We start from the raw sequence: 113,598 nt of genomic DNA, 5'->3' as shown, positions 1-113,598 counted from the left end.
CGATGACTTCGAGTCGGTCTTTTGAGATATAAAATTCAAAAATCAAAATCATTTGTTAGGAAATTAAATTTTCGATCGATGAAAATATTGTTCGATGAAGTGACAGAAGTGACCGACTTGCCGAAAGAGTCAATCATTGAGAGTCCTGTGAAATTGTGCTCAAATCCACAATCTATTTTTATTGCTAAGCCGTCTGTAACAGGCTTGATTCGTTTTCAGTCAATCGACTATTATCGAAATTACATTTTTACGTGAACTTTCACGACTTTTATTATGTCGTTAAGTAGAGATGATCTCAGTTTTAATCTAATTTTTTCATATATTAGGCAATCGGTCAGTCTCATTTGATCGACCGATTAAAACAATCATTTGCCATTAAGTTGCTGTTACCAGTGGCCTAAATTTTTAAATCCACACGAATGATATTGATGTTGTTCCCTATTATGAGAATAAGCTACCTCGTAAGCTACAATCGAATCGATATATTGGAACATTACAAATTCTTTGAAAAAACTGTGCGCCACGGTTGCTCCAAACTCTCTAGAACCACAAATCTAAAAAAAATTCTTCGAAAACCAACTCTAAACTGCCTCACTACCTAAAGTTGAAACTGTGAAATACTGTCATTTTTACGTTTTTGGTACATTTCATTTCATTTCATTTATTTTTCAAAAAAATAAAACTCTTTAAAATCTACTTTTAGAACGGAACACGCGCTCATAATGGTACGTTTTGAAACCATTATCCAGTCCGGGACTAGTTTACTGTTTTTGAGCGCCAAGAGAACCCAATCGCATGAGCGCCTAGTGTATATCTCAGCCAGTTTACATAGCAGAAAAAATGACTGTTGTATTGGTGCATCTAACGAGGCAAATGTTGGTATTCGACCTGGCCAGCAAAAAAATTTTCTTTTCATTTCTCATGTGACACCAATACGACAATTTTTACACTTATCTTACAATGTAAGCAGACTGAGATATAGACTAGCCCTCGTCCAAACCGAACTCACCCACTCAAAATCGTACCAGAACAAAGACTTTCCGTGTTGTAACAACATACAGTTGGAATCGTGGCCTTATAACCGAAGAATCATAAACAAGAACCTAGACTCCTTTACTACTTTTCAGGGTGTCTAAAGTTCCAGCGTGCGCATTATTCTGCAATATGTTATCTAAATGTGTATAAAGGATTTTGTCGATAATTGTGTATCAATAATCAACCTGTTGGAAAATTAGGTCAAACGAATGAACGGGAGTGGCTGCCATTTTCTATTCACTATCGACTATACCAATATTGAAGCAAAAATCTTCAAACTTGCGTTACAATAGTTATTTATGTATCTGTCTTGTACGGCATCTTAAAGCAATATATAGAATCCAAGAATTTAATGGGCACCCAGACATGTTTTAAATTGACAGCTCCGTCATGCCATCTGATGAGTGTAACTCTATGTTTTTATCGCCCAGCGACTCCCCAATTTAAAGAAAAACGCAGAAATGTGATAACTTAGTCATCACAAAGGGATGAAGAGAAAAGAGAATAGAAAAGTTTACCGTAATTCTTTGCGACGTATTTTCTTGTGAAATAACTTCACTCTGCTAAAAAATCATTGAAATGTCGGTTCACACAGAAATAGAGCGCTGATATCAGTAATTCTATGAGGAAATGTCCGGATATGTAAAAGAATCATACGAAAATCTATGACAGTTTCCAAACAGCATTTCCCTATAACAATAAGAACATTGCACGATTTTTTTGTTATTTTTAATTGTTTTATTCATTTATTTATGCCTCCAAGAAACAAGAATCGAAGTGATTTTGATCGTATCCTATTCCTGGCCTGACTCTTACTGTTTTCTGTGATTTCTGAAACTATGTAGCAGCTACACTGTAGCTTAATGGCAAATTGAATTTAAAGTAGCGTAAAATCGACGTAATTCATTTAGAGAAATTTTAGTGGCCGGATAATCAGTCAGTAGAAGTAGTAGATTTATAAAAGGAAAAATTTAATAAAAACAAAATACATTTTAGATTAAAACTAAATAAAAAAAATAATAAAAATAATAATTGAATGATACACACTGTGTTATTGCAACTTTTTAGATTTAAAATCATTGAAAATTATATATTATACACACACATCTAACAGTGAAGAGTTTTTAATAAAAGTATGAATATTTTAACGCTTTTTAATACAATGAATATATTTGACCACATCAAATTAAATTAATGCAATCAAACTTCGATTTAAAATAGAAATTAGAACAAAAATAAATAAAATTTTACGAATTATAAATTATATATATCAGTGAACGAGTGGAATATTGTACATAAATTTCGTTTTATATTTTCAATCTTTTTTCTGTTCATTTGATTTTTCAAAAACATTTTTTTAAACTCTTGAAAATTCTCTATTTTTAAACGAATAACTAGAAAAACTTTAATTGGATACAATCAATGAAACAGATGATTATATAAAAGTATATAAACGAGAAAAAGAAACACCCTTAAACCTTTTTAATCTATACAAAACACCACATTTTGTTTACCCTTGAATGTGGTAGATTAATTTTATAAACTAAAAAGCAATAACAATCTAAGTATTTTTTAGATAATAAATAAGAAACTGCTTGCCTTTAAAAGACTACAAATTAAAACTTCTTGAAAATGAATAGATTTTCATCTGATATACGTTGCTAAGTTATAATACATTATGACCGTAGATAAATTAAAAATTGAAAACAAAAAATAAAATTAAATTAAAAACTAATAAAACGATATAAAATATCTTATCTAAACAATAAAACATAAAGGGTAGAGTGTGTACAAGTAACATTTTGTCAATATATCTAACAAAGAAATATATTTAAAAACAAAAATGCAAAATAACTTATTTACCTTAATAAAAAATAAAATAAAAAAAAGAGTAAAAAAACAACCACAAATCAATCTAATACATTACCTAATACTGTGATCACGAAAACTAATTTTTATCTATAAAAAATATTAGAATTAAATAATTTAAAACTTGAATTGAATCACAAATTAAGGAATTTTAGATTTTAGCTTTTTAAATCTGTAAAACTATCAAAATGATATTAGAGCCTATTTTTAACAAAATGAAACATTTTTTTTAGTTTACTATTTAAGACAATTGAATCATTAATGTAAGGACCAAACTCTAATGGCATGAAAAATAAAACTAAACACGAAACGTTTTAACAAAAATGAAAAACAACAACAAAAGTATTGTAATGATTTCAGTGGTTTTTTTGTTCAATTCGATATCTTTCAAGTGAAATTTTGCTCACCCTTACAGTTATCGACATTAGAAGAGTGTGATTTTCACTTATAGGCTACCGTACACTCGTAAAATGTCGACACATTTTCTGATTTAAAAATTGTTGTGGTTTGAAATTGTCTCCACATAAATTTCGTCTAACAAATGAAAACCTAGCGCCTAACCTAACCAAAAAATACGGAAATTAAGATCTAGATTTACGTTTGTTAAACGAAATTTTTGTGTAAACCATTTCAAACCACAGCATTTCCTACAGCAGTTGTTGACTTGCATTGTTCTAGCCCCGTACGAGCCTTTCTTCTTCTTCTTCTTTCTTTTTCAGCCTGTTTCTATCCACTGCTGGTTGTATGCCATTCTCTTCCATTCCAAACGAACCGTTGCCACTTGTTGCCAATTTGCACCTGCAGATCACTTTATAATATTATTCCATCTCTCTGGTGGTCTACCTCTACGTCTTGTTTTAGGTGGTCTACAGTTCATTATCTTTTTGGTTCAATGTTCGTCCATCCTTCTTGCAATATGTCTCGCCCAGCTCCACTTTAAAGATGCTATTCTTTCCATGACATCAACGACTTTTGTTTGTTGTCAACCGAAGCTGACTTTGACATCACTCAATTGGAAGGCAAAACACTCACCTGTTGACTACTTTTAAATTTTTTTTGATAACCTGAGTCAGCTACAGTGCGTTGTTTGTTATCGAATCCATTGAATTGTCATTCTATCTTTGAGCGTAATTCCGTTCCATGGCTCTTTGTGCTTGGTTTATTTTCGGAAGCTTTTGTTAACGTTTCCGCTCCATATGGGAGCACAGGAAGGACACACGTATCGAACACTTTACGTTTCAGACTATTGTTCATTTTTCTTTTTGCTTTTGAAAATTAGCCTGAGTTTTCCGAACGCTGCCCATGCAAGACCAATTCTATGTTTTATTTCTGCAGTTTGGTTGACCAGACCCAACTTCAATTTGTGACCTAGATACACGTAGATGTCGTTTCGTTCAATGACAGTATCACCATTTTTAATGTCTCTGTTATCGTCAGTGTTTGTCATGATTCTCGTTTTCGACAAATTCATCTTGGGACCGACTTTGTTTGACTCCTCATTCAACTGTTGTAACATAATTTGCGCCTGATCTAGATCAGCTGCCATCAGGTAGATGTCATCTGAGAAACGGAGATTACTCAGGTATTCTCCATTTATGTTGATACCCATACAAAAATACTCTCCAGAATCGATGTAAATGACTTAGGTGATATGGTTTGACGTCACCCTGTCGTATAAACCTCTGCCAATTCTGATTTTTCCGTTCTTTTATGGAGTTTTATACACGACGTAGCATTTTTATAGACGTATCGAATTGTGTTGGAGTTCTACTCTGCACTCAACTAATGAGTCCAATATCGACCATATTTGCAATGAATCAAAAGCTTTTTCAAATTCTATGAATATCAAGACCACGGCAATCTTGTACAGAAAAAAAATCTCAATTGAAGTGTGGCGGTTTTCAACTTTATTTTTGTTGAAGTCTGAAACCCAACCAGAATTTGTCCGAAAACTCGGTAACATCCCTTTGGATAAACTTTGACCTTATTCCTCGATCGGAACTCTACGTATTTCAAACGACACTTCAAAGCTAGGAAGTCTAGGAAAAGTTTTAATTATTTTCGCGTTGTAGATGTAGAATATAGATTAAGTATAGTAATAAATTGTGACAATGTTTTCAAGCTCAAAAACTGATTTTTTGAAAGAAACAAAACCAATAAATCATTTAGATCAGAAATAAACAATTCAATCATATTTTGATCAGTATCATGTGAATGTTCTCGCTAGTATGATTTGGTTCCATCGATAGCTGAAAACCTTTCAAATGTACGGCCACCATGTACGGCCACCATGTACGGCTCGTGTAACTGGAGAAATATTGGTAAGAAAAGTGCAAGTTTTCGGTTGAAAACTTCAACTGCACATATTTCAGTGTGGATTAATTTTAAAACCAATGAGTCTCTCGGCTCAATAGTACATGTGATTACCTTTCTAATGACACCCCACACGACCCTGTACGGCGTTTCGACGCCTTGGACCAACAAAATTCAGACTAGCATGTCTGGAAAGAGACCTGTCGTTTCGCTTTTCTCAAAAATGATGTTTGTGCCAAGAAATTCTCTAGAAAAAATATTTCAACTACTGATTTCACAAATATTAATGATTCCCAGATTTTTAAGAGTTTCATGTTCAATCCTACTTTTACCGATGTTGAATGAGCTTGTCGCACCTGCATTATCTCTTCCATTCTTTCCAGTCCCTACTGACGCTTCTCATTGTGCTTAGTTAAGACGTTGATCGTGTGTTCGTAACAAAAGTGTTTCGGTTGAAGGGTTCAGAAAGTCTTTCGTATTGAAATTGTGGCATTGAAGACAAAACAAGTGTAGCGACGTGTAAGTTCGTGCATAATATTTTTCACATTTTCCTTGCTCCTTGTTTTTCACCCAAAGAATGTTATCCTCCGAACAGAAAGAAGAAAATAAAATGGCCTCCTCTTTGGCTTACCATAAGCAACAAACGGACACAAAGAAGACCGACCTCATTTTGATTGTGAATAAAATTGGTCTGTTGTACAAGACGACTGGAGAATATCCTGAATTTGAGACCAGACGACCATTAACAGGATTCGTGTCTGTCAACGACTCTAACAAACTCGACTTTCTAAAATCAATTGCATCCAATGTCATCCACATTGCCATTGATCCGTTGCTGTACGACGGACAATTCTTGAAGCGTGTGAAGGATATGTGCGTGAACGTAAAACAACTGACGATTGACGGTAATTTGTTGGAGCTTGAGAAACGCGCGTATCATACAAAAGCAGATAAGCCGAGAGGTGAAGTGATGTGCCGAAATTTGGTCACATTTATCGGTGGTTTCGATAAAATCGAGGAACTTTTCTTCGGACCGAGGCTGAATTTGGCCGAAAAAATTTACTCAAAAAACAAATGGGGATGGGGAAACCGGTTTGGTGCAAAGTCCGGATTCTATAAGGCCGTGCTGTCCACCGACTTCATAAACCACTTGAACAGCAATTTGAAAGCCATTTTTTTCAATTGTTGTGACATTGATTCGTTTGATTTACGAGATGCTGGTCACCGATGTCCAGTTGCGATTAAACCAATGGAAATGAGCCTGATCAACCAAATGTATAAGCTGGAAGGTGGCCCTGCACACACGTGCTTAAACAAACTGGTCAATTTGAAGAGTTTGTCCATCCCATACTTTGAAAATTGCTTCCATTCGGACACAGTGGGGGAACTAATACTGGAAACGTTGTCAGGAGACAATAGAGTTCACCAAATGTTTCCGAATCTGAAGAAAATTCGAGTGCAATATTTTTGTCCATTTGTGATGGATATGTCAGGCACAGCAAATGAGGGCCTCTATGATGGTGTGATCTTGGACGAATTGGAAGTGGAAGTACAAATACCGTGTTTCGGCCGTGGGGGGCGTAAAATGCACGCACATCAAGGAATTCTTCAAGCAATGCTGTACTTGAGCTTCACTAAAGATACCGGCAGATTCAATGGAGATGCTGTTCACAGTTGCCACTGCTTCGACACAATCACCCGCATCAAGCCGCTAAAGTATTTGAAAGTAATCAAATTGCGATGCTTCGATGAGCATGTTGGCCGTTTCATTTACGAGCTACAAAAGAGTGGATGCAAGCCCGACATAATTGTGTATGAGAAAAGTCGCTTCGAGCGAAATCCTGACCATCAGTCGCTGTGGAATAATTTGATCAGCTTGGAGAGTACACTGAAATTCGTTCCGCATGACAAAATTGAATTGGTCATGAAGAAATTGGACGAATCCAAGACCGTCGTTGTCGAAAACAAATTGCGTAAGTTCGTTCCTGCCGATGTTAAAATTTCATTTACCGAATAATCAACTCTCGGTACATTATTGCGTTTCATACGATCATATTTTCACCTTTATTTTTTCTGTTTAAAATATCATTGAAGACTGAAGGTTAATTTGTAATTATTATTGTTGAAGTAAAACAATTCGTTTCGAAATTTAAGTTTCTTTTAACATAACTACCTTAGACCTGATTCACCTAAATCGTCAGAGACTTTGCTCAATTCACATTGAAATCGGAAAATCTGCTAAATTCTTGAAGATGGTCCAAGGTACAAAGAAAATTTGTGTTTAATGAGGTTGTGACTACGACTGTAAGATGGTATCAGAAGTCCTTGAAGAGGTACATGTTAGTGTAGACGGCAAAAAATAGTTTATATGTTCTTAGAATTCTGATGTTTGCACCCAGGGACTATTTTGAGAAATCGATTTCTCAAAGATTTCTTTAAATTTCTCAAAATTGGATTTCACAAATTTCTCAAAAATTTATTGAATTTATCAAATTCCTCAAAAATATCTTAAAAATCTCAAAAGAAAAAATCATAAAACTTAGTGACATATTTCTGACCAAGACATTCTTCAAAACGATATATTACCATGAAGATGGCAACCAGATCTACATTTTTCTACATTTGGCCAAAAATGAACCATCATGGCTTCATGCGAGGGGTGGATACACATAAAAAACAAGGTTCGAAGGGATAGAAAACAAAAATGAAACGGTTGCAAAACAAACAAAAAACAGAAAAAATAGAAAAACAAGAAAAAACAGACAAAAAACAAGAAAAAATCGCAAAAAATAAGAAAAAACAAGAAAAAAACGAAAAAACAACTGTAAAGAACTGAAAAACTGAATTAAAAACAGGAAGACCTTAAAAGAAAACAGAAAAACAAAATTGAAAATGCAAAACCCGAAAGAAGTACCGTGTTTTTTTGTTTTTTTCTTTGTTTATAAACAAGAAAAAACAGAAAAAAACAAGAAAACATTTGTTTAAAAAAAACAAGGTTCGAACGGAATTTACGTTTATCCACCCCTCGGCTTCATGGTAAAAAATCGATTTGAAGAATGTCTTGGCCAGAAATATGTCACTAAGTTTTATGATTTTTTCTCAATATTTCTTAAATTTCTCAAAGAATTTCTCAAAAATAGTCCATGTTTGCACCAGTGAATAGTGTTGATAGTCTGATTCGAAACCGATTAACCGAGCTTTGTAAACCCTCACCCATTAACCCCCAGTTCATTTTGAAGTTGTCTATGCAAAGGTACACTTATGAATTATTATTGTTAGGCTTCCATTGTCGCTATGATGCTGATATTGAGCTCATCTAAAAGAGGAAGGTTCAATTTTTTTTTTTTTACAAAATCGAAATTTTTCAGAATTTTCTATTTTTCCATCAAGCGTTGTTGGAGTGCGTTGGACACTCATAAAATCGTCTGGCAGCAACGTTTGAACAGTTTAGTGGATGTTTAAATAAAACATCTTTTCTCTTTAGTTGACAAAGAGTCTTCTTCTAATTGCCATTACCTTCGCAATCAACTCAGAGGTGTTATAGCCCATTTTTTTTAGAACCTAGCAGAATCCATCATAGAATTTAACTTTCACCTTTCAACAAAATATTTTCCATTTCTCGCATATACCAGTTCACCCCAATTCACGCTAACTTTCTTATATTTTCTGCTATTTCGATAAGAAAAGACAGATTATAGAGACTGGGTGAATATGTGCGCTGACGATATGACCAATATCACGGCACAAGTTGTTCAAGCGATCGAATACACATTCGCTTAACTGACACAGACAGAACATTGATGAGCGCAACACTGATGTTAGCCTGCTTATGCTTATTCAAACCGACTCCTGACCAAACCACGGGAATTCGATTATAAGTTCGGTGGTAATGCATGCGTAAGACTATAATACAATTACCTCAAAGAGTCTTCTATTGTTCAACAAATTTACGATCACGAATTTAAGCTTTGGTGCGAAGAGTGGATGCAATGTCACTACCGTCAATCATGTGTTCAATCTATTTGATACGCTTAACATTGAAAATAGCCTCAACACAACGTAAGTATCGGAAGGGATATATGGACGATTCAGACAGAATAGATCCAGGAGATGAAAAATTTGATTTTTATTAAAGTTTGGAGAGTTGGGCACATTAAGCGATTCAGTTGAATGGGCCGATGCGACATATTGTAGAAGTTGCAATCCAAGCGTACACTGGCACTAAAGAAATAGCAAAATTACAAACTGGATTTTTGATCAAAGATTTTATCCAACATTTCGATCACAAAATTTATGGGAAATCCAGTATGGATCGGTCAGTTTTGTTTCACTCAGCTCATGACTTCACCATTGCAAATGTGCTAAATAGCATTTTGGAATGCTTGTGGTAATGAATTAACTTTTTGTCTCGATTTGAGTGGTAGAAAGGAAAGTCAAGAGAAAATATGCGATAAAAGCGATGTGAACTGCCGCACGTCATTCACAAATTACACACTCTTTAAAGGGAGTAGCGGATCGAAATGTTGTCTATACATTTTTGCGCACGAAGGGGAGGGTTCTGAAATTCTGGTCAGGATTACTGGACTTGAAAATGCATCTATATGAACCAGAGCTTGACTAATTTAATTTGACCTGACTCAATCCTCATTATTACAACGCATGTTTGTATTTAACTGGTTTTTTAATAGTTGTATTGTCATCTCAGGAAAGTAGTCCACCGTATGCATCGAATCTCCTCGCGCTCATCAAACTCAATGGGCAACATTATATCCAAATATTTTACAGAAAATTTGAGTAGGAGTACCCAGAAGCATTGAATATTCTAGATTGTGGGCAGCTGGTCCACTCATACAAACAAAACTGGTCAAACGTCTATATACAATAATGTCGCGACTGCCTGCAAGTATGTCTATTTACAGTTAGAGGCGGTGAAATTTCAGCATGAATTTGCTTCAACTGTTTTTCAGCTGGTCCACACAAACGATCAAACATGATAGTAGCAGCTTTAACCGTATAAACAAGCATTAACAGTTTTGATTGAATGTGTGGATCAGTTGAAAAACAGCTGAAGCAAATTAATGCTGAAATTTCGCTGCCTCTGACTGTACCAGACTTGTAAGATTACTTTCGAAACGATTGGCCAGGTCGGTAATTAATTATTTGAACAGAGAATTACATTTTACTGAACCAATATGTTAGAAACTGCACGAAACCTCACATGAGAAACTCAGGGTTGATCTTCAATTGAACGTTTATTGAGTAAAAAAAGATAAATAATGTCTACGAACGAGCGACGTTTTGGCCTAACTACTAACCCCATAAAAGTCCGAAAATCCTTGCTGATACTCCAAGGACAGCACAAACAATTAGACCGTATGGAACGTATACAAAATGCCATCCAACGTAAATGCACATTCCGTAGAATCCGGTCACCGCGATATTTTTGATATCTGCCCAACCTTCTTGATGGGTTGCATCCAATATGTATTGTCGCAGTTCCTCAGATTTACGTTGCTCTTCCTCGATACGAAGTCGATCAGCTTTCTGGAATGGAGGTGAACAAATTTTTTGCTATCTCTCTGTTTATCGACAAATGTAATTATTGAACTCACCCGATTGGCATTCAGTTCCAGGAAAAATTTGTACTTCATGGCGATGTGCATCTCAAGTTGATTTTTATAAGAAGATACCAAGTCAGGGAAGTGTAGCTTCGGTTTTTTCTGGAACTAAGTTTCATAGGAAATTAAGCAAAGAGGAGAGGGAGAGTTAATACAAAAAAAGTAAGTCTGGAAGAAAATCAATACTGGCTGTGAGGTTCTTCGGCCACTGTGTACAAGAAAAAGTAATCTTTACAACGGATGAATGGACAGTCTTTTTTTACAACTTTGTGCCCTTACTCCGGGTAAAAAAGGAATATTCAAGAACTATGCCACTGCTCGCTAAGACGTTCCAAATAGAAGTCTAATAATAACCTATATACTAACCTGTGACAACGATTCCTTTCGAGCAGCTTCATGTTCCTCCTCCAAAGCTGCAATTTCGTAGTCGAAGTGACGACTTGCCATTACCTCTTGCATCATATCCATATAAATGTTGAGACAGTCCCTATGCAATATTAAGAGGGTAGTCTCAGCCGTAGCCTTTGTAATGAACAGAAAAAAAAATAGTTTTGAATGTCTTCCACGAGTTTTATAGAATAAACTCCTGCAAGCATACCCATAGAGCAGTCCTAGGTTCTGGTAATGTGTTTCCATTGAATATTTTCGTGTACTCTTCTAAATATGCGATGAGATCGGAGGCACGTATTTTCTGTCCGTTAATCCGCTTCACTACAAGATTTTCGGGCGCAAAGATCGACGGAACTATTTCTTTCACAGACTGAATGAACTTGGAGTCAATTTGCCGCAAATCACCGTTAGTGTTCCTCCCTTCGGCGACAGCAGTGCCTGGATATGGCATTAAGAAGGCCTCAACTTTTTCGAAGCTTATCTTAATACGATCTCTGAGTTCATGCATTGCCGGCGATTGCTTATCGTTGCTTGTGAGTATTCTTTGAACATATTTTGGTGCGTATCCATAGTCCATTTCGTCGGAATACGGCCAGTCTCGTACGAGGAATAGTAGTTTCTGGAATGGCCTCTCATTTGTCTGCTCGTTTGCCAGTCGTCCATATGCAGTAAAGTAGTCCAAATCTTGAAGATTATTTTCCTGAATATTTTGCATGACATTGTAGCATTGAACGGACGACAGCAATGTGCTAATGGCAAATGTTTTTGTACAATCCATCGTACTGCTATCATGATCGAATATTCCTTGTGTGTCCAATAATATAATTGCCACACGATCCCCACCGTCAAAGTCATGAGTGAAGATTTCGGACCACATCCAAATTCCCGTAGTTTGTGGCGTTTGACCACCACGCCATTTGAATCCATGCAGTTCGTTACCATCAACAGCATCCTCGCCAATCCAATCCGAAATGTCATGCTTTACATACTGTGAGTGGAAATGGATTTTGTTTGAATGTCAAAAATCAACAGGCGAACCAAGTTTCCGAAAAAAAAAACAGTTTACCTTAGCGTACAAATATTTCAGTGGAAAATTCAAGAAGAAACTTTTGCCCTTTCGGTACGGTCCAGCAATGGAAAAAATCATCACATTCCGGTCTTTTATGTGCTCATTGCCGAGTATTTGATTGAGTATTTTCGAGTCGACGCTAATTGAATGATTTTCTAGACGTACGATTTGTACGGGAGTGGCTTGTTCCGAATAGCCAACGTGATGGCCAATTAAAGCTCCACAAATCAGTAGAAAAAATATAATTTGCATTTTAGCTTCACCGCGAATGTATAATTGGGAACGAAAGGTTTCTGGAAATTAATTCAGGAGCACAGATACAAACTTTACGCTTCGTTCGGATCGTCTTTATTACGTATCAATTATAGACAAATTCACACACTGACTGTGGTGCAGTATTCCATCTGAACACTAACCCAACAGTTTTTCTGTCTTCCAGTCCTTCCAGTGTTAATAAAAGCCCTATCGACAATGGTCTTATCGACTATTTCCATGGGGATGCGACAAAAGTATCACAGATGCAGTTGACTATTCAGGCGCCAATTTCAAATATCAAAAGAAACTAAATTCGATAAGCATATTAGCGACGGAGTTCAAATATCTAGCATGTACAACTAGGCCCACCTTTCGGGCGGGTAAGGTCCCTTGACTGACAATTTTTTCGATATATTTTTAATTAATTTCATTTTATTTTCCGTTGTTAAACTTCCGAAACATCACAAATAACTGATATAAAAACCTTCGCTTGAGGACAGATTCTTTGGAAAACCACTTTTTCTGTTCTATATTTTCTTGTAAATTTGCGGCCAGATTATTAATCAACAATAAATCACTAGGTCCCACCTTTTGGCTGGGTCAGGTCACTTGACTGACAATTTTTGCAATGTAATTTTGATCAGCTTATTTTTCATTCTTAAACTTCCTAAGCATAAATCACTACCACCGATACAATAATTTAGTTTTTGATATGCTATAAACTAAATTCAATCTGTGATGAGCTGTCAAAGAGAAAACATCTCTGCGAAATCAAGGACATTCATTCGATGATTGGCTGTCAAAGAGTAAACATCTCAGCCTACACAATGGTACACTTCAGTCGATGATTGGCTGTCAAAGAGTAAACATCTCAGCCTAAACAATGGTACACTTCAGTCGATGATTGGCTGTCAAAAAGTAAACATTTTTACCAAAACAAGGACATACTGTAGTCGGTGATTGGCTGTCAAAGAGTAAACATCTCAGCCTAAACAATGGTACACTTCAGTCGATGATTGGCTGTCAAAGAGTAAACATCTCTGAAAAACAATGACATACTTTAGTCGGTGATTGGCTGTCAAAGAGTAACCATCTCTGAAAAACAATGGTATACTTCAGTCGATGATTGGCTGTCAAAGAGTAAACATCTCTGCCAAAACAATGGTATACTTCAGTCGATGATTGGCTGTCAAAGAGTAAACATCTCTGAAAAACAATGGTGCACTTCAGTCGATGATTGGCTGTCAAAGAGTAAACATCTCTGAAAAACAATGGTGCACTTCAGTCGATGATTGGCTGTCAAAGAGTAAACATCTCAGCCTAAACAATGGTACACTTCAGTCGATGATTGGCTGTCAAAGAGTAAACATCTCTGAAAAACAATGACATACTTTAGTCGATGATTGGCTGTCAAATAGCAAACATCTCTGCTAAAACAAGGACATACTGTAGTCGGTGATTGGCTATCAAAGAGTAACCATCTCTGAAAAACAATGGTATACTTCAGTCGATGATTGGCTGTCAAAGAGTAAACATCTATGCCAAAACAATGGTATACTTCAGTCGATGATTGGCTGTCAAAGAGTAAACATCTCAGCCTACACAATGGTACACTTCAGTCGATGATTGGCTGTCAAAGAGTGAACATCTCTGCCAAAACAATGGTGTACTTCAGTCGATGATTGGCTGTCAAAGAGTAAACATCTCTGCCAAAACAATGGTGTACTTCAGTCGATGATTGGCTGTCAAAGAGTAAACATCTCAGCCTAAACAATGATGTACTTCAGTCGATGATTGGCTGTCAAAGAGTAAACATATCTGAAAAACAAGGACATACTTTAGTCGATGATTGGCTGTCAAAGAGCAAACATCTCTGCCAAAACAAGGACATACTGTAGTCGGTGATTGGCTGTCAAAGAGTAAACATCTATGAAAAACAATAGTATACTGTAGTCGATGATTGGCTGTCAAAGAGTAAACATATCTGCCAAAACAATAGTATCCATCAGTCGATGATTGGCTGTCAAATAGTAAACATCTCTGCCAAAACAAGGACATACTGTAGTTGGTGATTGGCTGTCAAAGAGTAAACATCTCTGCCAAAACAATGGTATACTTCAGTCGATGATTGGCTGTCAAAGAGTAAGCATCTCTGCCAAAACAAGGAAATACTTTAGTCGGTGATTGGCTGTCAAAGAGTAAACAACTCTGTCAAAACAACGGTATACTTCAGTCGATGATTGGCTGTCAAAGAGTAAACATCTCTGCCAAAACAATGGTGTACTTCAGTCGATGATTGGCTGTCAAAGAGTAAACATCTCCAAGGTTCTGAAAGAACAGGTTAAGACACATCTGAGTTGATCACGAAGGCGATGACACACAAATTTTGACAAATAGATACTATTTATTGAACATACTCATAACAGATTGTTTGAAGTGTCAATTTGAAGAAAAAAAAGGTTTTTATCAAGTTGACATTTCAAACAATCTGTAATGAGTATGTTCAATAAATAGCATCTATTTGTCAAAATTTGTGTGTCAGCCGCCCTCGTAGGTGTCTTAACCTGTTCTTTCAGAACCTTGAACATCTCTGCCAAAACAATGGTGTACTTCAGTCGATGATTGCGGCTGTCAAAGAGTAAACATCTCTGCCAAAACAAGAACATACTTTAGTCGGTGATTGGCTGTCAAAGAGAAAACATCTCTGCCAAAACGATGTGAGTGAATGAGTTTTTATTCGAAGAAAACAATTGAGTTGACGACATGAAAGTAGGTTCTAAAAAATAATTACAAAATATAAAAAATTTCTTTCATTGACTCTGAGGCATTGAAGATTCCCATCACCCTAGTTGCGTTAGATCTTTGAATTGGCAAACTTATTCTCTGTTTTAAATATTTCTTTGCATTTTTTTTCGCCGGTTGCATTGTAAATCATCTTCCCGAGTTTATTGATGAAATTGATAGCTTCTGTGGCCCAAGGCCCAATAGTTTCGACTGCGAAAACAAGAATAATATAATTCTGCTCGAGTAGTTTCTTGTATTTCTCGTGTTTGTTTTTTGTAGCCTTTTCGGCATCTGATCCGCTCTTTGATAAAGAATAACGACACGAAATAAGCCTTCTGGCTCTCTTTTAGATGGAATTGTTGCAGTTTGTAAAGCATTTTGTAGAATGTTGTTTAGTTCTGTGTGGCAAGGAAGACGTCCAAGACTCTTTAAACAGCTCAAGCCATGCGTTCCATCCGGAGATACAATGTCAAAACAATGGTATACTTCAGTCGATGATTGGCTGTCAAACAATATACTAATCAAAGCAAAGTACTGCTATTTTTGTTATTTGGAGAGGCACTCATGTATAATAAGGATACAGAAGAGAATTGTTGAACCGTGTGGTATGTTTAGTTTTGCTGATATCGTTTGCAATATATGTGTTGTGTACATACTTATATTGCTCTCTAGGCTTAACTGTCGGTCGCTTGAATGACAGCAATATCTACTAATGCGGCTAAATAGCACGCTTCACATGCTATTCATCCCAAGCCCGTGAAAACGCAGAGGGGTAGAATAGGGTATTAGTAGGGTTTAGTTCGTTATGAATAAATTAGCGAAGGATAGGACATCACGTTAGGCAAATTGTCAACCTTCGATGTGTAACAGCAAAGAAATTCGATTCTAATGTGAACTTTCCACTGGTAAGATAGGTGTCCTTACTTGATCCATTTGCATACCACAAAAATGTATTTCGGACCTAACTCCTCGCCGATTCCTACGGGAAGAAAAGAGGGCACAGGGCCTTGGGGGCAGTTCCCAAGTGCGCTCAACTGTGGACAATCTTTTTCAGCATCAGTACATGAAATATTTATCTCATAAAAAAATCGTCATAATTGTCAATAGTAAATAAAATTAGGGTAAAGGTGACGCACCTCTTTGTGGAACTTACAAAGTAACTGATATCTCTTGTGGTGACGCATTCTGCGTGTGAAATAAATAATTTGAGAAAAAAGTACTTAGTCGAATGTACTTAGAAAGGACAAATTTTTGATTAAATTAAAAGTCCATTAGACAACGAAACAGCGATGTAAATCATTAAACTTAGCCGTATCTTTTGTTCTAAAATAACATTTTTAACTAACAATACGTGAAGTAAGAGTAGATCCGGAAGGAAAGGACAATTGAGGACATATTTTATGTATAATTGAAAACGATTTATTCTTTTTTTTTGAAATTTTATTTTACCAAAAATTAGTTTACAAATAACTTTGAATCATTTAAATGATATGGTCGGATGACTTGACTTAACGCTCAAAAAAGGGAAGAAATAAAAGCGATAAATCTAAAATAAGAATTGATCACTTGAAAATAAAAATGATTGCAGGAAAATAAGAATGTGATCACAACCAGTTTTTCAAATATAACACTACGAAATAAGATTCTATCAACCTAAAATAAGAAGTGATCACAAGTAGTACCTACCACCCGCTAAATCAAATGTGATCACTAAAAATAAAGAATTTGATCACTAAAAATAAAGAATTTGATCACTAAAAGTAAAGAATTTGATCACTAAAAGTCCGAACGAATACACATAAAAAGCGTTTTAACACGCCGAGCGATCCGGCCCATTGCCCCGGAGCGAAGCGGAGGGCCGCAATGCGAGCCGGGCGCCGGAACGGTGTTGGTAACTTAGGAGTTAATTTTTTTTCTCTCGCATCGTCTAATAATTAGTCTGTGTAATTCATTGCACATAAAAAGCGTTTTAACACGCCGAGCGATCCGGCCCATTGCCCCGTAGCGAAGCGGAGGGCCGCAATGCGAGCCGGGCGCCGGAACGGTGTTGGTAACTTAGGTGTTAATTTTTTTTTCTCTTGCATCGTCTAATAATCAAACAGAATAATAGATAGCATATCCTTATTTCTTGCAATCAAATTTTTTATTTTGCACGATCATTTCTTTATTTTTTGTAATCAAATTCGTATAATTGTAGATCATTTCTTATTTCGAGACGATCATATGTTAGTGGTAAAATTGCATATATTTAGTGATCAAATTCTTATTTTTTGGTGATCAAATTCTATTTTTATTGCTATCATAAAAAAATTGTGATCATTTCTCTTTTTCTAGTGATCATTTCCTATTTTCTTGTGATCATTTCTTATTAAATAGCTATCACTTTAATTACATGCCCTCAAAAAATACAAATTTCGAATATAATATTTCACTTGCAGAAAGTGTTTAGCCTAAGGACGGCTTTCCAACTTAATTTAGCGTTAGTGTTTTAGTTATTTATTTACATGACGACTGACGAGCGAGAAGGCGAAAGGAATTATGGACGGATGATTACTAATTAAGGATCACTAATTATGGACAAACTGAAGACAATTGATTGAAAGAAAAGAACTAAGCGAATTAGCACCAAGGAAAATTATTTGATGTGTGGACACAAATTTTCAGATGTTTAACTATTTTTTTGTCAAATGCACCTTTTGGGTGACTGATATTTTCTCAATAGATTTTTGTAATTGTAACAAAAACGTAAGCAAATAAGTTAAAACTTTGTAGGATCGTTGGCCTATCCACGGCCGACAAATTGAGCTTACTCTGAAGTCCGCACTCACCACCCATGGCCAGCCATTAGTCAAAGTATGGTCAACTTGGTCAACTCTCAAACGCTGTACGTCAGGGCCGCTACTATTTGGTCGTCATGCATAAAGTACCTCTTGGTCATAAAACATTGTTTAGCCACATCCCTGCTTGCAGTTGTTTAGACGAAATGATGCTTCCGTTGTAGTTTTGAATGTGTGGCATGAATCAATCGCAACATAAATCAAAAAAGGACCTAGCTGTATTTACAGCATTCTAGGGGCTTACCCTGTATATGAATTTTAGGTATCTGCTGCTTGTTAATTACACTGTCTCACAAGGGTTCTGATATGGTAAAAAGAATGGAGTAATTTTATAGAATTAGTTGCGAGGATTCAAAATATGCCATTCATTTTTTTGGAGCACCCTTTATTTCGTCGGTATTTGTCCTAAAACTTACCATACATTTCCATCCATCATGAGCATCTACTTCACCACAAGAATAAGCACAAACCTTATACTTATGAAGAATGAGCATGAGCAGGAGCTTTTGCTCTAAGGCCTTTTGCTTATACGTGAGCATTTGCTCTGGAGCATCGTATACTTATGCAAGTGTTCGAGATGTTGATTTTGTAACAATTTCGTAAAAGATAAACTTCGTGTGTTGCAATACTATGAACAAATACCTTCGCGCATAGACTTTTTATAAATAAAATCGAAAATTGATTTACAGTCCTTGGTTATTGTTTTATTCAAAGCAATGAAATGTATGCTACAAAATTCAAAAAATGAGACAACCAAGTTTGCATAAAAATAGTTTTTACATCATGTTTTGCCCTTCCCAACCAACGAAATCGATCACTACGTCCTTGTCTACAACAACTTGGCCAGACAATCGTTCTAAACGCTGTTCCTGAAGCGAAAGTACTTTGACTTGCTTCAAAAGCACTAAACGTTGCAACTGTTCATTTGTTAAAAGTTTCGTTTCGTCTGTTTCATATTTTTCGAGTATTTGTTCGGCATCCGACATCGGAGGTAAACATGCTTTCTCGCCGTCATGCGTGGTGAAACTATTTGGTGTCGTGTCAAGCATTTCTTTGTTTATGTCAGGTTCGAGCTCAGCTCCCTGAAAGCAATCAGACGTTTCATTTTGGTTCGGTTCGAAAAGACTAGGTGATGATAACATACACAAATTTCCAAAATTTTTGTTTGCCAGTCACCTAATGGTTTTCCGCTACTCAGCGCTGTTTTCGCTCTCGACTTCAAATTGTTAATTTTTTTCAACAAACTGCCATAATTCAATGTTGTGGCTGTTTGCTTTTTCCATTTCTCCATTATTTTGTCGGCGGCTTCGCTTTTTTTCTGTTTTTGTTCTTTAGTTTGCGATTTTAATAGCACATCTAGATGTTCCTCGATCAAAAGAACAAATTTAGTGGCTTCAATACTTTCACTAGCCATTTTATCAACAACAAAAATTAGCAAATCGTCGAAAAAGTATTTTCCGGTAATGTTCTGTGTGTTGAAATGTCACGATGATGATTATTTCATGAGGTATAAGTTCAACGAACCGCTTAGAAGTTCAACGAACCGCTTAGCCAGTGACTTACTAATATATAGATAGGAAACAAAACAATGCCAGAAAAATTAGTCAATGTTTAGTTACATTTAAAAGAAATGTACCAGGTAATCGCATCTCATATAATTTTATCTTGTATTCAACTGAGATTTGCAGCTCAACAGTTAGGCATTAAAATTCTGTAAATAAAATTTGTAGCCGATATCGCCTTTGTGGCATATTATGCCACGTAGTGCTGCCTAGATTTTTAAGTCTATGGTTTCGGTTTTCTTTACGTTTTTACATCTGGCAAGTCGAAACAGTCTAGCTTTGATAGAAAACTCGGAAAGCACTCGAATATTCCAAAATCTAGCATAAGAACTCCAGTATTGTGCTGTACAAAAAATTCTGACCAGTTTTTCATCATGAATTCAACTAAATCTAAATGTAAAAACTCAGCAAATATATTTTGCTACATCTGCGGAAAATTTTGCATCGCAACGCAAAGAAAGTCCATCACCGAAAACACGAAAACACTCTACGAAACGTATTTTGATCGCGTAATGCAAAATCGAGAAGATTATTGGGTACCAGATAATGTTTGTACATCGTGTGACTCAAATTTAAGTTTGTGGTGGAATGGAAAACGTATTCAAATGCCATTTGCTATTCCAATGATTTGGAACAAACCTCGGAACCACAGAAATGATTGCTACTTTTGCATGACCGATGTCGTTGGATTTTCGGCCAAGAACAAACACAAAATCAATTATGCGAATTGTACTTCGGTTGTGAAGCCAGTGCTTCATGGAGAAAATTTCCCCGTGCCATCTACCACAAAACAATTCGCCATCGAAACTGTTACACACCAATCAACATCGGATAAAAAATCTACATCGGACGAATCAGCATACGAGGAACCATCATCGGTGGATCCAGACTACATTCCCGAGGACGAACCAAACCTTCTCTGCCAAGCAGAATTAAATGATCTCGTTCGAGACCTTGGGTTAACTAAGGATAAGTCTGAATTATTGGCTTCCCGAATGAAACAATGGAATTTATTGGAAAGTGAAACCAAAGTTACGTTCTACAGAGACAGAAACAAAGATTTGTCAAAATATTTCTTGAAGGAAAAGTGTCTTTGTTACTGTGTGGACATCGATGGCCTAATGGGAGCTCTTGAATTGAAGCACGAACCGAGCGAGTGGCGACTATTTATCGACGGCTCAACCGATAGCCTAAAAGCATGCCTTCTTCATAATGGAAATGAGAAGCCTTCGATTCCGCTCGCTCACAGCGTCGATTGGAAAGAGAGTCGAGAATCCATGCAAGGCATTCTAAAGGCCATCAAATATGAAAAATACGAATGGTACATTTGCTGCGATCTGAAAGTGGTGGCGATTCTAATGGGTCTACAAGCCGGGTACACAAAGTTTATGTGCTTTCTCTGTTTGTGGGACAGTCGGGCCGATTGTGAGCATTATATCAAAAAAGTATGGCCAGCTCGAACAAATTTCATTCCGGGTGAATCGAACGTGGAATACGCACCGCTGGTTAACCCGAACAAGATCATTTTGCCACCTCTCCACATTAAATTGGGACTCATAAAAAACTTTGTCAAGAAGTTACAACCGGACGGAAAAGGATTTTCATATTTGGCAGAGAAATTTCCACGACTTTCTGCTGCGAAAGTAAAAGAAGGCGTTTTTGTTGGGCCACAAATCAAAAAACTCATCAACGACCCTGGTTTCGACAAAGTACTGCAGCCTAAAGAAAGAGCTGCATGGAAATCTTTCAAGAATGTCGTCAGTGGGTTTCTTGGAAATAGCAAAGAAGAGAACTATGAGCAACTGGTTGCAAAAATGTTAGAAAATTATCAAAAGATGGGCGCTCGGATGTCATTAAAAATACATTTGCTAGACTCCCACCTCGACTTCTTTCCTGAGAACCTTGGAGATGTAAGCGATGAACAGGGTGAAAGATTCCATCAAGACATGGCGACGATGGAATACCGATATCAAGGACGATGGAACGAGGGCATGATGAGTGATTATTGCTGGTTCTTGACGAGAGAAATGAAGAACTATGATTATAACCGTAAGTCTTCCTTTGCTAAAAACAAGAGTACCAAAAAATTGGCCTAACTTTTTCGCTACTTTAAAACTTAAATTTCTAAACTTTAACTTAAATCGATTAAATTTAATGTGATGGAACGAAGTGTTTACGATAAAAAAAAATTCATTTAAAAAAAGCTACATTTTATGTAAAAGACGACTAAATTGTACGATGTAATTTACTCACAAAATTCATTCCAAATAAAATTTTGAAAAATAATCTCCAATATTCTTTTAACAAATGAATAGAAACGTTGGCAGAGTGCACAAAAATCAGTCACAAAAGATCGTTCTTTACAAAAAAAAAAATGAAACCACAAAAAGCAAACAGTAAAACTGATAGAACCAAAAAGTATTCTGAATTCGTAGAACAAAATCGAAAACATCACACCATACGAAACAATAAAGCACAGAACAGTGAACCAACGATTTCATTTCAGGTTTTTTATAGTTACATTCGGCTACCTATTCAATAATCCGTATTCGAACACTTGCATAAACGATATTCCAGAGCAAATGCTCACGTATAAGCAAAAGGCCTTAGAGCAAAAGCTCATGCTCATGCTCATTCTTCATAAGTATAAGGTTCGTGCTTATTCTTGTGGTGAAGTAGATGCTCATGATGGATGGAAATGTATGGTAAGTTTTAGGACAAATACCGACGAAATAAAGGGTGCTCCAAAAAAATGAATGGCATATTCTGAATCCTCGCAACTAATTCTATAAAATTACTCCATTCTTTTTACCATATCAGAACCCTTGTGAGTCAGTGTTATCAATGAGAGAAGAATAATTTATTTTCACAATAAATTTGCTGCCCAATTAAATTAGGTTGCTTTACTACACACCATATCGATCGATCAAAAGATATTATAATTACTAATAACAATATGTTGTGTTGAATTTAGAATTTTAGTTTTAAATTAATTATAAATGTCATTATGTATGATGTGGATTGTTGCACTAAAAATTTCTTCTGTCATTGACTTTAATTTAGATTTGTTTAGCCTAAAATGTTCGAAAAATTTTAAAACGCTCTCGCCAAATGTTCCTCTACTTCCGAACCATAACCCTTTTACTGTCCAGTCACTGTAGTTGTATGCGTTTTTGTACTTTTCTTTGTAAAATGGAATGCATCCTTCATATATCGAACGTTTTTCGTTGACAATTTTCATATCTTGTTCATGATCGTTGACTTCATAACGGATCGTCGGGTCGATAATATACGCTTTTTTCAACTTTGTATCAAAGGCCACAATGTCGCTGAATCTCGACCGTCCTTCGGAATCGATTGCATATACCTCTTCGAAACATTTTAATTCTTTTTCTTCTAAAAGACCCTTAAGCTGATGTTTCATCTTGTGATGTAGGGCGGTGATTAACTGGGTATTTGACTGGCAACTTCCGGTTACATGAGCAATAGTTTCAATCTCTCTACCACATTTGCGACAGAGGGCGGAAGAACAGACATAACCAGGCACACCATTCAAATTGGCATAGTTTGAATTCAGTTTGATGGCTGCAACCCATTCTGATGATGATAATGAGTTTTTTTTATAGCTAAAGTCGTTGCTAGGAGTGTATGTTTGAAAATGGATAACTCCTGATCCTTGGTATTTTAAATTATATCAATTATCAAATCAATTATTTTGCTGCATTTATATTTTCTGACAAACCTTTTGAAGAATTGTTCACATATAGTTCATCGTCGAACTTGACCTTCCAAATGTCAAATCGATAATTTTGGGAACATATATTTTTACGGTATTTTTTTTGGCATATCTTTTAGCATATCTTTTCAAAAAAAATTTTTGTTTCCAAAAAATATTTTTGTTTTCAAAAAAAGTTTTGTAAGTATATAAAGAATTTTGGTTTTCAAAAAAAAAGTTTTGTTTTAGTATATAAGGAGTTTGGTTGAAGAAAAAGTAACAAAACTAAAGTTTTGCTTTTTCTACATATGAGAAAATATGGTAATAATTGATTGCAAAGAGAAATAATTTAGAAAGGCATCGAATTAAAGTGATACACTGAAAAATGATTTTGATATCCTAAAAAAAGGTTTTCGATGTTTTGAAAAAAGATTTTTGATATCCTGTCAGCATGATACACTAAAAAATAATAAATTTTGATATCTTAAATAAAAGATGTCAAATCTTTAAAAATTTGATCTCTCGAAATTGATATCCCCAAAAATGATTATGATTCACCGAAATTTGAAATTGATACCCAAAAAAGGAATTCTGATATCCAAAAAAAAGGAATTGATGACCCGAAAAAATAATTCTGATATCACCAAAAGCAAATTTTGATATACCAAAAAAAGAAAGTTATTTCATAGAAAAGGAAATTTTATTTCCAATAAATAGAAATTGATAACTCAGAAAAATGAATTCTCTCGAGATTTCTTATAAACGGAGATAAATAATTAACAAAGCGAGATAATTTTATTGAAAACGGAGTCATAGTATACCGTCATTCAAAAAGGAAGTCACGCTCATAGGGACGGACCCACTTTTCGAAAAACGTGACGTGTTCTGACATATGCGACGGACCCACATTCTCTGAAATCGGACGTCCTCTCTTTGTTAAAACACTTAAAAGAAGTTAGCATCTCTGATATTTCTTTATGTTCTGATTGAGGGACTCGAGTACTACACGAAACTGTATTTATTTTCCGGATCCGCTCGGCATACATGACCGCCCAGAACACGAGTCAATTTGAATACAGATTGTTATCGCAACGGATAGAGGGACTAACTCTAAGCTAATTCGTGTTAAAATGGCTTCCCTCTACAACCTGGCCACGTAGCTAATCCAGCTAAAGTCGAAAATTCGCCATTGTTCAATGGTGATATACGTCCAAGACGAAGACAGTTTGATACTCTTTGAATATTGGTAGAGGATTGCATGCTCTATTAAAAGCTGTGAATTGATTTTACAAAAGTCATCTGAATTGTGCACCATTAGAAAAGTTTATTTTCACCATTAGTGAACTAAAAATGTATTGAGTGGAAAGACATAAAATTGAAATCGAAATTTTTCTCAACGTTGACAAAGCATGCAAAGTCATCTAAGTCCTCAAAAATCGATTCTTCTGCGGCAGTTATCGAACCATGACTTTTGTGTGATTTTTTTGGTTTTAGAATATACTTATGATGTTTAACTTGAATTTACTTTTCCCTTATACGGACGTCCGCTTCTTTGGGGGATGGACCCCAAAATCAGAAAGCGGACATGGTGTGATTTAGGATGGACCCACCTCAAAAAAAATCGAAAAAAACGTGACGTCTTTTTTGGACAACGCCTATCTACTTTTCTAAAGGATAGTAATAAACGGGAGATATAAAAATCAAAAAAGGAAATATAAAAATCAAAAAAGGAGATATAAAAAACAGAAATGGAGGTATAAAATTAAAAGTCGAAGATAAAATATTTGAAATTGCAGATAAATAATTTAAAACAGGAGATAATAAAATTAAATTTGGAGTCATACCGTCTCCTTTTTTGAATTTAATATCTTCATTTTAATTATTTTTTATCTCCATTTTTGTAATATCGTTATCTCCAATTTTTAATTTAAAATTTTCATTTTAATATATATTTATCTTCAAAATTAAATTTTTTATCTGTAAAATATATTCATTTATCTCCAAAACTAAATTTTTCATTTTCAGAATTTAGTTTTTATCATCTTTTTTATTTTATTTATTTCCAAAATTAATTTTCTTAATTCCAAAATTTAGTGAAAATTATATCAATTTTTGAATTTTATTACGTCATGTAATGTGCATACAAATTTTTGAAACTTGAGTCAGTTTTCATAGCAAGCGCTCTAATGGGGGACTGAAGTTTCAATAATTTCGATAGACAACATTATTCTAAGCAAAAAATTATTCTACACTATCGTAAAATTATAAACATTTATATTTTTGATTAATTGTTTTCTGATTTTCAAAGATCAGTCAAACATAAAAAAGACTATACGTCTCTATATGCCTCTCTTTTCTTCTCATGTCATTTTTTCTTAATTCTCTCACGAAAAAGGTATGCTTTTGGGTTGAATTTGGGTCGTAGTCGTAATTGAAATATAAATTAAAAGTAAAAAACTTGAAATTTCGGCAATAGTGTAGAACAATTTTTTGTTTACAATAACATACTTAATCTAAATACAAAAAATGTCAAAAGTTCAATGTCCCATTGTGCAAAATTGTAGTGGCAGGCACAGTGCCGCATCCAGCATATTCAGCGCCCTGGACCATTTTGGTTTCTAGGGCCTCTTTTTATGAAACACCTTTTTAGTTTTCATGATGTAAAATAGATTGAGGAAATTGCTCTCGTCACTCCTTCGAGTCAGTCTTTCCAATGTCCATACAATCCGGAGGAAATAGCGATTTTATCTAAAAAAATCACCTCTCAATTAAAATCATTGAAAGGTGAGTTTGTTTATATGAAATTGCTATTTCCTACACTCCATAGAAATTTTGACATTAGACCATACCTGGGAAATTCCAGCGTAAGTCATGTTACCAAAACAGAATTTTGTCTCTTTTCAATGTACGAATATGCACCAAAGAAGATGCGAAAAAACACACCGTAAGTCATGTTACCAAATGTGAAAATGGATATTGTAGAGCGCTATCGCTACAATACAGTGGTGATGTTGTGAGAGTGAAAGAGAAAAATCACTGTCACAAAATACGTGGATTTACCCACCTATTGAGTATACTTTCATTGGGTTTTTACTGTACGATGAAAGAAACCTATAAACAGTTTTGTTTTTATATTTGGATTAGCTTAAAAACAGCTGAAGCAAATTCATCCTGAAATTGCATTGTCTCTAACTGTATTGATACAATATAAAATTTCTAAGAATCTATACCTTAAAGTATTGGTTTTAGTAATAGTTGTTCGACTTTATAAAAAGCCTAAACTTTTAAAGTTTGACCCTCACCGCAAAATCTTACTTTTTTTTCTTTTTTCGTTTTTGTAAAAAAAAGTTGAAGATCGTTATCATTAGAGACGAATCTGGCACACATGAGTGGTAAATCGAAAAATCTTAAAAAATTAGCCTGCAGCGCTTCAAGTTGTTTACTTGAGTTAGAACAGTGGAACTATATATCTTAAGATGGATATTAAGGTGAATTGTGTTAACCCATTCACAAGGGTTTGTATCTGGATTTTGAACAACGACTCACATTTGTAACTATTTTATCTTCCTTGAGTTCGAAAACTAGAAAACAGACCTGAAAACAGCTGAAATGAAGTTGCAACCTTACAACTCTTCAATAACTAGTCTGCATCCCGTGGCACTTCGTGCCACGTCGCATCCTAGCAAGCTAGACCGGGCAGACACCTGTTATTGAGAAACACCTGTTCGAAAGCAACTCTACATTTGCTTAAAAGAGATATACGAAAATCGAGGGGGTGGTCAGTAACACACAATAGCTCAATAGCTTACACTTTGGTCCCTTCCACACAACCACTCTTTCAATACAGAATAATTCTTTGCCGAAGAAACTAACTCTGCATCTGCTCGAGGGAATGGTCACTAAAACCTGACTTTGCTTTATGTAAAAAGGCCCTTTAAGGGTTTGTGACTAATAAACACTCCATCTGCCAGTCGCAGTAATTTCAGCACATTTCTGCCCCGGAAAAATTATTAGACGAAGCGAGAGAAAAAAAATTAACACCTAAGTTACCGACACCGTTCCGGCGCCCGGCTCGCATTGCGGCCCTCCGCTTCGCTCCGGGGCAATGGGCCGGATCGCTCGGCGTGTTAAACACCTATTATCGAAAAACACCTCGTTCCCCGTAGTCATTTTTCCGTTTCACGTACACATTTTTCCATTTCCCTTTGTTGAAAACCATCAATTTGGTGAAACCCGTACCCTTCTACACCCCACACCACAACCACTGTTTCAATACCGAACAACTTTGCCGAAGAGACCAACTTTCCATCTGCTTCACACAAAAAGTTAAAAAAATCGAGGGGGTGGTCACTATTACATAGAAGCGTACACTGTGGTGTGGTCACTTTCAGACAACAACTTTGCCGAAGAAACCAACTTTCCATCTGTCAAACCGCTCCACAATTGTAAACGCGTTAAATATTTATCTGCAATTTCGAATTTTTTATCTTCGATTTTTACTTCCATTTCTAATTTTTTTATCTCCATTTTTTGAATTTTATATCTCCACTTTGAATTTATTTTATCTCCATTTTATTAATTTCGGTATCTCCCTTTTTAAATTAAATATTTCCATTTTAATATATATTTATCTCCTCTTTTATGTTTTTTAACTTCATTTTCAATTAATTTATCTCTTTTACTATTTTAATTATTTCCAAAATTTAAATATTTATCTCCAAAACGAAATTATTATCTCCAAGATTGTATTTTCTATCTCGAAATTTGATTTTTATCTCTCCTATATTAATTGTTTTTAACTCCTTTTATGAATTTCATATCTCCAACTGTGAATTTTTTATCTCCAAAAATATTTCCCTTTTTGATTTTTTTATCTCCCGGTTTAATATAATCCCTTTTCTAAATTTTTTATCTCAGTTTTTAGTTGTTTTTCTCCATTTGAGGCTCCGTTTTTAAATTCTATTTTGCTGAAAGTATTCTCTCAACTTTTTAATTTGTTGATTTGTTTCTTCCATACATTTATTATTTCCATATCTAGCTATAATAGACTGCTAAACTGTATGCTAAAATGATGTATGTCCTAGGATCTAGTAAAACGCCCTTATGTTCCATTTCGTAGAAGGATGTATGTCCTAGAATCGAGCAAAACGCCTTTACGTTACATTTCGTAACGGATCAATCAAGGAGACGAAGCGAGAGAAAAAAAATTAACTCCTAAGTTACCGAAACCGTTCCGGCGCCCGGCTCGCATTGCGGCCCTCCGCTTCGCTCCGGGGCAATGGGCCGGATCGCTCGGCGTGTTAAAACACTTTTTATGTGCAATGAAAATTGGTATTCGTTTCGTAAAAAAATGAATTCTGTGGGGACGAACTAATATAAACTCCTTTACGTTACATTTCGTAAAAGGATAAATCTCCTAGGATCGATCAAAACGCTGGCCGTAAAGGAGTTTAGTTCGTCCCCACAGAATTCATTTTTTTACGAAACGAATACCAATTTTCATTGCACTTAAAAAGTGTTTTAACACGCCGAGCGATCCGGCCCATTGCCCCGGAGCGAAGCGGAGGGCCGCAATGCGAGCCGGGCGCCGGAACGGTGTCGGTAACTTAGGAGTTAATTTTTTTTTCTCTCGCTTCGTCTAATTTGTTTTACATAAAACTGAATTTACAGAAAAAAAAGTTCAAAAATATTACATCTAACCACCGATCCATTGATTTGTTTCAATAACAATAATCATCCACAAACTTATAGTTTTTTTGCGAAGTCATAGAAAATGATGTATAACACAACAGATAAAGAGAGAGCAATTTTTAAAAGGAAACTCAATCCGTTGCTCTAATAGTTATTTATCTACCAAGGTAGGTATGAAGGTATTTTTTCGCACTAGATGTCGATTATTAAGACGTCGTGTGCGAAAAAATACCGGAATTCCAATGCAAAATATTACCAAAATTTCTCCCAAACATTCACATGCAAACATGAATTCATTTGAACGATCAGGCAACCTGCACTATATACACATTGCAATGTGATGTATAGAGACGCGCTAAATAAAATCAAGTAGTCAATGCTTAGTATGTACGCTTCAACAATGCGTTCTGTATAATTGTGTGACTCTGTAGCCGAATGGCTATGGTCGTTGCTTGGTGTTTGGAAGAATTTTGGTGTTGGATGTTCAAATCCTGGTCTGTGCAAAGTTTTTATTTATAAAATTTAGTCTTTCTTAAAGGTACTAAGCTATGTAGCGTGCGAAAAAAATGTGAAAAAGCCCAAGTGCGAAAAAAATAATCAAAAACGCACTGTGAAATAAATACCTTCAAAACGACATTAAATGGATGAATGGAAAGGTGATGATTATGGACCGGAATTGCGAAAAACAAATTACCATTCATTTATTCACTTTTATCTCAATCTTCTTTTCGTTCTCATTTCAAAATTATTTCTCTTTGCAATCAATTATTACCACATTTTCTCATATGTAGAAAAAGCAAAACTTTAGTTTTGTTACTTTTTCTTCAACCAAACTCCTTATATACTAAAACAAAACTTTTTTTTTGAAAACCAAAATTCTTTATATACTTACAAAACTTTTTTTGAAAACAAAAATATTTTATGGAAACAAAATTTTTTTTTGAAAAGATATGCTAAAAGATATGCCAAAAAAAATACCGTTATATTTTTCACTATTTTCTTCAGTCACTGGAGAATATAACACATTAAATTATCAATTATCAACAGATTAAATTCCTGTTTTTCTGGAATAATTTCCAGAACCTTATTCCGAGATAGCCCATCTTCGAACTTCAGGAATCCCATTCCTCGTCGATTAAAAAAAATCATCCCAATCGGTTATGAATTACTCAAGTTATCGTGATGACAAAGAAAAATTGGTTACAAACAATTACGTTTTTCATACATTGTTAGGTTACAGACATTTTATGGTATTTTCTGGTGTAAGACCCAAGTATCAATTACCAAGTACCAATTATCAATTACTAATTATCAACATAGTAAAATCCTGTTTTTCTGGAATAGTTTCCAGAACCCTATGACATGGCCCTCATTATTAGTCGATTAAACAAAATTTCATCAAAATCGGTTAAGAATTATTACTCAAGTTATCGTCGTAACAAAAAAAAAATGGTGAAAGACAATAACGTTTTTGATAACATTTCATAAAATATCGGCACAACACCTTAAATTATCAGAAATTATCACAATATCAATCATCAGCGGTGTATTATCACGTATTATCAATTATCAACAGAGTAACATCCTGTTTTTCTGGAATAATTTCGAGAACCTTATCCCTAGATGGCCCATCTTCGAACTTAACCTCAGCAATCCCATTCCTCGTCGATTAAAAAAAAATCATCCAAATCGGTTAAGAATTACTCAAGTTATCGTGATGACAAAAAGGGAAGGGGTAGGGTAATCTCGCACACCACACAAATTCATGGTGTGCGAGATTCACCTCTAAGTGGTGAATCTCGCACAGTCATGACTTTTCGTTACATGTCGTAAAAGGACGCATACTATGATCGCGTGTGCGAGATTCCCCGACACCAAAGGGAATAAATAGACAAGGACTCGTGTGAATTACGGCCTTCGCTCCGGTCTGCCCGCAAACTTCCCACTCGTGTAAGTTGTCTATTGTTCAGTTTCTTAGTCTTATTTCTAACGCTAATCAAAAGTAAAAGATGCGAATGTGAAACGATTAGAGGACTCTTTCACTTTGGTACAATATAAAATAGTACGGTAGGCGTTCTTCCCTTACACTTATGTACAAAAAGGATGCCCCCCGTTACTTACTACATTGACAAAACCTTTAATCATGAATAAAATAGCAAGACTCGTGCGAATTACGGCCAGAGCGAAGCCAGCAAACTTCACACTCGTGGGAATTTTAAAGTTTTCTGTTTGATTGTTTTGTAGTGTCATTCCATACACTTGAATATCGATCCAGAAAATGGTTGTTCATAAAATTTTATAAATATTTTATGTCATGGCGTTAAATATGCTACTTTTGCCCGTGATAGCTGACTATCACCGTTATAGAAAACTATCATGCGTGATGGCTGACTATCATGCGTGAAATGCTCGGTGAAAGGATGGATATAACTAACAGACAAAATCAAATTCCATCAAAGTAATCCTTTTCGATTGATTGAATTTCCAACAGTGGAAAATACTGTTTTTCTGGAATAACTTCCAGATCCTTAATCCCATACAGCCCATCTTCGAACTTAACCTCAGGAATTCAATTCTGCGTCAATTAAAAAAATTGGTTGATAATTACTCAAGTTATCGTGTTTACAAGCAAAACATTGGGACAAACAATTCCGTTTTTCATAACATTTCATACAACCTTTGGAGCAAACATTATAGGGTATTTTCCAGCATAAGACCCTGACTTACAGTCAAGGAATAAGGTCCCTTATTTGACGTTTCAAAAATGAACCGCTCCCGCCCTGGTGTACTTTGCTCCGCCGTGCATTTACCCTTTCACAAAAGGTAATGTTAGTGTGTTAATTCCCAGACTATTTGCACGGTGTCGTGGAATCTGGCACACGCAAAAGTGTAACAGTGCGAGTTCAGAGTTCACCTTTTACGTAGTGGAAAAATTCGTTGTTTTAGTACACTCACTAAACCAGAAGCTTGTGCCGAATCAGCAACAGCTGAACTTACCAGCTGATCAACAAACCCACTCTACTTGTATGATATACATTGTATATTATACAATCAAAACACATTCTAAAGAACGAGTTTACTACAGTCATACGTGTTATGTGCGTACGTAGCTGACCTCAACGTATGTATGCGCTGTATGTAGCTTGCGTTTGAATTGTTTTCAATACAAAGGTATTGTCTTTGTCCTGATTCGGCACAAGCCAATGGTTTAGTGAGTGTGTCGTGTTTTGGCCATATTCCCCACGCCTATTTACATCTAAATAGCATCTTTGGGAGGCCTGAGCTGTTATTGTATATAAGATATTGGATTAAAAACTGAGCCGAGCAAGATTTTCACCAAAACATCAAGCATAGCTATTGAAAAAGTAGTAGGTCAGGACAGTGTACCATGTAATTTCACACTGTTTTAAGGACGAGTGATTGAAGTAAAAACCACTCCATTTGAAATGGACAAATATTGTACTAATGGGCTAGCTACTTTGCTAAACACACCCCCCCTGAACCAAAATAAAGTTTTACCGAAAATGCACCCAAAAATTGATTGCTGTTCTAAATAGAGGGACCCTTGGGGAGTTCAAAACGATGGTCCGTTAAGCTGGACCAGATGCTTCCACATCCCATACATTTTTTTTCTTAGTTGTATGGGGTTGGGGTAGCATCTGGTCCAGCCTAACGGACCATCGTTTTGAACTCCCCTAGGGTCCCTCTATTTAGAACAGCAATCAATTTTTGGGTGCATTTTCGGTAAAACTTTATTTTGGTTCAGGGGGAGTGTGTAAAGTGTCTAAGTTGGTAAAATGAAGCCTAGGGCGGCATGTCTCCTCACTATTCTCACTTTTCAGACTATTTTTGAGAGGAGTGATAGTGAGTTACTTTTTTTCGCATTTCCTCACTTTTCTCACTATTTCTAACTATTTCAGACGAAAGCGGATAACTTAAGGAAAATTTTCATTACATTTAATACTAAAGTTACAAAATCAGTATCAATCAGTAACTTTAGGATCAAAAATTTCACCTGCGGCGCAAAATCTACTCAAAGTTCAAAATATTGGTTCATACAATTCACTAATGCAGTTTTAGTAGCGATATACACAAGAAGACTGGATTTTTTTCGGATGAACAGGTTTTCGTTATTTCGATTTTTACTAAGCGTATCCTTATCCTTAGACTTTATTGGCTTTTATCTAAATGATAACATTATATGCACGGCATAGTAAAACCAGGCAGGAGCGCTTGATCTAGTAAAATATTTTTTTTTTAATCAGCATTTGAACGTGAATACAGTTAAATTTAGATCGCAGATCGCAGGTAAAACATTTCCTAGTAAAATAGAATAAAATTGAGAACTGACATCAGCAAAATGAGCTGTTCCTGCCTGGTTTCATAAAGCCAAATGTAATAAGTCATTGATCGTTGGTGAGGTGTCGCTGGTGGTTGAATATAGGGTACTAGTTTATTTTTGAAATACATAAGATTAGAGGAAGGAATTTGTTCGTGTAGTGTTCGTTTGATGGCCCTGCCACAATGATACACAATCGTACACATTACATTTTCAATATTTCTCAATTGTTGACAGTGTTAGTGTAATTTCAGCGGCCTCCCTTCATTTCAGCCATGTTGAATTAGCGATACAAAATTATTCATTCACGAGCCAAAATATTTTTCGAATATCTTTGATAATTCTTACCAGAAACGCTTCCGATCACGTCCGTCGCAAACAACAATATCCAATTTATTTATTTCGCAATATTTTTTTTTGTTTACATTTTGACATGTGAAGGTTGGTCACACTTGCTTTTTTTTATTCTTTCATCACATTTTACATAAATACATTGTTTTCTAAGTTAATATCACCGAAAGTATCACGAATGCTGCAGGAGTTGCCCCTATGAATCGCTATTGAAATGCGCTGCAAGAGGAAATCGAGCGATCTATTCTCGCCTGTCTTCTTCTTCATAAGGTTACCCAACTACTTGAGGAAAATTTGTGTTTCGGACCCGACGGCGCCAAAAGTTTCGAAAGCTAGTGGCGTGAACTCATAGTGTTGTTTGAGGTCTAAGTAATTATTGTGCTTAGCTCGCTCAGCTTGGTCAGCCGCAGATCCACATTGCGCCGATGTCAGGTTCAAATAAGAAGAAGCGGTTGTATTGACCACGGTAACGTCCCATATCAAAGATCTACCACGGCTCCAAGGATAGCACGTTAAACCGTTTATTTTGTTTATTTCGGCATGTTGAGCGTATTTACCCTTCGTCTTGTTACAAGTGAGTGCGTGGTAACCCTTGGGATAGACCATTTCGCCGCAGATGCATTGATGCGGTTTGCATACTTTGGTGCCAAGAAGTAGCGCGACCGCGATCCTAGCTGAGTCGTTATCCAGCAAGAGACCTAATTGATGGGATGGAACTGCTTGAAGCCACTTTGAAGATGTTTTAGATGATGACGCAAGCAGTCGGGCCCGATCAGTAGGTCCACTAGTCGAAATTAACTCAGCAAGAAAAGCTTTACATCGGAGATTGTCCCAGGCTCCTTGTACCATTTTTGTTTCCAGAGTCGCCGGAGTCCATTCAGCTGGGTAAGCCTCCACCATGGCCACAAAATCTGTGTCGATGATGTGCACGTTTGATTTTGCCAGGATGCGGTCGGAAATTGCTTCTGATTGGAACATCGAGGAAAAATATGCGGGAAAAGCCAAATCGACGGTACTTCTGATGCCCAGACCAGACAACGCCAGTGGTAGAGTGGCTTGTCTCCATGATGTGTCGTGAATTTGTTGTTCGTAATGGTTTCCAGCGTACTCCGATAGAATTCGTCGATTTCAGTTAATCGGGATTCATGTGTAAAAGTCGGGCTGGTGCGAAGCAAATACTGGAACCTTGATGATGACAGCGAACACCGGCGTAGACGCAGAGCTGGGTGAGTATCCAACAACGGGAGTCGCAAGCATAGTGTTTTCACTGTGTCCAGACAGGAAGATAAGGCCTCATCTAGTCCTTCATCCAAAATCGGCGCACCAAGCAGTTTGAAATTAGCAGCATCAATTAATCTGATTCCCGGCAGCAGAACATTCAACTTTTCAATCATTTCTTCCTTAGCCTCTGGCGATGAATTGATGAAGTTAACTTCACATTTGGATGTATTCAACGTTAGGCTGGATACTTTAGAAAAATCAATCACTTTCTTGATGTCACGCAGAACCGCTTCGAACTCGTCGCCAATTACCCCATCATCCAAAAACCATGCGTTGAGCTGAGACAATAGCGAATGAGTTAATGGCATCAATCCAATGCTAAATGCTGCCGGCGCACATGGGTCACCTTGTTGAGTGCCTCGTTTCGATGAAATTATTGAGTCGCCGAAAAACAGACAAGAAGCATTACCGTATGCCTGTTGCAGCATTGGAAATAACGATGGAGCTGTTCGTTTGACTTCTTTCAGTAGGAACTTTCTCAGTAATTCGTTGAATGCGCGCCTCCACGGACCCCGAAGCCATTTTGTATAGGGGCTAGTATTTCGGAAAGAGATGTCTTCTCAGCAAAACATCCAATCTTGCCTGCCAGTCTGCGCAATTAACGAAGCGCCAAAGAAAATTGGTTCTATGATTTGCAATACCTTACCCGATCGAATGACGTTAACCAGTTTGGCGATGGCTGCAGTCAACTTGGCCGACGACTCGCCGCAGGAGAAGGAAATCAGGTCTTTCAAGTGGCGTGGCCTCAACCCATCAATTCCGCCGGACGAGCTGATAGCAAAGTATTTGATGGCGTTGACGACTTGTTCGATGGACGTGTCAAATTGTTCAATGTTAGGAATAGACTCTTTTTCGATCGGTGAATTTTCATCCGAGTGTTTAAGTTGAAGTTTTTCGACATTTTCCGGTGTACATTCAGCCATACCTTCTTGAGAACTGAGAACCCGCACCGCGCCGCCAATGTCACCTTCACTAATCTTCCTCTGAGCGATTTTAATGATCAACTTTTCCGAATGGCATAGAGGATTCTTGGGTCTTTCGAAGGACAGCAGGCGAAGTAATTCGTTGAACAAACCGACTACGTCGTTTATCTCTGAAATAATCTTCAGGTTGTGACGAATGACGTTGGGACGGTGATTATCTTTAAAGCCATTTTTGGGGATGGTGTTCAACACGATCAACGGGAAGCACAACAAACGGCACCACGCAAAAATATCATTTTTTGCGATCACAAATTCTTGGCTAACTCTTGGCAAACGGCTGATCTGACCGATTTTTGGATTATTCTCACCAGCGGCAGAGAGCACTTGCATTTGTACATTAATTCGCCCAACTTCTGGATGACAGTTGAAGCGTCCGACGTGTCAAAATCTAGTTGTGCCGGCAAACTTTGAGTCTCACCAATGCTTTGAATATTGTGACTCCTCAAATGTACATTGAGGCCGCGTTCGTTTTTAGCTATGAATCCGCAAACATTGCACCTTTCTCTGTCATTGACAATGTCAATTGCGCTTCGAGCCGATGCAGGAGTTGGAGACAAGGCTGGTGAAGGGATTGCAGGATCAACTGGAATCTGTGGCACAGCCAGAGGTAAAGCGGCTGAGTTGATTGATGTCTGAGAATTAAATTGAACGGCAGACTGAATTTCTAATTCTGAGTATGACCTTTTGACTGCTCATATTTGGAAAAAGTTGGATCATGACAAGTGGACCGCCAGCAGCTTTCAGTGGGTTTTGAACTTTTGTTTTTTACACGTTGTCACACTTACAGTTGTCAAATTCAAGATTTTCATACGAAGGTCACTCAGATTGCTTGGTGAAAAAGGACTCTACCTCGCACAAATTCAATTTCTTGGCACTATTTCTGCAACTAGGCATGTTCACTGAAAAATATCATCAATCGATGATAAAATTTCCAAATAATCGATACTCTATCAATCGAATGTTTTATCGATAATCGATAAATATCGACTGATAATCAACAAATATCCACTGAAAATCGAATTATCAGTCTATATTTGCCGATTATCAGTCGATATTTATCGATTTTCAGTCGATATTTATCGATTTTCAGTCGATATTTATCGATATTTATCGATTATCGATAAAACATTCGATTGATATTGATTTTCTGAAAATATCGAGAATCGATTCCAGGGAAATAATCGATATTTTATCAATCGAATGAATTATCGAACATGTCTATCTGCAACATAAAAAAAAATCAAAACCCACTGAAACACCATGTTTTCACCTACGTAGTAAACACAAACTTGTCGAGCCAATCTCACTCTATAGACTTATGTTAGTCCTAATTTGTTAGTCCTAGTGACTGATAGGTCTGAGTGATATTACTGTTTTTACACTACAGTCACTCGTTTTTAGTCACTCTTCAGTTACTTTTTTAATTCAAAATAATAGTGAACTTACCAACTATTTTCGGAAAAAGCGCTCACTTATTCACTCTTTTCGCAAGAAAAATTCACATGCCGCTCTGTAAAGAAGGTTTAGCTTTAATTTTCTGGAGTTAAAATCATTGTTTAATATTCTTTTTTTGCCTTCCTTGATGTAAAAATGTTTTGGTTAGCTCATTTTTGTTGTTTTTAAATTTTGTGATGCTTTCAGCACAATTGGACGGAAATGAACAGATAATTTGACTTTAATGGATTGGATACTTACCTTATGCTATGGTACAAATTGAGTGGTCTGCTATGAGATATTTTATTTCTCGGAAAGCATGATTCAGTGAATTACATGCAATTTTACATGTAACTTGAAGGGAATGCAACATTCAAAAATAGCCTATATTTTCCTGTTATAGTTACAGCAACTGTGAGTTTACAATTTACATTATTCATCAGTCTATAATTTCCATAATTTATGATAAACTTCCTTTGCGTGTTGTGATAAACTAGCATTAGTCAAAGATTTATGATTATTTACGCAGATGTTATCGACGGCTGTGACAAAAAAAGGAGATACCTGGCCCAATGTAATCTCATATAGACATTAGCATTAAAACAATTGAAGTAAAAGATTTTGCATCAACCCGTTGCGTTGAACAAAGGATGTAAAAGGTTACCATCTACTAGAGTCAATTTTACAATTTCCTTTTGGAACATGGTACATGGTACAGTACAGTACAGCAAATGCATTAAGACTTTCAAATCAACTTAACGGTCCTGTCTCGTTTGGAGCCTGACTTAGTATTTCCAATCTATAAATTGACCTCTAAGACACTCAGGTGTACAACATTTCTATTGAAAGATTTTTTGTTTCATGTTAACCACCAAATCATTTACTTCTAGGAAATTTCTTATGTCAACGAAACATTCAGTTCAGATGAACGTGTTAACCAGACCATTTTATAAATACTGAAAAATTGAAGCGAACACACATTCCAATTTCAGTTCGAAATCAAATTTAGAACTTTGCAAAATCCACACACGATTTGCTTCGACGAGCGTGTGTTTCAAAATGAAATCCAGGGAACCCACGTTTGTCTCATAAAACTCAGCTGATTATTATTTTGCTTCGACGAAGTGTATGTACACTGGCTTTTCATATTAAGTTAATATATGTGTAAGATATGATGATGATGGCCTTGTTATAATATTCGCTGCGAGCACATTTGACACCAACACATTTTATAATAACAACTGAATAACAGAAATTGGACAGGTCTTTTGCTCTCTGGAGAAGTGTATACCATATATTGATCACACCAGACATATCTTTTTTTTCTATACTACACAACACAATATTTATATATTAATTTCTGCCAACGTACTGGAGGAAGTAATATTTTAATTTTGTATTTTTCAGTTGAAGTGTGATTCAACAATGAATATGTTGTCCGTCCGTTCGCAGTCTTTTAATTTGTTTATTTAAATAATTGGTGCTGCGAATGCATATTATAAACCTAACATAAAACGAGTACTTAGCTCCAGATAGTGGAACTCTTAAAGTGACTTTTTAAATTCGATTACAGTTTAACGGATGCGCGCAGACGACAAGTGGTTGAATGAGTTTGAATGTTTGACTTCATCGTTTGGTTATACGATTCGCGCATAGTGTTTACGAAAAGTGTTTGGTGTAGACAATGTGATTACAACGCTAATTACAACTCCAGTGATAGAATTGAACTTAAGTTGTTGGGTTCATTGTATGACAATCTTAGACAAAAACAAAACCTATATCACTACTACATGCCTACGCATTCATGTAAAAATCTTTTAATATTAAAATGATTTAATAAGAAAGAAAAAATCGTCTAATGTGTATTTAATAACGTTGTTGCGTATAGCATGTGGATTGTGGATTATACACTCGTCTATACACTCGTCTATATTCCCATATCCACCCACTGACATTACTTGCGAATAAAAATATTTCTATAAGATTACCAGCACATTAATATGGATTTCTTTAAATTGGTAAGTTGTTATAAATTTTACTATTTTTTTTGTCTGCTCTCTCTTTCTTTCAACAAAACAGAATTATCTTTTATTGTGGTCAAAACGGATTTTTTTTCTTCTACTTCTTCTTCTTCTTCGAATAATAAGATCAGTGTTATCGCATCAGCATCTTCGGCATGAATCAATGAATTGTTTTCGCGGGCTCCAGTTTATTTTGATTGATCGTTTGATTTCTTTTCGACGACACTTTCCTAGGAAAACGAAAATTGAAAATAGTTTTTTTGTTTTGCTTCACAGAGAGTCACTTAGTTACACATATGTGTTACGTATATGGTGATGACTATAATCTTCATACAGTCCCACGTTTTTACGAGACAGCTCAACCCTAAATTGACATGCAAATTACGAATGATATTTTTCATCATTTTGATTGAATTTTTAAAATTACGATTACGAATTACGATTTAAAGTTTAACTCTAAACGATACACTACAAACCTTTACAATTTAACATATAGTAGATTCTAAGTCATATTTACCATGTCTATCATTTTCCTGTAAGACGTATTGACGTTGTACTTTCCAACGGACCAATTTTTCGTTGTGGAACCTTATGCAACGAAGTAAGACAGCCTTATCGTGTGTCTTTCTCTGTGTCATACAATTCTGTCATTCAACTTATGCCTACACGCATGGACTTTTGAAAAATGAAACCTTTTCTGTTTTTGTGACATATTCAATTGGGGACTCACTCCGAGGGATTCTTCTCAAAAACAGAAGACCGAAATCGACCCCAGAACCCAAAGCCACTTTCAAAAAAATTCTTCGAAACTTGTGTGGCTGGTGAAAAGTGATCAAAAACCGAAAACTTCCACTTTTCTTACAAAAATTTCTCCAGTTACACGAGCCGTACAGGGTCGTGTGGGGTGTCATTAGAAAGGTAACTACACGTACTTCCGGGACAAATATGGTCTTATTGGGTTTAAAATTCATCCACACTGAGATATATGTACAGTTGAAATTTTCAACCGAAAAAACTCTGAAAACTTACACCCTGTACGGCTCGTGTAACTGGAGAATTTTTTGTAAGAAAAGTGCAAGTTTTCGGTTTTTGATCACTTTTCACCAGCCACACAAGTTTCGAAATTTTTTTTTGAAAGTGGTTTTGGGTTCTGGGGTCGAATACTTTACTGGGCTCATATAAAAAAATTCAATAGAAAATGCTTTCTGCTTTTCAGAAGAATCCCTCCAGTAAATCGCAGTTTTAATGAAATGTGCACCAGCTTGGGTCAATTTGTTTTTGTTCATGAATTTTATTCTATACATTCTCGAAAAACATGCTTAGAAATGAGACATAGAGTCATAATATAAGATTATATATTTTAAGACCTCTTGCCAAAATTGTTATCGAGACGTATGTGCATTGCTGGTCGAGCCGGAGGCGAGAACCGTAATGACCACACGTCAAGATAACAATTTTGGCAAGAAGGGGATACACTTTTTTATCTGCAGAGAACATATGCACCCTATACCGAGATAAACAAAAATGCTCAGAGGGATAGGTGGGAAAAGTCTAGGTCAATAAACACACGAAAACGAGACTTTTCAACTTTTTATCTCGAGTTATGTAATGGATTTTACATGCTGAGGGCGTCGAAACAGCGCTTGAAACATGAAAAGTACGGTTTTCGACGCATGAAGCATGTAATGTAAAATAGATTTGTTGTGATTTACTGACTCCAAAATCGTTCCAATTGTTCCAATTCTTTGTTTCAAGTGCTCTGATGCACTGTTCAGTTTCAGTGCTCTATTTAGAGTACCACTCATGCTTGAAGTGCCTTGGGAGAAATCAAAAACACAGAAACAGAAAATGTGTCAGTCCATCAAAATTCAGTGCGTGTAAGCCAATTTTGTTACCTTTGTGCGTAACACTTAAATTATTAAAGCTGTTCACATGACTGTAACATGAAGACTAGACCAGACTAGAATAGAACATATATGAGGAGGGTATGGTCGTATCAAACGAGTCCAGTGATGCACAAAATTTTACATTATGATACCTAAGACACAAAACAAAAACATCAAGGAGAGTAAGTGAATTAACTCCGCCTTCGTATGCATTAATTCAAAACACGTTGCATGCATGCGAAAGGCCAATTTAACTCCTTGGACTGTTTGCGAACGCTATAAACGCTCTCCCGAAAAACAATACTTTCAAATAACTTTCGACGCTGTTACTTCGTTGTTTTAACTTCAAGTTTTCGCTATTATAATGCTTGATTTACACTTTCAAAAAATGTACTCCGTGTGAGAGACAAAATTGATTTTTTTTTATTTGACAGCTTGCTCTCACGGAGTACTTTTTGTTGAGTGGAAACAATGCTTAAGAGAACACTTAACTGATCTCGTCGCTTGTTAATGTCCCTTTTTGTTTAGACCAATGTCTACTCGGAACAAAGTGCGTAAATATGACGAAAATTTGTCTGACCGTGTGTGTTATCCGAATTGGTTGTTTATGAAATTAATGTTTTGTGTGTGACGAGATAATTATTATCATTATTATGCCTAGGTAAATTTCGGTAAATAGATTTGTTTAGGATTAAATGTAAATTTAAAATAAAAATGAAAAAGATCTAAAATTCTAACCCGCATTTTCACGCATATTACACAAAATACAAAATGAAAACTGAAGCTGAGAAACTTAAAAAATGAAGACAAAATTTAAAAGTTCGTTCCTCTTTCGTGGAAATGTTACGTACATTTTACGATAAGATAATTCATAAGAAATCTCATAAGCTCTCTTTATAATCAAAATCAGCGAATGATTCAGACGACGCACTTAAAAATTAACAAAAACAACGAACTCATGTTTTCGAATAATTTTATATTCATAAAGGAATAGCATCGGGTCTGTGCGGAGCAGAACCGAAAATACAGTTTGATAAATGTGGCTCGACACAGCATTTTGCGTTCGGATTGAAGTGCAATCCATTGGTACAGCTCTGTTCAAATGTTGTATCTAAATGAACTCGATAGAATCTTGTGCAGTCCGGATGAGGGAAGAGTTCAATCCAAGGATGGTTGTTTGGACAATTAAAATTGTTTTCATCATCATCATCATCAATATCGTCGGTTGTTGGCAGTAAGTAGTCTGTAGTTGTTGGTAAAGTGGTTGTTGTGATGATTGCATCTTCAATAATAGCGTCTGGTCGCCGTGGAGCTTGACCGAAGACACAATTAGAGTTGGCTGGATCACCGCAACAATTTTCACCATTATTCCAATGATATCCGTCTGGGCAGGCGCGATCAATTATTCTGTCATTCTGTTCCTCGTAAAATCTGAGACAATCTGGATGGGGATGGAAATTTCTAAATGGATTTTTATTTGGGCACAAGTAATTCGATGGAGGTCGATTTTCAATAGTTGTAGGAAGGTCGGGTGTCGTTGGAGAAATTTCAGTTGTTATTGATGTACTTTCAGAAGTCGATGCGGTCCCTGTTGATGAATATTCTGTAGGTGGATTGTAAGTCGTCGGAGCGCTTGTTGTCAGCTCTTCTTCTGGAATTGAAGGTCTTAGAGGTGCTTGACCAAAAACGCAATTTGCTCTGAGTGGATGATCGCAACAGTTTTCTCTGTTACTCCAATGATATGCTTCTGGACAGGAACGATCAATTATTCTGTCATTCTGTTCCTCGTAAAATCTGCGACAATCTGGATGGGGATGGAAATTTCTAAATGGATTTTTATTCGGACAGAAGAAATTTGATGGAGGTCGATTTTCAATAGTTGTAGGAAGGTCGGGTGTCGAGGGAGAAACTTCAATTGTTGTTGATGTACTTTCAGCTGAAGTCGTTGTAGCTTCACTCGATGAATATTCTGTAGATGGATTGTACGTCGTCGGAGCAAAAGTTGTAAGTTCCTCTTCTGGAACTGAAGGTCTCAAAGGTGCTTGACCAAATACGCAATTTGCTCTGACTGGATCATCGCAACACTTTTCTTGATCATTCCAGTGATATCCTTGTGGACAGGAACGATCAATTACGATGTCATATCTATCTTCATAGAACCGTTGACAGTCTGGATGTGGGTAAACGTTTCTAAACGGATCTCCATTTGGGCACAAGAAATTTGAAGGTGGTCCAATTGTCGTTGAGGGAATTTCTGTTGTTGTCGGAGTAATTTCTGTGGTTGACGAAATTTCTGTGGTTGACCAAATTTCTGTGGTTGACGAAATTTCTGTTATTGATGATGTAGTTTCTGTTGTAGAAGGACTTTCAGATAAAGTGGAGGTAGTTTCAGTCGATGAATATTCTGTTGATGGGCCATATGATGTTGGTACAGTGGTTATGAGCTCCTCTTCTGGAATGGAAGGTCTTAAAGGTGCTTGACCAAATACACAATTTGCTCTGGCTGGATCATCACAACAGTTTTCTCTATTATTCCAATGATATCCTTCCGGACAGGAACGATCAATTAAAACAGTAGTCATATCATGGTAGAACCGTCGACAATCAGGATGTGGGTAAAAGTTTGAAAACGGGTCTATATTTGGGCACAGAAAATTTGATGGTGGTCCAGTTGTTGTCGATGGAATTTCACTTGTTGTAGTAGGAGTATCGGATGTCGTTGATTGCGTTACTGTCGTAGGATCATCTGTTGTTGAAGAAGGGATTTCAGAAGTAGTTGATTGCGTTACTGTCGTTGGAACGTCTGTTGTTGAAGAAGGAATTTCAGGAGTGGTTGAAGGAGGAATTTGAGGAGTGGTGACTGTCGTTGGAATTTCTGTGGTTGAAGAAGGAATTTCAGAAGTGGTTGATTCCGTTACTGTCGTTGGAACGTCTGTTGGTGAAATAGGAATTTGAGTAGTGGTTGAAGGAGGACTTGGAGGAGTGGTTGAATGCGTCACTGTCGTTGGAATTTCTGTGGTTGAAGGAGGAATTTCAGAAGTGGTTGATTGCGTTTCTGTCGTAGGATCATCTGTTGTTGAAGAAGGGATTTCAGAAGTGGTTGATTGCGTTACTGTCGTTGGAACGTCTGTTGTTGAAGAAGGAATTTCAGGAGTGGTTGAAGGAGGAATTTGAGGAGTGGTCACTGTTGTTGGAACTTCTGTGGTTGAAGAAGGAATTTCAGAAGTGGTTGAATGCGTTACTGTCGTAGGCGCTTCTGTCGTTGTCGATGGTATTCCTGATTCTTCTGAAGAACACGATGATGAAGAAGATGAAGAACTTGAACTTGACGATGAGGAACTTGAACTCGACGACGAGGAACTCGAACTCGATGAAGACGAACTGGAAGAACTTGACGACGACGATGAACTAGACGAGCATTTATCTGGTGCTGGTTCTCTATCCGTTTCTCCTGACTCATTATCACAGTTAACATTATGTTTCCAGTCACATATGCTCTCTTCAGGATTCCAGTACAATTCCTCAGGACAAAATCTTTGAACAAATCGATTGTGTACGCATTGAAAATATGCATTACAATTTAAAGGATGTGGCTTATACACTCCAACACCGTCAGTAATAACACATTCTAAATGCTTTGAGTTATGTTTATGTTTTTTGAGGTCATCCTGAACAGGTAACGAATTTACAATGGCAATAAAGCCAATTACGAACAAAACATTTCCTCTGAAGTTATTCATTGTTATTTACTGTTACAGGCCACTGTACACTTAGATTTTTTTCGTTCTAAATAATTTAAAATTTTTATCCGGTTTGAGGTTCGTTCGTTCGTTTCAATTCGTGAAACAAAAAGGGACCGGAAAAAAACAGTTTCGTTCGACGGTTAAATTCGTACTGACCTGACTGACCACAACCTTAAATTTATAAGAAAAATTACTTATCTTCGATTTGTTGTCTATCGCAAGCGATAAAACAATGTCGTTTCTGACAAAATTTTATCGACGTAATTGAGTTAGGCTGAAATTAAATCAAAAAAGTAGTGTGATTAGCATCGAGAATTGCACTTTTTTTTATGTTATTGTTGGATTGAGTCACACCTTTTTTCATTCCATCACGCATCATCAATTTAGTATCAATCAATTTATTGTATCTAAATACAATCCATCAACGATTATTAAGAGAATTCGAATGATTCACATAAGTGACATTCTGCGAAAAAGAGGGAGACGTGAATCAATCAGTGGGAATTCATGTTGGAAAGCTTCCCCATTAGAGTTCTTAGAATTGGTGCAGTATTGCATAGCTACACTACCAGAAAAGCGACAAGAAAACGGTTTATCAGAAGATAATCCGATTTCTACTCTTTCGATTCAAGCATAGTAACAGGGAGTTGCGGGTATCGTTAATAATTTGTTCTGTTAAGTAAATGGACAAAAAAGTCGACACTGTGAAAGTGTTAAGTTAGCATTTTTAAAAAAGACCAGTCCAAAGGAATTTAATGTTTGGCTCTTTTTCGAAAATATTTTACGTCAAATTTTCTTTACATTGGTTACATAAAGGATAAAGCTTGAGAGTGACACTATTTACCCAGTAATAATAAATTAGGTGCTGATTCCATCGCAAGAAAACAATAAGCTAAATTATCATAAACGAGCCATCAGAACAGTCGGAGCGTCTGCTGCGACTGAGCCCCGTACAAACCCGTATATCTATTGCGTACGTGACCCTAGTGCGTCTGTCACCCTACTTTGACCGTAGACCTATTGCACCCGTAAACGTAGTTGAAGTCAAATTATTATGAAATGTGTACATCTTAGAAATTGCGCATAGCGCAATTACGAAGCCCCGTACGACGTTCCTTTCAAATAAAACAAAAATTTCAAATAGCCCTAAAATTTAAATTTATTTAGTATAAATACACATAGGGCCTAGTATCGGCCTCAGTCCGAGGATCCAAATTTTTTTTTTCAACTACATTCTATTCGGCCTTTGATTACCTTCCAAATGAAACAAAAAATACGAAAAACGGATGAAATTTGCTCGAGTTATATTCAAAATACACATAGGGCCCTAGTAGCAACCTTAGTCCGAGGACCCAAATTTAATTTTTTTTCAACAACATTCTATTCGGCCTTTGATTACCTTCCAAATGAAACACAAATTACGAAAAACGGATGAAATTTGCTCGAGTTATATGTAAAATACACATAGGGCCCTAGTAACGGCCTTAGTCCAAGGACCCAAATTTAATTTTTTTTCAACAACTTTCTATTCGGCGTTCGATTAACTTCCAAATGAAACAAAAATTACGAAAAACGGATTAAATTTACATGAGTTATATGTAAAATACACATAGGGCCCTAGTAGCTTTTCACTTCTAAGGCCCTAACTCACGGTCCACTCACCCGATTGGTATTGACAATACCTATCATTTGCCGTGTCATTTACATTTCCATCGTTTATTTTGCCATAAATATCACCAAAAGACCTTAAATCACTTAGGTGGCCCTAACTCACGAAGGGCCGACCCGAATATGCCCATCTTCGAACTTAGCCTCACTATTTTGACTATCTTTCAGGGAAAAAAAATTTTTGAAATCGGATTTGATTTACTCAAGATATCGACGTGACAGACAGACGGACAGACGGCCCAAATTTTTATTGCGGATTCGTCATCTATGAACATAGGCAAACACTTTGCCCTTACCGTCTGCTTCGAATTCCATCAATTACACACGGCATCGTAATCCTATAAGCCCCTTCGTACTTCGTACGGGGCTAAAAACAAAACGTCTTGTCTTTCCAATGTAACTATTTCGTCAAAAAACAAACAATTGTACCTAACGGAAATAGCAACATTTCACGATAAGACGCTTGGGGCATTGTTCATTGATACTTGCTAACAATTAGTAACTGATACTAAATGAAATGAAATGATAGTTATCATTCGACTAATGTTCAGATATTATTTGTGATTATTGTCATTGATTAGAACTGAAACATTACTCTCTAATATCTATCCAATACTAAAGTTTGAGTTAACTTAAAAATTAAAAGAAAATATAATTACCGGTCCTCCTCATGTGTCTCGAATACGTCATATTTTTCAAATAAGGGACCTAACACTGTATGAAAATGAACTCAAATGAACACTGACATAAGTTGAACAATTTTATTCGCAAAAAATATAGGGCTACTGCATTATTCAGGTCCCTAGTCAAATCATCGCTCCTGCCTGGTTAACTTTACTCTGTCGTATTTTTAGATGTAAATGCAGATGCATACAACTGTATTTCTCACTTTACCAAAGGCAGTTGTTCACAACAATCTTATAACATACTTTTTGCAATTTGCATGTGTTGTTTTGGGATTTGTTTCTTGTTGGAAATTCCTAGAATCATTTAGTATAAACTTTCACTAGGTTGGTTCCTAAATTTTGGGATGAGAGACGATTCCTCTGGCACTTCCTAATTTCCATCGGATTTTTTGATGGATTTGGGTTATTTTCGATATAAGTGAGGTGTTCCAAGGTTGGTTCCTAACTTTTGAGATGAGAGACGATTCCTCTGGCACTTCCTAATTTCCATCGGATTTTTCGATGGATTTTGGTTATTTTCGATTTCGATATAAGTGAGGTGTCCCCATGTTGGTTCCTAACTTTTGGGATGAGAGATAATTTTTCTGGCACTTCCTAACTTCCATCGGATGTTTTGATGGATTTGGGTTATTTTCGACATGACTGAGGTGTTCCTAGATTGGTTTCTAGACTTTGGGATTCAGACTGATTTCTCTAGAATTTTTTAATTTCCATAGAGTTTTTTGATGTTGTCGAAATGACATACTTACAAAAGAGGTGATATCAATCAAAAAACCCTTAAAGGGTAAATGTGACGCACGTCCTTTATCTTACTTACAAAATAACTGATATCTCTGAGGGTGACGCATTGTGCGCCCGCCGTACGCCAAAGTTTCTTCAACAAAAAATTGTCCCAAAAAATTTGTGAAAGAAAATTTTACAAAAATAAATTGGCGTCACAAGTGGCAGATGATTCGGTTTTCTTCCGTTTAAATTCTTTTAGTACCTTTTTTATTCATTTTCCTAACAATTGGTTCCTCAACATCTGCCACTCGTGACACAAATTTCTTTTTGTAAAATTTTCTTTCTCAAATTTTGTAAGTTAATTTTTTGTTTATAAAACTTTTGCGTACGGCGCACAATGCGTCAACCTCAGCGATATCAGTTATTTTGTAAGTAAGATAAAGGACTTGCGTCACATTTACCCTTTAAGGTTTTTTTTTTGACTGATCGCTGTTACGAGATAGTATCACTAAGCTTAGACAAATATCGTTTCACCTTAATTCAGAATTCGCAATATTATAGGAGGCATAAAAATGGTATGTGCAAGCCAAAAAATGAAATTATACCACCGCCGCACCGTTCTAATAAGAACTTAATATACGAATAACTCAAAATAATGTCCTTCAAAAAATCATCAACCATATTTTAACATTGTATTTCCTACAGCAATAAAATACATTTGCTGGCATGACGACACACACGACTTCATATATTTTTGTTGATGCGTTTTTGGCATCATCAATATTTCGGTTCAAATTCTACAAAAAAGTACATATATTGTGTAATCCACATCCATAGCATCGTGTTGCATGCACACACGTTGTTTCTTACAGAAATATATGCACGCATAATCGAACTACGAATAGAATAGTGAAGCTTCCAGCTCTCCCGTTGTGTTTGTTTTCGTAAGTAGTAGGAATATAGTTTTTCGGAAATTTCATCGTAAGACGAAATTTAATAAAAAAAGAAAATATTCTCATATCGCGCTCAATGACCATGTTGCTGTATTACAACATCGAAATACACAGCAACTTCACCAATTAAGTACAAACGGAACAAAATTCAATCTCACAATTTTTTTTTTGAAAAAACCAAACAGCAACGTGTGGCTAAAAATAATTAAAAAATGGAAACTATCGAAATATACGAGAATATTATATCGAATTTATGTCAAAAATAGCACCATGCGCCTGCCTAAGAATGGTTATATATAGAAGAGTTTAATCGCCCAGCAGACGCATACATATTGTGTACCAAATTTGGTAGACTATCTCATATTTCTCGATGTTCCAAATTAAGAATATTCGAAGAAACCCATACCCGATTGCACGAGACTTGTATGACTGTAATAAAATAATAAAATAGCGCACATAATAATCTAACTAAGAGTGTGAGTATCCATACGTCGATCCGGTGGACGCAGATTTTTAATGTTTACTCATAAAAGTGACGCATTTATATATATTTAAAGCTTTGCACTAGGGATACGATTACTCTAAGCAACTATTGTAGCAGCGAATTTAAATTCAATGAATCCGGGTCAACTAATTAGGCGAAGCTTCTTTACTTTGATTCAAATAAACCGATGAACGATATCCTGTAGTTGGCATTGTTTTCGTACAATAAAAACGCCCAGAAAATTGGTTGGCGGTACGGAATTATTTTCTCAAAGCGAAAACATTAAAATTGAAATTTTGATCATTTTCGAATGACCGCGCAGATTTTGATATGTTTTGTTCATCAGAGGAGAGTAATACGTATACAACACAACCGTTTCTGTGTGTTGATACTATCTCGTTCTAGTGAAAAATAAGCCAACGTCGCGACGTACTACACGAAGCGTCGACGATATTTTCCTATTTTTATACAATACCAACAAATTGTAAAATCTTTTTAGTGTCTCATTTAACACACGCCTTGTACGGCTTATTATACAAGATGCTATAACACCAATTTTATTTTGAATTTGGTTTAGTCTGATTTAAGTCGTCGCGACGGGCATCGATTAAAAAAAAGAAAGAAAGAAAAATTTTTTGGTTGCCCATTTTTATAGAAATATTATTCGACGATGGTAGCTTTGGCAATTAGTAATAATTAAGTCGTATGGTGTCCGAATGAAATCGGAGACACTGTGAAAAATAACATTACGTTTCGTGATAAATATACTGTGCCTGGATTACAATATTTTCTGAAACAATTAATGATCTTGTGTGATTTGGATATTAACTTTTACCAACTGGGATGTTACCGGAATTCCTATTTTCTGGTAATTTCACTTTTCATCGCATCAGTTTTTTCCTTGTACTAATTTGTTTTATCAACCAATTGATATCCACAATCAACCCTACATTGGAGTGTATGCGTGTGTGTGTTGGAATTAGACATCGATCTTGTTTGATCTCAATGATTATCCCTTCGGAAAAACTTATATATTTGGAACAACCAACGATGAAAAGTTAATTTCATCACATTATCATCCTATGAGTGTGTATAATTCGGACAATTACGAAGTGTTGCAAGCAAAAACTGGAATTATTGGACTGTGATTAGATCAACTATTGGTTGATCAGATAAATGGATCGAATTTTTTTTTAAATCATTTGTGGAATATCAAACTTCTGAGTAGTGTTTTTGATTGGCATTGAAATGTTATATCATCTCTGTTCGTCTAACTCTGTGGTTTAATTTGAAATTTTCAACAATTGAGCAATTTTTTGGGAATATTCATTCAAATAGAAATAGACTTTATTTAATGGTCAGCTTCAGAAACCCGTGGTTCTTTCACTCCACACGGCATATCGCCATTATTTTATTATCGAGTGCATATTTTGATTTAAAGCATTTTCAACAGATTGAAACCAAAACTGAAGTGAACTGAAGGCACGTAACGAAAATAAATCCGGATAAACTCATCTGATGCCATAAGCCACTCTAAATCGGAGTATATATGTACTTGTCCAGAGCTTTTTTGATAGTGAGAAATCTTCTTCAAAATATTCAAAATTCTTTCTTTCCGTCGCTTTGCTTTTTTGAAAATAAAAATCCAGGGAACGGGGCTCCTTATCAAATAATCACAACATCACATTTCTCTAAGCGATGTCATACCCCTTCCCGCATTGACGACACTTCTGTGGACACCTCCTGTGTAAGGAGGACAGCTTTCTTGTCGCCATACTTTCCATTTATTTCGAGATCTTCCTGGCTATCTTAGCCATTTTAATCTCGAATTCCATAATTATTACCTACCTGTATCCTTTTCGTTAGTTCTGCAATCATGAACCGAGTCGAGTACCTTTGAAACTACTTCTTTTAGCTTGTCGACGATTTTGTTCATGTATTCATTCATAGAAGAGGTGAGCGGGCCGAGGTTTTTTCAAAGCCCGACCCGAGCCCGACCCGAATCGATTTTTACAACCCGATATAACCCGAAACCCGACACATACTGAAACCCGGCCCGACCCGAACCCGACCCGAATTAAATTTTTGAGACCCGATAACCCGAAACTTGACAGATACTGAGATACTGAGACCCGAAAGATACTGAAACACGCTAAAATCGAAGATTATTTAGAAAACGCAAAAAAATATTTCATTTTGAAACAGTTTCTTGAATTTCTTCCAAGAAAAACTAAATTGCCTAAGTTAGATCCACATATAAGTGTCCGACGCTGTGACTTTACATAGAAAACTTTAATTCGGGTCGGTTTTGAATTTTAAATTTATAAACCCGGCCCGACCCGAATTGAATTTTGGAAACCCGAACAACCCGAAGCCCGATAAAATTGAATCGGGTTCGGGCTTGGGTTCGGGTTTGGCTGACTTCGGGTAGCCCGCTCACCTCTAATTCATAGATTTGTTTCTTTCAAGACTTGTGGTCACAAGTTCTATCAATAGGGAAACTTGACGTGACAAACAACGGTGTTCAAACGCTGTTCCGTATGTGGATTTATTCTGTCGATTTATAATCTAATTCACCGAAATTCAATTCAATTTTCGGATTTAATTCACCATCTTGTCTAGTCGAATTCACAACAACTTTGTTTCCGACCGTTTTTCGACAGATTAAATTCCCAACTCACCGTCGAATTCACCCACTCATTTTCCGCATGAGCGTCGTTAAACTTAAAAATAAAACTATATGGAAACCCATTCCATTGAGGAAATCATTGGAGGTCTGCTATTTCAATGGAAGAAACCAACCCGAAATTATGATTACACCACATTTTACCTTGTAATTAAGGTGCTGTTGTTGAGACTTATCGCTTCACTCTAGTCAATGCGCATCAGTTTTTTAGTCTCTTTAGATCTATTTACATCAAATATAAACTCGGAAAAACTATTTAGCTCTATGCTGTAACAGCTCACTATCAGAAGAGAAAACTAAGAAAATATATGGAAAACGTGCGCACGTGACAATATCAATTACATAGAAAGCATCATATGCCATCGACTGACAAATTACTCTTTTCAATTAACGAACAATCATGACTAATCAATCAATATGAGACTATGGCTTACAATTTCACCTAATTGCTCTTTTTTTATTCGTTGCAGTTGGAAGTAGTATGCAGGATATATCACGCGAGGAATTCAGTCTGATGAATGGAGGATGTGATAAGGAATCAACTCGCATAACTTGTAATGAATCCCCACTGGACAATATAAAATTAGGACGAATTCCCGATCACGAACCAGTGTCAATTAAAATTGAAGAACCAGACATTTACTCCTGGAACTCTAGCACGGACATTGGATCGAATTTGCTGTAAGTCGATTTTGCCTTCAACGTTCCAACCGAATGAATGGGATTTTGATATAATTAACATATTACAGACGACATTCAGATGATCCGTTGATATCGGGCGGTGCCATTGATGATACCCAAAATGAATTCAATCCAATCACCAATTGTGACACAGCTGAACTATCCCCAATTGTACCGAAGAAAAAGTCAACACGAACTCGTCGCAAGGGCCAATTCAAATTGCGATTCCATCATCAGGCTCTGCCACAGGAATATTTGGATCACTATGAAGCATCGCAGATTAATCTGCAGAAGAAGGAAGTCGAGCAAAATAAAAGAATCACAGACATGGAAGCGAATGATCATTTGAAGGCGGTCCGGACGCACGAGTCGGTGCGAAATTGGCTACAAAAAATTTCGGAATACCAGACCAAATCGGCCTCATCGCCGCCACCACCAAAACCAGAGATTCCAAACGAAATTGCTACCAATGCGGGTCAATCAAATAAAAAAGCCGCACGAGTCGTTAGTTACAACGATTTGCCGTACATGGGCGAGATGACGTTAGATAATTCGAAACCGAGACGAGGCAGGAAACCAAAGAAAGCGGACATATGTCACCTAATTTATAAAAATTACGGCACGATATTGCCAGGAACGCCGAAAGACCAGCATGTGAAAAATTGTGATAAGACCGTAAGCACTGTACCGGCTGATCTAAAGAAAGCGGAAACACAGACGAAAATTATGAGCAGCCTTTTAGAGAAGCGGCTAACGCATGAGAGCAAAAGACTTAGTCCGTCCATTGTAAGTGATGACAATTTGAATGTTGTCCGAGATGCAAAGCATCAGATTGAACCACTAAACTTATGCCTAAGGGATCGTTCGGACACTTTGACACTGTCAAGTGATGACGAAAGCGATACCCTATTGGGCTCGACGAAAACGTCCCCATTAATTTCTCCCACACCGTCCGAAACTGATGCATTTTTAGCAGCTAATTTAAAGACATCATTGCTGAGTGACACAAAGCCTCCGGGTAATCAACCAGAAATTTCCGAAACTGCATCAACCATCGGAAGTGATGGTCAGAATTCCGGTTATGTATTCTGGCCACCAGCTGGCGTTTTTATTCATCCAATGGCACTGTATTACCAAAAAATGGTCGATTCGGGAAAGTCTTTGGTTGCAACTACGAACACTACCACCACTCCGACAACACCTTCCACAGTCAGTTCCACTCCATCACCGATGCTAGCGGAAAGTCCTTCAGTGACCCCGAAAAGTGAACCGTCCGTAAAAATTCTTATTCCCAAGAATATCAGCGATATGCTAAAGCAAGAACCAAGTACAACAACCACCGCCGATATTGCGTCCCACTCATCGAAAAGTACAACTCCAGTTCCACAGAAAAGAAAGCGCTCGGCAATTTTTATACCACCTATGCCGTTGGAAACCTCATCTAGTCATGCAACAGAAGTGAGCATTTGTAAATTCAAATTTACTGGTGGCGCAAAGCCGTCTCTGCAAGAGAAGAAAATGCTTTCCGTTGATTCGGGCGGTAATTTTCGTTACTACAGTGGTACTGGCGACAAGTCAATGCGTGGATATGAATTCTTTCCACGGGAAAGTCTTCAGCAATCAAGTCTATTGACTGACTCCAGTTCTGGTGCCTTCTTGAACACTCCCGGCGAGAAAATATCGCTCGATTTACCACCACCCTCTCACGGTTTAAGCAACGAACTACTTCAAATCCCCGAAATACTCAATCCAAACGTAAGCGTCATTGTACCTCCACCCACATCTGTGCAACGCGTCGGACATTCGAGTGTGCGAAAGAAGCGAAAATCAAGACGTTCCGTTCAGCGAGAAAATTTAGAGAAAACGTTCAAGGAAAAGGGATTTCTCATACAAACACAGCAGCTGGAATCCGCCGAAGGTGCTACATACTGCAAATTTAGACAATTACGAAAATTTACCAGATATCTGTTTCGCAGTTGGAAAGATTATCTGCCAGGCGAATTACAGTCGGAACAGGCGACTGGCAATGATGCACAAGGGGCTACCTCGCAAAGCAGAATGATTGCCAGTCCAGCAACGACACCATGTCTAGAGCAGAGTTCCAGTTCAATGGAATGACCAAAGTGCATTTGAAGAAAATTTTGTTCAAATTGTAAATAAGTTTTGTCCGTTTTGTTCTCTCTCTCTCTCTCTCTCTCTCTCTCTCTCTCTCTCTCTCTATCTCTCCTAATTTATATTCATGTAATTTATCATTTTATGTAAATTTGGGCGTATGAGTTTTGTTGGTAGTGTGAGGTATTAGGTGGGTGGGTGGGTTGATTTGTATAAAAGTGTGTGAACAAAAAAGTCTCGACTGATTTCTTAACTTTGTTAATAAACTTTTAGATTTCGAATTGCTTTGTATACAAACGAAAACAAAAACGAAGATAACTAAAGTGCGGCGAAGGATGTATTATATAATGTAAAATAATGTAATGGGAGTATCAAGAGCTTTAGCAGCATTAGAGCTTTGAAAATAAACGTATTATTACTAATTTAAAAAAAAAAATATCTTTTTTCGCAAAACAAACCAACATGATGTGCAACGCAGGATAATCCATACCGTAATACTCAGTATTCCCTTTGATCAAAATAATTTAGACTGGAAACTCTGAAGATAATTATACCGTCGGTGACATGCTGGTCATGATGACAATGTCTTCTATGATTATGTCAAAAAGCTGTTACAGATGAGAGTATACTTTAGAACATCAAGGTAAGCTCCGTAAAATTCCATTAGATCCGCAATTTTCGCATTTTTCTACATTTATGAATCCTACTGCTATATTCACATGGATTCAGTCGTTACCCATTGCATAGCTAAATACAGTGTCACATAACTGCATATATAAATAGGATACCTGAGACGTATATGGGTACCTCCAGCGTTACAAATTTCGTCATTTCTGAGGCATAAAACTGAACTGTGTTGGCTATGTTTTGCAGTAACAAATCAGTCTATAAATTTTCTAATACTCAGGAGACCCAGTGCTTTCATGCCAACAAGAATTGCAATTTTTAGCCTGCGAAGTTTGACTTGTGTGATCGAAGAAGTCGGCGGTTAGTTGCGTTACACGTTTGTGACTTTTCGAAATATTGTCACCAAATGTAAAATTTCTGTAAACTTTGTAAACTAAGACGCGCAGTTTAAGCCCAATATGAGGTTGGTAGCCCAAAATTTGTGGGAGATGTGTCTATAAAAGTGATATTTTTCGGTGGTCATTAATAACCAGAAATATTTTTTTTTCCAAATTGGTGGTTGTTGCCCCACAGAAAATGTGGCTTTGGCTCAAAACCGTTTAAAAAAATCGTTACAAAATTTTTCGAGATAACCTCGACGAGTCAAAATTCGAGGATGACACTTATCACCACTGGGAAGCTGATTTCACCTACTTCACTCACCCAACTAACCTGATCGAGCCAAAGTTATTTTTCTCGTGAAGTCATATGCTGTAGCTTTCGAACGACACCGATCTTCAGTTTTTATATGAAAAAATGTAATTTTGGCAACGTTTGGGTCGAGGTGATTTCACCCATCGATATAATATACTGAAGATAATGAGACACGAAGAACGAAATTTCGGAAATATAGCACACATACAAGTGCAAAAAATACGAATCACAACACAAAACGAAGAGAAAAAAGGAAATTGATAAATGCAAAGTTTCAATTATTTTCAAATATTTGTATGACATTATTTCGCGCGCTTTCTCAAAACGTAAGTTAAGGTACATATACATCCATGTGATCTTTCCGCATAAAGTTGCTTTGACATTACTTATCTACCCTATATTATATCGATGATTTCACCTTACTTCAAAGCAGAATGAACCAAAAATCTTCTAAAAATTTAATTTTGTGTCATTTGGTACAATTGTGGAATTATAGCATTCGTTTCTACATGGAAACAAGTTTACAGAAATCATTTGAGATTATTGGGAATATCTTGGAAAGTCGAATCCAAACAAACACTTTTTGGTCATATCTCCCCGAGACATTATGCCAATGACCTCATATTGGTGTCAACCTACGCGTCTTGTCAATAGCTTTCAGTATCTCCCCGAGATTTTCGGCCACGGCCACCGACCTAATATAAAACGACGCGTCTGGTCAACAGCTTTCAAGGAAAAAAAAAGTTTACCGAAATCGGTTTTCATTTGTTGAAAATATTTCGAAAAATCCTAAATTAGCTGGAGTTACCCATATACATAACTATCATTTCCTCTTGAGTTTTATTACCATTTCTACCTAGATAGCTCGTTTTTACTAATGAAGTCCAATACGGTGTACGTCGGCATTTTGTTTGAAACCAACAGAGAACAAATGGTTCACAGTCTTCGTTTTCCTTCAAAATACCTACAAAGGTTCACCGAATTCATTTCATCGAGATACAGATGGAGATGGAGATACTGTGAACAATTTTTGGTATGGTCGGTATCTTTCAACATTGGAGTTTATAACGGCTTTTGGTTTGCTAGTTCCATTGATTCCATCGGAACCTTCTTGTACCTTCTTTACGATACCATTTAAATATGAGTTTCGAGAGTCTAGTAAATACAAAAGGCTCACTACTTATCGCTTTTTGCTAAATCGTTACGTATCCCATTCTCCTCAATCGGGTTTTTTTAGTAGACCATGGAGGATGGTCTCTGTAAGTTTAAGCGAGTACGTCTGTATCTAATATCGATATATTCACAAATTATAAAAATTTGAGGGAACATCAGTCTAAAGGAAAGCCATGATGGCTCATTTTTATGTAATCGTGCAGAAATGTCGATCATGTTTTTTCCTAAACATTTTTAGCCCCGTACGAAGTACTGGGGGCTTATAAGACCATGCCGTTTGTAACGCAACCGATTTTAAAAATTGTTTTTTTTCCTGGTAGATAATGATAACTGTTAGACCCCATATGAAAATGGGCATATTTGGGACGACCCCTCCTGAGCTAAATAAGTGTTTTAGGGTTTTTCGAAGATATCTACGGCAATTAAAACGCTACACTTGTAAGTGATACGTCAAATGAAAGGTATTTACAATGCCGATCGACAAACAAAAAGTTTATGGGAATTAGATAACCGACTCGTGAATTAGAGTCCTTACAGGTCGTACTGGGCTCAGTCGCAGCAAACGCTCCGACTGTTCTGACGGCTTGTTTTTTACAATTGCACGAAAATGAAGGCTTCATGGTAAAAAAAAATTGTTTAAAGAATGATTCGGCCAAAAATCCGTCAATGGGAAAATGAGAAAATCTGTAAAATCAAATTTTATGAACATCTGAACGGTTCAATTTGAACTGTATTGGTTTGGTAATTAAGATCGAAGTAGAAACAAAAGCAGGGACTATTTTTGGAAAAACATTTCCCCAATTTTTCCTGAATTTTTGGGAAAATTTGGAAAAAATACGAAAAAATACTTAGTTCGAGAAAATGTAGAAAGTTTCAAGGAAAAAGTTTTTCCAAAAATAGTCCATGAACAAAAGTCTTTTTTCTTCGTTGATAAAAGGAACCGTGATGTTGCTTTTGTGTAAAACTCAGACGATTCTCTTAATTTTGCTTTATTTTATTCGGAAAAAGCAGCCAAAAAGTCTCGGAAATTACAGCCAAACAACCCTCAGTTACAATGCAAGAATATGACAGGTTTTCGGACGGCACATTCTGGACTTTTATGACTACATCTTTATCTGGCAAAATACAGTAGTGGTTCAAGTGGAGCTACGATTTTTAGAGTGGTAACTTCAGCTACGAGAGGGGAGACCCGTTTCTGTACGACTTCCTTATCAGAGCATCACTGCTAGAGGCATTTACGTGCCTAAGCTAGAACAAAGGGTAAGTAAGTATTGTGCTAGTTCAAATGAATTTATTTTCAGGAACATTTTAGTTTTCCATTTACAAATATTTTCTTGTATTGCGCGTGTAGATTATAAAATTAGAAAGTTTCTGTTGCGTTAGAACAGGGTTTTCAAGTGTTTTCAATTCACTAACAATCAAAAATAATTTATCAATTCAGTCTGCAATTCATTGCCGCAATCTTAAATTTTATTTAATTTTGCGTTAAATCACCGGGGGAAATTATTTCATTTTAATGTCGATCAGATCAACGGTTAACGATGGCCATTGCTTGATCAGCTTATTTGCTCGTGATAATTTAATCGGCTTTCGGGGAACCATTTTCGGCGCGAGATTCTTCTTAGCCTTCCGGTGACCGATTGCCTTGGAACGTTTGGACCGCATGGTTTTACGTTCCTTTTCAGTATCTTTCACTTTTGCAATTCGTGTCGCTTTCTCTTGTCGCTGCCGTTCTAATGCCACAAACTCCTCAAAAGTTCGTCGACGCTCTTCCATGGCGTCTGTCGATGTTTGTAAGCATTCCGGTGCTGAGTCTGTCTCGTCGCCACTGCCATTATTCGTCTCAAAATTTCTTTTTTTCGCTGGTCGGTTGGATTTCTTCAATCCGTTGTCCGTCGACAGTGGTAACGTGGTCATTTCGAAATGTTCTTCGGGTTCTTGTTTACATTTTACCAGCGAAATGTCGTCTCGTACTTCGTTAATTAGTTCTTCGTACAGCGGTACGAGAAGCGACCGATCGCTTAGGATTGTCTCTTCTGGTTTTTCCGTTTTGATGGCTGTCGTCAATGGCAAGTCATCTGGACAGGATTCGGTTTCCAAATCGTGGAATGCGTTTCTGATGGTGTCAGGTATCGTACTCAAGACATTTGAGGTAGACGACGGGCTGGATTCTGCCGACTTTTCGCCAGGCTTTGAATCATGTGTGACAAACTTGTGTCGTTGCAATTGGTATTTTCGTTGGAAAGTCTGTGAGCAAATGCGACATTTGTGTTTGTAATCGGAAGTATCCTGTGTCGCATGTGAGTTCTGTAATTGGAAATGGGAGTACAACGGATTCCTGTGTAATAGAGGGAAAGTTCGCTTACATTAACCGAAGCCTCCAACTTAGCGATTTCCTTGTACGTTCGCTTACTTTCGCTAATCAATAGCGCTTCCATTACTTCAGGCGTAGCGTCCGAAATTATATCTTGTGGTGGAGGTATTGGGATGGGCTCACGGCGACGATTTCTCATGTACTGCAAATACAGCGGTGATTATGAGGATCTTAAGATTTCAAACTGTCAGTACTTACGGGGTATATCGCATCGAATAGGTAATTCACCAACTTTGACACATACAGGGACGTTGGTACGGGTTTCGCTCGAATATCTGCAAGGAATTGCGGCTTGTTTTCGGTGAACACAATGTTGAACGGTTTATCCTGGATTTTAGTTGGAAAATCGTTTTATTATTGAAAAAGCGGAGGGTCGATGAGGTGGAAAATTGCTACCTTTGAAATACTGTCACCAACTTTCACCGTAAACACCTTGCCACTTTTCAGTTCAAAGTATTTCAACTTGTTGATCAAGTTTCGTATGGTTGGGGTCAGAAAATGGGAGAGTCTTATCAGTTCATTGTTTGCGGTCGCGTCCTTTGGTGAGATTCTCTTCGCTGGTTTCTTCTTCGGTTTAACGCGCGGCGGTGTCTTCACATTTGCTTTCTCCGGAGTCGAAAGTTTTTTAATTACAGGTCGCGTTGGGAATGCATCAAATGTAGGCTTGGAGGTCGCACTGCTTTTGGAAATTCGCTTTGGAACTGCATCAAATGTAGTCTTGGAGGTCGCACTTCTCTTGGAAATTGGACTTTGAACAGCAATACTCTTGATAGTCTTGTATGTCGCAGTATTTTTTCTGATCGGGCTCTGCACGGCATCTTTCGTGACGTGATATGGTTGAAATGTGTTGCTTGATTGCGGATTATTCTTTCCATCTTCGTCCAGATTTATGGTGAGTTGATCTTTCCCCGTGTCATTCTGAGACTTTGCGATGGCTGACACTACTTTGATAGGTTTGACACCGACCATACTGTTCGTGGGAACTCGACCTTGAGGAGCCTGCAAAGAATTGTTATCTTTAGTGTTGAAAATATCGATGAAAGTTAGTTTGAATTACCATATTATGTAGGATAAGTGGAGCCGGTTGTACCCGCGCAGGTGAATTAATATTTGGCGGACTTTTTTCGTTGAAAAGACTCTGTAATCAAATGCATTTAATCGAATCAGCTGACTGATGCGAACGTTCTTTTTGGTGACAATACAATATGAGAGCTACAGTACAGTCCTACACCAATACTTTCCTTTTAATAAATCCGAGTCCAACAGACAGTCGCTTCTCGCAAATATAAGGCGTAAATGAAGATCATTTGATTTTGTTGAGGTAATGGAATCGATGGTTGTAACTCCCATTCTATAGTGTCACCAAAGCGACACTTGCTTCACACCCACCTTTTTGACCTGCTGAAATACAAAATCTTTGGTTTTATCGTCCAGAACACCTTTAGTTTCGACGACACCGACACAACCACGTCGGGGACTACCCCAGTAAATAGCATAACATCTTTGGATTATTTCATTAACTTGCTGAGGCTGCCGTGTCTGTGCAAATGAAAATTAAATGTGAAATGGGGGGGGGGGGCTTGTTACGTGAATTATGTAAATGTTTCTATGTCCGGACATTCCGGAACTTACAATGTTCATGAAAAAGTAGTTCCTCTCACGTTCGGCATCCGTCCGATAATAGTAGATGGTGTTCGCAATCTTAAATTCATTCGATTTTGTTCTTGCGATCCTAACAAGTTGACCCGTGTGGCGCCCCAGCAGTAACTGATTTTCCGATATCATCAACTTGATGAGACGGAATACTTTACCTTGATCGACCTGCGATAGGTGGAAGTTCCATTAGAGAAAAAAATGAAATGAATTAGAATTGTGAGACACTTTACGTTTAGCTCATCGCTGATTTTACCAAATTCGCGCACACGCAATTGCGGCTGAACTGGAACAAGGGCATTGGAATTGGCTGGCTGGAAAGGGGAATGATGTCTTGTTAGGTGGATACTCTCTTGTTGTGACCACTGTTTTACCGGTCTAGTTGTTACTTTCGCAACGAGTGTTGGTCGTTCCACTGTTCTCGAGGATTCGCCACCCGAGACCGATTTGATCGAGATAGACGAAGGAAGTGTCGTTTTGAATTTCATCGATGAGTCTTTGTGGTTATTTGTGCTGACGATTTCCTTGATGTTGCCCAGCTTGAATAGAATCATTGCCTTTTGACTCTTTGTCCATTGGAAAGAAAAAACAAACAAGGAAATCTCACCCCATTTTCTTCTTCGACCAAAACGCAGTCGTCATCATCGTCAGATTGTGGCCGATTTCTTTTCAGATTTTGCTCGATTCTTGACTTCTTCAAGTCATTGACATTCAGATATTTGGTTTTGTTTACAGTATACGTTCGAGGTGCTACCGGAGCAATTGGACGCACAGAAACAGGTGTAGAACCAATTGCTGACTTTGCAACCAAGTTTTTTGAAATCGCAGTTTCGGGCAGAATTTTTAAATTTGCGAGATTTAGCCGAATTTTTGCGGTAGGCTGTGGTTTTACACTTGAAACAGGAATACTGAAATGGTGGTCGAGGTATCGATAAATAAATTTTTGTTTAGGGGGAATTGAAATTTGAATTTTACAATTTCACTGCGTTTTGTCTTCCGTCTGAACTCAACTGCTTTATGTGTCTCAATATTATTGGTTTGTTCGGTGTTTCCTTCAATGGTGCATAGTGGATTGGTGCCTTGTCTTTGTTTTTGTAAAGAACAATTTTATTTGGTAGGGATGTTCCGGCAGTATTATTATCTGACGACGATGCTACAGGTGTTTCATCATCCTACAGTAAAAAAAGGGGCGGTTCATCATCAAAACAGAGACAATTTTGGTTGTGTTCTTTGTGCCACACTTACTAATATTTCAATTACTTCTTTAGCTATTGAATCGTTTGCGTTGCGGTCCGGTTCGGTATTCAAAGTGTCTTCCTGATCATTGGTTTCTTCCAGGAAACGATCATTGTAACTTTCCTTTTTGTGAAAAAATTTAGTTTTTAAACGCGGAAATTATCCCTCACTACTAACGAGCACAAACAACAGGCAATAGAGGCCAAGTCGAATGCGTTGCATCGACATTTCAAGTACTATGATTAAATGATGTGTAACAAAAGTTTTGACTATCATGACAACCATTTTTCATTTCACCACTGACTGGTGTCTTACTTTACGCAAGAACCATTGAATTCAATCGAAAAATTCATCAATTTTCCGACTCGACCACTAACTGCCTGTGGTGAGCTTGTCAGTACTAAGGCCATCACAGCCTCTTTTCGAGAAAATGTTTTCTCGAATTTTCGTCAACTTTCTGGAATTTCATTGAAATTTTTCGATAAAGACTTGTAGGGAAATTCGAGAAAACATTTTCTCAAAAATAGGATCTAATTAAGTTTTTACTTCAAAGACATTATCAAGGCTGTAACAACAGCAACTCATTGATAATACTTCGTTTACACTAGGAAAGTGCATCATTTTATACGTTAGTTGTTTACATTCCGTACAATAAACTACAAACCATTGTTCAATGATCGTATACAGTCAGTGTATGTTGCGTCTGATAAAAAAACAACAAAACCTAGAAGAAATGGGACTAGAAATGCGTTATCACAATAAACTTACAACGATAGGTACACGTCGTCAATTTAATTAAATAAAACCAAAAATTAAATTCAAAAAACAAGAGTGCCGGGGAGTTGCGGGAAGAAGAACAACTACATGAGTAGTAAGACTTAAATTATTTGCCGCAGCATTTACGTGTACCGATTGTTCAATATTCAATTATAACCAAATCCATACAATAGTATACCGAATTGGCAATATACTCACCGAAATTCGTCATTTTACTATATTTCAGCCAAAATAAGAAACCTTTTTTCACGATCCTGAATACAGCGCGTAACTCGATTTTAAACTCATTTTGCTTAAAACAGGGCCTTGAGAACAGCTTTTGAGAATATTGAGATTTTTGAGAATATTTGAGAATATTGAGAATATTGGGAATATTTGAGAATATTTGAGAATATTTGAGAATTTTGAGAATTTTGAGAATATTTGAGAATATTGAGAATTTTGAGAATATTTGAGAATTTTGAGAATATTTGAGAATTTTGAGAATATTGAGAATTAATTCTCGAACTAGGTAAAAAATAATGTGTCATATCCGAACTTCGGTTTATTCTCATTAAAAAGGCACTGTTGTTTAGAGCAACATGGATCCGATGAAATCGTCGCTACGGAATTCATTAAGAATTTATTAGGGAAAAAATTAAAAAGCCTTTGACAGTGTATGGCACATGGGTCTTCATCACAAAATGTCTTTAATTCCCTTTGTATCTCATTAAAATTGAGCAATTCTTCCTCTCCCAGCGTTACTTTTATGTGTGTTATGTGTGAACGACCACAAGTCTAAAATTTTCCTAGCTTTGGCTGGCGTTCCAGAAGGTGGTGTATTGAGACCCACTCTGTACAACATCTTCCAGGGCCTAATATTTATTCTCAAATATTATCAATATTCTTTTTATTTTTAGATAAGCGAAAAAAAGACTGCTGAAAGTGCACAGCCAGTAAAAAATCGATCTTTTCATAAACAGAAATTACAATAAATAAAAATCGTCCACTCTATTCCTTCCCAATGTTCCAAGAATACATGCTGCGTTTCCTCTTTGAATAGCAATTGAAATTCTTTGCGATCAACGATCCTAATTTCGTGACAAATTTTTTGTTTCTGTACCCATTCAACCTAAAGATTCAAAAGCAAGCGGGGTGAATAAATAATTTTCTTTACGTTTTCTATAATGATTAAGTATCACACACTGTCACATCCCATAAAAGAGATTTACCATGACTCCACGGAATTAGAGTCATTCCATCAGGTCTTTTACTGTCATCTCTAGAAATTCCTGGTGACTGTAACAATGTTGGAACATCTGCAGCAGAAAAAGCATAAGAATCATGTCGCGGCGTTATCCCTGTCTTAACCTTGCATGATAAGCCATGCAAACCGTCCTTTTTAACTAACTCAGCACAGACACACCTATACTCCTCGCATAATTGGGATCCTAAACGTAGACCAACAGCAATTCTCGCAGCATTGTTATCTAATAGCAAACCTAGCTGACTCGACTGGACAACTTGCAGCCACTTTGAAGATTCTTTAGTAGATGACGCAAGCAGTCATCCACCTTCCTCTCATCATCACTACCTGGAACACATTCACTAGGAATCGAACTTACTAATCCCAAAACACTATCATCGACCACCTTAATATCAAACCTACTCAAAATATCATCAGACAGACTAGACGTCGAATACACAGACGACAGATACGCAGGAAGTGCCAGTTCCTCAACTTTCAGAATACCTAATCCACCTTGAGCTAACGGCAGGGTAGCCTGATCCCAAGAAAAATTTAACAGCCTAACATTAGCAATCGCCTCAAGCGTCGAACGAAAAACTTCATCTACCTCCTTCAAATAAGCATTCATAGAAAATGCCTTAGAAGTATGCAACAAATAGTTAAACCTACAGCTTAATAAAGATTTCCTAAAAACGCACAAAGCCGGATGGACATCCATTAACTTCAAACTCTCGCACATCACATCACCTTTATGAAAAATAAATGTATTAAATCTTAGTGGAAGCAGGTTCGTGATTCATGAATGCTTTAAAAAAAAATCCCGATTTTATACCAAAATGCATGATGATCGTTCTAACTGCTGGATTAGAGATGAGCGGGAAGTGATTCTTTTACTCTGTACCCCTGGGCCAGTTAGGGAAAATGTATAGTCAATATTTATTTCTGATATCGGGGAGAACACGTGAGTAACTGATGCCCGCTATCTTCTAATCTCGATAACGCTGTGGTGAATCGCGGTAGGGCGGTTTCCGGTCTGACTAAATAATAAACTATGAATCGACAGACCAATTTCTAATCGCGCAAAACAGCGGTAGAAGAGTGTGGGCATCAGTTATTCACGTGTTCTCCTCGATATCAGAAATAGATACCGGCCCTAAATTTTCCGAACTGGCCCAGGGGTATTAAAATCGGGATTTTTTTAAAGCATTCATGAAGCACGAACCTGAATCTACTACTGAATCTACAGTTTTTTTTTCATTTCAAGATTTTGACAATATTTGAGAATATTGAGAATATTTGAGATTATTTGAGAATATTGAGAATATTTGAGATTATTTGAGAATATTGAGAATATTTGAGAATATTTGAGAATATTGAGAATTTGAGAATTTATTCTCAAATATTAGGCCCTGGCTTAAAACGTAAGCACTATGAGTGCCATTCAAGAATGTTAAGAACTTCCTGAATTCATTGTTTTCCCAGCAATTTGTTACTGATCGATCGATCGATCCGAAAGAAGACAAATTTTGTTGGGATAAAACATGGAAAACGCGGAAATAATGATTATAAAAAACACACTCCACTACAATGAATGTCGGATAATTTTTTTTTAAAACGCCTTTTTTTTATTAAGTGTGACCCGACCTGACAGTATCAATTCTTTGTTGAATCAGAAATTTGCATCTGACAAAAGCATGTACAAATTTACAGAACAGCAAAACAAAATCAAATTCATCGTATGCGAAATCCGAAATAAAATATGAAAACTAGTAATTGATGTATCGTAACATCACAACAATAATTCATCACATTGGAATTTATAACATTGAGCACCACCCGATAATTATTTTCAAAAGAAAACAAAAATTCTTTAACATTAATTTCGCACAGTCAATAATCAAATATTCGAATCCAGCCCGCCGCGCCGTACTGACAAAAATACGCAAAAGTACACAATGACATCAAAGTTGCCAACGTAAACCGTCAAATGCGTGTATAAATCATGTCGAAGTTGTTTTGATTTATCAAGTTGAAAACAAATTATTTGTTTCAAAGATTTGCTTTGAAAATTTTAAAAACGCAAATTTGCGAACTTATCAGTGTTTTTCTTTATAAAAGTGTTCAAATCTGTGAAGTGTGCGTGGAAAATTGCCGAGATTTGCAAAGAAAGTGATCAAGTTAATTCAGAAATTACGCAAATTTGCCGATCAAATATTGCAAATTTGTACTGAAAAAGACAAATTTGCCAACCTTTGCTCGGCAAATTTGCAGACTTCTTACAATGATTTGCTTAATCTGATGGTGGATTTGAATTCTCGCATCCTTGAAATATGGAGATTTGCCCAGAAAATATTGAATCATTTCCTATTTTCCTTAAATTTGCCACTTAACCATTCGGTGGCAAAGCCATTTGTTCTACGACATTATAAGTAAAAAAAAGCAAATTTGTTTCAAATCTTTTCGCTCAAATGTCTCGTTTTTTCGGCATTTTTCCTGAAGTTCAGTTAAGTGTAAATCAAAAACTTGTGGTAATTGATGGTATTGAATGAGCATGAGCGAATGGTTTTTGTGCGAAATTAAAATCAAAGAATTTTCTTTTCTTCTGAAAGTAATTATCGGGTGGTGCTCAATGTTTTCCTAAGTCCTAATTCCTAAGTGATGAATTTTATTGTTGTGATGTTCGGATAACACCAGTTACTAGTTTTCATATTTTATTTCGGATTTCGCATACGATGAATTTGATTTTGTTTTGCTGTTCTGTAAATTTGTACATGCTTTTGTCAGATGCAAATTTCTGATTCAACAAATTTGAATTGATACTGTCAGGTCGGGTCATACTTAATAAAAAAAGGCGTTTTTAAAAGAAATTATCCGACATTCATTGTAATGGAGTGTGTTTTTTATAATCATTATTTCCGCGTTTTCCATGTTTTATCCCAACAAAATTTGTCTTCTTTCGGATCGATCGATCGATCAGTAACAAATTGCTGGGAAAACAATGAATTCAGGAAGTTCTTAACATAGTTCTTAACATAGTTCTCATAGTGCTTACGTTTTAAGCAAAATGTGTTTAAAATCGAGTTACGCGTTGTATTCAGGATCGTGAAAAAAAGTTTTCTTATTTTGGCTGAAATATAGTAAAATGACGAATTTCGGTGAGTATATTGCCAATTCGGTACTATTGTATGTATTTGGTTATAATTGAATATTGAACAATCGGTACACGTAAATGCTGCGGCAAATAATTTAAGTCTTACTATTCGATTCGTGTAGTTGTTCTTCTTCCCGCAACTCCCCCGGGCAAATTTCAAAATTTATGCTACAAAACACAATGACAAAGAGCTTTGACATCGGTTAACATATAGTTGTCTGTATGGATGAAACAATGCAATTGTCATTCCTGTTTGGCGCAACAGATTCAAATAATGTTATCAAAAACCGTCATTCTGTTGACACAGTTTCGATTTACCGGATGTGAATCGTCTCTAACACACATCGCTTTTTCTTGTTGCACTCCGGAGTTTCAACATCAGAATGGCACTGTGATCAATGTTCTTGATCCTAGGCCTCGATTCTCATGCAGTTCTTATGGGATTTGACAGTTGTCACCTTAATGCTAAGAATGGTTCATACGATCAACGCACTTCAAGAAAAAATGATCATAATCGACAGCTGCTAAATAGAGTACTATTTTGTAAGAAATTGTTTTTTACAGCGTTTTACAGTTTTGTGACACACTGTCAAGTTTTAGTGCCCTATTTAGAGTACCATTCATGCTTGAAGTGCGTTGATACGATTAGTAAATTTTAAGGTTTTTAAATTTACGAGAATCATCGCTTAGGTGTGCTTTTGGTTTCATTTAATGAAATTGACGACACAACACACGCTGTATACGAACATTGAACGTTGGATCGTAGTTTATTTATACTGAATGTAACAATAAAGGTTCGAAATGATGACCTTTCTCAATGCGAACTAAGTATTATCAATGAATTGTTAATGTTACAGCAGTACTGACGTCTTGGAATTAAAGACGAAATATATTCCCAGCAAGTCCAACTCATTACTAGGGAAAAAGCTGATTAAGGCTGTGTAAATCACGTCAATTTACCTCAATGTAAACCACTTCACGGACGAATAAATTTTTTGGTTCTTTCTCTCCGGGTCTGTCTTCCTCGCTGTCACTGTAACGGACGAATCGAAAATCTATCAGCAATGTTAAAACGATGACCTTATTCCTTTCTATGTTCTTAAGTTCAAAACTTATTTATTTTTTGATGTCGACATAGCTTGAAAAAAGCGAGGCATCTTTTCTTACGGTCGGAGCGCAACGTACTTTATGAATGTGACCTTTTTGGAAAGGCACATAAGAACTTATTGACTGAAAATTCATTTCAATTCAATTCAATTCAACTTTATTCAACAGGACAAAAAGGAAAAACCTTGTACAAATATCCTTTCGATTTAACAAACACTATTCAACTCTCTCTATCGATAATTAAACATAACAAAGATAAAAATATATATATAAAAAAAAAAATAGCAAGTGACGGCATTAAATGGGAAAATAAGATTTTTAGTTCAGAGTATAAATGAACAAATAAACTCACCTACGGTGCTACCAGACACCACGCCCGCAAGCAACGCAGAAACATTCATTATATAAAGAAAAGAAATAATAATCTTGAAACGAAGGACTCCAGTCACAGAGCCGACAAGCAAACCCCGTGTGCAAAGCGTTTTTGACTCAATGGGGACGTACGTGATCTCGACATGCGTTGGAGAACCTCGACACAGAGCTAAGCATCCTCACTCCGACGGGAATCGCATTATAGTCAGCTACAGTCCTCACAAAGAACGACCGGCCATATTGGGTCGAAACATGCCTCGGAATGACGTACTGGCGGCTACGTCCTGACCTCCCCTCGGTCAGCTTATCAAAGAGAAATCCCGGCTCACGAGAAAGAACAAGGCCATGCATGAACGAGCAACGCCGACGCTTCAGATACGTCATAATATCACACCCTAATAACTCGTCGACGCGATCACGAGTGCTGTCGTAGCGCCTCAATCCAAAGACAAAACGGACACAGGCACTAAAAGCACCACCCAATGACCTAGCATCAGCGGAAGATAAATTGGTCGAGTAAACCGAGTCACAATACGTAAAGGCAGGCAGCACGAGCGACTTGATCAGCATCATCCGAACCTTCCGAGAGAACACGTGGCTATGGTGCCATAGGCTACGAAGCCTGGCAAACACCTTCGAGCAAATCTCGCGCACTTGGTCTTTAAAGGTCAGCCTCTTATCCATAACAAGCCCAAGGTTCAGAACCTTGTCTGCATACGGGATGACTATACCACCGAGAAGGACGGGAGGAAGTCGGCTAGGCGACAAGGATCTAGAATCCTCAAACAGGATAACTTGAGACTTCTTGGCATTTAGTTTCAAGGAGTTTTCACGAGCCCAGCGATCGACTGCGTATAAGTCTTGATTGACACGAAAAACGGCCTGATTGACCGCATCTTTGGGACTGGAGTACATCAACTGAACGTCATCAGCAAACATGTGGTGCGATGCAGATCTAAGGCAGCTCGGCAGGTCATTGATATACATTGAGAACAACAACGGACCCAAGACCGAACCTTGAGGTATCCCGGACCGAATCTCAGCCAATTCGGAGAAATAACCATCGATGCAAACAGACTGGACTCATTTCGATCGAGTTGAAATAGTACATTACTGTATCGCTTAGATATTTTTTGTTGAATCTTGTGGGAAGTTTGTGTTTCGGTACGGTATTTTGTTGTCTTGACCCCAGAAAAGCGAAAAACTGGTTTTTGTTTACACAGTAATGAAACGTTTTCTGGTCGCAAGACAACAATAGATATTTGTGTATCTGTTTTAGACGATTGATTTTAAAAAATTTCGCGAGTTTTGCACGACAAAAACACTACGGTTCACAACTCAGTCTTTGGTCATGTCGATAGCTGACTACTGCTCACCGGTGTGGATGAACAGCTGTCACACTAAAATGGTCGACACACAAATAAACGTTGCCCTCCGACTTATCTGTGGTACAGTTCAGTGACTGAACGTCAGTCAACAGAATTGGAATGGCTTAGAGTTCTCAGTAAAGTTGCACCAGCTTTCGTTTTGATGGAAGAATCTGCGTTGCGTGAATGTGTAAAAATAAGGATGAACGAAGAACTTCCAATTCACAATGATATGGCAACGGCATCCATCCCACTGAGGTTAAAGTCTCGTAAACCGTTTTGGTGCTTTTACAGAGAATCAACGAACATGGACAATTGGAAATCATTGATTCACCGTTGTGCCATTGCGGTGAGGAGCAGACCATGGAACATTTTGTTAGTGATTGCCCGATACACCAATATCAATTGAATGTTTTATCGAAAATCGATAAATATCGACTGATCATCGAATTACCAGTCGACATTTACCGATTATGAGTCGATATTCATCGATTATATACATGAAACATTCGATTGATACTGATTTTTCGAAAATATCGATAAATCGGTTCTAACGAAATAATCGATATTTTATCAATCGAATGAATTTTATCGAAAATGCCTAACTGTGCTGCTCCTATAAAATTATAAAGAAGTATGCGCTGTTGTAATGTAATAGTCTAAAATGAAAGACTGAAAGTTAAAGGACTAATTCCTGGTAACGTGGAATTAAATGTAATGAGAAGTCAGTTCATATGGACTAACCAAGCAATACGGAATTACTGACACTTTCTACAAATGGGAAAATGGTAAACGCCAGTTTACACAGTTCGTGAAAAATATCTGAAAAATCGACACTGCAAAATTATTCAAAAAATACGGCGCGAAGTTTCAAATGTGTGACTGAAAATTTCTCTTTTTTGTAATTTATTGGTTAGTTATTAGTTGAAGTTCACCATTCCGCATGCCAGAATGGGGAAAAAATTTATTTTAACTAATAAACAAGCAATCAATAGGCAGACAGAGCTCTTAAACATTTGTCATGAACTGTGTTCTCATCATAAAGCACGAACCATTACACGGCTCAGCTATTACGTCAAGAATGTTATAATTCAAGGGTGAACACATCAAACGAAAGTAGAAATTTCGAGACCTTGGTAATCCAGCAGATTCACTTTTTTGACTTGTGGCGCGTATGAAACGGAATAAACTTAATTCAAAATAAGTTTTTACTTTTCGTGGGTTTTGTTCGTTTCCATCATTTTATTCGCTCCACATGCATTCCATCACATTGCACTACCTTGTCTGCTGATAGCATAGAAAACGATGTGGAACAAATAAAAATGCAGAACATTAAGCACGCAAAAACTTTACTTTGGTTAAGTTTATAACCAGGTAAGAGAGAGGTAATGGGAAACCAGATACTAAGACACTTTAAATGGGTGATTTGACACGGGAGCGCTGGCGTTGATGCTGTATGATCTGAGATCCGTACCAATATATCTACATTTACGATGCCGAGTCTGTTCAGGAACCATGGGCTTTTCTTAGGAGAAAATATCAAACCATTGAGCAAATCCGCAAAAACACACGGAACCTAAGTATCGGGTGTATTCGAATGTAACACGAATTCCCTTCATTTATTCCAATGTAGCACTAACGACTTCAACAGAATTTTTGCGCTGTTTCTTTTCCATTGTTCATGCTGCCACATTTGAAGAGATCACGCAGATGCAGATACGCGGGCGACACATCAACCTTGACGATAATACAGTAGATTCTCATACAAAAAATTATTCTCCCATGAAGATGTTGTGAAGACAGCCTTGGCCATATTCCATAGAAATTGTTAGTAACAAGCGAAATTTGATTCTGCTCTTAAGACTCGGAACAGTTATAATTTAGGTCATGCTAAATTGAGTCAAACACTTAGAATGAATCTTCGACAATAGGTAAAATAGTTCAATAGTTGTTCATAATAAAATTGCAACATATTCAAGCATAAATCTCCAAACTGGAAAACTTCAGCTTTGAAGTTGACCTGTTTTGACATTCTGTCTTACATACATTGTATTTACAGTCAGAGGCAGTGAAATTTCAGCATGAATTTGCTTCAGCTGTTTCTCAGCTGATCCACATATACAATCAACTGTTTATACGGTTGAAGCTGCTAAATGCACTTGAGAATCTTGAACTGTGTAAACTACGAGAGGGTTCACACTCCCTTTTGATTCCTTGAAACAGTGGTCAATCAAATTACATACCTACTCGGGCACTTTTATATGCAGCTGCTTTTAAATTGACCCAAAACTTGAGTTCCGTATATTAGTGATCCGCTGAAGATTTGCATTACATTCAGTGTTTAAATATGGAAAATATAACATCTGACGACCCACAATAACTTCCCGTTAGTAGAGCAATAAATCAAAACATGGGCGACCGTTGGCGATGATGATCCGATTAAATGAGTTGAATTTTAACTGTTTAACGTATTAACTAAATGTAAGATACGCAGGGATTTTTGAGAACCGAACCATTATGAAAATTGCGTTTTGAAAATTCCGAGCGTATAAAGGCTGATTTGATTATTTCGATTTTTATTTTCTGCATTTTTGTTTCTGGTTTGTACTAAGAGTAATTATACCTAGAGAGGAAATTTCAAACAAAATGGGCAAATTGAACTATTATATCAAAAGCGTCAACGCATACATATGTCGGTTAAAATTATACGAAATGTGATCAAATACATACTAATGTTGGGACCACATTTCGTCGTACGAATTTCCTCTCTAGGTGTAATTACTCTTAGGGTTTGTAAACATAGTATAGTGTGTGAATCAGATCGGCAGCTACTCCTAGGTTCCATTAACTGTACGTGTCTATATAGTAGCTAACTTTACTTTGGCAATGTTGTAGAGCAATTATAGGGAAATCCGCAATACATAAACCTGTCCATCATACCTACGCTGAGGGGAAGAAAGTTCGGACGAAAGCGCATGCCTCATGCATTTTCATTACGATCATAAATAAATGATATTTGCAATAACCAAACATAAAAACTCACACTTCAACAATCTCCATCTGGTTATCATGTCGTTCCAACGATGGCAGCACATCCGATCTAAGTACTGGCGCAGTTTTGGTGCTTGCTATGCGGTTCAGATCTGCTTTAAACTATACGAAAAAAGAAAACAATTAGTAAAATTCAGCAGCGCTCAAACGAGCCACACAAATCTTACATTAAAATGATCGGAGCAACAAAATGCAGCTGAAGCATAACTTAAGCTGTCAGGGTCGCGGCCAACTGACACACACCATTTACGTCGGATTTCTTTGTTGTATGGTACGCGGAAGAAGTATTTGTCGGGGTTCCGCTTCGAGTTGATAGAGCATGTCCTCACGAAACAATATTTGCAGAACGACATTGTAATGTTTCATGGGTAAATTGCTGGAAAAAATGAATTAAAATTGTTGCCGTTAATTAATTTGCTTTACAATCGGGGGTCAGTAGTGTTGGGAAGTCTTAAAATCAACGACCTAGCTTATGGATTCAAGCAATACCCTATCTAGGCAACCAAACTACTTTGATTAAAGTGGTGAAAGAATCAAGTAGCCTTTGGAATTTACATTACAGCGTAGTCAGTCAAAATGTAGAATAGTGTTTGTATAATACAAAGAAATAAGGTGTGAATTTGACACATGAAGCTGAGAGTTTGTTTGCTAGAGAGAGTATTGCTTCAAAGAGCTTTAAATTTTCTTAATAGTACAAACGAACAAGCAAAAGTATTTCGAGGGACAGCTGCCAAATATTTTGTAAAGAATTATTTTTCAGATTTTTTTACAGTGCCAAAATTTGTTTGATACACTGTTCCGTTTCAGTGCTCAATTTAGAGTACCACTCATGCTTGAAGTACGTTGCCTGTACTCAAACACTATAGGTAAGGATTATTATTGATTTGCTTAAAAATTGGAGGTAATATTTTTCAGCTGTGATGCAGCATATTCTTTAACTCATACAAATCATCGGTATCGGGGAATCTGGCACACGGTGCAGAAAGAATGCACTTTTAAACAACGTGAAAGGAGAACTCGCACACGCGAGTTTATTGCTGCAAATTCTTTTTAGCCATGTCATGGACCACGACAGAGTAAAGTTAACCAGGCAGGAACGCTGATTTGACTAGGGACCTGAATAATCTAGTAGCCTTATATTTTTTGCGAATAAAATTTTTCAATTTATGTCAGTGCTCATTTAAGTTCATTTTCATCCCGTGTATTAGGTCCCTTATTTGACGTTTCGAAAATGAACCGCTCCTGCCTGGTTTATTTTACTCTGCTGCGCATGGACTTAATGAAAGGAATTTTGGTATCGAAAATTTGTGTACGAGTTCACCTTTTACGTAGTTGAAAAATGCGTTGATTTAGCACCGTGTGCAGAATTACCCCACGCCAAATCATCTGTCTGGCCGATTAAGAATCGATATTAACAATGACTATTTTTGGAACGAAAAGGCTATTCGCACAAAGTGTGATTAGTCTTTATTTAACTATACGCACAAAGTGCCATTAGTCTTTTTTTCGCTATTCGCACAGAATGTGATTAGTCTTTTCGGACTTTTTCACTAGACTTAAAAGTTTTTTATTTTGTTATTTATAAAGCCAGCATTGACTTAAAACATGAAAATTTAACTGTTAATGTTTCGTATTACGTTTTTTACATATTGTAAAAGGTAGCATCGTCATCTTCTACATACATTTTGTAAACGGAAGCATCATTTACTTCTACGAGCACTGCAAAGAATACAGTAATACTTCCTTTTACAAAGTGTTTGTAGAGGAGAGTGATTGCTTCCTTTTACCAAGGTGTTTGTAGAAGAGAGTGCTGCTTCCTTTCATAAAGTGTTTGTAGAGTAGAGTCTTCTTCTTCTTCTTCTCCGGCGCTACAGCCACTTGTGGGCCTTGGCCTGATCGAGAATCCGGTTCCAGCGAACCCTGTCCCCTGCTACACTTCGCCAACTTCTTATTCCCAGCGTCCGTAGATCTGATTCGACGCCATCTATCCATCTCATCTTTGGACGGCCTTTTCCTCGTCGCCCTTCTGAATCGTTTCGGAATAACATCGAGGGGGCTCTGTTCATATCCATGCGTGCTAGATGCCCCGCCCACCTCAACCGTTGGACTTTCACCACTGCCACAATATCCGGTTCACCAAAATCACGTTTCAGTTCAAAGTTGTACCGTCGCCGCCACCTTTCACCTTCGCGCATTGCTCCAAAAATGGTACGGAAGACCTTACGCTCGAACGATAGAAGCAACTGTTCATCGCTTTTCTTCACCGTCCAAGACTCGCATCCGTAGATTAGAACCGGGCGAATAAGCGTTTTGTAAACTTGGCCCGTAATAGCTCCTGCTTGCCGCCATGATTCGCCTTTGTATCTCCGGCGTGTTGTCGCCATTAGAGTAGAGTAGAGTGCTACTTCCTTTTACAACGTGTTTGTAGAAGAGAGTGCTGCTTCCTTTTACAAAGTGTTTATAGAGGAGAGTGCTGCTTCCTGTTACAAAGTGTTTGTAGAGTAGAGTGCTGCTTCCTTTTACAAAGTGTTTGTAGAAGAAAGTGTTGCCTCCTTTTACAAAATGTTTGTAGTATATAGTGTTGCTTCCTTTTACAAAGTGTTTGTAGAAGAGAATGTTGCTTCCTTTTACAAAGTGTTTGTAGAAGATAGTGGTGCCATCTTTTACAAAGTGTTTCTAGAGTAGAGTGTTGCTTCCTTTTACAAAGCGTTTGTAGAAGAAAGTGCTGCTTCATTTTTAAAGGTGTTTGTAAAAGAGAGTGCTGCTTCCTTTTACAAAGTGTTTGTAGAAGATAGTGATTACTTCTTTTTACAAAGTGTTTGTAGTGGAAGTGATTGCTTCTTTTTACAAAGTGTTTGTAGGGGAAGTGATTGCTTCTTTTTACAAAGTGTTTTTAGAAGAGAATCATGCTACCGTTTACAAAGTATTTGAAGAAGAGAGTGATTCTCAATCTACAAAATGTTTGTAGAAGATGGTGATTATGTTAAAACATAATACGAAGCATTAACGGTTACATTTTAATGATTTATGTCATTCATCAACTACATCATACGAAGCTTTTCAGTTTACTCGAAAAGTGCGAATAGTGAAATAAAGACTAACGGCACATTGTGCGAATAGTCAAATAAAGACTTTTTGCACAAAGTGCCGTGCGATTAGACTCTCTATGACTATTCGCACTTTGTGCGATTAGTACCTACCCATTGGAAAGGTATTTTCCCGAATTTTCGTAAACTTTTCCAAATTTTTAAGTAAAATGTGTAAAAATTTAGGAAATATGGAAAAGTATGATGCCTCTCGGTCTCACTCTTGATAAAAAAACCTTCGTTTCTTTTTCGTGAAACCGGTTCGTTATATATCAATCTACTAACACAATCAGACCGGAAACGTGTCATATATATAACCATTAACTAAAACTAATGCTTAGTTTCCTCTTACCAAAAAAGTACTCCGTGTGAGAGACAAAATTGATTTTTTTTCAATTTTTTCTTTGTTTATTTGACAGCTTGCTCTCGCACGGCTCTCTCACGGAGTACTTTTTGTTGAGTGGAATGGACACTTAAGACCTTTTTCGCCAACTTTATTTGAACGAAATTTGCATTCGTAAATTTGAGTAAAGTGGTAAAGGTAATCGCATTTTTAACAAAACTTTAGTGCTCTCTCACGCATAAAGGATGAAGTGAAAGAGAAAAGCGATTATGATGTTGTCACAATCATTGGAATACACATGCTCATTATTTTGTACAGTCATTAGAAACGATTTGTAGCGAAACAACGTAGACGTGACCAGTGAAGATTATATGACTAATTAAGAAAAATAAAACTGAAATTCTGTCAAAAAAGGTGACAAATACAACAGAAATGTAGTGATTCTTATCTTATAATTTGGGTTGAAAACATTTTCGCCTTTCAGTTTACTATATTGTTAATTATGTTCATAAAATTAGTGATTATTTACTCAATAGAACAAACTGACAAATTCAAATGAAAAATCAGATATTTAAATGTGTGTGTGTGTGTGTGTGTGACATCTTCGTGTACAGACAAAAAGGGACTCTTAATGTCAAACGTATATGGATTCATCATAATGTCAAAAGAAGGAAAGCTGACGTTTCCGTGTTAGTGGTGTGTGTGATATAATTTTTCAATGAATTTCGGGTCATAATTCCTCTGAGTCTTAAAGTAGTTGATAAGGACCATTTATACGAGAACGTTGACACTCGTATAAAAGCTGGGCTACCTCTCTAAAAGTTAACTTTTCTCATTGTAAAGTAGGTAAAATTATCAGTAGGTTCCTTAATGATAATTTTACCTGCTTTGCAATGAGAAAAATAAACTTTTAGAGAGGTAGCCCAGCTTTTATACGAGTGTAAACGTTCTCGTATAAATGGTCCTTATCAACTGCACTATCTGCCTCTATGTTATTTACATAACATTTGCATGGAACTGTCAAACTTAAAATTACAGTTTTTGTAATCTGGAAACTGACAATAAATTTTTTGATTTTTGCGTTCTGCAATGAGTTGTCGGATTCAATGAAAGTATAGGATGTGTTGACGTTCATTGGTCGGATTTTAATGTATTCAAATCTACCACCTTAGCTTGGCCTGTCCATGTACGTTTGAAAACGCAACAGAACGGTGTGCAAACGAATGGGGCCTGTCATATCAGTAAAATATATTGAAAATCTCTTCACAAAAAAATGTGCATTAAGTTTGTTGCTAGCCTGGTCAGTGGTGATCAGGTAAATTTTTCATCAATGATGACACTTCTTCTCAGAAAAATGGTGGCGCCACTTCAAATTTTATCACCAAATTTAATGCTGTCCCATTTGTATGATCCGACAATACTCTCTTACGATAACTACAAGTGACTGTATATTGTCTAATTACGATAAAAAATGTTTTTAGTCATAATAGGTGTAGAACAATCAGATTTTTAGATGGTGTTACTTAAACAAATAAAAATTTTCCACAAGTACAAAACCATGCATTGACATTACACAACATGTTGGAGGCTGTTTTGCGCACACGACGTGTTTTTAAACTAGCTTACACATTGTGGATAATTTTGGACGTCTTTCCCTGTACAAGTGTTTATTCCATCAGTAAACAAATTCCGCCTATTATGCAACTTGTTGCAGTCGATGCATAAACTTCTCGTAAGATTTACGATGATCATTCGAATTAAATCATGTTAGTTCTACAAAAGTGAACCCCCACTTGAAGCAAAGTACTAAAGTTTAATTTTCCAGTTTTCTAGGAAAAACACTTTTCAAAATCACGTTGTTCCTTATACGGCAAAATTCAATTATTTGTCCCTTGAAGGGCTGTAAAAGAACCTTAGGAGACCCTTACGTAAACGTAAACGTATACGATCAAAAAGTAAACACTTTTCGAATTTTATTTAATTTTTGTACGATCAATTTAACGATTCCGCTCGATTATAACTCTTGAAATTGCGATAACGTAAATTAAGTATCAAATGCACCAAAAAATGGCATTAAAAGACTTACTCCATAACAACAACGAACACACAAAAGAGCATTAAATTATTAAAATTTAAAAAACACAAATTTTCTGATTGAGCAATCCGTATTATTTTTACTTCTTCCCTACGAATACGCTACATCAAAAGCCGAACGAACTAAACACTATTCTAGACATTTCGACATTCAATGACAGTTGACGTTTCTGTCATCAAACGACTGTTGACAGCAGCCAAGATTTTGTATCGGCCATTTGCATTTGATATAAAATTGATGTTACGGTGACTTCTTATTATTGGAATACTAAGTAACACAATTTCAGTATCTAATGACCTTCACAGTTAAAAGAAACACAAGAAAGTCACGAAATGGAAGCAAAGTAATTCAACTCACCTTGTGTCACAGTCGTTGATTACTTTTGACTTTGATTGCGTTTATATCTCAATAAATTTGATGTGACGCAATGAAAAATTGATACCAACATATAAATGATAGGTGCCCGATCATCATAATTTCGATATCGTTTTCGAATTTTTGACATTTCGACGGATTGATATGAGAAATTTTTTCACATGTAAATGTCAAACTTTGAATAATTACAGGGCATACTACACACGTTCCAAAGTTCAGGAAATAACAGGAACAATTTCCACAATCTATACATATCCCAAGTCGAATTGGTATAAGCAAATTGTAGCTTCGGGTGTTTTTCCATTTTACTAAGGTACCATTAAAGTAGGTTGCTTCTAGTACACCTTAGATAGATAACACTGGGTCTGTTGCACAGCATAAGGTCTCAGCTAAACGGCGTAAGTATGTAGAGGCCTTTATTACTGGCACAAACCTTTTATGTTTATAAAGTATCATCAAGAGCAACGGGCGAAACTACTGAATTTTGGTGATAATGCGGATTATGATTTAGGTTCCCACATTACTAGAATTAATTTTCGACCATAAATTTAAATTCTACTACTTTTGCGTTTTAGAAAAGCTAAAAATGAGGCTATCGATTCAGATGCGCCACCTATCATTATATAAATCTAAGAGTGATATACGTACACTACCAAGTTGAATATTCGTAGTACCTGTGTTGGTAACACTGATTTTGAGCGAGTTAAATTAAAGTATATAAACACTGAAGGTATCGCAGACCCTCAGGGAATAGCAAGAAATACCAAAGTATATAAACACTGAAGGTATCTCAGACCCTCAGGGAATAACAATAAATACGGATCCCGACTTTCGCGTGAATATAAGATTTATTATGTTGCATCTCTGATGTTTATTGGCGTAATAATGTTGTCAGAACTGCGTTGCTCAGCATAAAATTTTCGTTATGAAAATTATTTCACCCGAAAGTGTTTTTGCGGATCTGCAATACCATCAGTGTTTACATACTTTGAGTTAAATGTCAAAATATTATGAACGGGGCTGCATCCCTTCGTCGTCTTATATGCACAATTTCACATCTCACTAGCTCAAAATCAGGGTGACCAACACATAAAATTCCAACCCACGTTTTTCTTCTACCATGTCGTATCGAATGTTCCATTTCGTGTTCACTTTTGCAATTTTTATATGCGATGCTGTGGGGACAAAGTTGTTCGAAATGTTTTCGAAATTCGAACTGGCACACCCTACATATCTCTTATTACTCTCATTCACCATCCACCATGACAATTATGCTAATGTTTAGCTAAACCACGCCTCTTTTTTATTGTTTAAAGAGTAAAAGGAGTGCAAACGGAGCGTAAACGGCGTAAGAGGAAATCAAGCATTAAAACTGTAAGAGGTCGCTTAATATGTTAATAATGACAATACCTTGACCTTCATGGTGACCATCTTAGATGCTTAATTCTTAGTCAGTATTTATATAACTTTGTATGCACGCCCATATTGCGAATGATGGAATGAACATAATTTGATTGTTGTCATGTGACATTACCGAAATTTTTTAATTTCCAACATTTCCAAGAATAGTACATTGAATGACAAGGGGCTAAAGTAAAAAAATGCAGCCCTGTGAGAAAGTTGATGCCCGCGCCGAAGGCAAGGGCTGTATTTTTTGCCTTTGCCCCGTGTCGTTCATTTTTATACCAACATTGAAAGTTGATACTTACAGCAAATTTTGTCGACAAAATTGACATTTTCGATGTTGGTATAAAAAACGAGGTTGTAAACTTGCGGAACGGCAGAGTATACAGCATGGTAGATTGGTAGAGTCATAGTGGTAATGTTATCATGAATATTAATTTACTGAAGATCCAGCGTAGTTATTCCAAGCTTAAATATTTATGAATGAAATGCTAGAAAAGAAAAGAAAGACTTCAAAAACAGACATAGCTTCCATTTATAGCCTTGGTTAGAAAAACATCACAAATAATGAACAGTTGGAATTTCTTATTTCTTTCCTTCGCCAAACAAAAAGTTTCTCATGCGTGCGAATAACAGTTTTTCTCCACGTCACCAACACATCAATTTGTTTTTCATGCTTCGGGGCCGAAAATGAGGGCAATTTTTCGAATTTTCTCGGGTTTCCGGCCCTCTGCATGAAAACTCACATGTGCACCTGTTTGGGACGGTTGATTTAATGTACTTTCGCTTGTAGACCTCACTTCGTTCGGCCTACAATCCGCGAAATTGCCTAAAATCAATCGTCCAAAACAGGTACACAAATGACTAATGCCATTTTTCAAAATAACAATAACAAGGTGACAATTCGGGAAAACAAGAGGGTAGACAATTTTGATTTTCTCCCCTGAACTGTCATCAGACGAAGCGTCAACAAAAAGTCATTTTCTCACAGTCTTCGGAGAGGAGAAAATGAGGTTGTTCACGCTGCATGCATGTTTAAAATAAAACAAAAAAAATCAAATTTGCCGCGTTCGAAGAAAGAAAAAGGCTACCAGACGAGAAAATCTATTGCCTATTTTTTCATTTTGACAGTGATGTATACAAAAAACAGCTGATGATGAAGTACTTGTAAGATGCAAATATGTGCACAAGTATAGTCTCAACAAAAGTTAAAAAATATTTTATAAAATGTTAGCAATACGTCTCACAGCAAGACGGTGTATTCATTCAACAAGACATTGTTACTATAACTTTAAGTTAAGTGAAGTGCAAACGGAGAAAGTTCTAAGCGTCGTAAACAGTAGTACTGTGGAAGATTTAACCGAACGGTAAACGATTTCTTATCAGAATTTTCGCCGGTCCAAAATGGTTACACTGTTTCTCATGTATAAGATTCGGTCTTTCCAAGACAAGAGCCAACAAACTACACTTTGGTCGACAACAAATAAGTAGAAGTGTGACCAGCATTGACGAACTATTTACCATCGGCGGTTTCAGCGAGAATGTTTTGCATCGATTTTGTAAAAAGATATTGTATGGTGGAGACTCTGCAGACATTAATGACGACGGTATGTACTGACCTTCATTGAACGGCTAGCGAACCATTACAAAATTGAACCCTCTAGGCACCATAACAGCACCAAGGATTCTCTCGCACACCACCCCTAAGATATCAGACAATGTGATTAGCCAAATTAAGTCATTCACTGCGATTCAGTGTGGACTGACCGGACTGGCTTGGTGTACATTTGTATTAACTCCGAATGCACTGACAAATATCACCCATTGGGAATGGAGGCCATTGCCACAATCGAAACTAAGTCTTCATCTAATGGCCAGTTTCATTTCGAATGCTCTAAAAGCGGTTCCGCAGTCAGACTTTTATGTATTTGAAAATCCGGTTGCCACCAATGTCGGATCTTCGCAAAAAGTTAACCTTAACGTTCAATTATCAAACATGATTGGAATGGCATCGGTTTTAGTTGCGCAACGCAGCACTCTGCTGACCGTTGTTGATGAGGAAATCAACGATGAGAGTATCAATAATGTGGCCTATTTGAGAAAGTACTTGTACGCACGGTGAGTGTGAACCAATGTTTGATTTTTAAAGATAAGTGGCATGTCTGCGATCGATTTTTCATGAGGCCAGTGATACCATTACGGATTCTTTACGATATATAACTGCAGAATACTCAAGGTATATGATCGTCACTGACGATTCGTCAGTGAATCTTGTACTTCGTTTGATTTACCATAGAATGGGACACTGGCCTTCGCTTACTTTTGTCATCGTTATCCACACCAAATGACTGGGCGTTTCTACAAGTAAATTTACTTTCAGTTTGTTTAAGCTATACGTTGGAACGGAACAGATTTCGTCAAATAACTATGTCGACACTTTACTTCGCTGGAGTCAAACTTCCACCGTATTGAATGAAGATGTGCAAACGTTGGTGCAAGTCGAAGATGATCTCAAATCAAGTTATGCCTCATCCGAAAGTCAGGTGAAGGAGTTGTTAAGTTGCACATTGCTGACTGGTCTGGCTTTCCTACGACTAAACGTCTTAAAATGCCCAAAAAGTTATGAAGCATTGAAGGAAAGGTCCAAAAAGAAAATTAAATTGGCTGAAAATCCACCGAAATTGGTTTAGATTATAGAAATTAAACGGATCGTTGAAATATTGAAAATCGTTTTTTTATTCGACCTGTCATTGACACACACACCGAGCCTTATGTTCGCTATCATCGTTATCTTCAGTTTTATTTCGCAGTGCGTTCACAAACTTTCTGGCATTCTCCCTAGTGTAAAGAACATCAGTTCGAACCGCATACTTTTGGCCTTTCCTTACAACACTGCCCTCATGAAATATCCGATGCTCGAATACTAAGACCATACCAGTTACTGGTTTCACTGGCACACATTTCGTTTCATCATCTCTATCCAGAAAATTGGTTTCGCCACCCACAAACTTATCATTCAAGTAAATTTGTATGGTGATTAGAGTCTCTGCCGAATTATCCGGACGACAGTATGAACCGTCGTAGTGAGGCTTGAATTTGTCTCCCGGTTCGTAACGTAAAAATCTGAGGCGCTCGTTGATAGCCACCACTTTCTCATTCATAAATTCTGTCGGAATGTACGGTGATATTCGTTGGAAAAGTCTCTGAACAAATGCTTCGTCATCAATTAGCACTCGTGAACTGTCTCGAAAACCTTTGATTCGCATTTCTCGTCCGCCGCCGATATTCACCAAGGCTTCCGTGTAGCCACACTCTTCGGATAATTTAATTAAAGCGTCACACTCGTCACGACTAAAAACATTGTACAGAAGAAAGGCCAGCTTTCCATCAGCCGATATCGGTTTCAGGTTCACATTTTTCTTCTTGATTTTGGATGGATCGAAATTCGGTCGTAATGCCGATGTCAATTGCTTTGATGTGAAAGATGAAGAACTAGCAGTCATATTGCATCGTTCAATGTATCACTTGTAGTGAGAGAACACCCAATTCAACTTTTCAACAATGAATAAACCAGAATTCCGTTGTATACGAACTTTATGTTGTTAAACAGCAGTTGCTTGTCGCTATATTACGTGTTAACCAGTCCGCAAATAGAGTTTGCGTCTTCTGACCGGTATGTACTGTATACGTACTATCATGTCCCTACGTTAGTGAAGGGCCGTGACGCAAGTCCGTTCACACTGAAAAATTTGACAAAAAAATTTTTCCGCAGGACTGAGGAACATATATACACGAACTTTTTGACTTTTCCCCCTTTGCTCCTACTACCCCAAAGTATTTTATTCGTAATCTGGGCGTCCATACGAGTTCAACGAGCTATCACACGCCTCATAAGGTTAAAATTTGGCCGACATATTAAATTTCAAAACTTGGAAATTTGCAGAAATTTGTATGAAGAAATTCATTTTCATACATTTTGAAATTGATGAATTTTACCAACCTTTGTCACTTTGTCACTCTGTCACTTTGTCACTCTGTCACTTTGTCACTCTGTTAACCGAAACTTTTGAATTTACCGGCGGATTTGGCTGAAATTTTCAGGGTATGTTAAGGACGTAATTCTAAGAAACTAATTTGAATTTTTTTTTTTTATAAAAGCTTATAATTTCGGAGTTATGAGAGTGTTAAGCTATTGAGCTATGGAACCTATAACTCGGAAAATATGGCAGATAGAAAGTTCGTTTAAAAGACAAATTTATAGAGTTTCAGATTTCATTCGACACGTGTCTCATGGTTTTCCTAAAAAGTCGAGGAAAATTTTTATAATTGTGAAATATATTCCTTTAATGAATGGAATTCAAACGGAAGAAAGCCGAATCATCTGCCACTTTTTGAAGCAAACTTTTTTATTATAATTTTCTTCCTAAAATTTTTCTGGTAAGATTTTTGTTGATAAAACTTTCGCGTACTTTGCTCATCAGCTGCCATTTGTGACGCATATCTTTTTGCGTGTAGAATCTGTAAGCGTCACCTACACCGATAACGATATCAGTTCGAACTGTCTTTTGACATTACCAAACGGGAAAAAAAAGAATTTTCAAAATCGTATGCGTTTTACTCAAGTTATCGTGCAGACAGACGGACAGACGGACATTTTTTTTCACTGATTTGGCATCTCTAGACAACCACAACCACAATAGGTTTCCCCTTACTCAGGGAGTCCAATTCGACGTGTTATAAACGTATGCGTAAACCTATAAGACCCCAGTACTTCGTACGGGTCTAAACACCCCGGCAGAAATGCTGCTGATATGCAAACGTTAATCACATTCGTCGATGATTTTTTATGAGCCTCATGACAATAATTTCTGACTGTACCAATGATAGCTACAATATCATAGTGTACCCTTTACCATGTAAAAGTGATAAAATCGTCAAAGTTTGTCATTTCCTGAATGACTAAACCGGACTAAACTTTCTTATATTCTTTTGACGTTGACTCAAAAGCTGTTCTTGATAGAATGAGTTATCATTGATTTATGCACTCAATACGAAAATCGTAAACCTTCCAAAGTTATTGTACCCTTCATCCCCAATGACGAATGAAACGTACTAGAAACGTTGGCATGCCTCTATAAGAGTGACACATGTAATATGAACAGGTCAAAAAAATGCGCCAAAATGTAAAGTGACAGATCAGCCAGTGTTACCAACATAATGTCAAACGATTGTGTCGGAATGTCGCATATGTCGCATTTTTGTTGGTGTAAAAACGCTCGCCAGATTCGCCTCAGTACGCTTTGCATTGGCATTCTGCGCCATTTCTGTCCTTCATAGACAATTTCGTGTAATTTTATTACATTTGCAAAGTACAAAATGAATATTAAAATTGATATTAGCGTGTGCCGGGTGTGTTTGAAAAGCGGTGACGGAAAGTCGCTGTTCAGCGATCAGGATGCCGATAAATTGGGTGATAAATTCAAATACGTTACGCAGACAAAGGTAAAAAATGTTGTAGAATTATCATGAAAATGCCTGGCTCATACATTCATCTCATGAAATCTATGTAGTGATCGTAGGTAGACCGCAACCAGCTACTACAAATCAATTTCGATTTGTAAACATTATTTGTGAAGTTTCCTTAATTTTGTGTTTGTTATTTACATTTTAGTTGATTAAAGGTGATGGACTGCCCGAAAGACTGTGCGTGCAATGTGTGCGTCGGCTGAAATTGGCTTTTGAATTTCGGAAACAAAGTGAATCTTCAGCGGCACAATTGAGAAGTTTTATCACGAAAGTAAACAAACAATTCACTCAAGTGGCAACGGTTAGAGAAAATGACAACGATGAGGAGGTTGATATGGACGATTATTTGTTCGACGGTGAATTCGGAGAACAATCACAAGATGAATCGAGTGACGTGCAAACGTCGACGCCCAAGCTGAAGGAGTTGAACGTTGTGGAAATCACGCACAATGTGCAGAAAATTAAAGCTGAACATGTGGAAACGGAAACCATCGAAGAGATCATATTCGAGAACAACGAAGACGAGATCGTCGACAGTAATAACAGTAACGAGGAAGTCGAACAAATGGAAGAGGTGATCTTGGACAATGAAGTGTATGAAGAGGAACATTTACTTGACGAAGTATACCTCGAGGAGCAGGTACGCCGCTACAATCAGACAGTCAATTTATTTCGTTGATTCGTAACGCGAATCTATTCACAGGAAGAGGCGTTCGGCAGTAGTCCACCGAAGAAACGAGTGAAAAAGGAGTACATGACGTTGCACTACTGTAAACGGTGTAACAAGGACTTCAGTACGAAAACTAATCTACTGCGTCACATACAAACTCACGACGGTGTAAAACCGTACGTATGCAAAATCTGTGGTGCTGGTTTCACGCAAAACGGATCTCTGAAGCAGCACATATTCATACACACTGGCGAGGTAATTAGTCTTATCGGAAACAAAGAGACAAATTTCGAAAACTAATTTTTGCCTCCACAGCGACCGTACACCTGCAACATTTGTAACCGTGGCTTCACTCAAAGTAAATCGTTGGTCTTTCACATGAGACGACACACGTACGTATTATCTTCGTCCATTAATTTCTATTTTCCATTTCAAAAATGTCCTTCTAACAGCGGTGAGAAACCATTTTCCTGCAACCAATGCGGAGACACCTTCCGTCAGAGAGATGGCTTGAAACGGCACGAGCTGATCAAACACAATCCGGATGCTGTTATGAAGTTTTCGTGTGAAGTTTGCAAGAAGGAACTGCTGTCGCGGTACTCATACCGAAAGCATGTGGAAAAACACTACAGCGGCAACAAAAAGGACTTCAAATGCGATAGTTGCGAAAAAAAATTCTCGAGCAAGGCGTCGCTGAAGAGTCATATCTGTCAGTTCATTGACGGCGAGAAAGCATTCAAATGCACCGAATGTGATGCTGACTTCAGTACGAAAATGCAATTAACGGACCACATCAAAACCCATGAAGACATCAAACCGATGTCCTGTGAAAAGTGTGACTTGCTGTTCGAGGATAAGCAGGAGTATTGCAATCACATCAAATTGCACAATCAGCCTGTGAAGAAGTTCAAATGCAATCAGTGTTCGAAGGCATTTTTAATCAAGTAAGTTGCTTAGCTCTCCACACTCTCGACCGACGGAAATTGACCATTTGATATTTTACAGGAGCAATTTGCTGCAACACTTGAAGAACCACGAACGTATACTCGATTCGATTCACCAATGCGACGATTGCGATATGGGTTTCGATTCGGTGCGAGCGTTACGTCTGCATCGGTCCAATCAACACAACGAAATCATTGACAATTTGTATGACTGCGAGATTTGTGATACGAAATTCATCAATTCGGCTGATCTGAACGCTCACATTGCGGCTGAACATGATGCCATTTTGGAGAAATGTTCTCTGTGCGACGAAGAGTTCACGTCGCAAAGACTATTCGAACAACATAAGGTTGAACATAATATGGAATGATTGTAAGCAGATCGGTGGTTGCTGGATGATGCTAAAATTGGAGATCATGTTGTACATAAAAGTTTGAATTACACGAAAATTGACGAAGTTTCATTGCATTACATCGACAAATCCTGTTGGCCTCTAAGGAGGTGGAGTGTGAGTCTTTGCAGAAAATTTCTGGGAGTAAAAAAATGTTTTCTTAGATCCAGCACTCTTCACCATCGGATTTCAAGGTTAGTAAAAAAGAAGGTGACATGGAACCATATATTAGGGTTTATACAACGTCGTGTAATCTGACACATATTCTCTCGTTTGTAATATGGCGTTCGCATCTGCAGCGGTTTCACGTACGCCTGAGGAAAGCTTTCCATGCATCCATGAAAACGTTCCTCAAAACCTTTGCAGATTGTGTAAAGTTATGTAATCGGCACAGGTTTTTCCAAGTGGATTAAGTTGTGAGTCACAAACCAATTTTTCCTTTCAAAAAAAGATTTTGGTTCAGATAAATAATCAAAAACGAATATTTTTTATCGCCTTAATGTAGGCTACAAATTTTCAAGGAGTTCATTGCTTTTAAGAGCGCTCACCCCTTGGCAATTTTCTAGCCTACATTTGTGTGCAAAAATATTCGTTTTTTGATGATTTATCTAAACCAAAATCTTTTTTTGAAAAAGTAAAACCATTAAAGCATGCAAAAATGTGTTATTTTTAAGAGAAAAATTGGTTTGTGGATGATAACTTATTCCACTTTGAGAAACCTTTGCAAATGTGTAAATTTATATGTTTTGCAAAGGTTTCTCCAAATGGGTTAAGCTATCTACAACAAACCAATTTTTCCCTTAAAAGTACCACATTTGTGCATGCTTTAATGGTTTTTCTTTTTCAAAAAAAGATTTTGGTTCAGAGAAATCATCAAAAAACCAATATTTTTGCGCACAAATGTAGGCTACAAAATTACCAAGGGGCGAGCGCTCTTAAGGAAATCGATTTCTGACTAGTTTTTAAGGCTAATCGACACAACGCTAAATTGTAGCCTAAATTTGTGCGAAAAATAATAAATTTTCGATGACAACTTCGTGTTCGCTCCGCATCCTTTCTGGAAAAAGTGGGACCATCGTTTTGTGTCAAGAAGTGGTGGCTTTCAGCAACAATGAGAAATACTTGTGGTTATCATTAAAAATATGTCATTTTTTCGCACAAATTTAGGCTTCAATTTAGCGTTGTGTCGATTCGTCCCTTATAAGGGAAATGGCAGTGTTTGATTGGATTGCTTATTCTCCATTTTTCCATTCATAAATTGTTGACAGCAGACTCTGACAAAACTTAAATTTAACTCCAATGGTACCGAGTTTACAAGAATTTAACAAAAATTCCAAGAATTCAATTATTCTTCTATTGCTCAAAAAATAGATTGTACTAGCAGTATTGATAGAGACGCCCTTTATGTCTGTTACAAGGTAATTTCAGCTGTCAAAACGTCCATAACCAAAAAATTATAGTTTCCGAAATGCTCACTAAAGCGTTGATGTTATGGCCTGGCCCGCACTGGCCATACTGGGCGATCGGGCGAAGCCCGATGCGCCTTTCAAATTTGGCACCTTTTTCGTATATTGGCGCCTCTTTGAGTTGCGTTTTTGTTATACGAGCCCGATGCGCCTTTTGGTAGCCAGTTCGGCCCTGGTTATGGCTCTGTATAAGCTCTCGTTTCTTTTGGGATTGTCTAGTATTGGGAAGAGAGTGGACCATGAAGACGTCACTTATTTTTAGGAACCGGGACCAACAAAATAGTTATGTCACACGAAATAGCTTTCGTAAAAGTAAATTGAATTTTCACAGTGAAAATTGTTAATAACATCCCAAATATAGGACTTTTCAAATTCCTTGAACAGAAATCAAGTAGAGGGGAAGTAGTGACGAAATGTATGTGCAAGAAACACTTGAATTAGTATCCCAAATTATAGCAACGTTTTATTGATCTAGAAATAACTTACAAAATCCTTAAAACATGCATGACTTTCCCAGGCCATATCTTTTGAACATGGATCATTGCCGACCGACGGAAATCAGAAGTACTTGAATGTAGCTTTCGAATGACACCACTTTTATGAAAATAAATTGGAAATGGCCAGCGAAAATGGCCTCAAAGTTGATAAATTTTCTGGGACACCAAGAACCATAATGGGAAATTATATTCGACCAATATTTTTTGATCGACGACCATTGGAATTTTTCCTTTTACAAATATTTTAATTCTCGCTACCGTTATTATCATCAAATTGGTACCAATTAGATGGAAATATTGGTAAATGGAATTATTTTTAACGCTCAACCCAAAACTAATAACGTTCGATTATTACCATCTGATACCGACTCCTCCAAAAAGAAGTTTCCGAGTAAAAATAAAAGTCACAAAGGTTCAAAGGTTCGTGAGACGTCTCTTTACGAACCTTTGAGACTTTTATTTTTACTCGGGTCTTCCATGAAATATCGGTAATGAGCCATACTTACTACAACAGAAGAATTTTTTCAAAAAAAATTTGTATTTTCGGAGATATTCGACTTTGAAGGTTTTTATATGAATGGCTTTTCCGGTCGGAAATAGTATTTTTCGTACCAAGACAGGAAATGACGATTTTTTCAGCACCAGTCCTAAGTTTTCCTGTGCTGAAAAAATCCATTTCCTGTCGAGGTACGAACAACGTTTTGTGCATCGGACAACTGAAATAGACAAAACACATCAATTTACTTGAAAACATACACACTTCACATTCACCATATTAAATTTAATCAATCGTATAGTCATAGAAAAATGCATGTAATTCTTTTCCCGCACTATAAATCGTAAAGAAATGAAGTTTTTTCCCGCACGATATATAGTTCGGGAAAAACTGACATTTCTTAATGAAAAATCATGGCAAAATAGGTCGTATTTCAATTGTCGGATGCACAAAACGATTTTCCATTTTCCGGAAAAAGACTTTGTTCCACAACTGTTTATGGCAAACAATATGAAATAAAGAAAATTTCTTAATAACGTAAATCGCACGGAATTACATATCGACCTGCACTATAAAGTACTATTTCAATTCACGAAACATCACTGCAAGCAAATTGTCGATCAATTAAATGAACCAGTTTGTACAATTTAATGAATTTAATTTTAACCAACAAGAATATCCCACGGTTTAAAACGAGGTTTAAAATGAAAGTCTCAAAAGTTCAAAATGGATATCAAGGTCCTAACACGACTTGTAGGAGTTTCAGTTTTCACTAGGGTCGCGTAATTTCATTTCTGTTTTTCTTCGACGGTTGCATAATATGGATAAATTGATTCTTCACATAGTTTCGGAGGCCGTTCAGAAGGCGGCGGACAATTGAGTGTATCATTCTGACCAGAAATATCTGTTTGCATTGTGTTTCTGGTGATCAAATTTGATGGTTTGTCGGTAAGCCTACAAAATGATAAAAGAAAATTGTTTTATTGCGTGCAATGCGAAACTATGGGGCCCTATAAACTATAATTGTACCCACTTATCAATGAAGCGGCGCATCAATGAAAGTGTAGGCAAGAATCAAAATTTCACGATAATAGTAAAATTTATTGCGGCAATAAAACTTTAATACGATTACGAATACTGATTTAGTCTATCAAGTCTGTTTACAATAGAAAATCCGGTTTAAATTAGCTTGGATTTGTTGTTTTGCTTGCTCCGATCAAGGCTTAAATTAGAGCTTATCTGAAAACCTAACAGCTGTGAAAAGCCGGATCATTCCCCTACAAGAATATTGACAGAAATAAACGACAAGCTCTGACTAATACGGTCTTATAAGCAAAATAACATGTTTAAAAATGAAGTAATAGATTTAGTAGTAAAATCTATTGTAAAAACTTAGATCAAATGAAGTACTAGATTAGATAGTAAAACTGTTGATATGCTTTCCGACTGTGAAAGGTTAAACTAGTTGATTTTGATCGAATTCATATTTATTCATACTTACGTATTATGATCAACACCGTAACTTAATGCATGTCTGGGTTCCTTCAACATTTTGGATTGCTGATTACTTTTTGAAAAAGGATTGTGTCCCATCAAACAGAATGCGATTACCATTCCAAGTAAAACACTCAGTAAAAGGAATACGACTGCCAGAGTGATCGTCAATGCTTTACTACTTTCGGACAACCAAACCGCACTCGTGTGATCTTGTCTTTTAGTATACGATATGCAGTCTAATGGGGATACACTAGTGCTCGTTTTTCGCATCAAACAATACGAATATGTGACATCGGTCTTTAAATCAGTTATCGGAATGGACCAAGCATTACTCCGCCTAAGACAATTTATCCCTTTGCCATCTTCAATCTCACCAGTGTTTTCCTTTTCACTAAACCGAATTACAACCAATGAATTTACATCCTGTTCGGTTTCGATATTCAAATTTGTCTCTCCATATTCGTTTTCGATAATGGTCATGTAACCAATCGGTCGTTCAATTGATACAGTGTCTGATATTGCCAGATCATTAGGACTAGAACTTAGACATTCTATCATGAAATTTGTATCAGGAGAAGTGGTGGTTGTTGTAGTAGTTGTTGTTGTGGTGGTAGTCGTAGTTGTTGTGGTAGATGTAGATGATGTTGTAGTTGTAGGCATTTCACAAGTATCAAAGCAATCCGACTCCAAGATGTTGGATATCCTACAATGGGTTGGTGAGGCACAATCGAAACCGATGAAATTCTCTTGATATTGTTCGATGAATAATCGAAATGCCATCAAGTCACAAACACAATTCCAACTATTTCCATCAATGTTTATGGTTTTAATGTTAGGTAGGGTCATACTGAACACTCCATAGGTGACAGTAGTTAATGCGTTTCCACTTAAGTCCAATTCCTCTATCGTTTCGCTGATCGGATCAAATGAGTTGTCTTCAATCGAATTTATTTGGCACGATGACAAATCAAGGCGTCTTACGTTTTTTAAACCGATGAAAGTCGATTTCTTAATTGAACTGGCTAAGTTGTATCTGATTTTCACGTATTCCAAATTCGATAGAACGGCTGAGCCGGTTAAACCATTAATATTCAATTCTGGATTAGTTCTTAGTGTTTGCTCGAATGTAAATTCCTGCAGTTCAGTGAGACTATCCAAAACTCCTGGTTCGATCCTACTGACACCCATAGCTGAATTGATATTAATTACCTCCAACGCATCTAAACCACTAAAGGTTCCATTTACAAACAACGGCAATTCAAAATTTAGGAATGTAAGTCTCTGTACTCTTCGGAAAGCCTCTGCATTGAATGCATCAGCTGATATACTTCGGACTTCATTTAAATGAACCTCCAGTGCAGCTACTTTCACATCAGCGTTAAACCAAAACGAGTCAATCGTGCTATTGGGATATGATAGTGTCCGGAGTCTCAATGTTAATTGATCGTGACAAGCTTCTCTCTAGAAAAAGATTTGTTAACATTAACAAACATTAACAATGACAGTGTCGTCGCTTATGACTGATGCAAGGGATTAAGTGAGGAGTTAGTTAGGCTGTCACAGAAGGAAACGATTTCATATCTCTTTCATCATTTTTCTACGCGTTCATAAAATTAACCTCACATGGATGTTAAAAAACGAAAGAAATAGTTGTGGTAATGTCGTGAGTGGTAGTTTTCGAGCTATCTGGTTCAACAACCTTTAAAAAATACCAATTCAGATAAAGAGCCATCAACAATGTCACCAAAGGAAAAGTAAAAGCATCTTCTCTAAAACAAATTTACCAGATAAAAGCTCAAAAGTAACAGAAAGTGGATGCTGAACAATGGTCATCTAATATGGTAACGTTCCCGTTACATTGGAAAATTGATTAAAAAGTTTAAAGGCATTTTCTTACCTGAGCATATAAGTTTTCAATTGGTTCGTGAATGCTGTCTGCATTCATATTTATGCAATAGATCAAACAACTATCACCATTCCAGTAACAGGCTGCATTTGTTTCGCTAATTTTTAAAAGGAAAATTATGACCGGTACAACAAGGTCACTTGTTACCATCTGCATTTTCCGGAACATGAGACTCGAAAAGAAAACGAAAAATTTATAAAAACAGTTTTTCTACTGCACGATATTTGTACAACGTGATGCGACGTGATCTGTAGGAAATGTCAATACTATACTGAGTAAATCAAGTGAATCCTCAAATCTTATCTAATTAAAATTTTGAAACAATCTTTGTTGTTATAACAATAATAACCGTTGTTATACCCTAGTGAAAAATAAAAAACAAAGTCTGATAATTTCGAGACACGTGTACAACACACGTCTGACAATAAGATAAAATTTGCGATTTGAGTTATTTCAACTTTCGAAACTTTGTACTTTTACTCGGGTGTACTCTCTCATTCAATAATATACAATTAGAGATGACCATTATCTGTTACGGCTATAAACGTGAAGTGCTTATTTATTGCTGATCAAAGCTGACACAAAACAGTAAATTACTAGTAGTATACGTTTACCAGCTATCAACCACACTGTTTTCTGCATTCCTACTTTCTAGCATCGAAGCTAAAGGCCAAGTTCGTCAAATAGAGGTATAATATTAATCAAATTGTTTTCGTTTCGTTTTTTGAATGCCAGCAGCGCACTTCAAGCAGAAGTGATCAATATGAAAAATACTATTCATACCACGGACTAAAAGTCTTTTTTAGCGTGTGAAAAGTTTCCAGACAGAGCCAAAGGCGAGTCCTAGGTACGAAATGTACTATTACAGTGTTTTACAGTTGTGTGACACACTGTCAAGTTTCCAGACACTATTTAGTGTACCACTCATGCTTGAAGTCCGTTGATTAGAAAGAAAAGCTAACTAGGCTGACCCATTATTGGCTGAGAAATAGTACATTTCGTACCTAGGACTGAAAGTCTTTTTTAGCGTGTGGTGTGAGAGGTTTCCAGACAGAGCCGAAGGTGAGGCCTGGAATTGAATACGCTAAAAAAGACTTTGGTACGAATAGTATTTTTCCGTATACGTGAGAGTGTATTGGTGAGCTATGATATGAATTGGTCGGTAGTGAAAGTAAACGGTCCAGAAGGAAAGTAACGGTTGGGAAGGAATGCACCAACACACTCTCACTATTACAGAAAAATATCTTTCAAAATACCCCAATACACACTCGATGTGTGTTTTCGCTTGGGCTTCGCTCGCGCGTGAACACATATCTTGTCTGTATTGGGGTATGTATGGAAATATACAAAGCGAAAAAAAAGACTGCTCGCATACGGCGCAGTCAGTAAAAATAGTATGTTACATACCAAGGATCCGCTTCGCGTCGCTCCATCCCTGGACGTTTTCACCACCTGGGTCTAAAACACACCTTTTTGATCCGTGGTATGTATACTATTTTTCTTCCTGGAGTACCAAAGTCACATTCCGAACAAAACAACATACAAAAATTTAATGTCGTTGTTTACATTTGTTGACCGTACAGCATTTTTCGTTCAGCGCGTAGCAATACCAATTAATGCATACGCGCGTAGCATTATCATTTAGTGCATTCTTTATAACAAGAAAATCATATTTAATACTCTTCGAAATTCGAAATGTAGTGAAGCAACGCTTAATATTAATACAGAATGAATATTGAACATAAATTAGTGTATGTTATTGCAGTTCACACAATAAATTGCTGGATTTGAGTTTAAATTGACTTCATTATATCACATGACACATTTGGGAAAGAATAAAGATAGGATCGAAAATGACATAAGCGGGAATGAAAATTGAGAGAAAAAAGTGTCGGAGAATGTAGCTCTTTCGGTACTAAATTTGGTGAGTGAATGTGACGGTTTTGGTACTTCAGGAAGAAAACGATCTTTTCAATCAACAAATATTACAATAAATAAAAATCATCCGCTCTATTACTTCCTAAAGTTCCAAGAATACATGCCGCATTGCCTCTTTGTATAGCAATAGAAATTTTCTGCAACAGATAATCTTTGGAACGTGGCTCCCCTGATGCTCTCTTCATCAACGATCCCAACTTGTCAATAAATTTCTTTGTTTCTGGACCCATGCAACCTAATGATTCAAAGGCAAGGGGGGTCAATAAATAGTTTTCTTTAAGACGTATATAATGATTATGCTTAAATCTCTCCGCTTTATCTGCAATAGACCCTGCTTTCTTAGAGTATTCACTGATGTATGAAGGAGCCAAAGTATCACGTATTGTTACATCCCATAAAAGTGATTTTCCATGACTCCACGGAACTACTGTCATACCATCAGGTCTTTTACCGTCGTCTCTAGAAATACCAGGTGGTTGCAAAATATTGGGAAATCCTGCAGAGGAAAATGCATGACCAAAAACATTATTGACAGAATCGTGTTTAGCAATAATCCCTATCTTTAATTTGCACGATAAACTATATACTATTTCATATTGGACGGAGAAAAAGTGCGACGAAGTCGCACTTTTCGGGTCCTAGGTATGAAGTGTTAAGAAGAGATTGAAGGCAATTTTCAATCACAGTCATTGTCTTCAATAGAAACGTGAGTGTCTCACAGCTGTTGATTACATCTTGATTGTTGTCTCTTCCGTTTTATAATTGTTTGAAGATTCATTCAGTTGTGTGTCGGCGTCGACTTGAAAATGATAATTTTTGGAACCTATATCGTTATGCGACACTCTTGACATTGGTATTTATCATCTGTTTTTGTATAAGATACAATAGTATCAGAAAATTCAGATCGCTACTTCATATCGAGGTCGTTTACAAATCTGCAATGCAATAAAACCCTGGTGAAAAAGCAAAGCGTCGAAGGTTGGAAAAAATGCACAGGTCTGGAAATCTATCGGCTTTCAAGATGTGAGTATCAACTTTCGAGACTTTTCCAGTTTTTCTTTTATTGGGTGGTGAAAGGGAGGGTAGAAATGTTGTACGTTGATTCTTTGCCGTTCTTGCATAAAATTCGATTTGTACTTCGTAGTAAGTTATATCGTCGTAGAATAACACAAATTTAAACTCCGTTTGTTTACTATATTTCGAGCTCATGTAGAAAGACATACGAGGATTAATTTTCGACCTTAACCCTAGGTAGGTCTCATAACTCGAAATAAGAAATAGTTTATTACTATACAAGGGAAGGAGGTACCGTTACTCATCGTGATGCGAAATATCGAATTATTTCCCGAGTGTAGTATAACGTCTTCCTTTACGAAGGAGGAAAGTCCATTTTCCCACGGCATCCCTGAAATCGTTGAATCATACCCTGCATAAAAATAGAAGTTTCAACAGTTCAAAGGTTTTGTAGTCCTTTAGCATATTTAGTGAATCTACTCTCAGATTGACAATGGTTTTAGGTACAAGACGGAATTAAAGATTAAAATGCTTACTATTGCCGTCAGTAGTTCGTACAGTAATAAATATTATGCACGTATGACAAAGCGGTCGAGGCTTGCCGAGACGGCTTGTCATGCGTGCATATTCTTTTTTATCGCATAAGCGAAAACGAGACAACAAGATATGCGAATGACACTTTGACAATTTACAGAAGTATAATGTTTGTTTATATATCCTAGGTGAATAATTTTTTCGGGGAATCACACCGCGTATGCGATAAATATTAAAAAACTTTCATGCGGTTCATGAACTATTAAGACTTTTATTGTTCAATAGAGTCTCGTCCTTATACTTGCTACTATTCCTCAATGAATTCATAAACTGGTTCTTCATATAGGGGCTCGTTCAGTAACGAAAAATTCTTCACTCAGTGAAGGTTTGACGATTCGTTTAATGTTACACTGACAGTTGTCTGACGTTTGCCGTTCAGATACGATAGTGAACATTACGAGTTAAACTGATTGTGCACATGTGTTTTCTTTTGCATAACTTTTTATTTCAGGATTCGCGACGGTATTTAATTGAGCAAGAATATTAAATCAGTTTAATATTTCTACATAAAGAAATTTAACTTTTGGATTATTGTAGCTATCGATTGAAATTTTTAGCCCCATACGAAGTACTGGGGGCTTATAAGATTAATATGCCGTTTGTAACATGTTGAATTGGAAGCAGACGGTAAGGGCAAAGCATCCGCAATAAAAACAAGGCATCAGAACAGTCGGAGCGTTTGCTGCGACTTAGCCCCGTACGACCCGTAATCCTATTTCGTCCGTAACCATAATACTTTCGTAGCCGTTATTCGCCCGGAACCCTAATACGTCTACAACCCTCTAATGCGTCTGTTACCAAAATGCAAGTCAAGTTGGGCATGGTCAAATTTGCTGAAAGTGTTCATTTTTAAAATTGCGCGTAGCGCAATTACGAAAGCCCGTACGAAGTACCTCTCAAATAAAACCAACAATTTACGACATTATTTTAGAAACCCAAAATTTTTTTGCCAACTTTCCATTGGGTATTCAATTACCTCTCAAATGAAACAAAAACTAGGAAAATCGGGTGAGATTTACTCGATTTATGTGCAAAAAACACTTAGGGCCGAGTCGCGGCCTTAGTCCAAGGGCCCAAATTTGAAACTTTTTTTTGCCATCATTCTATTCGGCATTCAATTATCTCTCAAATGAAACAAAAACTAGCAAAATCGGATGAGATTTACTCGATTTATGTACAAAAAACACTTAGGGCCGAGTAACGACCTTTGAGCCCTCCCAACAAGCCGACGTTGCATCTTACCCCAAAACAATGTTCAGCAACTTTGTTCTACTCGTCAATACCTTTCATTTGATATATCACAAGCAGCTATTGCGTGCGTATTTCGGTAGATATCGTCGAAAGACTGAAAAACACCAATAGGGCCCTAGCTCTGAAAGGTCCGACCCTACCATGCCCATTTTCGAACTTGACCTTACTTTTGTCGATACCAATCGGGAAAAAAAAGAATTTTCAAAAAAGGTTGTGATTTACTCAAGCTAGAGGGGTCACAGACGGACGGACGGACGGACGGACATTTTTAGCCCCGTACGAAGTACTGGGGGCTTATAAGATTAATATGCCGTTTGTAACACGTCGAATTGGAAGCAGACAGTAAGGGCAAAGCATTTGGTTATGTTAATAGATGACGAATCCACAATAAAAAAAATGTCCGTCCGTCCGTCCGTCCGTCCGTCTATGACCCCTCTAGCTTGAGCAAATCACAACCTTTTTTCAAAATTCTTTTTTTCCCCGATTGGTATCGACAAAAGTAAGGTCAAGTTCGAAAATGGGCATGGTACGGCCCTTCCAGAGCTAGGGCCCTATAGGTGTTTTTCAGTCTTTCGACGATATCTACCGAAATACGCACGCAATAGCTGCTTGTGATATATCAAATGAAAGGTATTGACGTGTAGAACAAAGTTGCTGAACATTGTTTTTGGGTAAGATGCAACGCGGGCTTGTTGGGAGGGCTGAAAGGTCGTTACTCGGCCCTAAGTGTTTTTTGCACATAAATCGAGTAAATCTCATCCGATTTTGCTAGATTTAGTTTTTTATGGAAGGTAATTGAATACCGAAAATAACGTGGCGAAAAAAGTTTCAAATTTAAGCCCTTGGACTAAGGCCGCTACTCGGCCCTAAGTGTTTTTTGCACATAAATCGAGTAAATCTCATCCGATTTTGCTAGATTTAGTTTTTTATGGAAGGGAATTGAATACCAAAAATAACGTGGCGAAAAAAGTTTCAAATTTGGGCCATTGGACTTTTTTGCACATAAATCGAGTAAATCTCATCCGATTTTGCTAGACTTAGTTTTTTATGGAAGGTAATTTTTTTTTTTTACGTTTAAATTTTTTTTTATTGTCGGAGAAAGCGTCCTCTCCCGCACTAAAACTCCGAAAAAATATAATTAAATATTACAATTAAGTTTCATTACAAAACATTTCATTTAAATAATTAAAATAAATCTAGAAAAAAAAAAAAAAAAAAAAAAAACTAAGTAAAAGTAACGAGTATTGATTGAATAAAAGTTCTTCATTGAATTTAATATCTTGAGCTCGAGTTAATTACCGAAAAACATGAAAAAGAAAACAAAATGATTAGTATGTTTCCAGACAAAACAAAAAGAAATTATAGCTAGAGCAAATAAAAATCATCAACTCTCTTTTCAAAAGTTCCTAATATACAAGCCGCATTGCGTCTCTGTATTGATATGGAAACCTTCTGAAGCAAGTAATCTAAAGACTTCTTCTCTCCCGAAGCCTTCTTCATCATCTTTCCTAAACTTACGAGAAAAATTTTTGTCTCCTGACCACAACTACCTAAACTTTCGAATGCTATTGGCTTAAACAAGTGATTCTCTTTCAGACTGACGTAATGATTCTGTTTCCTACGCTCTGCCTGATCAGCCACAGCTCCAGCTTTAGTTGTCGAAATAGATAAGTAAGACTGAGCTAAAGTATCTCGAACGGTCACGTTCCATATCAGTGATTTTCCTCTACTCCATGGTATTAACGTCATTCCGTCTGGCCTTTTTCCATCGTCTCTCGAAATTCCTGGCGGTTGCAAAACATTAGGGATACCGGCTGAAGAAAAAGCATGTGAGAATATATTGTTGATATCATCGTGTCCCGGAACCCATCCCTTACTATTCTTGCAAGACAGCCCATGACGACCATATTCGTCGACTAGTTTCCCACAAACACAACGGTGTTCTTCACATATTTTGCAGCCCAACCTAAGTGCTACGGCTATTCTTGCCGCATTATTGTCTAAAAGCAGCCCCAGATTACTTGAAGGTACTACTTGCAACCACTTTGAAGATTCTTTTGTTGATGATGCAAGCAACCTAGCACGATCCACTGGAGAACTGGAAGCCAATAACCCGTCAAAAACCTTTCGCACACCTTTTAAGTCCCATTTCTTTTGAATACTCTTATCTTTTTCACCTAACAAAGAGTATTCCGAAGGAAGACTCCGTAAGATCGACAAAACGTTATCGTTCAACACTTTCAAACCAAACCTGCTTAGGATCTCATCCGACAATTTCGAAGACTGATGGATAGACGACAAGTATGCAGGATAGGCCAACTCTGAGGATTTCCTAATTCCAAGACCACCGAAAGAAAGAGGGAGAGATGCCTGATTCCAGGAAACATCTCCGAGTTTCGTGTTCGTAATAACTTCAAGAGTAGCGCGAAACGATTCGTCTACTCTGTCTAATACCTCTCGTACTAAGAATGACTTGCATGTACGCAACAGATAATTGAACCTAGGAGCTGAAAGATAACTCTTAAAAATACACAGAGCAGGATGAACGTCCAAAAGCTGTAAACGCTTGGACAACAGCTCGACGCTTTCAACCTTAGTCGAAAACATGCCAATGACGCCTTCCTCGAAAATAGGAGTACCAAGCAATTCGAAATTAGTTTTGTCAACTTTACGAATGCCTGGTAAAAGATTTGATATCTCACTATACATTCTTTCTTCCTCGTCTACTGACGCATTCACGAAAAATACCTCGCACTTTTCGGCGTTCAACTCCATCCCTGAATGCTCACAAAAGTCTAATATTCTTCTAATATCTGACAAGAGAGCTTCTAGTTCGTCACCTATTGTCCCGTCATCGAGATACCAACCATTTAACCTTGAAACTAGAGAATGAGTCATCTTCATAATCCCTATGCAAAAAGCAGGTGGACCTAGAGGATCGCCTTGCTGCACGCCTCTCTTCGATAGAAAGATCTCTTCGTCGTAGATCAAATTGGAATAACGACTATAAGCTTGTCTTACCATTGGAGACATCTCTGGACAGATCTCTTCTACTTCAGACAAAAGCAATTTCCTAAATAACATGTTGAAAGCATTCTTAAAATCAAACTTGATTATAGCCATAGCTCTTTCGTGTTCCGCTGTAGCGAAACACCTAACCGCATGGATAAGAGCTTCAGCACCCCCTTTCACCCCAAAACCTATCTGGATTGGAGCTAAAACTTTCGCTAACTCAATTGAATAATAATATTAATAATAATAATAATAATAATAATTGAATATCGAAAATAACGTGGCAAAAAAAAGTTTCAAATTTGGGCCCTTGGACTAAGGCCCTAAGTGTTTTTTGCACATAAATCGAGTAAATCTTATCCGATTTTGCTAGACTTAGTTTTTTATGGAAGGTAATTGAATACCGAAAAGAGCGTGGCGAAAAAAGTTTCAAATTTGGGCCCTTGGACTAAGGCCGCTACTCGGCCCTAAGTGTTTTTTGCACATAAATCGAGTAAATCTCATCCGATTTTGCTAGTTTTTGTTTCATTTGAGAGATGATTGAATACCTAATAGAAAGTTGGCAAAAAATGTTGGGTTTCTAAAATAATGTCGTAAATTGTTGGTTTTATTTGAGAGGTACTTCGTACGGGCTTTCGTAATTGCGCTATGCGCAATTTTAAAAATGAACACTTTCAGTAAATTTGACCACGCCCAACTTGACTTGCATTTTGGTAACAGACGCATTAGAGGGTTGTAGACGTATTAGGGTTCCGGGCGTATTACGGCTACGGACGTATTATGGTTACGGACGAAATAGGATTACGGGTCGTACGGGGCTAAGTCGCAGCAAACGCTCCGACTGTTCTGATGCCTTGTTTATGGAAGGTAATTGAATACCGAAAAGAACGTGGCGAAAAATGTTTCAAATTTGGGCCCTTGGACTAAGGCCGCTACTCGGCCCTAAGTGTTTTTTGCACATAAATCGAGTAAATCTCATCCGATTTTGCTAGATTTAGCTTTTTATGGAGGGTAATTGAATACTGAAACGAATGTGGCGAAAAAAGTTTCAAATTTGGTCTCTTGGACTAAGGCCGCTACTCGGCCCTAAGTGTTTTTTGCACATAAATCGAGTAAATCTCATCCGATTTTTCTAGTTTTTGTTTCATTTGAGAGATAATTGAATGCCGAATAGAATGATGGCAAAAAAAGTTTTAAATTTGGGTCCTTGAACTAAGGCCGCTACTCGGCCCTAAGTGTTTTTTGCACATAAATTGAGAAAATCTCATCCGATTTTGCTAGTTTTTGTTTCATTTGAGAGATAATTCTAAAATAATGTCGTAAATTGTTGGTTTTATTTGAGAGGTACTTCGTACGGGCTTTCGTAATTGCGCTATGCGCAATTTTAAAAATGAACACTTTCAGTAAATTTGACCATGCCCAACTTGACTTGCATGCCATAAGATATCATTTATCTGCAATTTTACAGTATAAGTGTGAAGTGATAGCATTGATAAGATGGACGAGCAAATTCGATTACAAATTTAGCTCACACAGTTCATTTACTTGAAATATTTCGATTGATAACAAAGGATGAAACAAAGAGTTAGAAGTAAAAGAAAATCGTAATGAACAGTGAAACAGTGGAGTGATGGATTATGGGGAAATGGTCCCTTACAATATGTATAAGATCGCGAAAGGGGATCCTATGGCGTGAATTGAGTTCATTAGGTTGTCTTGCATATTTTTTATTCAACTTACGTATTACGATTTGCTCCGTGACTTAATGCGTCTCCGGGTTCCTTTGACATTTTGGATTGTTGATTATTATGTTTAGTAAACGGATTATGTCTCATCGAACAGAATGTGACTACCAATCCAAGGACAATGCTCAATAAAAGGAATACGATTGCCAGAATGATCGTCAATATTTTACTACTTTCGCGCAACCAAACCGCACTCCTTTGTCTGCATATGATATGCAGTCTAACGGGGATACGCTAGTACTGGTCTTTTGCATCAAACAAAACGAATAGGTGACATCACTCTTCAAATCAGTTATTGGAACGGACGAAACATTACTCCGAGTGAGGCAATTGATTCCGTTGCCATCGTCAATGTCACCAGAATTTTCTTTTTCATCGAACCAAATTACTACCAATGAATTAGCATCCAGTTCGGTTTCGATACTCAAATTTGTCTCTCCATATTCATTTTCGCTAATGGTCACGTGACTAATCGGCCGTTCAATTGATACAGTGTCTAATATTGCCAGATGATTACGACATTCTTTTATCAAATTTACATTAGGGGAAGTGATAGTTGTGGTATCAGGTGTTGAAGGTATATCACAAGTATCAAAGCAATCCGATTCGAATATGTTTGATATCCTACAATGGGTTGGTGAGGCACAATCGAAACCGATGAAATTCTCTTGATATCGTTCGATGAATAATCGAAATGCCTTCAAGGCACAAACACAATCCCAACTATTTTCATCAATGTTTATGGTTTTAATGTTAGGTAGGGTCATACTGAACACTCCATAGGTGACAGTTGTTAATGCGTTTCCACTTAGGTCCAGTTCCTCTATCGTTTCGCTGATTGGATCAAATGATTTGTCTTCAATCGAATTTATTTGGCACGATGACAAATCAAGGCGTCTTACGTTTCTTAAACCGATGAAAGTCGATTTCTTAATTGATCTGGTTAAGTTGTATCTGATTTTCACGTATTCCAACTTCGATAAAACGGCTGAGCCGGTTAAACCGTTAATATTTAATTCTAGATTACTTCGTTGTGCTGATTGCTGAAATGTAAGTTCCTGCAGTTTGGTGAGACTATCCAAAACTCCTGCCTCAATCGTACTGACGCCCATAGCTGATCTGATATTAATTACCTCCAGCACATCTAAACCATTAAATGTTCCATTTACAATCAACGGCAATTTGAAATTTTGGAATGTCAACTTATTCACTCTTTGGAAAGCGTGTACATTAAGAGGAATCACCACTTGGCTAAATTGTAGCCTACATTTCTGCGTTTTTTATTATTTGATCGGCGATATCTTTAAAAAGAAAAAGTTTTTCAAAAATGTGGAACCATTATTTTCTGTAAAAGTATGTTAGCTTTAAATGAAAAATATTTTTTTTAGCTATAGTTTTATGTGCTCCGAGAAAATCGTGCAGACGATGCAAATTTGGGTAATCTGCACGATTTTCTCGGTGCACATAAAACCTATGGCTAAAAAAATATTTTTCATTTAACTAACATACTTTAGCTAACATACTTTTACAGAAAATAATGGTTCCACATTTTTGAAAAACTTTTTCTTTTTAAAGATATCGCCGATCAAATAATAAAAAACGCAGAAATATAGGCTACAATTTAGCCAAGTGGTGATTCCTCTTAAATGCATCCGCCGAGAGACGTTCGACTTCGTTGAAGTTAACCTCCAGTGCTGTTACTGTTACATTAGCGGTGAACCAAAACGAGTCAATCGTATTATTTGGATATGTTAGTGGCTGGAGCCTTAACGTAAATTGATCGTGACAGACTTCTTTCTAGAAAATATTTTTATTAAAAATTACAATTTCGAACCTGGCTGAGAGATGGTCTGGTGGTTACACTCTAGTGAAATATTGGATAAACGCGAGACAAGTTTTACTTTTCGCTTAACATCTCAAGCGAATTTCCACTGATTTTTATTGTTAAATTTTAAAATAGACATTTTTCCATAAAAATTCGAAATGACCTCAAGTTCTTAAAAGCCAGCAAAAAGTAAAATTTAAAATCTTTTTTACAGGATCAGGACTACTTTTTTCTAAAAAGAAAACCGTTTAAGATCTGAAACCGTCAATTCTGTAAATTTAGACATTTCAAAAAAGACTTCGACGCTACCTTTCCGACTCCTCATTTTTCCGCCCAGTTCCAAGTTTAAAATTAATAAATCAAGAATTAAAGGTGAAAAGTACCTAAAGGATGAGGAATTTATTTGATGCTAACGAAGCAGCCTATAGGTATACCCACTAACATTGATTAACAATTTTGAAAGCACTTTACCTGAGCCTTAGCATATAAGGTCTCAATTGGTGCGAAGATACTAGCTGCATTCATACTTCCACAATAAATCAGACAATCATTCCAATAGCATGATGCCTTGGTTTCACTAATTTTTTGAATGAAAATTATGACCGCTATCCCACATCGTACGGATCGTGATCTTGAAATCACAACTTTCGCGACGAAAACTAAAAATTTATTTGGTGAACAACTACAACGTCCCACTTATATAGATGCAATTTGTAGACAATGGTTACAAACGAATATTTTTATGTATGGCTACCCGCTGCCCTATATTTTCCAGGAAATTACAGTAAATAAATCAAATTATAAGTCTTTAGGGTCTTACACAGAAAATACCGAAATATGTGGGTAACAAAAAAGGTCACTGTGATTGAAAATGGTATGAAAAAGGTTAAATGTGGGTAACAATTCTTGGTAGATAACTTGAGTAACTTACAACCAATTTGGATGGAACTTTTTTTTTAAATGTGTGGAATGAAATTCCCGAGGCGGAGATGCAGATGGGGTATGTGGGACTAAGGGTCTGGAACATATCCCAGAAAAACAGAATTTTTCACTAATCGAAAAAGATTACTTTGATGAAATTTGATTTTGTTGCGTAGTATGTGTAAATCGTATAAGTATGTTCTCGATAGAGTTTATTAAAGAGCAACTGAAAAGAACAATTTCATCAGTTGATGTCCAGCTATGGACCGGTAAACATCTCCTGCTAGCCAACTATCAAATTTGATAGTCATCAAGTAGGTACTTTTTTACTTCCTTTACAACCAAGCCTTACGCCAGAAAAAATCCTTTTACTATGCTGGTGCATGTAATAAGACTATTACATGTATAGGCAATAGCCTTTACATCACTCGCATAGTAAAACGTCGTACTACACACGGAAAATAAAGTGATATCTCGTATCACGATGAGTAAATGTACCTCGGGCTAAAGCCCTCGGTTACTTTTACTCATCTGGATACGAGATATCACTTTACTTCCCTTGCATAGTAATGTACTATTATTGCCTATCCACCCGGAATATTGTTGTTACACGTACATTTCCCACCCGCGGAAAGCGGTCGTTACATATGTGAACTTTTTCATTACATTACAAGTGAAGGAATATTCATATGAAAATTCATTACATATCAGGAGATTTTCATTACATACCAGCAGATTTTCATTACTTATCAGTAAAAATTAAATAGCCTCAATACAAACAACACACACTCTACGGATAATAGCGGCAGAGTCAAAGTGACACAAAATTATATCGGCTAAATTTGAAGTTTTTGGACAAAATGATGTATGGACGACTTGTTCATTATCAAAAATAAGGGACACCTTCCATACATCACTTTTCGATTGGACCACGGGAACCACCCGGAACCACCTGGAACCACTTGCAAAAATCATGCAAAATTTCGACTCTGCCGCTATTATCCGTAGAGTGTGTGTTGTTTGTATTGAGGCTATTTAGTAAAAATGTATCACATGAAACATTCTCTAACACTGATATCGAAACAATACTCGCGATGTTATTTTAGTTTTGATATCACAAACTTTGTCACTTGAATTAAGTGCACACCAATCTCAGCAAATTCAATAAAAACTTTCGAAAAAAATGAAATAAAAAACACAAAAATAAAAGTGACGGCCGTTTGGTCTTTAGCCATAATTTCAATTTTTCAACTTCGACGAACACCAATGGCCGCACAATTTTATTTTTGCATTTTTCACTTATTTTCAAAAACACTTAACATTTTTACTTTTATTATCATGTACTCACTTCACTTCACAGCAAAATTTATTGAAACACCACCAAAATCGACAAATATTACGCAAAATATGAATCTAGCACTTCACAAAAACAAAACAGTCGAAGTAGTTTGTCAACATGTCACCAAAACAGTAGTGTTGCTAGTGATGCTTTCAAGATTAATATAATGAAGACGTGTGAGCCGATTTCATCAGCAGACTTTCGTTTTTAAACGTTTCAATGCAACAACAGATATTTTTGTTGGTTTTGTTGTATCGGTAGTTTTTATGTTTAGTATTAGTCTGGCTGTGAATGAAATAGCGCGACATAAATGTTGTGAAATTGTGCATTTATTTAGAATAATCTTTTGATATTCAAGAGGCTGCCAGTTGTCTACTGGAACAGTGTTCTAGGAACACTTTTGGTGTTGAACTCTCAGGTCCTTGGGCGGGAAAATGTACTCGTACAAAGGCTCTATACCAGGCAAAAGTTGACCGATTTTTAAACGTCGGATTCGTTCCTTACATCCGCCGTTTATACAATGACAACAAATGAATGAGGGTGATATGGATTTTTATTGTGCGCGAAATTTTTGAAAACGCAAATGATTTTTGTGGAATTTTTTTTATTTTTATTTTTTTTAAGGTATTTCAGGTTTTAGGTATTTAGGGTGATCAAATATATATCACTCTAAATACCTAAACCCTGAAATACCTTCAAAAAAATAAAAATAAAAAAAATTCCACAAAAATCATTTGCGTTTTCAAAAATTTCGCGCACAATAAAAATCCATATCACCCTCATTCATTTGTTGTCATTGTATAAACGGCGGATGTAAGGAACGAATCCGACGTTTAAAAATCGGTCAACTTTTGCCTGGTATAGAGCCTTTGACTCGTAACAACAATATTCAAGGTGGATAGGCAATAAAACAGCATACATTGGATGCTGCTTGGTAGTTCATTACACTCGGAATCAATTTTGTGAACTCGCGAGCTCACTCGTGTGGTTTTAAGCAACTTGCTTTGGAAACGGTTATTTTGACTCGTGTAGTTGCATACCTCGCCTTCGGCTCGGATATGCAAACTCTACACTTGTCAAAATAACCGTTTCCAAAGCTTGTTGCTTATAACCACACTTGTGAGTTCGGCTTGTATCACAAAATTGATCCCTCATGAACTACCTCCGCAGCATCCAATGTAATATACTATTATCAATGATACTCTTTGCAGTCAATATAACTCAACTAATATCTGAATCTTTTTTTAAATGCTTTATTCCAACAATCAAAAAAATATTTTACAGCGTCCACGAGTGTGAGTTTGCGGCCAGAGCGAAGCGAGGGCCGTAATTCACACGAGTCGTGATATTTTTTCACGATTGAAGGTTTTGTAAATGTGGTAAATACCGTGGACTTCCTTTTTTGTACAAAAGAGGAAGAGAAGAACATCTATTGCACTTTTCCGTTTTGTGAACGCGTTCTCGTTCCACATTCACAAAACATACTTCGCATCTACTCTGATTTAACAAAAAGGCAATCAAAAAGAATGAAAAGCGAGTAGGAAGTTTACGGTCGGAGCAAAGCGAGGGTCGTAATTCACACGAGCCATGGTTTTTTTTTAAGATTTACGGTTGATTGAAAATCTTGCTGAAAATTTAAAAGAACATTAAGAACTCAAGAAATGGTCAAAAATCTTTACTTTTTATATGGGAAATTATATTTGAGTGATTATTTTTTCCCGGTCTACCAATAAATTTCTGCTTTTACAAATATGTTAAATCACTTAACCATTATAAAGTCGAAATTGGTACCAATTTACCAAAAATATTGAATATAAACTGAGTTCGGTCAACCGAAAGCTAATAACGTTCATTTATTACCATTCCTTCTTGTATTCGACGGTTTCTAAAGAATTTTTTTTTATTAAATTTTATTGCCATTTACGTAAAGTCATTGATGTTCTAAATTTAACAATTTTGTATGACTGAACTAAGCTGGAATAAGTAGGCTTTTGTATAAATACAATGAAATTGATCAAAAATACATTGGGAAAATTGTCAGTCAATGGATCTGACCCGCCCAAAAGGTGGGACCTAGTTTATTAATGAAAATGATAATTGGTATCTATTTTACCATGCAATGCCCTTGAATGCAGGCTTCATTGCCGTTTATCACCTGTTTTGTTTAATGTAGTTTTATCAAACAATCCGGGTCGAGAGTATTGCTATTTCATTAAGAGGTGGTTCACAAATCTACCAGAAAAAAATGTAACTCTGTAAAAGCAGAGTCAGTATTTCATTTCTTTTGTACATCAGAAATGGCGTAATATTCGTAGGAAGGTGAAAGTGAATAGACTTTTATGGACGGCTATGTTTTCAAAAGGGAGCTACGAGCCTTGACTTAATGGGTACTTCATTACAAAACCAAAGAAGTAATAGATTGTATCAACTTTGTAATTACGCTTGTGGTGCGCAAGATTTAAAAAAAAATCAAGGCAGGGAGTACATAAGCAAGCCCGTAACTTTTCAGGCAAGTCACACAAATCGCAATCTTCCTAGATACTCGGAAACAAATCTTTTCCATACAAAGAAATTTAACAAAATCGAATTTGTATGGCGAGGTGAATTTTTAATATGGGAATTAATGGACGACCCCTTCTTGTGTTTGTTAGATTAGATTCACTATTATCTTGCACATTTGCCCAATCAGACCCTAGTGGCTACAGTGGAGGATCGGGCGGAGCGAAAATCTTGCAATAAACAGTTTTTCTTTGCATTTATATAATTATTTGATATTAGAACAATTGATGGACTAGATTTCTCTAAAAAATCTGATCTAGAAACTGCACGATTATGTACCGAGATGTAATGTAGTTTTTAAAGAATTTTTTAAGACTTTAAATTTAAGTAAAACCGACATGCCATGAAATTAAATAATTTTTTTTAGCAAATTCATGAATTATTGACTTTTATTTTTCACTATGGTCGTAGTTACATATTTTATTATTCATTAACGAATGCATAAGCTGGTTCGTCATACAGTTTCATAGGCCGTTCAGGGAGCGGTGGACAATTGAGTGCATCATAAAAATGTTCTTGCGCTTGCATTGTGTTCCTTGTATATATGTTTGATGGTTTGTGAGTTCTATGAATCGAAGAAAGAATTTTTTGTTAAATTTATTCCATACTATGCGGAACTGTGGGCAATATAAAATATCAATGAAGCTCATTAATCAATGCAAGATAAAGTACAAAGTCAAAGCACCTAGCAGGGTAATAGAGGTTTTTACACGTCATATAGAGTAATATTTTGAAACCAATAATAATTTTGCAATGACATTATGAAAAAAAGGTATGGAAATATTCGCACACTTCGATTAAAGTACTACTTTATTTTTTTCTAGGTGCTAGGTGCTTTGACAAAGTTAAATATTCTGTAAACAATGAAAGCATAACACAGGTCTCAATATCCAATGAAAGTAGATAAGTAGGTATGGCCAGTCCATACAAGTCGGAGCACATTCGGATTTGCGTGGCGCCACCTCAAACGAACTCATTTCTAGTGGAAATTTGCACTAGAAATGAGTTCGTTTGAGGTGGCGCCATGCAAATCCGTATGTGCTCCGGCTAGAACAAATTTGAACGTTTGGCCATACCTATCTATTTACTTTCATTGTCAATATCGGCCCGGAGGACGTTGAGATTTTTTTTATTATTTTGACATAAACTGTGAGTGATTATGTGTATGTATAGTAACGTGAATAGTGGATACAGTAACATAAACTGAAATTGTACGTTCTTATAATTCTCAAAGTTGAAATATATTCAGTTGAAATCAAGAAAGACTTATTTGAAACAGTAAAATTGAGTGATGGATTATGGGGAAATGGTTCCTTACAAAATGTATAAGGTCGCGAAAGGGGATCCTATTGAATTGAGTCAACGCACTTCAAGCAAAAGTGCTAAGTACTATTGACGGCTGCCAAATAGAGTACTATTTTGTATGAAATTTTATCCCCACTCTTTTTACAGTGTAAAATTTTGTATGGAGCACTGTCAAGTTTCAGTACCCTATTTAGAGTAGAAGTGCTTGAAGTGCGTTGATTGAGTTCATTAAACTAGTTTGTATCTCATATTTTCTGTTCAACTTACGTATTACGATTAGCTCCGTAACTTAATGCATCTCCGGGTTCCTTCGACATTTTGGATTGTTGATTATTATGTTTAGTAAACGGATTATGTCTCATCGAACAGAATGTGATTACCAATCCAAGGAAAATGCTCAATAAAAGGAATATGACTGCCAGAATGATCGTCAATATTTTACTACTTTCGCGCAACCAAACCGCACTCCTTTGTCTTTTAGCATATGATATGCAGTCTAACGGGGATACGCTAGTACTGGTCTTTTGCATCAAACAAAACGAATAGGTGACATCACTCTTCAAATCAGCTATTGGAACGGATGAAACATTACTCCGACTGAGGCAATTTATTCCGTTGCCATCGTCAATCTCACCGGAAATTTCCCTTTCATCGAACCGAATGATTACCAATGAATTAGCATCCAGTTCGGTTTCGATACTCAAATTTGTCTCTCCATATTCATTTTCGCTAATGGTCACGTGACTAATCGGCCGTTCAATTGATACAGTGTCTAATATTGCAAGATCATTAGGACATTCTACGATCAAATTTGTATCAGGGGAAGCGGTGGTTGTTGTAGTGGTAGTTGTAGTAGTCGTATCGGGTGTGGTGGTTGAAGGTATATCACAAGTATCAAAGCAATCCGTATCCAAGATGTTGGACATCTTACAATGCGTTGGAGTCTCACAATCGAAACCGATGAAATTCTCTCGATATTGCTCGATGAATAATCGAAATGCCATCAAGTCACAAACACAATTCCATTTATTCCCATTAATTTTTATGGTTTTAATGTTAGGCAGGTTCATACTGAACACTCCATAGGTGACAGTAGTTAATTTGTTTCCACTCAAGTCCAATTCCTCTATCGTTTCACTGATTGGGTCAAATGAGTTGTCTTCAATCGAATTTATTTGGCACAATGACAAATCAAATCGCTTTACGTTTCTTAGACCGCTGAATGTAGATTTATTAATTGAGCTGGTTAAGTTGTATCTGATTTTCACGTATTCCAACTTCGATAAAACGGCTGAGCCGGTTAAACCGTTAATATTCAATTCGCCATTTTTGTCCGTTTCCTCAAATGTAAATTCTCTCAGTTCGGTGAGACTATCCAAAACTCCTGCTTCAATCCTGTTCACGCCCACAGCAGATTTGA

At 36.8% G+C, this 113,598-nt stretch overlaps 8 protein-coding genes and 1 long non-coding RNA gene across 18 annotated transcripts; 5 read left to right on the top strand and 4 right to left on the bottom strand.

Moving 5' to 3' along the window:
* Positions 1-5,593: 5,593 nt before the first annotated feature.
* On the top strand, positions 5,594-7,365 carry LOC119071754. Its single transcript, XM_037176793.1, has 2 exons — positions 5,594-5,736; positions 5,813-7,365. Exon 2 carries the CDS (start codon positions 5,828-5,830, stop codon positions 7,232-7,234), a length of 1,407 nt encoding a protein of 468 aa, XP_037032688.1. The 5' UTR covers positions 5,594-5,736; positions 5,813-5,827; the 3' UTR covers positions 7,235-7,365.
* Positions 7,366-10,444: 3,079 nt separating this feature from the next.
* Positions 10,445-12,729, bottom strand: LOC119071744 (atlastin-like). The gene is made up of 5 exons (XM_037176776.1): positions 12,292-12,729; positions 11,434-12,213; positions 11,202-11,357; positions 10,830-10,943; positions 10,445-10,761 (listed from the first exon to the last, which is right to left on the bottom strand). Exons 1-5 carry the CDS (start codon positions 12,544-12,546, stop codon positions 10,528-10,530), a joined length of 1,539 nt encoding a protein of 512 aa, XP_037032671.1. The 5' UTR covers positions 12,547-12,729; the 3' UTR covers positions 10,445-10,527.
* A 26,210-nt stretch (positions 12,730-38,939) lies between these two features.
* Positions 38,940-55,605, top strand: LOC119071725. Of its 3 annotated transcripts, XM_037176745.1 has the most exons (4): positions 50,209-50,558; positions 52,847-53,057; positions 53,126-54,975; positions 55,034-55,605. In XM_037176745.1, exons 1-4 carry the CDS (start codon positions 50,534-50,536, stop codon positions 55,117-55,119), a joined length of 2,172 nt encoding a protein of 723 aa, XP_037032640.1. In that variant the 5' UTR covers positions 50,209-50,533; the 3' UTR covers positions 55,120-55,605. The 3 variants fall into 3 exon arrangements, with proteins under 3 accessions (XP_037032638.1, XP_037032640.1, XP_037032637.1); XM_037176743.1 differs by lacking the exon at positions 50,209-50,558 and adding an exon at positions 38,940-39,544 and having other exon boundaries at positions 53,126-55,605; XM_037176742.1 differs by having other exon boundaries at positions 50,210-50,558; positions 53,126-55,605.
* Positions 42,390-45,335, bottom strand: LOC119071720 (mucin-5AC-like). Of its 5 annotated transcripts, none has more exons than XM_037176734.1 (2): positions 44,419-45,335; positions 42,390-44,337 (listed from the first exon to the last, which is right to left on the bottom strand). In XM_037176734.1, exons 1-2 carry the CDS (start codon positions 45,171-45,173, stop codon positions 42,414-42,416), a joined length of 2,679 nt encoding a protein of 892 aa, XP_037032629.1. In that variant the 5' UTR covers positions 45,174-45,335; the 3' UTR covers positions 42,390-42,413. The 5 variants fall into 5 exon arrangements, with proteins under 5 accessions (XP_037032629.1, XP_037032632.1, XP_037032630.1 ...); XM_037176737.1 differs by having other exon boundaries at positions 42,390-44,202; positions 44,422-45,335; XM_037176735.1 differs by having other exon boundaries at positions 42,390-44,334; positions 44,425-45,335.
* A 991-nt stretch (positions 55,606-56,596) lies between the features above and the next one.
* Positions 56,597-74,559, top strand: LOC119071840. Its single transcript, XR_005086744.1, has 3 exons — positions 56,597-56,607; positions 68,552-68,555; positions 74,462-74,559. It is a non-coding gene; the product is annotated as an uncharacterized LOC119071840 (long non-coding RNA).
* LOC119071719 lies at positions 58,934-79,983 on the bottom strand. 3 transcript variants are annotated; one of them, XM_037176731.1, is made up of 16 exons: positions 79,860-79,983; positions 74,146-74,354; positions 73,971-74,080; positions 69,042-69,114; positions 62,935-63,048; positions 62,665-62,861; positions 62,297-62,597; positions 62,064-62,228; positions 61,923-62,003; positions 61,669-61,857; positions 61,426-61,575; positions 61,094-61,174; positions 60,433-61,035; positions 60,235-60,363; positions 60,029-60,178; positions 58,934-59,969 (listed from the first exon to the last, which is right to left on the bottom strand). In XM_037176731.1, the coding sequence occupies exons 2-16, from the start codon at positions 74,329-74,331 to the stop codon at positions 59,166-59,168; spliced, it is 3,333 nt and encodes a 1,110-aa protein (XP_037032626.1). In that variant the 5' UTR covers positions 74,332-74,354; positions 79,860-79,983; the 3' UTR covers positions 58,934-59,165. The 3 variants fall into 3 exon arrangements, with proteins under 3 accessions (XP_037032626.1, XP_037032627.1, XP_037032628.1); XM_037176732.1 differs by lacking the exon at positions 79,860-79,983 and adding an exon at positions 79,494-79,627; XM_037176733.1 differs by lacking the exons at positions 69,042-69,114; positions 73,971-74,080; positions 74,146-74,354; positions 79,860-79,983 and adding an exon at positions 63,529-63,566.
* Positions 79,984-82,420: 2,437 nt separating this feature from the next.
* LOC119071769 lies at positions 82,421-84,008 on the top strand. 2 transcript variants are annotated; one of them, XM_037176819.1, is made up of 4 exons: positions 82,421-82,648; positions 82,713-82,888; positions 82,946-83,399; positions 83,662-84,008. In XM_037176819.1, exons 1-4 carry the CDS (start codon positions 82,509-82,511, stop codon positions 83,969-83,971), a joined length of 1,080 nt encoding a protein of 359 aa, XP_037032714.1. In that variant the 5' UTR covers positions 82,421-82,508; the 3' UTR covers positions 83,972-84,008. The 2 variants fall into 2 exon arrangements, with proteins under 2 accessions (XP_037032714.1, XP_037032713.1); XM_037176818.1 differs by having other exon boundaries at positions 82,426-82,651; positions 82,716-82,888.
* A 2,534-nt stretch (positions 84,009-86,542) lies between these two features.
* Positions 86,543-88,885, top strand: LOC119071738 (gastrula zinc finger protein XlCGF57.1-like). Its single transcript, XM_037176769.1, has 6 exons — positions 86,543-86,783; positions 86,953-87,447; positions 87,511-87,732; positions 87,793-87,869; positions 87,930-88,421; positions 88,483-88,885. The coding sequence occupies exons 1-6, from the start codon at positions 86,658-86,660 to the stop codon at positions 88,790-88,792; spliced, it is 1,722 nt and encodes a 573-aa protein (XP_037032664.1). The 5' UTR covers positions 86,543-86,657; the 3' UTR covers positions 88,793-88,885.
* A 3,105-nt stretch (positions 88,886-91,990) lies between these two features.
* On the bottom strand, positions 91,991-94,975 carry LOC119071740 (protein phosphatase 1 regulatory subunit 29-like). The gene is made up of 3 exons (XM_037176772.1): positions 94,667-94,975; positions 92,774-94,230; positions 91,991-92,226 (listed from the first exon to the last, which is right to left on the bottom strand). The coding sequence occupies exons 1-3, from the start codon at positions 94,841-94,843 to the stop codon at positions 92,061-92,063; spliced, it is 1,800 nt and encodes a 599-aa protein (XP_037032667.1). The 5' UTR covers positions 94,844-94,975; the 3' UTR covers positions 91,991-92,060.
* Positions 94,976-113,598: the final 18,623 nt, after the last annotated feature.

Source organism: Bradysia coprophila (genome assembly GCF_014529535.1).
Source record: "Bradysia coprophila strain Holo2 chromosome IV unlocalized genomic scaffold, BU_Bcop_v1 contig_5, whole genome shotgun sequence".
Taxonomy (NCBI): domain Eukaryota; kingdom Metazoa; phylum Arthropoda; class Insecta; order Diptera; family Sciaridae; genus Bradysia; species Bradysia coprophila.
The sequence above is the reverse complement of the archived record's forward strand: the minus strand, read 5'-3'. Positions and strand labels throughout refer to the sequence as shown.

Excerpts from the sequence above, each read along its gene's own strand:
- LOC119071719 (XM_037176731.1), bottom strand. The coding sequence starts at position 74,331 with ATGTCGTTCTGCAAATATTGTTTCGTGAGGACATGCTCTATCAACTCG. Across the intron at positions 62,229-62,296 it reads TGGTCGAAGAAGAAAATGGG|CTGGGCAACATCAAGGAAAT; the intron begins GTGAGATTTCCT and ends ATTCTATTCAAG. Across the intron at positions 62,004-62,063 it reads CGAAAGTAACAACTAGACCG|CCAGCCAATTCCAATGCCCT; the intron begins GTAAAACAGTGG and ends TCCCCTTTCCAG.
- LOC119071738 (XM_037176769.1), top strand. The coding sequence starts at position 86,658 with ATGAATATTAAAATTGATATTAGCGTGTGCCGGGTGTGTTTGAAAAGC. Across the intron at positions 86,784-86,952 it reads AATACGTTACGCAGACAAAG|TTGATTAAAGGTGATGGACT; the intron begins GTAAAAAATGTT and ends TTTACATTTTAG. Across the intron at positions 87,733-87,792 it reads TATTCATACACACTGGCGAG|CGACCGTACACCTGCAACAT; the intron begins GTAATTAGTCTT and ends TTGCCTCCACAG.
- LOC119071744 (XM_037176776.1), bottom strand. The coding sequence starts at position 12,546 with ATGCAAATTATATTTTTTCTACTGATTTGTGGAGCTTTAATTGGCCAT. Across the intron at positions 11,358-11,433 it reads AACCTAGGACTGCTCTATGG|GCTACGGCTGAGACTACCCT; the intron begins GTATGCTTGCAG and ends TTCATTACAAAG. Across the intron at positions 10,762-10,829 it reads TGGAACTGAATGCCAATCGG|AAAGCTGATCGACTTCGTAT; the intron begins GTGAGTTCAATA and ends CCTCCATTCCAG.
- LOC119071725 (XM_037176742.1), top strand. The coding sequence starts at position 50,534 with ATGTTACCGGAATTCCTATTTTCTG. Across the intron at positions 50,559-52,846 it reads ACCGGAATTCCTATTTTCTG|TTGGAAGTAGTATGCAGGAT; the intron begins GTAATTTCACTT and ends TATTCGTTGCAG. Across the intron at positions 53,058-53,125 it reads GACATTGGATCGAATTTGCT|ACGACATTCAGATGATCCGT; the intron begins GTAAGTCGATTT and ends AACATATTACAG.
- LOC119071740 (XM_037176772.1), bottom strand. The coding sequence starts at position 94,843 with ATGTTCCGGAAAATGCAGATGGTAACAAGTGACCTTGTTGTACCGGTC. Across the intron at positions 94,231-94,666 it reads TTGAAAACTTATATGCTCAG|AGAGAAGCTTGTCACGATCA; the intron begins GTAAGAAAATGC and ends ATCTTTTTCTAG. Across the intron at positions 92,227-92,773 it reads TACGGTGTTGATCATAATAC|GCTTACCGACAAACCATCAA; the intron begins GTAAGTATGAAT and ends ATCATTTTGTAG.
- LOC119071720 (XM_037176734.1), bottom strand. The coding sequence starts at position 45,173 with ATGAATAACTTCAGAGGAAATGTTTTGTTCGTAATTGGCTTTATTGCC. Across the intron at positions 44,338-44,418 it reads ACGACAGTGACGCATTCAAC|CACTTCTGAAATTCCTTCTT; the intron begins CACTCCTCCAAG and ends AACGGAATCAAC.
- LOC119071754 (XM_037176793.1), top strand. The coding sequence starts at position 5,828 with ATGGCCTCCTCTTTGGCTTACCATAAGCAACAAACGGACACAAAGAAG.
- LOC119071769 (XM_037176819.1), top strand. The coding sequence starts at position 82,509 with ATGTTAGCAATACGTCTCACAGCAAGACGGTGTATTCATTCAACAAGA. Across the intron at positions 82,649-82,712 it reads GTGGAAGATTTAACCGAACG|ATTCGGTCTTTCCAAGACAA; the intron begins GTAAACGATTTC and ends CTCATGTATAAG. Across the intron at positions 83,400-83,661 it reads AGAAAGTACTTGTACGCACG|TTTGTTTAAGCTATACGTTG; the intron begins GTGAGTGTGAAC and ends ATTTACTTTCAG.